Consider the following 144,179-nt stretch of genomic DNA (forward strand, 5'->3'; position numbering starts at 1 on the left):
TTGGTCGGCACAACATCGTGAGCTGAAGGGCCTGTTCTGCGCTGTAATGTTCTATGTTCTAATTCCCCCTCTGTGTCCCCGAACAGGCGCAGAAGTGTGGCGACTTGGGGATTTTTCATAGTAACTTCATTGCAGTGTTAATGTAAGTGTATTTGTGACACTAATAAATGCATTTTTACTTTAAGAACTTAGATTCTGTATATATTATGGATAGTTTGATCCTGTTTGGTTCTTTATTTCACAGTCCATTGCTGTTTTTGCAATGCCTGTCTCCAACAGGAGAAACTCTCACAAAGAAGACACTCTCAGTACATGTAGTCATGAAAATTCTAATTTCAGACTGAAATCTCATTGAATACTGCTGCTTTTTCTTTTGCAAACTCCCTTACAGTGAACTTAGTGACGATTGTGATCCTATCTCAAGGACGATGTGGTCTCTCGCAATGTGTCGCTCGATACCTGGTTTCCATGGCAGTGGCAGATCTACTGGTTATTATAGTTGATGTGATACTCAGACAGATTCCCATTGCTCACGTTACACACTTCCTTTTTGTACGGAACATTAAATTATGTAATATACACGGCGTCCTGCTTTATGCAATAACTGACTGTTCAGTCTGGTACACAGTTGCTTTTACCTTTGATCGATTTGTGGCAATTTGTTGTCAGAAGTTGAAAGCAAAATATTGCACAGAGAGAACAGCAACCATAGTTGTGGGAAGCGTGACGGTGCTGTTCTTATTGAAAAATACTTTCTGGTATTTTGTTTTGACCAGTGAATATACACTGTTTAACATTCCTTGGTTTTGTAACGTGTTAGGCACCTTTCTTTTTTCAAGGGTATGGGGAGCAGTAGAAACAATACATTATATTTTAACTCCGTTTGTTCCTTTCTTTCTGATCCTTCTGCTCAATGCGCTGACTGTTAGACACATTCTGGTGTCGAGCGGGGCCCGGAGGAGACTCCGGCTCCACAGCAGTGGGAAGAATCCCAGTGATCCCGAAATTGAGAAGCGAAGAAAATCCATCATTTTACTCTTTGTCATCTCGGGAAATTTTATCTTGCTCTGGGTGATGTTTCTGGTGAATTCTATATACTTGCGAATTATCAGGATGCAAGGTAATGCATCAATTAGCATTTCGGATGTCCTCCAAGAAATCGGTTTTATGCTTCAGCTTTTGAGTTCTTGCACAAACACCTGCATTTATGCAGCAACTCAGAATAAATTCCGTAACGAATTGAAGTCGGTGCTGAAATATCCCATCACTCTGATCTTGAAATGTTGCTGGGGAAACAAATAGAAATTAAAACATGCCCAGCTGGCTCCGGGAATAGAAACAAAGAGCAAAACATCCCGTAATCGATTGCTATTTCATTGTTAGCTTCAACAAATATGCAGCAATTTGACTTCATGCGAGAAACTGGATAAATCATTCCAACCTTTAATATGTTAACAAAATAAGATAAACAAACAACTTTCCACCTGGATCAAATAATCTGCTTGTTCTTTCTCTTGTTGTATATTTTTTATTCATTAATGTGATGTGGGTGTTGCTGGCTGCAACCAGCATTTATTGTCCATCCCAAACTGCCCCCCATTTCAGAGCACATTTGAGAGTCACCCACACACAAAGAACAAAGAACAAAATCAGCCCGGGAAACAGGCCCTTCGGCCCAATGAGCCCGCGCCACCATCTCAAGACCACCAGTCCCCCTCTCCACCCATGACCCCTATCTAATGTTTTATGGCCATCCAGATTGAGGGAATCTGATTTAAGGACAATTTATTCCTGCCAATCAGCCTAACAGCACATCTTTGGGGTGTGGGAGGAAACCGGAGCACCCGGAGAAAACCCACGCAAGCACGGGGAGAATGCGCAAACTCCCACAGACACCGGCCCAAATCCATGTGTCTGCACAGCAATCAGCGATAGTCACTGAGATGTCGTCTTGCCCAGTATCTGGTCCAGTTTAGGCACACACTAACGACATGAAGCACTGGGCCAATCTCAAACAACCAAGAGCAGCCCCAGTACGACCCATCGTGTGTATGCCCCTCATTGGACACGAGGTGGACCGACTTAAAACCTGTGAATGAAAGAGAAAAACATGCTTATGTTGCACTTTTTAGAACCTTAGTTTGGCTGAACTTGGAATATAGTGTTGAATTCTGGTCACCAGACTAACAGAAGGATGTGGAGGCTTTGGAGAGGATTCAGAAAAGATTTCCCAGGATTTGGGGCAGTTGGATAAACTGGGTAATTCTCCACGTATGACTGGGGTTGATGGGAGACATGATTGAAGTCTACAAGATTGAGGCATGGTCAGAGTGGATAGTCAGAAGCTTTTTCCTGGGGTGGAAGGGTCAGTTACTCGGGGACACAGGGTTAGGGGGCAAGGTTTAAAAGAGATGTACAAGGCACATTTTTTTTTAGAGTAGTGGGTGCCTGGAACCTGTTGCTGGGGGAAATAGTGGATGTCGATATTGTAGTGACTTTTATGGGGTGTCTTGACAAATACATAGGATGGGAATAAAGGGATACAGTCCCCAGAAGGGTAGGGGGTTTAGTTCAGTCGGGCAACATGTTTGGTGCAGGATTGGAGAGCCAAAGGGCCTGTTCCTCTGCTGTAATTTTTTTTTTGAATGGATTCCTTCTGCATTGTAGGGTTTCTATACTCATACCGAGCTGTGACAAAATTTCTCCCTTCCCCCTGCATCCTGAACTGATTCCATTCTGAAATTTGCTGATGGCCCTGCTGTACTGGGTTAGAGCTCAAACCATGAGTGCACTGGAAAGAACATTGGTGCGACGACAGTCTCTCAATGTCAGTAAAACTGAGGAGAGAGTCATCAACTTGCAGTGTAGTGGAGGACAGGCCCCGTCTCCATCAACAGGAATCAAGTGATCTCCATTAATTTGTTACTTTACTTGCTACTCACAGTAGAGGGAGCACTGTTCCAGAACTTTCCAGCAGATGGGTACAATTACAACATTTCAAAGGCAGGTGACAGGTATATGGATGGGGAAGGTTTAGAGGGATATGGGACAAACACTGATCCATGGATACTATCAGGTTTCCTGAACTGAACTAGTCCCATTTGCAAGTTGAGCTGAAGGGCCTGTTTGTACTTTATATCTGACTGATTTCATCGTCAGAATGCAGGGTGTTTACCTGATCCATTGATTTGGGAGATTGCTTAGTGTCATCCTGCAGGCTGCTTCCACTGTGTGCCATGCAGATAGTGCTCCCACACCAGAACAATTGCTAGATTTGTAATCATCTCAATTTAGCAGAGTGCTAATGTCAGCCAGCAATGGGCCATGTGAAGGGATTGTGGATGGACACTTGAACCAAAGCTGTAATGGGCAGATGTATCTGTGGCAGGGAGATTGGGGAGGATGTGGAGAGGTCGCTTTCTCCCTCATGTCACAGACAGTCCAGCAGTTCTACCCAATAGGACTCAGCCAGCTTGATCAGCAGAACATCCTCCCAGGTCAATTCCTCATCTCTGCATCCCTGAGTGAACAGAGTTCAGCAGCCAGGGAGGACAACTGGTTTAGTGATCTGCCCCTCTCCAGGGTGTGATCACCAGGGGAGAGATGAAGCACCCTCAGCTCCACATGGACACCCCCAGACCTGATCACACCCCCTCCCCTACACTGGGCTCTGAAACAGACAGAAAACCAGCAGCAGCCCATCAAATCCAGAGAGTTAGTGTTTCTCTCTCAGCCCTCAGTAAACCAATCACTCAGCAGGCCCAGTTCTGTGCTGGGATTGGCTCAGCCCAGCCATCAGTCCCATGGAGCCATTGAACTAAGATGGAGGATGCATTGACCAATCAGCTCCCAGACACTAGAAACAAGGAGGCGGTGCTTTATTGATCATTTGATGACTGGTTGAACAGAGTTTGTTTGTGTTTCCTGTACAGGAACAAGGTGATCAATGAAGCAGAGATCAGAGAGACAGCTGTCACAGTCAGGCTCACAATCAGGACCACCTCAGACTCCACACCTACAAAGCAATGAGAAACCAATGGTTAGTGAAGCTAACACTGAGGGGGAAATGGAAACCAGCAGACAGCCAACTCACCCCCTGGAGACCTCTCCTCCATCCTTCCCTCAGCCTCATTCAGGGAGGCTGTTGCCAGCTTGGTCCCATCAGTATCCAGAATGAGCAGGGGTCCAAGTGAGGCCTCAGCCTCCCACTTCAATCCAGCTTCACTCTCTGCAATATCAACCATTCCAGTTAGAGAGGGGAAAGGGGGGAGCTCCCACATCTAGAGGATCAATGTCCTACCAGCTTCAGCTCCAAGATCTCTCCTTCCCCTGGATCCAAATCCTAAATCCCTTGTGCTCCCACAGTTCCCCACATGGCAACAGGCACAAATGTCAAAGCTCGATTCCTCCAATGGGGTCCAGCTAAACAAGAGAAATCAGTCAACCAGGTTGTGCATCATTTCTCCACACAAACACATTCCTGAGGGGGAGAGGGGGAACTCACACATTCTGCATCTCCTGCCAAGTACAAGCTTTGTTCCTGGAATCTCTCCGATCCACTGGAACAACTCTCAGGTGACAGGTGATGAAAATCTGAGGGACACATTCAACACAAGTGCTTATTGAGTGACCCCCTCCCAACATGGAGAGCCCAATGATCAGCTTCCACTTACCAAGGAACGCTCATCCCCAAAGAAACGGAAGGCATCCAGGTCAAAGCGGAGCTTGTCCGCCTCCCGCTCCTCTCCTGGCAACACAAAGGTTGAAAAGGAATCCTCAGCTTTGCTGTCCAGGACGCAACTGAAGAAAGATGGGAAAAGAGATATGAAGTGAATCCAGAGAAGCCATTGAGATGGGAGGAGCTGGAGAAAGCAGAGAGCTCCTTACCCATTGGAGTCAATGATGCTGTAACTGGGCCTGGATTCCTGGCCTGGCCTCAATGTAGCTACACAGCGGTCAATGTAGAGCTTCAGGGCCATGTGGTTGCTCATTGAAACAGAGGCCTCAACGTGAATGAGCTCACCCAGGTAGTAGACAGTCGAAGTGCGCTCTGTAAGCCAGTCACCTGAAGGACAAGAGGACAAGGGTTGGAGACAGTGGGTATAACTCCCAGTGAGTGAGGACAGGAAATCACTCACTATCCACCCATCACATACCATTCATCAGGTGCAGTGAGAATGACAGATGCCCTTCTCCAGACCTGGTGGAGCTGAATGGGATCCAGGTGGGTTTGATGGGGTCACTGCTCACATTGCCCTTCCTGGAAAGACAGTGGAGCCATTTTAGGACAAGGTCAGAGGTCACGAGCAGCTGGAGATCTTATTGACCATCGAGGAAAGATTCTCACCTCAAATAACGACACTCAATGGGAACGACAGCTCCATTGGTTCTCACAATAACAGATCCACGATACTCTGGGCTGTGGCTCAGGTGGGTGCTGTAGATCAGGAAATCTCCACTCATCTGAAAGACAGCAGCTTAAGGAACGAAGAACTGATGTGAAATGAGAATGTTCTACACTGGGGTTAACAATGAACTCATCCCATTAGAACAATTCTTCATGGGGGGGATTGACAGGGTCAGTGTGAAGAGGCTGTGCCCCCCTCCTCCCCAGGCTGGCAAGAGTCTGTTGTGGGGGGAGTCATCATGATGGAGATGCCAGCATTGGACTGGGGTAAACACAGTAAGAAGTCTGACAACACCAGGTTACAAACAGGCTATTGTTCACAAGCTACCCAGCCTTCAGGAGAACAGTGACCACAATACCACACAACCCTGCCACAGCAACCTCTGCAAGACATGCCGGATCATCGACATGGATGACATCACCCGTGAGAATACCATCCACCAGGTACACGGGAAATACTCTTGCAACTCAGCCAACATTGTCTATCTGATACACTGTAGGAAAGGATGTCCCGAAGCATGGTACATTGGGGAGATCATGCAGACACTACGACAACGGACGAATGAACATCGCTCAACAATCACCAGGCAAGACTGTTGCCTTCCTTTTGGCAAACACTTCAGCGGACACGGGCATTTGGCCTCTGACCTTTGGTTAAGCGTTCTCCAAAGCAGCCTTCATAACACAACAGCGCAGAGTCGCTGAGCAGAGACTGATAGCCAAGTTCCGCACACGAGGACAGCGTCAACTGGGATCTTGGGTTCATGCCGCACTATCTCACCCCCATGACTTGCCTGGGTTTGCATAACCTCACTGTCCTGTCTGGAGACATTGCACATCTCTTTAACCTGGGCTTAATGCTCTTTCCACTCACATTGTCGGCCTCTTTAAGACTTGAACAGCAGGTTAGTTGTAAAGATTCACATTCTAATCAGTAATCTGTAAACTGTCTGTGCTTTATATGCTCTGTCTGAGGCCAGAACTCTCCATTCACCTGATGAAGGGGCAAACCTCAAAAGCTTGAGTTTACTAACAAATAAATTGGTTGGACTTCAACCTGGTGTTGTCAGACTTCTTACAGGGGAGGGGGAAAAGAGAAGAGGAGAGAGTCATCTCAGGACAGGGGTCAGTCATTTAGGATTAACGTGGTCAGGAATTTCTCCATCCGGCAGCGAATGAATCGAAGAACAAAGAACAAAGAACAGCTCGGCAGGGGAAACAGGCCCTTCGGCCCAACGAGCCCATACTGCCATCTTAAAGCATTTTCCTACACCTACCCTGCCCCGTGTGTATGTGAATGGTACCCCTATTGTAACCAGATTCAGGGGAGAATAGTGTAGGGACAATTTGTTACACCAATCAGCCTAACAGCACATCTTTGGGGTGTGGGAGGAAACCGGAGCACCCGGAGGAATCCCACGCAACCACAGGGAGAATGTGCAAACTCCCACAGACACCGGCCCAAATCCATGTGTCTGCACAGCTAGCAGTGATAGTCACTGAGCTGTTGTGGTGCCCATCTGCTGGTCCAGGTTTAAGCACACACATCGACACAAAGTACTAGACCACTCTCGAAACATCCAAGAGCAGCCCACGCACGACCCACCGTGTGCATGCCCCTCGTTTGACAACAAGGTGGACCGACACACCTGTGAATTAAAAGAGACAAAACATTAACATGTAGTATTACATTTCCAGTAACGTCCCGAGGCTCTGACCCTTTTTAAAACCGTCTCCTTATAACCCTCCATCCCTGTTTCACTCATGTGCCTATTTAAGTAGATCTTAAACAAGTCCAGCGTGCCTGCCTCCACCACCTTACTTTGTAGCGCATTCCATACCCCCATGACCCTGTGTGAAGAACCTCCCTCTAGTATCCAAATTATACTTCTCCCCCCCTCACCCTTAGATCGTGACTCCTTCTGATATTTGTCTCCAGTCGAGGAAAAAGCCTGCCACTGTTGACCCTATCTATACCCTTCATTATTTTATACACCTCTATCAGATCCCCCCTTAATCTCCGTCTTTCGAAGGAGAAGAGCCCCAGTTTACCCAATCTTTCCTCATAACCAGTCCTTCCATACCAGGCAGCATCCTGGTAAACCTCCTCTGCACTCTCTCCAGGTCCTTCTGGTGGAAAGGTGACCAGAACTGGACACAGTACTCCAAATGCGGTCTAACCAACATTGTGTACAACTGTAGCATCAGACACCAGCGCTTATACTCTATACCCCGCTCTACAAAGGCTAGCATTCCATAAGCTTCCTTTGCAACCTTCTCCGCCTGGCTTACCGCCTTCAGAGACTTGTGCACTTGCACTCCCAGGTCCCTCTGCATTTCTATACTCTGAATTGGTCTACCTTTTATCATGTAACTCCTCCCTACACTATTCCTTCCAAAATGCATCACCTCATTTGTCAGGATTGAATCCCATCTGCCATCTATCTGCCCAATATATCAGCCTATCTATATCCTGCTGTGTCACCTGACACTCCTCCTCACTATCCACCAATCCTGCCATATTGGGGTCATCTGCAAACTTGCTGATCACACCACGTACACTCCCTTCCAAGTCATTTATATATATTACAAAGAGAAGAGGTCCCAGTACTGAGCCCTGCAGCACACCACTGGTGACAGACCTCCAGCTAGAAAAGGACCCTTCCACTACAACTCTGTCTGTCTGTGGAATTCTCTCCAGCCCCAGAGAGCCAGGAATGGTCACTCACTGAGGATATTCAGGACAGAGGCATTTCTTTCTGGCCATTGAGGGAATCATGTTGTAAAGACAGGAACATGGAGGCTGTGGGAAGCTCAGTCCTGATCATAATGACTGGGGAACGGGCTGAAGGGATTCATCTGGTTAGCAGTGTTGCTATGCAACCTCAGCCCTTGCTGCAAGGAGAGATCATTAGCACAAGACCAGAATTAACAGGGAAGGGATTCAATAAAAGTGTCAGTTCACAGGAAAAGGAGCTACAAGTTCTCAGGAATTGGGAGCAGGGAAATAGCAGAGTTTGGAATCAGGGAGCCTTTTATTCCAATGACTGGGAAAGTGGGAAGTGTGGAGTTCCTCTTTAGTCCAATCCATCTCAACTCCCATTTCATTCAGATTCAACCCATTTCTATTCAACTGGACTGAAACTCAACCCTCAGTTGAGTTGATCTGAATGAGGGGGAAATCAAACTGAAAAATCCTCAAAATAGGAAAAGCTGGGAGGAAGCAAAGAGAAGCTTCCAGAACAATGGGGTTGGAGAGACTCAGACCAGTGAAAGTCAAATCCTGAATAGAAAGCTAGTTTGGCCTTTAGAAAGCAGGAGACAGCTATCTCCTCAATATCAATGAGATCTGACCAAGTGTTGGAGTGAAGAGTGGGGAACAACCTCCAGCCCCAGCTCAGAGGCAGAGTTTGAGGATTCACATTCCCTGCAATCTGCTGCCACACTCATGGAGCCCATAGTCAAAGAGGACAGTGTGGTTCTGAGAGTAGATCCTGGTTGGCCGACAACCTGCTGTCCCCAGGGTCAGATCAGCAGCTTTAACCAGGTGCCTGGTTCCAAATAAATCCAGCTGGACCCTGAGCAGCAGCTTGTCCTCTCCACACTGCACCCTCACACTCTGCACTGGAGACACACCTTGACCCTCAGACACACGCAAATGGGAATCAAAGGGAGGCCCAGGAGGAGGGAGTGTCTGAGGCCTCGGGGTGGCTTTGACTATTCCCCATGGAAACTGTTGCCACGTATCAGAGCAACAAACAGCTCCAACTAACACCAGCACTGGGAAGAAACCCCTCACTCCAAAATCCCCCATCATAACAAACAACTCAAGCATCCCTTCAGGCACCAAGTAACACCTTTTATACACACAGCCCACACTCAGCTGACAGCAATTTACACACACACACCCCCCGGGGCTTTTTTTAACCAATCAGGTTGTTTTTTCCCAATGATATAGACTGTATTTTTTAATTTTTTTTTTACAGAGCCAAAATTTTATTTCCAAATGCAGCAAAGTTGACATTTCCATTCGAATCCCAGTCGTTCTTTTGGGTGGGTTGATCCAAGCAAACAAACTTAAATTACGTTCGGACAAAGAAAAAGGGGGCGGCTCCCCAAAAGGAGGGGGAACGGCCCGAACAGAAACAAAGGAAACTTAAAACGAGTCAAATCAAAATGTGATTCTCGGGGTCTATAAGGCACCTCAGCGAGGCGCAGGAAGGGCTCCACGCACACGGAATAGAGTTGGCCGGACAAGGGGCAGCCCTGCCGTACCCCTCTCCCGAAGCGAAGGGGCACCGTCAGCGACCCGTTAACCTTAATCAGACACTCTGCGGCAGAGAAAGGTTTCATGATACAAAAGATAAAGACAGTGGGAATGGGGAGAGTAAAGAAACGGAAAGGGTGCGATTTTCCCAGCCGGCTGCGCTGCTCGAGTCGCTCAGTGAGCCGGGGAATGTCAGCGGGAGGGAAACAAACGGGATTGGCGACGAGCGTCCAGCCAGTGGCGATCTTCCCAGACCATTTTATTGGATGTTATCAGCCTGGCGCTGGGGAAGAGCGTGAGGCTGATTCCAACATTCAGGAGCTGCTCTGGATCTATTCAGCCCAGGACCCAATCGTCTGGGTTTGCAAAAGTTTCCCACCCCGCCAGTGCAGTTCACAGAGTCACAGAGATTTACAGCATGGAAACAGGCCCTTTGGCCCAACTAGCCCATGCTGCCCTTTTGTTTTAAACCCCACGCTAGTGCCAATTGCCCATGGAACTATCTAAACGCTTTTTAAAAGACAAAATGATCCTGCCTCTACTATTACCTCTGGCAGCTTGTTCCAGTCACTCACCACCCTCTGCCAGAAAAAATTCTCCCTCTGGACACTTTTTGTATCTCTCCCCTCTCACCTTAAACCTATGCCTCTAGTTTTAGACTCCCCTACATTTGGGAAAAGATATTGACTGTCTCGCTGATCTGTGCCCCTCATTATTTTACAGACCTCTCTAAGATCACCCCTCAGCCTCCTACGCTTCAGAGAAACAAGTCCCAGTCTATCCAGCCTCTCCTTATAACTCAAACCATCGAGTCCCAGTAGCATCCTAGTAAATCTTTTTTGCACTCTTCCTATTTTAATAATACCCTCTCTGGTGGCGTTCCGGGAAATAGGGTCCAGGTGAAGGCTGGGATGAAGGCACTTTATCTGAATGCACGAAGCATTCGGAATAAAGTGGATGAGCTGGTGGCACAGATCGGCACAAATGGATATGATCTGGTGGCCATTACAGTGATGTGGCTGCAACGTGACAGGGACTGGGAGCTGAATGTCCAGGGGTATCAAGTGTTTAGGAATGATAGGCGGGAGGAAAAAGTGGGGGGCGTAGCTCTGCTGATTAAGGATAGCATCAGGGTGGTAGCAAGGGATGATATTGGAACCAAAGAGCAGAAAGTGGAATCGTTGTGGGTGGAGATTAGGAACAGCAAAGGGAGGAAGACGCTGGTGGGTGTCATCTATAGGCCCCCGAATAATGATCTGGAGGTGGGGCGGGCTGTTAACGCACAAATAAGTGCGGCGTGCAGGAATGGGATGGCCGTAATTATGGGCGATTTCAATCTACATATTGATTGGTCGACCCATGTTGGACGCGGTGGGCTCGAGGAGGAGTTCTTGGAATGCTGCCGGGATAGTTTCCTTGAACAGTGTGTGTTGGAGCCGACGAGGGAGCGAGCTATCTTGGATCTGGTGTTATGTAATGAGGCGGGTAGAATTAGGGACCTTGCGGTGAAGGATCCTCTTGGGGAGAGTGATCATTGTATGGTGGAGTTCCTGGTGCAGATGGAGGAGGAGCAAGTGGGTTCCCGGACACGCGTCCTTTGTTTGAACAGAGGGGAGTACGGTAAGATGAGAGAAGAATTGGCGAATGTGGACTGGGGGAGCGCGTTGGAAGGTAGGTCTGCTGAGGAACAGTGGAGGATCTTTAAGGAGGTCTTTCTTGGTGCTCAGCAGAAATTTATTCCGACGGTCAAAAAGGACCGTAGGAGGAGAGGTAATAAGCCGTGGATAACGAAGGAGGTGAAGGAAAGTGTTAAATTAAAAGCAGAGGCATTTAGAGTAGCTAAGAGTAGTGGGCGAGAAGAGGATTGGGAGAGGTTTAAATGTCAACAAAGATTGACAAAGAATTTGATAAAGAAGGGTAGGAGAAACTATGAAGCTGGGCTAGCGCTTAATATAAAAAGGGATAGCAAGAGTTTTTATAAATATATAAAAAGTAAGAGGCTGGCTAGGGTGAACGTTGGACCCTTAGAGAATGAGAAGGGGGACTTAGTGGTAGGGGATGGGGAAATGGCTGAGCTCTTGAATAACGTTTTTGTTTCGGTCTTCACGGAGGAGGACGTGAATAATTTGCTGGGTGTTCGAGATGGAAAGGTGGTCGGAGTGGAGGGTCTCAATGACATTACTGTTACTAGAGAGGCGGTGCTCGACAGACTGGAGGGACTGATTGTGGACAAGTCCCCAGGACCGGATGGAATGCATCCGAGGTTTCTGAAAGAAATGGCGGAGGTGATAGTGGATGCCTTGGTGGTTATTTTCCAAACGTCGCTGGATTCCGGGGAAGTGCCGGAAGATTGGAAAACGGCTAATGTTACGCCATTGTTTAAGAAGGGTGGCAGGCAAAAGGCAGGGAATTATAGGCCGGTTAGTTTAACGTCTGTTGTAGGTAAAATGTTAGAATCTGTCATCAAGGAGGAAATAGCGAGGCATCTTGAGGGGAATTGCTTGATAGAGCAGATGCAGCACGGTTTCGTTAAGGGGAAGTCGTGTCTGACAAATTTACTGGAGTTCTATGAGGATGTGTCTAGGGCGGTGGATAGAGGAGAGCCAGTGGATGTGGTCTTTCTTGACTTTCAGAAGGCGTTTGACAAGGTACCTCACAAGAGGTTATTGCAGAAGTTCAGGGGACATGGAGTTGGGGGTAGGGTGGATAGAGGACTGGTTGTCAAATAGGAGGCAGAGAGTGGGGGTCAATGGGTGGTATTCGGATTGGCGGTTGGTGACTAGTGGAGTGCCCCAGGGGTCGGTGCTGGGGCCTCAGCTATTTACCATTTATATAGATGATCTGGAGGAGGGAACCGAGTGTATGGTGTCGAAATTTGCTGATGACACCAAGATTGGTGGAACGGCAAATTGTGCGGAGGGTGTGGAGAGTCTGCAGAAGGATCTAGATAGGCTGGGCGAAAGGGCCAGGAACTGGCAAATGGAGTTTAATGTTGGCAAGTGCGAGGTGGTCCACTTTGGTAGGAATAATGGTAGGAAGGATTATTACTTACGTGGCGAAAAACTGCAGCAGGCGACGGTGCAGAGGGACCTCGGGGTCCTTGTGCATGAGTCGCGAAAACCCAGCTTGCAGGTGCAGCAGGTGGTCAGGAAGGCGAATGGGATGCTGGCCTTCATAGCGAGGGGGATTGAATATAAAAGTAGGGAGGTCTTGCTGCGGCTATATAGGGCATTGGTGAGGCCGCAGCTGGAGTACTGTGTGCAGTTTTGGGCGCCGTACTTACGCAAGGATATTTTGGCCTTGGAGGGAGTGCAGAGGAGGTTTACTAGGCTGATGCCAGAGTTGATGGGGTTGAGCTATGAGGAGAGGTTGAATAAACTAGGCTTGTACTCGTGAGAGTTCAGAAGAATGAGGGGAGATCTCATTGAGACGTATAAGATGATGAATGGGATGGATAGGATAGAGGTGGAGAGACTCTTCCCGCTCAGAAAGGACAGTAGGGCTAGAGGGCACAGCCTCAAAATAAAGGGGGGGCGTTTTAGAACAGAGTTGAGGAAGAATTTCTTCACTCAAAGGGTGGTGAATCTCTGGAATTCTCTGCCCGTTGAAGTGGTGGAGGCTGCCTCGCTCAATATTTTTAAGACGCGGGTTGATGGGTTTTTGATAAGCGAGGGGATTAAGGGTTATGGGGAGAGGGCAGGAATGTGGAACTGAGCCACGACAGATCAGCCATGATCTTATTGAATGGCGGGGCAGGCTCGAAGGGCTAGATGGCCAACTCCTGCTCCTATTCCTTATGTTCTTATGCTCTAATAGAGTGACCAGAACTGCACACAGTGTTCCAAGTATGGCCTTACCAATGTCTTGTACAACTTCAATAAGACGTCCCAACTCCTGTATTCAATGTTCTGACTGATGAAACCAAGCATGCTAAATGCCTTCTTCACCACTCTGTCCACTTTCAAGGAGCTATGAACATATACCCCTGGATCTTTTTGTTTTGTAACTCTCCCCAGTGCCCTACCATTAACTGAGTAAGTCCTGTCCTGGTTCAATCTACCAAAATGCATCATCTCGCATTTGTCTCAATTAAACTCCATCTGCCACTCGTCAGCCCACTGGCCCAACTGATCGAGATTCCATTGCACTCAGAGAGAACTTTCCTCACTGTCCACTGTGCCAACAATCTTGGTGTTATCGGCAAACTATCTAATCATGCCTCCAATATTCTCATTAATATAAACGACAAACAAGTGTCTACACTAGTGGGGATCATGTCTGGTCCCCCATTAATGTGGGCAAGACCTGATGGTCTCACTGGAGGGACGAGAGCCCATTGAGGCTCCCCGGGGAGTTCGGGGCCAGGGGATGCCTGGGAGATGAATACACACACAGTAGCCCCCTCAGCACGCTGCTGCCCGCCTCTCGAGTGGGATTAGCCCCCCACACCGATCGGCGTAAATCCCCTGACAGCCCCTGTCTGTACAGAGTGCCAGAAATTCATTAAACTGAGCTCTCCTAAAACACAGGTGGCAAAAACTACCATGTTCATGACCATTGGGCACTGGCACGGTGGCACAGTCGTTAGTACTGTTGCCTCACAGTGCCAGAGGCCCAGGTTCAATTTCCAGCTTGGGTCACTGCCTGTACAGAGTCTGCACATTCTCCCCGTGTCTGCGAGGGTTTCCTCCGGGTGCTAAGGTTTCCTCTCACTGCCTGAAAGACGTGCTGGTTAGGGTGCATTGGCCAGGCTAAATTCTCCCTCTGTGTGCCCGAACAGGCACCAGAGTGTGGTGACTAGGGGGTTTCCACAGTAACTTCATTGCAGTGTTAATGTAAGCCCACTTGTCACACCAATAAATAAACTGAAACTTTTTTTTGGTGATAATTGTACCCAAGATGTCTCCAGGTGGGACTGGTTACCCGGCAACTGTCGGAATGGAACAGGAAGGAATAAAGAAAGCAATGAGACAAAATGAAAGCAGCAGAAAAGCTGGAATGAAGGTGGAGAGTCTGATGTGAAATTGTTGAACTCAGAGCTGAGTCCAGAATGTTGTCGAGAGTCCATTCGAAAGAGGAGCTGCTGTTCCTCCAGCTCGCGTTGAGCTTCATCCCAACACTGTCACAGGACAAGGACAGCAAGGTCAGAGTGTCCGCAAGGTGGGGGATTGAAATGACAAACCACAGGAAGCTCAGGGTCACCAGCCCAAGTGACCAGAAAATCCCACCCAACATTAAACAATTTATTGGAGTTGTTTGAAGAAGTAAAATGTGCCGTGAATAAAGGGGAACCAGTGGATGTACGGTACTTAGGTTTCCTGAAGGTATTTAATAAAGTGCCACATCAAAGACTATGGTGAAAAATAAAAGTTCCTGGTGTGGAACGGACCGGGGAAATGTTCCATTTTACTCTGGGAGAAAAAGTGTTGGATTGGAACTAAGAACAATACAGGAACAAGCCCTTTGGCCGATCGAGTCTGCAGCAATTAGTCATCCTTATTTAGACCATTACTTGTTTCCCATGTGCAGTTTCTATCTCTCTGTTCACCTCCCGTTCATGTGTCTATCAAGATACGCCTTGAATGTTGCTAATGTGCCTGATTCCACCACCTTCTCCAGCAGCGAGTTCCAGGCACCCATCACTCTCTGTGTGAAAAACTTCCTCTGCACATCTTCTCGAAACTTCACCCCCTCACCTCGGACTTGTGCCCTCTTGTAGTTGATTCTTCCAACCTTGGAAAAAGCCTCTGACTATCCACCCAATCTCTGCTTCTCATGATGTTGTCAGGTGGCGCTTGACACCAAGGATGGTGTTGGGTTGCCATCGTCCAGACTCATGGGAACGCTGGTTATTGGGAGGGGGTGGGGAGCTGGGATGAATAATTGGACTAAATGTTTCTCTCTCTCTGCCACCATCCAATGACCCCCATCCCAACCCCATGGCCCCCCCATCCACCATCATTTTGAAACTCCTGCTGAAAAAAACAGTTTTTACACAAATTCAGCTCTTAGAATCTGTTTGGGAGAATCCCCCCAAGGGAGTGCGTGAAGTTTTAAACTTATTTTTCAATCTCCAATACCATGAAGTCAATCTTAATTCATAAAGAAATGATTGCCCTCTATTCATTGGATGAGTTGTCCATCTGGTGAACAAATAGCATGTACAGAACCCAATAATCACCAATCTTCATTGTGGCTCAGTTATCACTTGGAAGGTTTTTACCTGAGAACTCTACGTCTTTTCCATGGCACGTTAAGACAAACACATGCCGAGGTAGATGGTGACACAGTAGTATCGTCACTAGATTTGTAATCCAGAGACCCAGGTACAAACCCCACCAGAGCCGCTGGTGAAATTTGATTTCAATAAAAATCTAGAATTAAAAGTCGAGCAATGACCATGAAATGATTGCCAATTGTCGGAAAAACCTATTTAGTTCACTAATGACCTTTAGGGATGGAAATCTGCCATTTTTACCCGGTCTGGCCGACATGAGACTGCAGATCTCCAGGTGTGTGGGTGACTCTCAAATGTGCTCTGAAATGGGGGGCAGTTTGGGATGGACAATAAATGCTGGTTGCAGCCAGCAACACCCACATCACATAAATGAATAAAAAATATACAACAAGAGAAAGAACAAGCAGATTATTTGATCCAGGTGGAAAGTTGTTTGTTTATCTTATTTAGTTAACATGTTAAAGGTTGGAATGATTTATCCAGTTTCTCTCATGAAGTCAAATTGCTGCATATTTGTTGAAGCTAACAATGAAATAGCAATCGATTACGGGATGTTTTGCTCTTTGTTTCTATTCCCGGAGCCAGCTGGGCATGTTTTAATTTCTATTTGTTTCCCCAGCAACATTTCAAGATCAGAGTGATGGGATATTTCAGCACAGACTTTAATTCGTTACGGAATTTATTTTGAGTTGCTGCATAAATGCAGGTGTTTGTGCAAGAACTCAAAAGCTGAAGCATAAAACCGATTTCTTGGAGGACATCAAAAATGTTAACTGATGCATTATTTTGCAATGCGATAATTCGCAAGTATATAGAATTCACCAGAAAAATCACCCAGAGCAAGATAAAATTTCCCGAGATGACAAAGAGTAAAATGATGGATTTTCTTCGCTTCTCAATTTCAGGATCACTGGGATTCTTCCCACTGCTGTGGAGCCGGAGTCTCCTCCGGGCCCCGCTCGACACCAGAATGTGTCTAACAGTCAGCGCATTGAGCAGAAGGATCAGAAAGAAAGGAACAAACGGAGTTAAAATATAATGTATTGTTTCTACTGCTCCCCATACCCTTGAAAAAAGAAAGGTCTCTAACACGTAGCAAAACCAAGGAATGTTAAACAGTAGATATTCACTGGTCAAAATAAAATACCAGAAAGTATTTTTCAATAAGAACAGCACCGTCACGCTTCCCACAACTGTGGTCGCTGTTCTCTCTGTGCAATATTTTGCTTTCAACTTCTGACAACAAATTGCCACAAATTGATCAAAGGTAAAAGCAACTGTGCACCAGACTGAACAGTCAGTTATTGCATAAAGCAGGACGCCGTGTATATTACATAATTTAATGTTCCGTACAAAAAGGAAGTGTGTGACGTGAGCAATGGGAATCTGTCTGAGTATCACATCAACTATAATAACCAGTAGATCTGCCACTGCCATGGAAACCAGGTATCGAGCGGCACATTTCGAGAGACCACATCGTCCTTGAGATAGGATCACAATCGTCACTAAGTTCACTGGAAGGGAGTTTGCAAAAGAAAAAGCAGCAGTATTCAATGAGATTTCAGTCTGAAATTAGAATTTTCATTACTACATATACTGAGAGTGTCTTCTTTGTGAGAGTTTCTCCTGTTGGAGACAGGCATTGCAAAAACAGCAATGGACTGTGAAATAAAGAACCAAACAGGATCAAACTATCCATAATAGATACAGAATTTAAGTTCTTAAAGTAAAAGTACATTTATTGGTGTCACAAGTAGGCTTACATTAACACTGCAATGAAGTTACTGTGAAAAATCCCCGAGTCGCCACACTTCTGCACCTGTTCGGGGACACTGAGGGAGAATTTAGCACGGCCAATGCACCAAACCAGCACGACTTTCACAATCTGCTGCAAACGTTAAGAAATGTCATTCCTGAGATGGGGGATTGCTGCTCCAAATTCAGTGGTCTCCTTCTGCACGGCAGGGATTTGATGTTCAACTCTTTGTCTGCATATTTATCACAACTCTGTCACATTGCTGCTCTACATCTGAAAATGTGTGCAGAATAAAGACTTGGAAATGCAAATAAAGTCTTGAAAACATAACTGAGCAAATAGCAACATGCAGTTTTACATCAGGCATTGTGTCCAAATGATGTGTTAAACTATCAAAGCTTGCTATGTCCTGGTACAGCAAGCATCAGAATTTTATTCCGTGTCCTGACTTGGGAATATACTGCCGTTCCTTCATGGTTTCCGAGTAAAAGTCCGTGGAGTCTGGAATTGCTGGCGCTCCGATATCACAAAATATAGCAGCAGAGCAAAAGCTGCTTCATCTGCACTGTCCCAAGAGCAAGAACGATTGGGCAATAAATGCTGAACAGACAGATGCCCACGCCAATTCAGTAAAAGAATGAAACATCTGGCAAAGTGAGGAGGTGATCGTGTAACAAACAGAATTAGGCAGATATGTTCCAGTGTGACACATGGAGACAGATACATAGAACACCCTGAACATGGCAAATTGTGATTTAGCTCACAAAATCCCTGTCAATCCAACATGTTTCCCATAAATACTGGTTGTATGGAAGAGCATATATAACTGTAGGAGATTAAGTGATCAATGATTATTACATTTACAGAATATTCGTTATTTTATTGAGAGTTTATCTAATGTCAACTGAGTCTGTGGGCATCTGGATTAAAATGTGGCCCAGCGGGAACTTTTCCAATAAGTTCATACTTCATGTTTCTTCACCATCAACAGCACTAATTCAGCATATGTTACTTACCAGGACCATCAATAAGCTGAGAGAGTGAAAGGAATCCGGAAGTACAGAGGAGAAATGCCACAGTTAAACATGATGCATGGAGTTAACAGCAACACTTACAGGGAACGCCAAGAGCTGCGATGATGGGATAATATATCTTCTGCACTTCCCAGAGTGTGTGTAGCACACGGAAGGTTATTGAGAATTCCCGAAGCATGTTTGGACTTTGGCAGCAGAGAGTGAACCAGTCAGCACTCGAGGTTACTGAGGCATTGTGGAAGGACATTGAAAGAAGCCTCACATTTATGTGGGAGTGGAATCCACAGAGAGGAGTTTCTCTGGGGATTAAAATTACTGACAATGAATAAACAAACACAATATTTTCAATATTTCAATTCTAACCCTCTGAGATTTTCAAAAATGCAGCTAAGCAGACACTGGACGGACAGAAAGGGAAAGCGTTCAACAAATAACAACAACCAAAGAACAAAGAATTTACAGGGCAGGAACAGCCCTTTGGCCCTCCAAGCCTGTACCGACCACGCTGCCCAACTGAACTCAAACCCTCTCCCCTTCCGCAGATCATATCCTCTATTCCCATTCTATTCATGGATTTTTCAAGATGCCCCTTAAAACTCACTGTTGTATCTGCTTCCATTCCTTCCCCCAGCAATGGGTTCCAGGCATCCACCACCATCTGTGTCAAAAATCTGCCTTGTATATCTCCTTTAAACCTTGCCCCTGGCACCTTAAACCTCTGCTTCCTCGTAAGTGACTCTTGCACCCAGGGAAAAAGCTTCTTACTGTCCACCTTGTCCATGCCTCACAATCTTGTTGTTCATCCATCAGGACCTCGACACCATGAGTCATTTTGAGGCTGGTTGCGGTGTGTCCGAAGATGACTGATCAGGGCCAATTCGGGTACGGAATGTCCTGGCACATAGAACATAGAACATAGAACATTACAGCACAGAACAGGCCCTTCGGCCCACGATGTTGCGCCGACCAGCTTTTAAAAAAAAACAACACTCACCCACTAATCTAAACCAATCCCATTTCGTCCATAAACCTATCCACAGATCTCTTAAACGCCCCCAAACTAGGCGCATTTACAACTGCAGCTGGCAGGGCATTCCAGTCCCTCACCACCCTCTGGGTAAAGAACCTACCCCTGACATCAGTCCTATAACTACCCCCCCTTAATTTAAAGCCGTTCCTCTCATGCTAGCTTTCTCCATCCTAGGAAAAAGGCTATCACTATCCACCCTATCTAAACCTCTAATCATCTTATATGTTTCAATAAGGTCCCCTCTTAGCCGCCTTCTTTCCAGCGAAAACAACCCCAAATCTCTCAGTCTCTCCTCATAGGACCTCCCCTCCATACCAGGCAACATCCTGGTAAACCTCCTCTGCACCCTCTCCAAAGCCTCTACATCCTTCCTGTAATGTGGGGACCAGAACTGCACACAATACTCCAAGTGCGGCCGCACCAGAGTTGTGTACAGTTGCATCATGACGCTGCAACTCCTAAATTCAATCCCCCTACCAATGAACGCCAAGACACCGTATGCCTTCTTAACAACCTTATCTACTTGATTCCCAACTTTCAGGGATCTATGTACACATACACCTAGATCCCTCTGCTCCTCCACACTATTCAAAGTCCTCCCGTTAGCCCTATACTCAACACATCTGTTATTCCTACCAAAATGAATTACCTCACACTTGTCCACATTAAACTCCATCCGCCACCTCTCGGCCCAGCTCTGCAACCTTTCTAAGTCACCCTGCAAACTATGACACCCTTCCTCACAATCTACCACACCTCCGACTTTGGTGTCATCAGCAAACTTACTAATCCACCCAACTATACCCTCATCCAGATCATTAATAAAAATTACAAACAACAGTGGCCCAAAACAGATCCCTAAGGCACACCACTCGTGACCGAACTCCATGACGAATATTTACCATCAACCACCACCCTCTGTCTCCTATCTGCTAGCCAATTCCTGATCCAATTACCTAGATCACCCCCAATCCCATACATCTGCATTTTCTGCAGAAGCCTACCATGGTGAACTTTATCAAACGCCTTACTAAAATCCATATACACAACGTCAACTGCCTTACCCCTATCCACCGCTTTGGTCACTTTCTCAAAGAACTCGATAAGGTTAGTAAGGCACGACCTACCCACTACAAAACCATGCTGACTGTCTCTAATCAATTCATTACTCTCCAAATAACTATAAATCCTGTCTCTAATCATCCTTTCCAAAACCTTACCCACCACAGAAGTAAGACTCACCGGTCTATAATTCCCAGGGAAGTCTCTGCTCCCCTTCTTCAACAATGGGACAACATTTGCTGTCCTCCAATCTTCCGGTACTATACCAGAGACCAACGACGACCTGAAGATCAGAGCCAGAGGCTCCGCAATCACCTCTCTTGCCTCCCAGAGAATCCTAAGGTAAATCCCATCCGGACCAGGGGACTTATCTATTTTCAAACCCTCTAGAATATCCAGCACATCCCCCGTATCAACTGCAATACTATCTATTTTACACCCCTGCACCCCAGTGTCCTCCTCAGCTACATTCATGTCCCCTTGCGTGAACACCGAAGAGAAATATTGGTTCAACGCCTCTCCAATCTCCTCCTGTTCCACACACAACTTCCCTCTACTGTCTGTAACTGGCCCTAATCTTGCCCTAACCAACCTTCTGTTCTTGACATACCTGTAAAACGCCTTAGGGTTCTCCTTAATCCTATCAGCCAAAGTCATCTCATGTCCTATTTTAGCCCTTCTTAACTCCCTCTTCAACTCCCTCCTAGCCAATCTAAAACTTTCTAATGCACTACCTGAGCCCTCAAGCCTCATCCGAACATAAGCCTCCTTTTTCTTCCTAACCAACGAATCAACTTTTTTAGTGCACCACGGTTCCCTGGGCCTACCAAACCCTCCTTGCCTGACATGGATATACCTATCACACACCCGCAGTAGCTGCTCCTTGAAAAATCTCCACATCTCGGACGTCCCCAGTCCCTGTAATCTCCTAGTCCAACCAATGCTTCCTAATTCTCTCCTAATAGCCTCATAATTACCCTTCCCCCAGCTGTAACTACTGACCCGAGGTTCATGCCTATCCCTTTCCATCACTAAGGTGAACCTAATCGAATTGTGGTCACTATCCCCAAAATGCACACCAACTTCCAAGTCTAGCACCTGGTCTGGCTCATTACCCAGCACCAAATCCAATATAGCCTCACCTCTAGTCGGCCTAGAGGTTGGGCAGATTTGTGTAGGCACTGTAGTTGTTGCGCTGGTGGCTCTGGATTTGTGCAACTGGTGTTTAAGTTGTGCTTCAGCACTGCACCTTGCTTCATAAGCTTGACAGCCTTTGTGGGTGAGGCAGCAGCAGGTAGGGCGGTTTTGTGCCAGTCTTTCCCAGGTGGTCGTGTTTATGTCAAGCGACTTCAGGGAGGACTTTAGTGTGTTTTTGTCATGTTTCCTCTGCCCTCCATGCGAGCATCTTCCAGCAGAGAGTTCCCCAAAAAGGAGCTGCTTGGATATGCGCTCGTCCAGCAAATGGATGATGTTAGCGCGAGTGGGCGGACACGATCACTCCGGACTCAGGGTCAGGTTCAACAGCGGGACAGCTTTAGCTTAACATCGACGGAGGTGCAGTCAGGACAGACAGACCGAACTGTCCCGAAAGCACTCTAAAGATCCGCCGCAATGGGTTACAGTTATACCTGAACTCCAATACATTGTACAATTCAAATACTAATGTTTTGTTTCCAGTATTCGACTCTGACCATCCTGTTTCGATGTCTTCAAGTATTGTAATGATGTTTTTAAGTGTGTGTTAATGGTTTCTGTCTGATGGGTTTATTAATGGTCTAGAATCTCCGGGGTTTGAACAATGCGTGTTTGACTGATCTCAGGAAGTTTGTGGGGCCAGGGATGCTTCCTTAGTTATGCTAATCCTTAGGTTTCTCCATAGAGGGTTGCTTGATTAGAGCAGAGGTGCTGATTTGGTTGGATGGGGGTGTACTTTTTAATTTCGACCCTGTAGGTGCCATCCTGTCCGGTTCCCTTTGTGTGCGAGCCCTCATTTGCATTCTAAAAGCATGTCCTTGCCTGCGAGTCTGTGTCTGTTCCCTTGTGACCTTTAGTGGGGAGACTCTGAGTGCAACTTTACTCTGCTTCCATATTGTGTACCCAATTTCAGAAAATTTATTGTCCGATAACAATGACATGACCTGCCCACCGGGTCTGTGCTCTCATCAGCCGTGTGTGGACTGATGGTAGACTTGCTCCAGAGAGAACTTCAGTGTCTGGTACTTTGTCTTGCCATCTAATGTGTAACATTCTGTGAAGACAGTCATATGGAAATGATTGAGCTGTCTTGCATGCCTTCGATAGACAGTCCACATTTCACAGGCATACAGGAGGGTAGTGAGTACCGCGGTGCTGTAGACCTTCAGTTTTGTTTGTGAGCTGATTCCTCGATGTTCCCATACAGTGGAGCGCAGTCTACCGAAAGCAGAACTTGCCTTTGCTATTCTGCAGTTAACTTCTGTATCAATAGTCACTGCTTGGGAGAGGGTGCTGCTAAGATCAGTGAACTGGTCCACTGCCTGTAGTTTCTGTCCTTTGATTGTGATTATGGGTTCTGTGTACGGTACATGAGGAGCAGGCTGGTGCATGACTTCAGTCTTTTTAATGTTGATGGTGAGTCCAAAGTTGTCACAAGTTGTGGAAAATTTGTCCATACTGACTTGTATCTCTGGTTCTGAGCCAGTAAACAGGGCGCAGTCATCGGCAAAGAGGAAGTGTCTCAGAACAGTCTCCTTCACTTTGGTCATGGCCTGAAGTCTCCTCAGGTTGAAGAGTTTCCCATCCACTCTGTACTTGAGGCTGATTCCAGCAACACTGTCCTGGAATACATCATTCAGCATGGCAGTAAACATCATGCTGAACAGTCTGGGTGTTTGACACCATTTGTGACTGGGAAAGCCTTCAATGTTTCTCTCCCGTCCAGTGCTCTGGCCATCGTACCATCATGGAACTGGCATTCCATCTGAATGAATCTGGGGGGCAGCCGAACATTGATATGATCCTCCACAGGCCTTGTCGGCTGACAGTGTCGACTTCTATCAGGTCACCCCTGAACCTCCATCATTCCTGTGGGAACAAACAAACTTCCTTCAACTTCTATATTCTCATAACTGATGCCCTCCATACCAGACAACATCCTGGTAAATCTTTTCTACACCCTCTCCAAAGCTTCCACATCCTTCTGGTAGTGTGGTGACCAGGATTGAACTCTATATTCCAAGTGCGGTCTGACTAAGGTTCTATAAAGCTGCAACATGACTTGCCAATTTTTAAACTCACTGCCCCGGCCGATGAAGGCAAGCATGCCGTATGCCTTCTTGACTACCTTCTCCAGCTGCATTGCCTCTTTCAGTGACCTATGTACCTGTACACCCAGATCCCTTTCCCTATCAATACTCTGCCATTTACTGTATATTTCCTATTTGTATTAGACCTTCCAAAATGCATTCCCTCACATTTGTCCAGATTAAACTCCATCTGCCACACCTCCACCCAAGTCTCCAACTAATCGATATCCTGCTGTATCCTCTGATGGTCGTCATCGCGATTCGCAAATCCACCAACCTTTGTCCTGTCTGCAAACTTACCAAACAAACCAGTTACATTTTCCTGCAAATTATTTATATATAAATAATTATGAAATTATAATATAATAATTATTATATAATTAATTAAAATTATAATAATTATTATATAATAAATAATTATAAATAAATAAGAGCCAGAAGGGGTCATGAGAAGGCCTTGGTGGTAAGATTGAGGAGAATCCCAAGGCCTTCTACAAATATGTGAAGAGTAAAAGGATGAGAAGAGAAGGGATTGGACCGATAAAAGGTGAAGGGGGAAAAGTCTGTGTGGAACCGGAAGAAATGGCAGAGGTGCTTAATGAGTACTTTGCTTCGGTATTCATGGTGGAAAGTGATCTGCGGGGTTGTACTACAGGTTTGCGGCAGACTGAAAAGATTGAGTGTGTGGATGCTCAGAAAGAGGATGTCATGGAACTTTTAAACTCTATCAAGATAGATATGTCACCGGGACCGGATGGGATGTACCCCAGGTTACTGTGGGAGGTGAGGGAAGTGATTGCAGAGCCCCCGGCGATGATCTTTGCGTCGTCGATGGAGACGGGAGAGGTTCCGGAGGATTGGAGGATTGTGGATGTGGTTCCTAATTTCAAGAAATGGAACAGGGATAGCCCGGGAAATTACCGACCGGTGAGTCTAACCTCAGTGGTTGGTAAGTTGATGGAGAGGATTCTGAGGGACAGTATTTATGAGCATTTGGAGAAGTTTAGAATGATCAGAAATAGTCAGCACGGCTTTGTCAAGGGCAGGTCGTGCCTTACGAGCCGAGCTGAGTTCTTTGAGAATGTGACGGAACACATTGACGAAGGAAGAGCGGTGGACATGGTTTACATGGACTTCAGCAAGGCGTTTGATAAGGTCCCCCATGCAAGACTTCTTGAGAAGGTGAGAGGGCATGGGATCCAAGGGGCTTTGGCCTTGTGGATCCAGAACTGGCTTGCCTGCAGAAGGCAGAGAGTGGTTGTGGATGGGTCTTTTTCTGCATGGAGTTCGGTCACCAGTGGAGTGCCCCAGGGATCTGTTCTCGGACCCTTGCTGTTTGTCATTTTCATAAATGACCTGGATGAGGAAGTGGAGGGATGAGTTAGTAAGTTCGCCGACGATACAAAGGTTGGTGATGTTGTGGATAGTCTGGAGGGATGTCAGAAGTTGCAGTGGGACATAGATAGGATGCAAGACTGGGCGGAGAAGTGACAGATGGACTTCATCGTGGATAAATGCGTAGTGGTCCATTTTGGCAGGTCCAATGGGATGAAGGAATACAATATCAAGGGTAGGAGCCTTAGCAGTGTTGAGGAGCAGAAGGCCTCGCAGGTGGAGGATGTGGTCAAGAAGGCGTATGGTGTACTGGCCTTCATTAATCGAGGGATTGAGTTTAGGAGTCGGGAGGTAATGCTGCAACTTTATAAGACCCTTGTCAGACCCCACTTGGAGTACTGTGTGCAGTTCTGGTCGCCTCACTACAGGAAGGATGTGGAAGATATTGAGAGGGTGCAGAGGAGATTTACAAGGATGTTGCCTGGATTGGGAGGCATGCCTTATGAAGATAGGTTGAGGGAGCTGGGACTCTTCTCCCTGGAGAGACGAAGGTTGAGAGGCGACCTGATAGAGGTTTATAAAGTGTTGAGAGGAATAGATAGGGTGGATTCTCGGAGGCTATTTCCCAGGGCTGAAATGGTCACTACAAGAGGACACAGGTTTACGGTGCTGGGGAGCAAGTACAGATGAGATGTTCAGGGTAAGTTTTTCACTCAGATGGTGCTGAGTGAGTGGAATCGGTGCCGTCGTTGGTGGTAGAGGCGAACTCGCTGGGGTCTTTTAAAAGACTTCTCAATGAGTACATGGGATTTAATGAGATTGGGAGTTACAGATAGTTCTATGGCCTGGTAGGTATGGATGTGATGGGTGCAACTTGTGGGCCGAAGGGCCTGTTTGTGCTGTAGTGTTCTATGTTCTACATCAGCAGACAATTATTGGGAGGGTCTGTCAATGTGGAAGTTGATAGGAATTTCAGATCGATTCAGAGAATCATAGAATCCCTGCAGTGCAGAAGCAGGCCATTCAGCCCATTGACCCTGCACCTATAACAATCACACCCAGACCCTATACCTGTAACCCCATGTATTTACCATGCTTGTCCCCCTGACCCTGAGAGGTAATTTAGCATGGCCAATGCACCTTACCCACAAATCTGGGATGAAACCAGAGCACGCGGAGGAAACCCACACAGACACAGGGAGAACGCGTAAACTCTACACAGTCACCAACGCTGGAATCAAAACCATGTCCCTGTCATTGTGAGGCAGCAGTGCTAAACATTGTGCCACCGTACCACCCGGCATTCATTGCCAACAGTGGGTACCATGAGGGAAAAATCCCAAATTCCTCAATTTGAGAAGCAGGACAGGGAAGGAAAGCGGAATTCTTTTCCATAATCGTGGTCTTAGCCGTGGAAATTCTGAAAGCCGGGGTCAGGGGTCATGGGCAGGAAGCGAGAGCAGCTTCTCTGTGAGCGTCTGGCTCATTTCTGAAGCATGAGACGACCAATAGATTTCCTTAAAGCCAGGCCACTGTTTGAATGTTTGGTCATGTGAATGCGCACACACTACTCATCAGCTTTCATCACCGTTCTCATCACTGCGGAAAACTGTGAAATGATTCACTTTGGAAGGAGCAACAGGAATACAGAGTACTGGGCTAATGGGAAGATACTTGGCAGTGTGGATGAATAGAGAGATCTCGGTGTCCATGTGCATAGATCCCTGAAAGTTGGCACCCAGGTTGATCGGGTTGTTAAGAAGGCATATGGTGTGTTAGCTTTTATTGGTAGAGGGATTGAGTTTCGGAGCCGTGAGGTCATGTTGCAGCTGTACGAAACTCTGGTGCAGCCGCACTTGGAGTATCCCACACTTCAGGTCGTCACATTATAGAAAGGATATGGCAGCATTGGAAAGAGTGCAGAGCAGATTTACAAGGATGTTGCCTGGTATGGTGGGAAGGTCTTATGAGGAAAGGCTGATTGACTTGAGGCTATTCTTGTTAGAGAGAAGAAGGTTAATAGAGACATAAAAGATGATCAGAGGATTAGATAGGGTGGACAGTGTGAGTCTTTTTCCTCAGATGGAGATGGCCAGCATGAGGGGTCATAGCTTTAAATGGAGGGGTGATAGATATAGGACAGATGTCAGAGGTAGGTTCTTTACTCAGAGAGTAATAAGGGTGTGGAATGCCCTGCCTGCAATAGTAGTGGACTCGCCAACATTAAGGGCATTTAAATGGTCATTGGATAAACATATGGATGATATTGGAATAGTGTAGGTTAGATGGGCTTTAGATTGGTTTCACAGGTCGGTGCAACATTGTGGGCCGAAGGGCCTGTACTGTGCTGTAATGTTCTATGTTGTGTGGAAGTGGGGAGATTGAATGGCCACATCAGTGTCAGCACAGTGGCACAGTGGTTAGCCCTGCAGCCTCAGAGCGCCAGGGACCCGGGTTCAATTCAGGCCTTGGGTCACTGTCTGTATGGAGTTGGCACATTTTCCCTGTGTCTGCGTGGGTTTCCACTGGGTGCTCCGGTTTCCTCCCACAACCCAAAGATGTGCAGGTTAGGTGGATTGGCCGTGGTAAATTGCCCCTTAGTGTCAGGGGGACGACGAGGGTCAATGCATGGGGTTATGGGGATAGGGTCTGTGAGGGATTGTAGTTGGTGCAGGCTCGATGGGCTAAATGGCCTCCTTCCTCACTGTAGGATTCTATGATTCTCTCTTGTTATTCCTCATTTACATCGATATGTTTAGTGTCACATCAGCAAGAGATGGCTCCTCCATCTAAAATCCTGTCAATCTACATTTCTGTGATGTACGTCTCTCTCTCTCTGTGTCCGGATGCTTTTTAAATGTATAATTTTCCACGTAGCAACCACCACCTTCCAAAGCACCCGTTAAAACAAAGATTTCCCGTATAACCAACTTCAGAAGAATCCTTGCTTGCCCCATGCTCTGCTGGAAAGTTCTGGAACAGTGCTCCCTCTACTGTGAGTAGCAAGTAAAGTAACAAATTAATGGAGATCACTTGATTCCTGTTGATGGAGATGGGGCCTGTCCTCCACTACACTGCAAGTTGATGACTCTCTCCTCAGTTTTACTGACATTGAGAGACTGTCGTCGCACCAATGTTCTTTCCAGTGCACTCATGGTTTGAGCTCTAACCCAGTACAGCAGGGCCATCAGCAAATTTCAGAATGGAATCAGTTCAGGGGGTGGAGGAGAGAAATTTTGTCACAGCTCGGTATGAGTATAGAAACCCTACAATGCAGAAGGAATCCATTCAAAGAACAAAGAACATTACAGCATAGGAACAGGCCCTTTGGCTCTCCAATCCTGCACCAAACATGCTGCCCGACTGAACGAAACCCCCGCCCCTTCTGGGGACTGTATCCCTTTATTCCCATCCTATGTATTTGTCAAGACACCCCATGAAAGTCACTACAATATCTCCATCCACTATTTCCCCCAGCAACAAGTTCCAGGCACTCACTACTCTAAAAAAAATGTGCCTTGTGCATCTCCTTTAAAACTTGCCCCTTAACCCTGTGTCCCCGAGTAACTGACCCTTCCACCCCAGGAAAAAGCTTCTGACGATCCACTCTGACCATGTCTCAATCTTGTAGACTTCAATCAGGTCTCCCATCAACCCCTGTCATACTAGGAGAACTACCCAGTTTATCCAACTGCCCCAAATCCTGGAAAATCTTTTCTGAATCCCCTCCAAAGCCTCCACATCCTTCTGCTAGTCTGGTGACCAGAGTTCAACACTATATTCCAAGTTCACCCTAAGGTTCTGTAAAGCTGCAACATGACTTGCCAATTTTTAAACTCAGTGCCCCAGCCGATGAAGGCAAGCATGCCGTATGCCTTCTTAACTACCTTCTCCACCTGCATTGCCACTTTCAGTGAGTGACCTGTCTACCTAGACACCCAGATCCCTTTGTTTATCAATACTCTGATGGCTTCTGCCATTTACTGTATGTTTCTTATCTGTTTTAGACCTTCCAAAATGCATTACCTCACATTCAGCCCATCAAGCTTGCACTGACAATCCCACTCAGGCTCTAAACACAAAACCTTGCATATTTACCCTGTTAGGGTCAGGGGCTAAGAGGCAATTCAGTGTGGCCAGCCGACCCAAACCGCACACCTTTGGCCTGGAGGAGAATGTGCAAACTCCACACAGACTGTCAACTGAGACTGAATGGAATTGAGATCACTGCCACCATGCTGCCTGAGTATAGTAAGGGGTTAAGGACAAGCCTTTGGTAGGCACCAGTGTTGCTGTCTCTCCTTGCTGACTTCATGGTAGGACTGTGAGAGCCGAGTGAAAAAGACACATGGGTGCCTAGGAGAATGAGGGGTGACCTTAAATGTTTATAAAATCACAAGGGGCATAAATAAGATATATAGTCAAGGTCTTTTCTCCAGGGTAGGAGCAACCTTTTCCAGAGGGTGGTGTGTATATAGAACAAGCTGCCAGAGGAGATGGGGACAATTACAACATTTCAAAGGCAGGTGACAGGTATATGGATGGGGAAGGTTTCGAGGGATATGGGACAAACACTGATCCATGGATACTATCAGGTTTCCTGAACTGAACTAGTCCCATTTGCAAGTTGAGCTGAAGGGCCTGTTTGTGCTTTATATCTGACTGATTTCATCGTCAGAATGCAGGGTGTTTACCTGATCCATTGATTTGGGAGATTGCTTCGTGTCATCCTGCAGGCTGCTTCCACTGTGTGCCATGCAGATAGTGCTCCCACACCAGAACAATTGCTAGATTTGTAATCATCTCAATTTAGCAGAGTGCTAATGTCAGCCAGCAATGGGCCATGTGAAGGGATTGTGGATGGACACTTGAACCAAAGCTGTAATGGGCAGATGTATCTGTGGCATTGAGATTGGGGAGGATGTGGAGAGGTAGCTTTCTCCCTCATGTCACAGACAGTCCAGCAGTTCTACCCAATAGGACTCAGCCAGCTTGATCAGCAGAACATCCTCCCAGGTCAATTCCTCATCTCTGCATCCCTGAGTGAACAGAGTTCAGCAGCCAGGGAGGACAACTGGTTTAGTGATCTGCCCCTCTCCAGGGTGTGATCACCAGGGGAGAGATGAAGCACCCTCAGCTCCACATGGACACCCCCAGACCTGATCACACCCCCTCCCCTACACTGGGCTCTGAAACAGACAGAAAACCAGCAGCAGCCCATCAAATCCAGAGAGTTAGTGTTTCTCTCTCAACCCTCAGTAAACCAATCACTCAGCAGGCCCAGTTCTGTGCTGGGATTGGCTCAGCCCAGCCATCAGTCCCATGGAGCCATTGAACGAAGATGGAAGATGCATTGACCAATCAGCTCCCAGACACTAGAAACAAGGAGGCGGTGCTTTATTGATCATTTGATGACTGGTTGAACAGAGTTTGTTTGTGTTTCCTGTACAGGAACAAGGTGATCAATGAAGCAGAGATCAGAGAGACAGCTGTCACAGTCAGGCTCACAATCAGGACCTCCTCAGACTCCACACCTACAAAGCAATGAGAAACCAATGGTTAGTGAAGCTAACACTGAGGGGGAAATGGAAACCAGCAGACAGCCAACTCACCCCCTGGAGACCTCTCCTCCATCCTTCCCTCAGCCTCATTCAGGGAGGCTGTTGCCAGCTTGGTCCCATCAGTATCCAGAATGAGCAGGGGTCCAAGTGAGGCCTCAGCCTCCCACTTCAATCCAGCTTCACTCTCTGCAATATCAACCATTCCAGTTAGAGAGGGGAAAGGGGGGAGCTCCCACATCTCGAGGATCAATGTCCTACCAGCTTCAGCTCCAAGATCTCTTCTTCCTCTGGATCCAAATCCCAAATCCCTTGTGGTCCCACAGGTCCCCAAATGGCAACAGGCACAAATGTCAAAGCTCGATTCCTCCAATGGGGTCCAGCTAAACAAGAGAAATCAGTCAACCAGGTTGTGCATCATTTCTCCACACAAACACATTCCTGAGGGAGAGAGGGGGAACTCACACATTCTGCATCTTCTGCCAAGTACAAGCTTTGTTCCTGGAATCTCTCCGATCCACTGGAACAACTCTCATGTGACAGGTGATGAAAATCTGAGGGACACATTCAACACAAGTGCTTATTGAGTGACTCCCTCCCAACATGGAGAGCCCAATGATCAGCTTCCACTTACCAAGGAACGCTCATCCCCAAAGAAACGGAAGGCATCCAGGTCAAAGCGGAGCTTGTCCGGCTCCCGCTCCTCTCCTGGCAACACAAAGGTTGAAAAGGAATCCTCAGCTTTGCTGTCCAGGAGGCAACTGAAGAAAGATGGGAAAAGAGACATGAAGTGAATCCAGAGAAGCCATTGAGATGGGAGGAGCTGGAGAAAGCAGAGAGCTCCTTACCCATTGGAGTCAATAATGCTGTAACTGGGCCTGGAGTCCTGGCCTGGCCTCAATGTAGCTACACAGCGGTCAATGTAGAGCTTCAGGGCCATGTGGTTGCTCATTGAAACAGAGGCCTCAATGTGAATGAGCTCACCCAGGTAGTAGACAGTCGAAGTGCGCTCTGTAAGCCAGTCACCTGAAGGACAAGAGTTGGAGACAGTGGGTATAACTCCCAGTGAGTGAGGACAGGAAATCACTCACTATCCACCCATCACATACCATTCATCAGGCGCAGTGAGAATGACAGATGCCCTTCTCCAGACCTGGTGGAGCTGAATGGGATCCAGGTGGGTTTGATGGGGTCACTGCTCACATTGCCCTTCCTGGAAAGACAGTGGAGCCATTTTAGGACAAGGTCAGAGGTCACTAGCAGCTGGAGATCTTATTGACAATCGAGGAAAGATTCTCACCTCAAATAACGACACTCAATGGGAACGACAGCTCCATTGGTTCTCACAATAACAGATCCACGATACTCTGGGCTGTGGCTCAGGTGGGTGCTGTAGATCAGGAAATCTCCACTCATCTGAAAGACAGCAGCCTAAGGAATGAAGAACTGATGTGAAATGAGAATGTTCTACACTGGGGTTAACAATGAACTCATCCCATTAGAACAATTCTTCAGGGGGGGATTGAACAAACAACAAAGAACAACACAGCACGGGAAACAGGCCCTTCGGCCCAACGAGCCTGTGCTGTCATTTTAACAATGTGCTTTCCTCTCCCACCCTTGACCCGTGTCTATGCTTATGGTACCCCCATTGGAAACCAGGTTAAGGGGAGAATAATTTAGGGACAATTTGTTACACCAATCAGCCTAAGGGCATATCTTTGGGGTGTGGGAGGAAACCGGAGCACCCGGAGAAAACCCACACAACCACAGGGAGAATGTGCAAACTCCCACAGACACCGGCCCAAATCCATGTATCTGCACAGCAATCAGTGATAGTCACTGAGCTGTTGTGGTGCCCGTCTGCTGGTCCAGGTTTAAGCACACACATTGACACAAAGTACTAGGCCACTCTCGAAACATCCAAGAGCAGCCCACGCACGACCCACCGCGTGCATACCCCTCGTTTGACAACAAGGTGGACCGACTCACCTGCGGAGTAAAAGAGAAAAACATCAACACATGTAACAGTTGATTTCCAGGAACGTCCCGAGGCTCTGATCCTTATTTAAAACAGTCTCCTATAACCCTCAATCCCTGTTTCACTCATGTGTCTATCTAAGTAAACCTTAAACAAGTCCAGCGTGCCTGCCTCCACCACCTTACTTCCGGTGCATTCTGTACCCCCACGGCCCTCTGTGTGAAAAACCTTCCTCTAGAATCCAAATTATACCTCTCCCCCCCTCACCTTAAGCCTGTGGCCCCTTGTGATTGTTGTCCCCAATCTAGGGAAAAGCCTGCCACTGTTGACTATCTATACCCTTTATTTTATACACCTCTATCAGATCCCCCCTTAATCTCCGTCTTTCTAAGGAAAAGAGCCCCAATTTACCCAATCTTTCCTCATATCCCAGTCCTTCCATACCAGGCAGCATCCTGGTAAACCTCCTCTGCACTCTCTCCAGGGTCTCCACGTCCTTCCAGTAGTAAGGTGACCAGGACTGGACGCAGTACTCCAAATGCGTTCTAACCAATGTACTGTACAACATTGGTTAGATGCCAGCTCTTATACTCTATTCCCCTTCCTATAAAGGCTAGCATTCCATAAGCTTTCTTCGCAACCTTCTCCACCTGGGTTGCCACCTTCAGAGACTTGTGCACTTGCACTCCCAGGTCCCTCTGCATTTCTATACTCTTAATTGGTCTACCCTTTATCATATAACTCCTCCCTGCATTATTCCTTCCAAAATGCATCACCTCGCACTTATCAGGATTAAATTCCATCTGCCATCTATCTGCCCAATATACCAGCCTATCTAGATCCTGCTGTGTCACCTGACAATCCTCCTTTGAACTATGAGGAGAAGCTGAATAAACTAGGCTTGTACTCGTTAGAGTTTAGAAGAATGAGGGGAGATCTCATTGAGACGTATAAGATGATGAATGGGATGGATAGGATAGAGGTGGAGAGGCTGTTCCCGCTCAGAAAGGACAGTAGGACTAGAGGGCACAGCCTCAAGATAAAGGGGGGGCGGTTTAGAACAGAGTTGAGGAGGAACTTCTTCACTCAAAGGGTGGTGAATCTCTGGAATTCTCTGCCCGTTGAAGTGGTGGAGGCTGCCTCGCTAAATATTTTTAAGATGCGGGTTGATGGGTTTTTGATAAGAGAGGGGATTAAGGGTTATGGGGAGAGGGCGGGAATGTGGAACTGAGACACGACAGATCAGCCATGATCTTATTGAATGGCGGGGCAGGCTCGAGGGGCTAGATGGCCTACTCCTGCTCCTATTTCTTATGTTCTTATGTTCTCCTCGCTATCCGCCAATCCTGCCATCTTGGTGTCATCTGCAAACTTGCTGATCACACCACGTACGCCCTCTTCCAAGTCGTTTATATATTTTACGAATAGAAGAGGTCCCAGTACTGAGCCCTGCGGCACACCACTGGTGACAGACCTCCAGCTAGAAAAGGACCCTTCCACTACTTCTGTCTCCTGTTGCCTAGTTAGTTTTCAATCCATCTAGATACCTGGCCTTGTATCCCATGCGCTTTAACCTTTTCAACCAGCCTACCATGAGAGACTTTGTCAAACGCCTTACTGAAATCCAGATAGACGACATCAACGGCTCGTCCTTCGTCAACCGTTTTTGTCGCCTCCTCAAAAAATTCTACCAGATTTGTAAGGCAAGACCGACCTCCCCTTAAAGACTTGCTGCGTATCCCTAATCAGATCGCAACGCTTCAAATGCTTATACATCCTATCCCTAAGAATTTTTTCCAACAACTTGCCTATCACTGACGTCAAACTCACCGGCCTATAGTTACCAGGGTTATCCCGACTGCCCTTTTTAACCAACGGTACCACGTTCGCTATCCTCCAGTCCTCTGGGACCTGTGTCCAAAAAAGAGACAAAGATTCGCGTCAGAGGCCCAGCAATCTCATCCCTCACCTCCCTAAGCAGCCTGAGATAAATACCATCAGGCCCCGGAGATTTATCAGTTTTTATGCTGCCTAAAAACCCTAACACTTCCTCCCTCGTAATGGATATTTCCTTCAACTGGTCTACAGCTCCCTCCAAGACATTACAAGACACCAAACCTTTCCTTTGTGAATACTGACGCAAAGTATTCATTCAGGATCTCCCCCATTCCCTTGGACTCTGTGCATAGTTCCCCTCCTTTGTCCCTAAGGGAACCGATTTTCCCTCTAACCACCCTTTTGTTCCTAATATACGAGGAAAATGCCTTTGGATTTTCCTCAATCCTATCAGCCAAAGCCATTTCATGCCCCCTTTTCGCCCTTCTAACTCCCTGGCTGAGCTCCCTCCTGCTCTCTCTCTATTCCTCCCTTCTTGCTCTCCCTTCCTAGTCCTCAACTCCACCCACAGCGACTCAATCCCTAACTCCTCTATATTATCCTCCCTCTGCACCGCTGTGATGTGCTCCTTAACTAACAACGCCACCCCACCACCTCTCTTCAACCCTCCTCTGTCACACCTAAAACACTTATACCCAGGAACGTTCAGCTGCCAGTCCTGCCCTTCCTTTAACCACGTCTCCGTCACTGCCACCACATCTAAATTTCTCACGAACATCAAGGCCCTAAGTTCATCCGTTTTACCCGTTACACTCCTCGCATTAAAACAGACGCAGTCCAACCCACCAGGCCCACTCAGATCCTCATTTCCCTGGATAATTTTCCTTTCAACCAAACCTACCCTGTCACCCAACTCGCTCCCGATCCCAGTGCCTACTGAGCTGTCAGTCTCATCCCCACTCCCCGCCACCCCCCGCCCCCCCTATTAGTTTAAACCCTGAAACAGGGTCAGTGTGAAAAGGCTGCTTCCTGGGGATCTTATTGAAACATATAAGATGATTAGAGGTTTAGATAGGGTGGATAGTGATAGCCTTTTCCCTCTGATGGAAAAATCTAGCACGAGGGGGCATGGCTTTAAACTAAGGGGGGTAGTTATAGGACAGATGTCAGGGTTAGGTTCTTTACCCAGAGGGTGGTGAGGGATTGGAATGCCCTGCCTGCTGCAGTTGTAAATGCGCCTAGTTTGGGGGCGTTTAAGAGGTCTGTGGACAGGTTTATGGACGAAAAGGGATTGGTTTAGGTTAGTGGGTCATTGTTGTTGTTTTTTTTAACTGGTCGGCGCAACATCGTGGGCCGAAGGGCCTGTTCTGCGCTGTAGTGTTCTATGTTCTATGTTTTTGTTCTATGTTCACCACCCCCCACAAGCTGGAGAGTCTGTTTGGGGGTGGGGCGGGGGGGGCAGGCGGGGAGAGTCATCTCAGGACAGGGGTCAGTCATTTAGGATTAATGTGGTCAGGAATTTCTCCATCCAGCAGCTGATGAATCTTTGGAATTCTCTCCAGTCCCAGAGAGCCGGGAATGGTCACTCACTGAGGATATTCAGGACAGAGGCATTTCTTTCTGGCCATTGAGGGAATCATGTTGTAAAGACAGGAACATGGAGGCTGTGGGAAGCTCAGTCCTGATCAGAATGACTGGGGAACGGGCTGAAGGGCCTCATCTGGTTAGCAGTGTTGCTATGCAACCTCAGCCCTTGCTGCAAGGAGGGATCATTAGCACAAGACCAGAATTAACAGGGAAGGGATTCAATAAAAGCTTCAGTTCACAGGAAAAGGAGCTACAAGTTCTCAGGAATTGGGAGCAGGGAAATAGCACAGTTTGGAATCAGGGAGCCTTTTAATCCAATGACTGGGAAAGTGGGAAGTGTGGAGTTCCTCTTTAGTCCAATCCATCTCAACTCCCATTTCATTCAGATTCAACCCATTTCTATTCAACTGGACTGAAACTCAACCCTCTGTTGAGTTGATCTGAATGAGGGGGAAATCAAACTGAAACATCCCCAAAATAGGAAAAGCTGGGAGGAAGCAAAGAGAAGCTTCCAGAACAATGGGGCTGGGGAGACTCAGACCAGTGAAAGTCAAATCCTGAATAGAAAGCTAGTTTGGCCTTTAGAAAGCAGGAGACAGCTATCTCCTCAATATCAATGAGATCTGACCAAGTGTTGGAGTGAAGAGTGGGGAACAACCTCCAGCCCCAGCTCAGAGGCAGAGTTTGAGGATTCACATTCCCTGCAATCTGCTGCCACACTCATGGAGCCCATAGTCAAAGAGGACAGTGTGGTTCTGAGAGTAGATCCTGGTTGGCCGACAACCTGCTGTCCCCAGGGTCAGATCAGCAGCTTTAACCAGGTGCCTGGTTCCAAATAAATCCAGCTGGACCCTGAGCAGCAGCTTGTCCTCTCCACACTGCACCCTCACACTCTGCACTGGAGACACACCTTGACCCTCAGACACACGCAAATGGGAATCAAAGGGAGGCCCAGGAGGAGGGAGTGTCTGAGGCCTCGGGGTGGCTTTGACTATTCCCCATGGAAACTGTTGCCACGTATCAGAGCAACAAACAGCTCCAACTAACACCAGCACTGGGAAGAAACCCCTCACTCCAAAATCCCCCGTCATAACAAACAACTCAAGCATCCCTTCAGGCACCAAGTAACACCTTTTATACACACAGCCCACACTCAGCTGACAGCAATTTACACACCTTTTTCGGGTCAAACAAGTAAACTAACTTAAATTACGTTCGGACAAAGAGAAAGGGGGCAGCTCCCCAAAAGGAGGGGGAACGGCCCGAACAGAAACAAAAGGTACAAAGGAAACTTAAAACACGTCAAATCAAAATGTGATTATCGGGGTCTATAAGGCACCTCAGCCCCTGCGGTGCCCAACGGGCACGGAAGGCCTCGACAGTGCCCACGGACACCGCGTGCTCCCTCTCCAGGGACACCCGGCCACGAACGTAGCCGCGGTAGAGGGGCAGGCAGTCGGGACGGACGGCCCCGTCGATCGCCCGCTGCCTGGACCTGCCGATGGCGCGTTTCGCCAGGCCCAGGAGCAGGTTCACGAGGAGGTCGGCGTCCCGACCCTCCCCTCTCCGCACCGGGTGTCCGTAGATCAGGAGCGTGGGACTGAAATGCAAACAGAACATCAATAAAAGGATCTTCAGAAAATCAAAAAGGGAGTGCAATCTATAACACAAAACGTAGACGTGGTCCACGGACTCCACAAGGCCACAGAAAGAGCAGTCTCGGGAGCCCGTGAGCCAGTGAATCCTACTGTTGCACGGCACCGCCGCGTGCAGCACCCTCCACCCCAGGTCCCCGAGGTCATTGGGGGAGATCCCTCCGTAGAGGGACCTCCATCGGGGACCTCCGCCGCCCGGCGGCAACAAGGCCCGCCAAGGTGTGTCCGGGCGACGGGCGAGGGAGTGGTAGCGGAAGGTGTGCAGCAGCAGCCCGTACAGGAAACGCCTCCGCGCGCTGGAAAAGGGCACGGAGGACATTCCCGCGAGGCGGCTCGCGCTGTGGGGCACCTGACCCGGGGAGGGGGGTCTCGGCTTCGGGCCAATGTGGAATTCCGCCCGAACAGGGGAACGCTCGGACGGGATCCCACCGCACGCCCGAGCCGCCTCGAGCTGGCGTGTGCTTTCGGGGCCCAGCACGACCGTCCTAAGGTCTTGGATGGCTTTGGCCGCGCGCCGGACGGACACCCCCGCGCGCTCAGCCAGCACGCCAGGGTTCATCCAGCCCGCTCCTCCGCCGTCCAGCACGTCCCCGATCCTGGTCACCCCGGCCTCCACAGCCTCCCTCTCCGTCAGCCACCTGAAGTTATATGGCTGGAGGTGCGGATTCCTGAGCAACGGCTCTCGCACGAGAGCCGCTACTCCTGACGGGGGAGAACTGCGCCGCGAGGCGATCGCGTTCCAGACGGTGAGGAGGTCCTGGTAAAAGACGGGCAGCTCCCGCAACGAGGTCGGAACGCGCCCCAGATTGATGTGCAGGAGCTGCACGTCGTAATTGAGGCCACGCCACTGGGGGAAGAAATACGTGGCCAGGGCGCACCATCGTGGAGGAGGCTCGACGTAAAGGTATCTCTGCAGGGTCTGGAGGCGGAAGGTCGCTATCTGTGTGCGGAGGCACACCAGACCTTGGCCGCCCTCCTCAAGCGGGAGATGCAGAACCTCGGCAGCGACCCAGTGCAGTCGATTGTCCCAGAAGAACCGCACGTCTGGGCCGCGCAGAGTCAAACCCGACAACCTCCTCCGCAAGAGGCGCAGGAAGGGCTCCACGCACACGGAATAGAGTTGGCCGGACAAGGGGCAGCCCTGCCGTACTCCTCTCCCGAAGCGAAGGGGCGCCGTCAGCGACCCGTTAACCTTAATCAGACACTCTGCGGCAGAGTACAGTAATCGGATCCGGGCCACAAACTGCGTCCCGAACCCGAATGCCCGCAGAGTCCCGAGTAAATACTCGTGCTCCACCCTGTCGAACGCCTTCTCCTGATCCAAGGACAATGCGGCGCTGGACAGACCAGCCCTCTGGGAATGATGGATCAGGTCCCGGACCAGATGGATGTTGTCGTGGATGGAGCGGCCCGGGACCGTGTAGGACTGGTCAGGGTGGATCATGTGGTCCAGCACGGATCCGAGGCGCAAAGACAAGGCCCTGGCGAAGATTTTGTAATCCGTGCTGAGGAGGGAGACCGGGTGCCAGTTTTTCAGCAACCGGAGATCCCCCTTCTTGGGCAGCAGGGCAATGACGGCCCTGCGCCACGAGAGGGGCATCTCCCCGCTCGCAATGCTCTCCCCCAGGACCCCCGCGCAGTCGCCCCCCAGGACGTCCCAGAACGCCCTGAAGAACTCCACGGTCAGCCCGTCCATTCCCGGGGCCTTACCCCGTCCGAGGCCGTTCAGGGCGCCGGTCAGCTCGGCCAGGGTGATGTCGGCCTCCAGCCGACCCACGCCCTCTGGGCTGACCTGCGGCAGGTCCTCCCACAGAACTCTGCGGGCATCCTCGCTGGACGGATCCGGAGAGAAGAGGGAGGTGTAATAATCCCGGGCGACGGCCCGGATGCCCTCCAGATCCGAGACGGGGGAACCGTCGTCGGCCAGCAGCGTAAGGAGCTGCTGACGGTCAGCCCGGCCTTTTTCCAGCGAGTAGAAGAAGGGAGAGCCGCGGTCCAGGTCCACTCGGAACTGGATCCGCGACCTCACGTACGCACCGCGGGACCCGACCAGTTGCAGGTCCCACAGCGCGTCCTTCTTCTCCCTGTACTCCAGACGCAGGGCCGGGTCCGCGTCGGGCCGACCGAGACGTGCCTCCAGGTCGAACAGCTCCTTCTCCAACTCCTCGAACCTGGATTTCCGCCTCCTCGTCGACCCCCTCGCCTACTCCTGACAGAAGGTACGGACGTGAGTCTTGCCCACGTCCCACCATAGTCTCAAGGAGGGGAAGCCTCCCCGCTTCCTTCTCCAGCCGGCCCAGAATCGACGGAACGAGTCCAGGGAGCGCTCGTCCTCCAGCAGCGAGTTGTTAAAGTGCCAGTACGCGGACCCCCGCCGGACACGGGACAGGACAAAGTCCGCCCACACCAGGTGGTGGTCCGTGCTCGGCACCTGCCGCACGGAGGCCGAGGAGACGCCGGACACGTACGCCCTCGAGACGTACAGGCGGTCGATTCTAGACGCTCCGGCCCCAGGCCTCACGTAAGTGAAAGCTCTGGAGCCGGGATGGAGATGTCTCCAGACGTCCACCAAGTCGTGGGTCCCGAGCAGGTCCCGCAACTTCCCCATCGCCGGGGTACGCCACCAGGGACTGGTGCGGTCCCGTGCCTCGAGGGTACAGTTGAAATCCCCCCCGAGGATGATGCACTCGCCCCCAGCGATGGTGTCCAGATGAGCGGACACTTTCTGGTAGGAAGTCGCTTGCTGCGGTCCGGCGCTCGGGGCGTACACGTTCACCAAGTGAATGACCACACCCCCCCTCACGGACCGTCCAGTGCAGCAACCGGCCTGGCACCGGCTCCTTGACCCCCAAGATCTCCGGCTGAAAACGTGGGGCCAACAAGATAGCCACCCCGCTGGAAGCGAGCGTGAGGTGGCTCATGTAGACTCCCCCTCGCCATTCCAGGAGCCACAGGGCTTCATCCCGCCGAACGGTATGGGTTTCCTGCAGGAAACAGACCGCATACTTCCCGTCACGGAGGACCGAGAAGTTCTGGAACCTGCGGTCTGGCTCACTGCTGCCGTTGATGTTGAGGCTGGCTATGGTCACCTTCATGGCAGAAGCACCGTGCCACCGTCACCACTTATCCAATTATCTAAGGGGGCGCTGGCGCAAGATGCGCCAGTCCGCTCCCCGCTGAGCCCGTCGAGGGGCTCCTGTTCCCGACGCCGCTCTTTTTCAGTCAGGCCCGAGGCGGCCTGGGAGCAGGCCCGGGGCGGGGGGGGACCGGGAGCAGGCCTGCGCGGACCGGCCGACGGTCGAGGGCCAGTCGGGCACTGGCAGGACGACCAGAACGGTCTTCGAGAAAGGCCTCGAGTTCCCCAGTGGGGGTGAGGGGCGACTCGGTGAGGGGCACGAGGGAGTCCCCCGCCTCGCTCAGGGTGGACTCCGAAACAGTCCCCGTGCCCCCCACCGAGCAGCTTACCTCCTCGGGGCCGTTGCCCCTCGACTCCGGGTCCCCCGCCGCAGGGCGTACGGCGGGCGACACGGGGCCGCCGACTAACCCCGGCTCCTCCCCGATCCCACCCCCAGGATCGGCGGAGGAGGGGCTCCCCCCGGGCTCTCTATTTGGCGTCTTTGGGCCCGTGGGCGACGGCGGCTCAGTCCCCCCCCCCGCCCCAGACGCCTGGGCACCCCACAGGTCCGGAGAGTCTCCCGGTATGAGGTCGGGGGTGCCCAGCATCAAAGGTCGGGACAGAGGGGAGGGGCCCTCCTCACCGCCGCCGTCCAGGGACCCAAACAACTGGGTGCCCCCGCAGTCCCCCAGGAGCTGGAGGAAGAACTCCTCGGTGCCGGTGTAGGAGAGCGGGTGGAAGGAGACGGCGGGGGTCCCGCTGCCACCCGCCCCGGGGGAGCTCCGCCTGGGGGACTGCGGGGGCACATTCTTCCTTTTCTCCTTTCTCTTGCCCCCGACTTGGGGGCAAGGGGCAAAGACAGGTGGGGGTGGGGCAGGCGATGGGACAAATTGGGGGAGGGGTGTGGGCGCCACCCCCTCTGAGCTGGGGGAGGGGGTGTGGGGAGTCCCACCCATCTCAGCTTCTCCCTCCCTTGAGGCACGGCGTCTCTTCTTGAGGGGCAACCCCTCGGCAGGGGATGCCCCTCGCACTCTGCCCCTCCCCTTCCTGCCCTGCCCCTCGGCCATTCCTTCTCCCTCCCCGGGAGGTGTGACCGCTGCCGGCTCGGGATCGCGTACCCCCCCCCCCCCCCCCCACACCCGGGATCGCCCCCTCCCCCCCCCCCCACACACCCGGACCCGGGATCGCCCCCTCCCACCCCCCACACACCCGGACCCGGGATCGCCCCCTCCCCCCACACACCCTGACCCGGGATCGCCCCCTCCCCCCCCCCACCCCCACACACCCGGACCCGGGATCGCCCCCTCCCCCCACACACCCTGACCCGGGATCGCCCCCTCCCCCCCCCCCCCCACACACCCGGACCCGGGATCGCCCCCTCCCCCCCCCCCCCCCCACCCCCCACACACCCGGACCCGGGATCGCCCCCCCCCCCACACACCCGGACCCGGGATCGCGTACCCCCCCACCCCCCCCACCCCCCCACACACCCGGACCCGGGATCGCCCCCACCCCCACCCCCCCCCCACCCCACACCCCCACCCCCCACCCCACACCCCCACCCCCCACCCCCCCCCCCCCCCACCCCCACCCCACACACCCGGACCCGGGATCGCGCGCGGTAACGACGCCGGGCCCAGCACTAGGCGCTGAGGCGCCCACGGGCCCGGTAGACGGTTTCGGAGGGGGGCCGGTGGTCTCTACTCGGTTCCCCGAGCCGGCAGCCGGGGTGACTGGAGTGGTGGGGGTCGGAGTCCCGCTCCCCCCCCTCTTTTTACCCTTTCCTTTCCTCGGGGTCTTCTGGCCGTGCGGAGGCTCCACTCCCCCCCCGCCGGCAGCTGAGGTGGCAGCTGCTGCCGGCACGGCCCCCCCTCCGGGGGGGGCAGGTGGTACTTGCTTGGGGGGAGGGGGGGTCGCGGTGCCACCTGCGGCCACCTTGGGTTGGGGGTCGGCGGCCTTGGAGGCGGGGCAGTTCTTTCTAATATGCCCCGCCTCCTTACAGGCATGGCCCCGCCCACCGTCCGCGGACCAGAAGACCCGGTAGGTATTTCCCTCCAGGGAGATGTTCAAACTGCCGTCCAGGACCTCCTCCCGGGCCAGGCGGATAAAGAGCTGGCGCCGGAAGGAGTAGACATGGCGCAGGGCGGGATCTGGAAGGCCGAGCGGGATCGGTACCACCTCGGACCTGACCTCCCCCAGTAGACGGAGGTGGGGGAGGAGGAGCTCCACCGGGAGGAAGGGCGGGACGTTGGATAGAACCATCTTATGGGCGGTGGCCTCGAGGGGGTCCACCGCCAAGAAGGTCCCGCCCACCGTGAGCCCCTTTTCCAGGGCGAGGTGGACCGCCCGCTCGGCCCTCAGAAAGAATACGGCCTTGCCGTACATCTTAGAGGTGGCGACAATGGCTGAGGGGCCGACAACCCCAGCCATTGCCCTCACGCAGGCCTCTATCGACATGTCGGGGTGGGCGTAGCACTTGACCCCGAGCCGCCTTGTAAGAAGGGTAAACGGTGGCGGGGCCTTGGGAGCGGCGGGGTCCTTGGCCGCCGTCACAGCCGCATAGGTGGGACGCGAAGGCCCCGCCACCGGGGACGCTGGTGAGGTCGCCATGTTATTGGGGCAGTGCTACACCCAACCCGAGACTGCACAGATTGCACGGCAGGGCGAGTATAAGGCAGGCGGGTAGGCAGGCCGGACGGCTGACAGGCAGGCGGGCAGGCAGGCCGGACGGCCGACAGGCAGGCGGGTAGGCAGGCCGGACGGCTGACAGGCAGGCGGGTAGGCAGGCCGGACGGCCGACAGGCCACAGGCAGGCCGGACGGCCGACAGGCAGGCGGGTAGGCGGGCCGGACGGCTGACAGGCAGGCGGGTAGGCAGGCCGGACGGTGATATCCCTCCTTCCCCTTGTCTTCCTTCCTTCCAGAGAAAGGATAGAGGTCGGAAGCAGTGAATTCCAGGTCAATCTACTTGTTAACACAAGCTTCACAATCCTGCTTTCAGGTTTGCAAAATCTGGGAGACTGTTTTGTGAGAGTGAACTTCTGTTTCCCAAATCGAGGACAAACTCCAACAACACCTCAACAGTCCTTGTGGTGGTTCGAACACACTTGGGAAGCTTCTTCACTGAGGATTCGAGTCACACAACTAACACCAGCACTGGGAAGAAACCCCTCACTCCAAAATCCCCCATCATAACAAACAACTCAAGCATCCCTTCAGGCACCAAGTAACACCTTTTATACACACAGCCCACATAGAAAAAATTATTAGGGATAGGATTTATAGTTATTTGGAGTGTAATGAATTGATTAGAAATAGTCAGCATGGTTTTGTAGCGGGTATGTCATGCCTTACTAACCTTATTGAGTTTTTTGAGAAGGTGACCAAAGAGGTGGATGGGGGTAAGGCAGTTGACGTGGTATACATGGATTTTAGTAAGGCGTTCGATAAGGTTCACCATGGTAGGCTTCTGCAGAAAATGCAGATGTATGGGATTGTGGGTAATCTAGGAAGTTGGATCAGGAATTGGCTATCGGATAGGAGACAGAGGGTGGTGGTGGATGGTAAATATTCATCATGGAGTGCAGTTACGAGTGGTGTGCCTCAGGGATCTGTTTTGGTGCCACTGTTGTTTGTAATTTTTATTAATGATCTGGATGAGGGTATAGTTGGGTGGATTAGTAAATTTGCTGATGACACCAAAGTTGGAGGTGTGGTAGATTGTGAGGAAGGGTGTCATAGTCTGCAGGGAGACTTAGATAGGTTGCAGAGCTGGGCCGAGAGGTGGCGGATGGAATTTAATGCAGAGAAGTGTGAGGTAATTCACTTTGGTAGGAGCAACAGATGTGTCGAGTATAGGGCTAACGGGAGGACTTTGAATAGTGTGGATGAACAGAGGGATCTAGGTGTGTGTGTACATAGATCCCTGAAAGTTGGGAATCAAGTAGATAAGGTTGTCAAGAAGGCGTACGGTGTCTTGGCGTTTATTGGTAGGGGGATTGAATTTAGGAGTCGCAGTGTAATGTTGCAACTGTACACTACTCTAGTGCGGCCGCACTTGGAGTACTGTGTGCAGTTCTGGTCCCCGCATTACAAGAAGGATGTGGAGGCGTTGGAGAGGGTGCAGAGGAGGTTTACTAGGATGTTGCCTGGTATGGTGGGGAGGTCCTATGAGGAGAGACTGAGGGATTTAGGGTTGTTTTCGTTGGAAAGAAGGCGGCTAAGAGGGGTTCTTATTGAAACATATAAGATGATTAGAGGTTTAGATAGGGTGGATAGTGATAGCCTTTTTCCTCGGATGGAGAAAGCTAGCACGAGGGGGCATGGCTTTAAATTAAGGGGGGGTAGCTACAGGACGGATGTCAGGGGTAGGTTCTTTACCCAGCGGGTGGTGAGGGATTGGAATGCCCTGCCTGCTGCAGTTGTAAATGCGTCTAGTTTGGGGGCGTTTAAGAGATCTCTGGATAGGTTTATGGACGCAAAGGGATTGGTATAGGCTAGTGGGTCATTGTTTTTGTAACTGGTCGGCGCAACATCGTGGGCCGAAGGGCCTGTTCTGCGCTGTAATGTTCTATGTTCTATGTTCTATATTCAGCTGACAGCAATTTACACACCTTTTTCGGGTCAAACAAGTAAACAAACTTAAATTACGTTCGGACAAAGAAAAAGGGGGCAGCTCCCCAAAAGGAGGGGGAACGGCCCGAACAGAAACAAAGGAAACTTAAAACGAGTCAAATCAAAATGTGATTCTCGGGGTCTATAAGGCACCTCAGCGAGGCGCAGGAAGGGCTCCACGCACACGGAATAGAGTTGGCCGGACAAGGGGCAGCCCTGCCGTACCCCTCTCCCGAAGCGAAGGGGCACCGTCAGCGACCCGTTAACCTTAATCAGACACTCTGCGGCAGAGAAAGGTTTCATGATACAAAAGATAAAGACAGTGGGAATGGGGAGAGTAAAGAAACGGAAAGGGTGCGATTTTCCCAGCCGGCTGCGCTGCTCGAGTCGCTCAGTGAGCCGGGGAATGTCAGCGGGAGGGAAACAAACGGGATTGGCGACGAGCGTCCAGCCAGTGGCGATCTTCCCAGACCATTTTATTGGATGTTATCAGCCTGGCGCTGGGGAAGAGCGTGAGGCTGATTCCAACATTCAGGAGCTGCTCTGGATCTATTCAGCCCAGGACCCAATCGTCTGGGTTTGCAAAAGTTTCCCACCCCGCCAGTGCAGTTCACAGAGTCACAGAGATTTACAGCATGGAAACAGGCCCTTTGGCCCAACTAGCCCATGCTGCCCTTTTGTTTTAAACCCCACGCTAGTGCCAATTGCCCATGGAACTATCTAAATGCTTTTTAAAAGACAAAATGATCCTGCCTCTACTATTACCTCTGGCAGCTTGTTCCAGACACTCACCACCCTCTGCCAGAAAAAATTCTCCCTCTGGACACTTTTTGTATCTCTCCCCTCTCACCTTAAACCTAAACCCTCTAGTTTTAGACTCCCCTACATTCGGGAAAAGATATTGACTGTCTCGCTGATCTGTGCCCCTCATTATTTTACAGACCTCTCTAAGATCACCCCTCAGCCTCCTACGCTTCAGAGAAACAAGTCCCAGTCTATCCAGCCTCTCCTTATAACCCAAACCATCGAGTCCCAGTAGCATCCCAGTAAATCTTTTTTGCACTCTTCCTATTTTAACAATACCCTCTCTATAATAGAACGTGGAATCGTTGTGGGTAGAGATTAGGAACAGCAAAGGGAGGAAGACGCTGGTGGGTGTCGTCTACAGGCCCCCGAATAATGATCTGGACATGGGGCGGGCTGTTAACGCGCAAATAAGTGCAGCGTGCAGGAATGGGACTGCCGTAGTTATGGGGGATTTCAATCTGAATATTGATTGGTCGACCCATGTTGGACGCGGTGGGCTCGAGGAGGAGTTCTTGGAATGCTGCCGGGATAGTTTCCTGGAACAGTGTGTGTTGGAGCCGATGAGGGAGCGAGCTATCTTGGATCTGGTGCTATGTAATGAGGCGGGTAGAATTAGGGAACTTGCGGTGAAGGATCCTCTTGGGGAGAGTGATCATTGTATGGTGGAGTTTCTGGTGCAGATGGAGGAGGAGGAAGTGGGTTCCCGGACACGCGTCCTTTGTTTGAACAGAGGGGAGTACGGTAGGATGAGAGAAGAATTGGCGAATGTGGACTGGGGGAGCGCGTTGGAGGGAGGGTCTGCTGAGGAGCAGTGGAGGATCTTTAAGGAGGTCTTTCTTGGTGCTCAGCAGAAATTTATTCCGATGGTCAAAAAGGACCGTAGGAGGAGAGGTAATAAGCCGTGGATAACGAAGGAGGTGAAGGAAAGTGTTAAATCAAAAGCAGAGGCGTTTAGAGTAGCTAAGAGTAGTGGGCGAGAAGAGGATTGGGAGAGGTTTAAATGTCAACAAAGATTGACAAAGAATTTGATAAAGAAGGGCAGGAGAAACTATGAAGCTGGGCTAGCGCTTAATATAAAAAAGGATAGCAAGAGTTTTTATAAATACACACACTCATACACACACACAAAAACACACACGGACACAGACAGCACACATAGGCAACACTCAGGCAACTTGCAACACTTAAACAGCACACGCACAAAACGCAGACACACAAAACACACACACACAGACAATACACACAGACTGACAGATAACACTGAAGTCCTTGCACATTTATTGCCTTATGCATCCTTATGAATGAATAATTACTTGCAAAGATTTTTCCAGGCATACTCAAGTCTTGAAGTCCCTGTGCCGTATTGAATCTTGTGCTTTTTATTTATATATCTGTACAGCCTATCTCCCGAAACACATTATTTCAACTCTGGCCGTTGGCAGTAGGGTGTTTCTCAGGGCGGCGAGACAGTGCTGCTAAATACTGTCCGTTATGTCTATTCCCTTCAGTCTCTCCTGAGGTGGACCTAGTGACCACATCTCCTCACCCTGTCCCAGGGAATGGATGGTCAGCAAATCTAAAACTGAAAGATCTGTGAAAAACGAGACAGTGTCAGGATGAAGGATCACCGGCAATGAAGGAATGACATCCCTTTGGACAGAGCGACTATGGATTTGAAGATTATCTTTTGGGAATCAGTACCCAGTTCACACTTCACATTTTATATTCTGTATTACTTTGGAAGAATAACCAGAGAGAGTCATTACTAATACACACAGAACCAGGAGCATCACAGGGAGAAAAGCAATTATTCTTACCAACCATTGCCATCATGTAAAAATAGACAACTTTTGGAGTGTGTGTGTGTGTGCGTGTGTGAGTCCATGGGTGGGATTGTATGACCTCACTCAAGCAAGGTGGTAGAATTCCATCACATGTATGTCTGAACACGTGTGTTTGTGTGTCCTTGTGTGTCTGTTTGCCTATGTCCACGTTTGCGTGTGTGCTTGCATGTTCTTATGTCTGTGTGTTTCTGTGCATCCGTGTTTATGTGTGTGCATGGGTGTCCTTGCATGCGTGTCTGTGTCTTATATGTGTGTGTGTCCATGAGCTTTTGACCATTTGTTTAAATGTGTGTGCGTCTTTGCATGTATCCATGTGTGTGCACCCATGTCCATGCGTGCCTGTCTATCAGTCTGTGTCCATGTGTGTTTGGGAAGGCAATGCCTGGTGGTATTATTGCTAGACTACTAATCCAGAAACTCGTCTAATGTTTTGGGGACCTGGTTCACGTCCCACCACGGGAGTTTTAATTTAATACAAAAACCTTGGAATTCAATGTCCAATGGTGACCATGAAACCATTGTCGATTGTTGGAAAGTCCCATCTGGTTCACTAATGTCCTTTAGGGAGGGAAATCTTACCTGGTCTGGCCTACATGTGACTCCAGAAGCCAGAGATGGCCATGTATGTGTGTATGTGTGTGTGTATGTCCATGTGTCTGTGTGCAGATACTCGAACTTCACAGATCATGAACGATGCAGTCCGGGAGAAGGCTGTGGTGATTAGAACTGCATTTCTTTTTATCTTGTTAACCTGGTGAGATTTTCAGGTTTAATGAACTGTCCAACCCTCAGCGGCTCCCATTTTTTCTTTTGAAAACAGCCCCAAAGTGACGAGGATATCCCTTTCTGTATCCCATGTACCATCTTCGCTCGGACCCTGCGGGATGTTAGAAAACTCATCATTCTCTGCGGCTTTTCCAGGTTTCGCACCGTCTACAGCTTGTTGCTTCCTACACTTTATAACAAGTCTTTCCTGAAAGAAACTAAACCGTTCAGAAGTGAATGGACCCAAAACACAAGCCTCATTCCAGTTTCTTCACAGATAAACTGTCCATCTGTGAGTCTGATAAATTGGCTGATAATATTCCATTTCAATACCACAGGTTTGATTATATTTCCATGTCTGACCACCTGTTAGTTATGTCTCTTGCCTCATATCCAGATGGATGTGAACTTGTCGTCTGAAAGGATGGTAGAAGCGGGAACAATCACATTGATTTGAATTTTTTATTGTCACACATATTTGCATATTAGTATTGCTCCTTGCGCGCTATACAGACAAAGCATACCGTTCATAGAGAGGGAATCGAGAGAGTGCAGGATGTAGTGTTACACTCAGAGCTAGGCTGCCGTTTAAGAATCATTTAAATAGAACTTGAAACACCGTAGCAATAAAAGCTACAGACGAGGGCAGGAAAGTGGGATTAAGGTGGATAGGCACAGACACGATGGGCTGAAGGGCCTCTTTCCTTCTGTAAAACTCTACGGGTGGGATTTCCCGCTCCAACACCTGAAAATCCCGTCTGAGGTCAGCGGACATTTGCACGGTGCGTGTCCCTCCTGCTCCGATTCCTGTGGCAGGCGGGATTGGAAAATTTTGCCCTGTGATTCTCCCACCCCAGGGTAACACTCTGGGGACCCGGGTTCAAACCGCACTGCGGCAGGTGGAGAAATTTAAACTCAATTTAAAAAAAAGAAGAAATCCGGAATTAAGATTTCGATGGCGACCAGGAAACCATTTCCGATTGTCGGTAAAATCCCATCCGGTTTACCAATTCCCATTTCGGGAAGGAAATCTGCCATCCTTACCCGGTCTGGCCCACATGTGACACCAGAGCCACAGCAATGTGGCTGACTCTTAACCATCCTCTGAAATGTCCGAGTGAGACACTCGGATCAAGGGGCAATTAGGGATGGGCCACAAATGCTGATTGGTCACGTCCCTTAAATTAAAAACTAACTTTAAAAAGACTATTATAAATAGTTGCCTTTTGTACTTGACAGCTTAAAAATCTGCCAACAATTAAAGGAAAAATATTAAAATTGTACAGCTGGGCACTTCATAGTTCAAGCTGATCGAGCATGAACATTTGACACATCCATTTTTCATGACATTAACATGCAGGTATGTAATGGGAATGTAAATGTCTTATAAACTGAAAATGATTCGTTATTCAGAGAGGTCTGAAATAATGAACAAAGAACAACACAGCACGGGAAACAGGCCCTTCGGCCCAACGAGCCTGCGCCGCCATTATAACAATGTACTTTCCTCCCTTGACCCGTGTCTATGTTTCTGGTACCCCCATTGGAAACCAGGTTAAGGGGGGAATAGTTTAGGGACAATTTGTTACACCAATCAGCCTAACAGCACATCTTTGGGGTGTGGGAGGAAACCGGAGCACCCGAAGAAAACCCACGCAAGCACGGGGAGAATGTGCAAACTCCCACAGACACCGGCCCAAATCCATGTGTCTGCACAGCAATCAGTGATAGTCACTGAGCTGTTGTGGTGTCCATCATGTGACACGGCTTCAATCAGTGTTTCTCCATCATTAAACTGATCTCGGTAATATTTATGTAAATGTCAGCGTTCTTTGTGAGTCCAGAATGACAGTCGATCACGTCCTTGGTCGGGATTTTGTGACCTCGCTCGGGCTCGAGACCAACGGAGAATTCTGTTCTGTGAGCCTCGCCCATCGCGATTCCAGGGGCGGGTGTACCAGTAAAACTCCACCTTTTGTCTGGATTAAAGCTGTGAAATTAGCCGAGGTTTTAGAGATATCAATGAAGAGGAATGATCACTGCTGGATGATGCCGGCTCAGCCTTACTGAGATCGTCAGACCGCCTGCTACAACTGGTCACAATTCAGTGAGTTTGACGGTTAAAATAAAGTAAAAAAGTTTATTCATTGGTGTCAAGAATAGGCTTACATTAACACTGCAATGAAGTCACTGTGAAAATCCCCCCATCGCCACATCCCGGGGCCGGCTCGCATACACTGAGGGAGAATTTAGCATGGCCAATGCACCCGAACAGCGCGTCTTTCTCTAACCAGATAACCAGGAAAAAACCCATGCAGACATGGGGAGAATGTGCAAACTCCACACAGACAGTGACCAAAGCCCGGAATTGAACCCAGGTCCCTGGCACTGTGAGGCAGAGGTGCTAACCCACTGTATTATTCCAGGGCTAAGTTGGGTGACAGGAGGGATGGATTGTGGATTGGTTGTGAGTTTAGTTCCGTGTGAGTGGGGTGTGAGTCGATAATTTGCACCACTTTGTTTAACAGAAACGCGAATGTTCTGTTCAACTCAAACCCAGTGGGATGGAGACACAGGACAACTGCACCTCCCAGTGGTGGAACATCAGTACTGCCGGAAGAGAACTCGCCTCAGATAATGTTGGAAAAAAGTTTATTTATTAGTCACGAGTAGGCTTACATTAACATTGCAATGAAGTTACTGTGAAAATTCCCTCGTCACCACACACTCCAGCGTCTATTCAGGTACACTGAGGGAGAATTTGGTACGGCCAATTCACCAATGCCTCTAGTTTCTCAGAAGACTAAGGAAATTTGGCATGTCCGCTACGACTCTCACCAACTTTTACACATGCACCATAGAAAGCATTCTTTCTGGTTGTATCACAGCTCAGTGTGGGCTCCTGCTCTGCCCAAGAAACTACAAAAGGTTGTGAATGTAGCCCAGTCCATCACACAAACCAGCCTCCCATCCATTGACTCTCTCTACACTTCCCGCTGCCTTGGAAAAGCAGCCAGTATAATTAAGGACCCCACGCACCCCGGACATTCTCTCTTCCACTTTCTTCCGTCGGGAAAAAGATACAGAAGTCTGAGGTCACGTACCAACCGACACAAAAACAGCTTCTTCCATGCTGCTGTCAGACTTTTGAAAGGACTTACCTCTCATTAAGTTCCTCTATACCCTAGAACAAAAACAAAGAACAAAGAACAACCCAGCACGGGAAACAGGCCCTTCGGCCCAACGAGCCCACACTGCCATCTTAACAAAGCATTTTCCTACACCTACCCTGCCCCGTGTGTATGTGAATGGTACCCCTATTGTAACCAGATTCAGGGGAGAATAGTGTAGGGACAATTTGTTACACCAATCAGCCTAACAGCACATCTTTGGGGTGTGGGAAGAAACCGGAGCACCCGGAGAAAACCCACGCAACCACAGGGAGAATGCGCAAACTCCCACAGACACCGGCCCAAATCCATGTATCTGCACAGCTAGCAGTGATAGTCACTGAGCTGTTGCGGTGCCCGTCTGCTGGTCCAGGTTTAAGCACACACAACGACACAAAGTACTAGACCACTCTCGAAACATCCAAGAGCAGCCCACGCACGACCCACCGTGTGCATGCCCCTCGTTTGACAACAAGGTGGACCGACACACCTGTGAATTAAAAGAGACAAAACATTAACATGTAGTATTACATTTCCAGTAACGTCCCGAGGCTCTGACCCTTTTTAAAACCGTCTCCTTATAACCCTCCATCCCTGTTTCACTCATGTGCCGAAGTAAACCTTAAACAAGTCCTGCATGCCTGCCTCCACCACCTTACTTGGCAGTGCATTCCATACCCCCATGACCCTGTGTGAAAAACCTCCCTCTAGAATCCAAATTATACTTCTCCCCCCTCACCCTTAGCTTGTGACCCCTCGTGATATTTGTCTCCAATCTAGGGAAAAGCCTGCCACTGTTGACTCTATCTATACCCTTCATTATTTTATACACCTCTATCAGATCCCCCCTTAATCTCCATCTTTCTAAGGAGAAGAGCCCCAGTTTACCCAATCTTTCCTCATACCCCAGTCCTTCCATACCAGGCAGCATCCTGGTAAACCTCCTCTGCTCTCTCTGCAGGGTCTCCACATCCTTCCGGTGGGTCCTTCAGACTCAATGCACAGTTCCCCTCCTTTGTCCCTAAGAGGACTTATTTTCCCTCTAACCACCTTCTTGTTCCTAATATAAGAGTAAAACCCCGAACTGTGACTGTACCTCTACATTCTGCACTCTCTCGCTTCCTTCTCTATGAACGGTATGTTTTGTCTGTATAGCGCACAAGAAACAATATTTTTCACTGTATGTTAATATATATGACAATAATAAATCAAATCAGATCAAACTCTAACCCGCATATCTTTGGACTGTGGGAGTAAAACAGAGCGCCCGGAGGAAACCCATACGGAAAATGTCCAGACTCGGCACAGACAGTGACCCGAGCTGGAGGTTTGGACCCAAGGTCCCTCGCACTGTGAGGCACCAGCGCTAACCACTGTACCATCATACCATCCCTAACTCTGCTTCCTCTGAACAGAGTCAATTTAATTGAATAGAATTTCAGACAGTCTCACAAGCTCAGCTTTACTGTGACAGTCATAGAATCCCTACAGTGCAGAAGGAGGCCATTCAGCCCATCGGGCCTGCACTGACTCTCTGACAGTCTCCTACCCAGGCCTTCTCCCCTGCCCTATCCTCGTAACCCCACACACTTCCCCTGGCAATCCCCCTATCCTTGGACTGTGGGAGGAGACCGGAGCACCCGGAGGAAACCCACGCAGACACAGGGAGTGACATAATGGTGTTCCCGTCATTGAGAGATCCGGAATTCCATTGTGTACTTGGAGAATGAAGCCCGGGAAAGCTGGTTAAATGAGCGTGTCTTTACTGTGCTGAGTTCTGTCTGATATCCTGACACTTCTCTGTGTGTTGTTCCACATCAGATTGTATCACTTCCTCACAGACATTACTTAGGGTGAGACAAAATGGACAAATATTAAACCATTGCCCACCCCTCCCCGACACCAACCCCCCCCACCACCCACACCCCCACCTTAATCCGAACATCGCCAAAACGAGTTCAACCTCAACAACAACTGAGTGACCCAGCGATGGGGGGGTGGGGGTGGGGTGGGGGGTGGGGGGCGGAGTGGGGGGTGCTGCCTCAATCCCCATTAGACCTGGAGATCGTTCGGCCCAATCAGTCGGATAAGAACATAAGAACATAAGAACATAAGAAATAGGAGCAGGAGTAGGCCATCTGGCCCTTCGAGCCTGCCCCGCCATTCAATAAGATCATGGCTGATCTGTCGTGGCTCAGTTCCACTTTCCCGCCCTCTCCCCATAACCCTTAATCCCCCCTCTTATCAAAAACCCATCAACCCGCTTCTTAAAAATATTTAGCGAGGCAGCCTCCACCACTTCAACGGGCATAGAATTCCAGAGATTCACCACCCTTTGAGTGAAGAAGTTCCTCCTCAACTCCGTTCTGAACCGCCCCCCCTTTATCTTGAGGCTGTGCCCCCTAGTCCTACTGTCTTTTTTGAGCGGGAAGAGTCTCTCCACCTCTATCCTATCCATCCCATTCATCATCTTATACGTCTCAATGAGATCTCCCCTCATTCTTCTAAACTCTAACGAGTACAAGCCTAGTTTATTCAGCCTCTCCTCATAGCTCAACCCCCTCAACTCCGGTATCAGCCTAGTAAACCTCCTCTGCACTCCCTCCAGGGCCAAAATATCCTTGCGCAGGTGCGGCGCCCAAAACTGCGCACAGTACTCCAGCTGCGGCCTCACCAATGCCCTATACAGCTGCAGCAAGACCTCCCTACTTTTATATTCAATCCCCCTCGCTATGAAGGCCAGCATCCCATTCGCCTTCCTGACCACCTGCTGCACTTGCAGGCTGGGTTTTTGCGACTCATGCACAAGGACCCCGAGGTCCCTCTGCACCGTCGCCTGCTGCAGTTTTTCGCCACGTAAGTAATAGTCCTTCCTACCATTCTTCCTACCAAAGTGGACCACCTCACACTTGCCAACATTAAATTCCATTTGCCATTTCCTGGCCCATTCGCCCAGCCTATCTATATAGTCAGCTCCATAAACAAGCTCAGACGGGCCGGATAGCAGTCTTTGGGAATGGTTGACGGCAAATTTCCGATGTCTCCAACTTCACGCCCACGGTTCAGTCAGCATTGACGCGAGAACTTCAATGTGTGTCTCAGGATGCGGATGTTATTGATGTTTTTCTCTTTTAATCCACAGGTGATTCGGTTCGCCTTGTTGTCTAACGAGGGGCATACACGCGGTGGGTCGTGTGAGGGCTGCTCCTGGATGTTTGAGAGTAGCCGAGTGCTTCACGTCGTTAGTGTACGCTTAAACTGGACCAACTGACGGGCAACACGACAGCTCAGTGACTATCACTGTTTGCTGTGCAGACACATGGATTTGGGTCGGTGTCTGTGGGAGTTTGCACATTCTCCCCGTGATTGCGTGGGTTTTCTCCGGGTGCTCCGGTTTCCTCCCACACCCCAAAAACGTGGTCTTCGGCTGATTGGTGTAACAAATTGTCCCTAAATTAGTCTCCCCTCAATCTGGTTTCCAATGTGGAGTGCTGTAAGCGCAGACAAGGGTCATGGGTAGAAGAGGGCGCTCACAATGTTAAAATGGCGGCACGGGCTCGTTGGGCCGAAGGGCCTGTTTCCCGTTGCTGTGTTGTTCTTTGTTCTCTTTGTTCTTTGAAAAATAAATGAATAAAAGGGCTGGAATTGATTGATATAACTTTATGAGATTATACATGTGGTACATTATATATAGTACAACGATATAAGTTATCTAACGTCACTTTATTCTATTCAATGAAGGGTGGGTCAGGGGGCAGGGGGGAAAGGTCAGGGGGCCTTACTAAAGCTCAGCCGAGGGCTCTGGGTGGGAGTTAATCCAGCAGGAGGGTCCCGGGCTGGACTCCTGCTGATCCTCTTCCCTTCAGACTCTCAGGGGAGGGAGGGGCAGCTGGAGTCAGACCCCACCATCCCCTGGTGCTGACACTTGTGGGTCCCCACGTCCTCCACCCTGGACACGGACCTCATGACCTGAGCCACGGTGCGGACATCTGCTGCCATGGAGCGCCCGTCCTGCGCCAAGCTCGCCGTCCTTGCGATGCTGGCCTCAGTGCCCTGCAGAGATAGTGTCACCTCCTGGGACACCCCCTCACTCCCCTCCCCCAGTCCCTTCACCCCCTGGGACACCCCCTCACTCCCCTCCCCCAGTCCCTTCACCCCCTGGGACACCCCCTCACTCCCCTCCCCCAGTCCCTTCACCCCCTGGGACACCCCCTCACTCCCCTCCCCCAGTCCCTTCACCCCCTGGGACACCCCCTCACTCCCCTCCCCCAGTCCCTTCACCCCCTGGGACACCCCCTCACTCCCCTCCCCCAGTCCCGTCACCCCATGGGACACCCCCTCACTCCCCTCCCCCAGTCCCTTCACCCCCTGGGACACCCCCTCACTCCCCTCCCCCAGTCCCTTCACCCCCTGGGACACCCCCTCACTCCCCTCCCCCAGTCCCTTCACCCCCTGGGACACCCCCTCACTCCCCTCCCCCAGTCCCTTCACCCCCTGGGACACCCCCTCACTCCCCTCCCTCAGTCCCTTCACACCCTGGGACACCCCCTCACTTCCCTCCCCCAGTCCCGTCACCCCCCGAGACACCCCCTCACTCCCCTCCCTCAGTCCCTTCACCCCCTGGGACACCCTCCTCACTCCCCCTCCCCTCAATTCTGGGTCCTCCCTCCCCTGCACAGTCAGGGTTTACACAGGGACTGGCTCGATAGATTCCTGATGTCTCCCTGAGCCTTTTCCTGAATTTCCTGGAACACCAGGAGTTGCTTCTCTCCAGCGATGTGTCACCAAAACCCCTCCAGCCTGAGCAAGGGAGCCTGGACAGCGATGACGGGAGTGGGGGGAAGGGGGGGAGGTGAGTGGCTGTGCGGACCACCCAGGTTCCAGCATCCAGAGGCACAAGGGGGTGAAGGAGCCCCTTCACTCCGCCAGGAAAAGTGGCAGGATGGCATTGCAGCAACACTCTCCAATATGGACATCAAGCAATGAGACTGTGTGAGTGAGAGAGGGACTGACTGCTGGGCTGAATGTGCCATCAACCTCACAAACACACGGCACTGAAGCCAAACCCTGTGAGGGTTCTGCTTGAGAAAATGATTGGGGAACGAGCCCCAATTCACAGCCCAGTATGTGGCCAGTGGATGCAGAGACACAAGGGGATTGGGTGTGACTTAATGTGTCAATAAATGTCCCCATTATCCTGAAGCAGAGGGGTGTGTGTGTGTGTGTGTGTGTGTGTGTGTCTGTGTGTGTGTGCCTGTGTGTGTGTGTGTCTGTGTGTGTGTCTGTGTGTGTGTGTGTGTGTGGAAGGCGAATGGGATGCTGGCCTTCATAGCAAAGGGGATTGAATATAAAAGTAGGGAGGTCTTGCTGCAGCTGTATAGGGCACTGGTGAGGCCGCAGCTGGAGTACTGTGTGCAGTTTTGGGCGCTGCACCTGCGCAAAGATATTTTGGCCTTGGAGGGAGTGCAGAGGAGGTTTACTAGGCTGATACCGGAGTTGAGGGGGTTGAGCTATGAGGAGAGGCTGAATAAACTAGGCTTGTACTCGTTAGAGTTTAGAAGAATGAGGGGAGATCTCATTGAGACGTATAAGATGATGAATGGGATGGATAGGATAGAGGTGGAGAGACTCTTCCCGCTCAAAAAAGACAGTAGGACTAGGGGGCACAGCCTCAAGATGAAGGGGGGGCAGTTTAGAACGGAGTTGAGGAGGAATTTCTTCACTCAAAGGGTGGTGAATCTCTGGAATTCTCTACCCGTTGAAGTGGTGGAGGCTGCCTCGCTAAATATTTTTAAGACGCGGGTTGATGGGTTTTTGATAAGCGAGGGGATTAAGGGTTATGGGGAGAGGGCCGGAAAGTGGAACTGAGCCACGACAGATCAGCCACGATCTTATTGAATGGTGGGGCAGGCTCGAAGGGCTAGATGGCCTACTCCTGCTCCTATTTCTTATTTCTTATGTTCTTATGTGTGTGTGTGTGTGTGGGTGTCTATGTGTGCGTGTGTTAGAGTGTGTGTGTGTGTGTGTATGTCTGTGTGTGTGTGTGTGTGTGTATGTCTGTCTGTGTGTGTGTGTGTGTGTGTGTGTGTGTGTCTGTGTGTGTGTGTGTGTGTGTGTGAATAAGAGAGAGAGTGAAGGAGAGAAGGAGGGAGGGAGGAGGAGAGGGAGGGAGGGATCGAGGGGCGGACATATGGATGGATGGGGCCGGACAGCTGCAGCTGTGCCAGATGTGGAGGTCCTGGGGCCAGATGAGGAGGAAGTGATGGAGAACAGCGGTCAGGAGACAAAGTTAAAGTTATCACAGACAAGATGGAGTCAAAGACAGCAGCCGCCTCTCTCTCAGACACTGATGTCACATCAAGATGTAATGTGAGGAAAAGAGAATGAAGGTGTGAAGAGGCAAAAAGTTGGTCTGGCTGTTGAAGCATTGCACACTTATTCACCCACAGCTGTGGGGGGTAAACGTCTGCTTTGCCCTTCTGGCTGGAAGAGGATGTGGCTTTAAAAATTGTTGTGGGGGTGGCAGGGACGAGGCTGGTGGAGGTGGCGACCATCCTGGCATCTCAGTGGTTTCCTGCTGATGGGATCCTCATTCTGTGTCTCATTCCTGCACAAAATCAGATCAAATCAAATGGTGTCTGACCTCCCTGGCACATCTCTCCATGAGCCTCACACCTCTGGGACATTCCTGGCCTCTTCCTCAGAATCCTCACCATCATCCTCAGTGTCTGAGTGTGTCTCCTCTATGTCTTCACCTGGGACTTCCTCTCCTCATTACAAAGCCCCGTTTTGAAATGTACATCCCTCAATTCACCCTCAGACACTGTTAGCCTGCCCTCTGTTAAGCTGCAGCTCTCCCTCTGAGTGTGGACCTTCCCTTTGTGGCATAACTGTCCCCCCTTACACATTCAGGACCCGTTATCTGACAGGACGCTCCCGTCCTATCGGCCAGACAATGTCTGCATTCTGACTCCTTTACCCCCAAACCACCCACCAATCAGTTTATTGCCCTTCCCCACTCATAATACATTGTCTAAACGCACTTTCGCAAGGCCTTTGACAAGGTCCCGCATGGTGGGTTGCTGCAGAAGGTAAAATCTCACAGGGTCCAGGGGAAGGTAGCCAATTGGATCCAAAATTGGATTGAGACAGAAGACAGCAGGTGGTTGTAGAGGTTGTTTTTGAAACTGGAGACCCGTGACCAGCGGTGTGCCTCAGGGATCGGTGCTGGGACCACTGCTATTTGTCATTTATATTAATGATTTGGATGAGAATTTAGGAGACATGGTTAGTAAGTTTGCAGATGACACCAAGCTTAGTGGCATAGTGGACAGTGAATAAGGCTATCCAGGATTCCAACGGGATCTCAATAAATTGATGGGTACAATTTTGTCTTTTAAAAAGCATTTATATAGTTAAGCGGGTAAGTTTGGTATCGAGGGACATGGCCAAACGGGGGCATTTAGAACTAGCTTAATAGTAAAAGTTGGGACAGCATGAAGAAGTTGGGCCAAAGGGCCTGCTTCCATGCTGTAAACCTTTATGACTCTTACCAACAAGAACAAGTCCATGTCTGTGAACATTCTCCTCACCCCTCCCTCTTTGCCTCAGAGACCCCCACCCACCACTTATCAAAACTGACCACTTCACCTGGTGCTGCTCAGCTTTACCCTAAGCCGAGCAGCATGAGTTTGTAGTTTGCTGCTGACCTCACCTTGATGGTCAGACTTATTGTGGGAAAGTTGTAATTTAATGAATGTGCATGAGATTCAGAAGTACGGAAATGATTTTCACATCAGCAGACACCGTGAGTACCGTCTGCCACTGAACTGCCGCTAATGTAATCCAATAAACGCATCCCGCCATCAGGAAAGGAAGATTTCAGTTCCTGTCCGATTAAGTCACCCTGTCAGCCGCATTCCCTTCCCTGATGGTCCAAATAAATTCAAACCAATATTCTGCTATTGAGCAAACATTCTTAACCTCAGGGATTCACTTCTTTTCATCATTCAATAATTGCACAAATGTAATGAAGGGATATTTAAACACATTCCTCAACTGCTCTCTGAACTTAGCCTGAACCACAGCGTAAATATAAGTGTTTGTGCAGCAGCCCAGGAGCTGCAGCATGAAGCCAAATTCAGCTACAATTACATGCATGTCTACAGATCGATATCGCAACAACCACATGCGGTACCATATGGAATATATCATAAATGTTGCCCATAACAGGATGAAATTTGCTGAGAGGCTAAAGAGCAAAATGATGGATTTCCTTCGCTTCTCCGTCTCTGGATCTCCGGGACTCTCCCCAACGCTGTGATTTCGCAGTCTCTTGCGAGCTCTGTTGCTCACTAAAATGTGCTTCACGGTGAAAATGTTGAACAGCAGAATCAGGACAAATGGTACAAATGGGGTCAGAATGTGATGGAGGAACTCGATGGAAACCCAGACGTCAGAAAACCGAACAGATTCCGGTACAAAACAAAAGAAGGGGGAGTTGAACAGCAAATACCGACCGGTGTATATAAAATACCACATTGTGTTCTTTAAACAGCTCAGCACACTCACGGTTCCCAGGGCCACAGCCGCCATTTTCTCGGTACAATATTTCTTTCTCAGATTCTCACCACAAATAGCCACAAATCGATCAAAGGTGAACGCGACAGTGAACCAGACGGAACAGTCAGTGGCTGCATGAAGCAGCACACCGTGGATATTACACACTGGGACATCGTCCAGGAAAGTAAACTGTTCCCAAAAAACAATTGGAATCTGTCTCAATACCACATCCAAGATGATTACCAGGAGATCTGCCGTCGCCATGGCCACGAGGTAACGCGTTACACATTTGGAGAGACCGCACTTCCCCTGAGCTAGGACCCCGATCATCACTGAGTTCACTGTGTGGATGGGGAATAAATAGAAAAATTGTCCATCATTATGCAAGCAAGCCTATCAGATTCATTCAGGACATTGAGGTTTTGAAATGTATTTTTGGTTGGGTAAAATAGTTGGGTATTAAGGAGTGATTTTTCAAATGGTGAAGTGAGGTTGAGCAGTAGAGAGGTGCAGGGAGGGAAGTCCACAGCTCGATGGTCTGGACACTCACAGTTTGATTCAAGTGTAGCTTCCTGTCACGGTTGAGGTGTGACAGAAACTATCTGTACAGATATTTATTCATCAGCTGGGATACTTTATAAAGACAATTTTTTCAGTTCTTTTCAAAATGGACATTAGCCAACCTGAAAAAAGAATCTGCAGCTGGTCACCTGATGCCTTGACTGAATTTCAACATAACGATGGCTACACGGACACTCAGCCTGATCCAAGCACCTTCAAACATAGACAATTCTTCACAGGTCGCAATCTCCCAGAATGGTGCAAATGGCCACAACATTAGTGACTCCAACCGGTTTGGAAAAGAGAGCCTGTTTACTGACTCGTGACCAGTGTCTCCGACAGCAAAGAACTCCTGACTCAATTAAACCTCAAGATTCCAGTCACCCTGCGTCCAACATTGAGCAGCTCCATCAAATGACCACCTCTGAAAGATGCTGTTGTGTTGTTTGTTGGAACTGAATTCCAGCAATTCCTGTCTTATCTGGAATATGAGCAGAACTCCAGGCAATGGCCTGTGCTGTCTATCACCAAGCTGGTGGCAGCAGAGGGAACTCCAACCCTTTTCAAACCTGCTGACTGCTGGAATATTGGAACTCAGACCTACAGACTTACTCATTCTATGTACCTTCTTCCGTCATGGAGGATGGAAGACAAAGAATTCAACAACCAGTCAACCTCCCCTCAGAAGGAACATTCCTATTGACTCACGATTCCCGACTCTGGACACGTACAAAACCCGTCCTTGTATTTCACTCTGGCTGTGTCCTAAACCCGCTTTCTCTTTCCCGATCCCCCATTGATTGTGTGAGTGTCAGAAGAGGTGAATGTTGTGAAACCTCTCCCTCGTATGCTTGTGGAAAATTAAACCATGCTTTATATTTTAATCTCAGCTGGAGTTTTCTGTGCAAGTGGTGAGCAGAGGAATGTTTCCAAATTTGTGATTGCAACTGAAGTCAACAGCTTCAGTCTTCTCAAAACTTAAACAAAAACAAGAGTGAGGCAGCTGGAGTTAGAGACTTACCCGGGATACCAACAATAGCGAGGACAGGGTAGTAACCTGCTTGAATCACAAAAATTAGCCCATAAATTCGCCAAGTTAATGTCATCCAATAAGCCTCCAAAACAAGATAGTTAAGTCCATCAGTTAAACTCCGATCCATTGTTGTAATATTCCGATCCTTTATTCCCAGATTCTGATCCATTGTTGTAACATTTCAATTCATTATTCCCAGATTCCGATCTCTCCTCTCCCGCTCTGTAGAGTCACTGCTCCCTGTTATTGCTGGGGGTGGTTGAAATGATTCTCACTGAAATGATTCCCTTATTATTAGAAGAGGGAGCCCCCGAGTGACACATTTAGTATCCATGGGGAGTGACATTAATTACAGTCACTAAACAAACAGGTTCAGTCACCCCTGGATGGTTTGAAGGTATGAGGAAAGATGGAATTAACTCAGGTGTTTTCTCTGGAAAAACTGAGGCTGAGGGGCGACCTGACAGAGGTCAACAAAATCATGAGAAGCAGAGATTGGGTGGATAGTCAGAGGCTTTTTCCAATGATGGAAGAATCATCTACAAGAGGGCACAAGTCCGAGGTGAGGGGATGAAGTTTCGAGAAGATGTGTAGAGGAAGTTTTTCACACAGAGAGTGATGGGTGCCTGGAACTCGCTGCTGGAGAAGGTGGTGGAATCAGGCACATTAGCAACATTCAAGGCGTATCTTGATAGACACATGAATGGGAGGTGAACAGAGAGATAAAACTGCACATGGGAAACAAGTAATGGTCTAAACAAGGATTACAAATTGCTGCAGACTCGGTGGGCCAAAGGGCTTGTTCCTGTCTTGTTCTTAGTTCCAAGCCAACACTTTTTCTCCCAGAGTAAAATGGAACATTTCCCCGGTCCGTTCCACACCAGGAACTTTTATTTTTCACCACAGTCTTTGATGTGGCACTTTATTAAATACCTTCAGGTAACCTAAGTACCGTACATCCACTGGTTCCCCGTTATTCACGGCACATTTTACTTCTTCAAACAACTCCAATAAATTGTTTAACGTTGGGTGGGATTTTCTGGTCACTTGGGCTGGTGGGTTCTTATCGTTCTGCTGAAAGTGAATCCCATCCATGGGTTTCGCAGAGGCGAGGGGTGTGTTCAATGAGAAACCACGATGGGGTCAGAAGATTTTGATTTGATTTCTTATTGTCACATGTATTGGTTTACAGTGAAAAGCATTGATTCTTGCATGCTATACAGACAAAGCATACAGTTCATTCAGAAAGAAAAGAGATAGCCAGAATGTAATGTTACCGTCATAGATAGGGTATAGAGAAAGATCAACTTGTGAGGTAGGTCTATTCAAAAGCCTGATGGCAGCAGGGAAGAAGCTGTTCTTAGGCCAGTTGGTATGTGACCTTAGAATTTTGTATCTGTATCGCGATGGAAGAAGTTAGAAGAGAGCATGTCTGAGGTGTACATGTCCTTTATTATGCTGGCTGCTTTTCCAAGATAGCCGGAAGTGTAGACAGAGTGAGTGGATAGGAGACTGGTTTGTGTGATGGATTGGTCTACGTTCATGACCCTTTGTAAGTTTTTGCGGTCTTGGACAGAGTAGGAGCCATACCAAGCTGTGATACACCCAGAAAGAATGCTCTTTGTGGTACATCTGTAAAAGTTGGTGACAGTTGTAGAGGACATGCCAAATTTCCTTCGCCACCTGAGAAAGTCGAGGCATTGGTGGGTTTTCTGAACGATGGTGTTGGCACGGAGGGACCAGGACAGGTTGTTGGTGATGTGGCCATCGAGAAATTTGATGCTGTCGTCCATTTCCAGTTCATCCCCGGTGATATAGACAGGGGCATGACCTCCATTATGCTTCCTGAAGTCGATGATGATCTCCTTTGTTTTGTTGACACTGAGGGAGAGATTATTGTCATTGCACCAGTTCACCAGATTCTCGATCTGATTTCTGTCCTATCTCATCATTGTTTGAGATCTGACCCACTACGGTGGTGCCATCAGCAAACTGAAAAATGGAGTTGGAGGGGAATTTGGCCTCACAGCCATAGGTGTATAAGGAGTCTAGTAAGGGGCTGAGGACACAGCCATGTGGGGGACCTGTGTTGTGGATGATCATGGAGGAGGTATCGTTGTGTATCTTTACTGATTGTATCGTAGTTGGTGCCAGTGGAGCAGCAAGTGGAAAGGAGACATTGAAGGATGAAGTAGGTGAGTGACATGATGGCAGCAGAGTTTAATGTGGGACAATGTGTTGGAAAGTGAAAAGTGGGTCAATGTCCCCTCACTCACCTTGACCAGTTTGCAGTGGCCCTTTTGAACTCAGGTACGTTACGCAGTGAGTTCCACAAAGGGCGACAAGTATCAGGTGAAGGTCCAACACTACGGTATTGAACACTTCAGAATATTGAATTTGATGATCAGCCAGGATCAAAATGAATGGAGGAACAGCCTCAAAGGGCCGAATGGCCCACTCCTGCTTCTAGTTTCTATGTTTCCATATCAAGGATTTCATCAAAACAGAAAAAGATAAAGAATTGATATGAAATGGTGTTAAAGAGTGGAGGAGATAGGGATTGAGGATTGATCCAGTTCCACAGGGAATGGGATTGGAAAGGTACAACAGGAGTAGGTGGGATAACTCTAGATAAGGAAGGAATATGGACAAAGAGAGGAAAAGACTTTGGACGCTGACTAGAACTTTCTATTGAGTTGACTGTATTCAATGCTCACAATGTGCTCTGCTCTACATTGTGACAAAATTTCTCTCCTCCACCCCCTGAACTGATTCCATTTTGAAATTTGCTGATGGCCCTGCTGTACTGGGTTAGAGCTCAAACCATGAGTGCACTGGAAAGGAAATTGGTGAGAGAGTCGTAGCAATGTCAGTAAAACTGAGGAGAGAGTCATCAACTTGAAGCCTAGTGGAGGACAGGCCCCGTCTCCATCAACAGGAATCAAGTACAAATGGTCAAGAACTTCAATTTCTCGGTGTTCAGATCCAGTCTCCTCCCCACAACTTTGGGGCAGAGAATTCCATTCTGAAAGAAGGAATTTCTACACAGTTTAAATGGCCAACCCTTTATTTTGGAGCTATGTCATCTTGTTCGAGACTCTCCCACTAGTGAAAACATCTATCTGCCCTGTCGAGCCCCCTCAGCATCTTCTATGTTTGAATAAGGTTACCCCTCATTCCTCCAAAATCCCAAGGAATACAGACCCAGACTATTTAGTCTCTCTGGGTAAGACAACTCTCTCCCAAGAATTTAGCCTGGTGAATTTGGTTTGGACTGCCTCCAATGTTACACTTTTTTTAGGAAAGATAACCAGAATTGTAAGTAGGATTCCAGATGAGGCCTCACGAACACCCTGTAAAATTGTAACAAAATCTCCCTATTTTTAAACTCCAACCCTTTGCAATAATGGCCAAAATGTTGGACTTGCCTGCTGGCTTTTTGATTGAAGCACTCGAACACCCAGATCCCTCTGTACTTCACTCACCTGCAGAGTCCCTCCAATCTGCCTTTCCCTTCCTCCTACTGAAGTTCATGACCTCACACTTCCCCACACGAAATTCCTTTTGCCAGGTTTTTACCCAGTCACCCAATCTATCTCTATCCTGCTGCAGCATCACAATTCTCTGAATCTATCTGAAATTCCTATCAACTTCCACATTGACAGACCCTCCCAATAATTGTCTGCTGATATATATAAATGATTTGGAGGAAAATGTAACTGGTTTGTTTGGTAGTTTACAGACAGCACAAAGGTTGGTGGATTTGTGGATCGCGATGAGGACCATCAGAGGATACAGCAGGATATCGGTCAGTTGGAGACTTGGGCGGAGATGTGGCAGATGGAGTTCAATCCGGACAAATGTGAGGGAATGCATTTTGGAAGGTCTAATACAAATAGGAAATATACAGTAAATGGCAGAACCCTGAAGATTATTGATAGGGATCTGGGTGTACAGGTACACAGGCCACTGAAAGTGGCAATTCAGGTGGAGCATGCTTGCCTTCATCAGCTGTGGCACTGAGTTTAAAAATTGGCAAGTCATGTTGCAGCTTTCTGGAATCTTAGTGAGGCCACACTTGAAATATGGTGTTCAATTCTGGTCACCACACTACCAGAAGGATGTGGAAGCTTTGGAGAGGGTGCAGAAAAGATTGACCAGGATGGTACCAATGGCATCAAACACCCAGACTGTTCAGCATGATGTTTACTGCCATGCTGAATGATGTATTCCAGGACAGTGTTGCTGGGATCAGCCTCAAGTACAGAGTGGATGGGAAACTCTTCAACCCGAGGAGACTTCAAGCTATTTCTAAAGTGAAGGAGACTGTTCTGAGAGACTTCCTCTTTGCCAATGACTGTGCCCTGTAGACTGGCTCAGACACAGTAAGAAGTCTGACAACACCAGGTTTGAGTCCAACAGATTTATTCGATGGTAAACTCACAAGCTTGTCAGTTTCCTATCAAATAAATCGGTTGGACTTAAACCTGGTGTTGTCAGACTTCTTACTGTGCTTACCTGAGTCCAATGCCGGCATCTCCACATACTGGCTCAGAGCCAGAGATGCAAGTCAGTTTGGACAAATTTTCCACAGCTTTGTGATAACTTTGGACTCACCATCAACATTAAAAAGACTGAATTCATGCACCAGCCTGGTATGGAACGCATCAGTTATGAGGAGAACATAGAAGTTGAAGAAAGTTTGTTTGTTCCCATAGGAATGACGGAGGTTCAGGGGTGACCTGATAGAAGTCGACACTGTCAGCCGACAAGGCCTGTGGAGGATCATGTCAATGTTCGGCTGCCCCCCCAGATTCATTCAGATGGAATGCCAGTTCCATGATGGTACGATGGCCAGAGCACTGGACGGCAGAGAAAATATCCTCATCAGATATTCAACTGAGACCGAGAGAGAGAACAGCCAATGAACAGAACAGAAGGATTTGGAGAATGAGTGAAATACAGAAGATGTGACTATTTTCAATCCAAGAAATCTCTCTAATCCAGGCCAATCATCAGTACTGGGGAAAGAACTGGGTAGCACGATGACACAGTGGTTAGCACTGCTGCCTCACTGCGCCACGGACCCAGGTTCAATTCGTAGCTTGGGTCACTGTCCTTGCAGAGTTGCACATTCTCTCTGTGTCTGCATGGGATTCCTCTGGGTGTTCCGGTTTCCTCCCACAGTCTGAAAGACATGCTTGGTCGGTGTATTGAACATAGAACATAGAACATTACAGCGCAGAACAGGCCCTTCGCCCCTCGTGCTAGATTTTTCCATCAGAGGAAAAAGGCTATCACTATCCACCCTATCTAAACCTCTAATGATCTTATATGTTTCAATAAGATCCCCTCTTAGCCGCCTTCTTTCCAGCGAAAACAACCCCAAATCCCTCAGCCTCTCCTCATAGGATCTCCCCTCCATACCAGGCAACATTCTGGTAAACCTCCTTTGCACCCTCTCCAAAGCCTCCACATCCTTCCTGTAATGTGGGGACCAGAACTGCACACAATACTCCAAGTGCAGCCGCACCAGAGTTGTGTACAGTTGCAACATAACGCTGCGACTCCTAAATTCAATCCCCCTACCAATAAACGCCAAGACACTGTATGCCTTCTTAACAACCTTATCTACTTGATTCCCAACTTTCAGGGATCTATGTACACATACACCTGGATCCCTCTGCTCCTCCACACTATTCAAAGTCTTCCCGTTAGCCCTATACTCCACACATCTGTTATTCCTACCAAAGTGAATTACCTCACATTTCTCGGCATTGAACTCCATCCGCCACCTCTCGGCCCAGCTCTGCAACCTGTCTAAGTCTTCCTGCAAACTATGACACCCTTCCTCACTATCTACCACACCTCCGACTTTGGTGTCATCAGCAAATTTACTGATCCACCCAACTATACCCTCATCCAGATCATTAATAAATATCACAAACAGCAGTGGCCCCAACACAGATCCCTGAGGCACACCACTCGTAACCGAACTCCATGATGAATATTTACCGTCAACCACTACCCTCTGTCTCCTACCCGCTAGCCAATTCCTGATCCAATTTCCTAGATCACCCCCAATCCCATACATCTGCATTTTGTGCAGAAGCCTACCATGGTGAACCTTATCAAACGCCTTACTAAAATCCATATACACCACGTCCACTGCCTTACCCCCATCCACCTCTTTGGTCACTATCTCAAAAAACTCAATAAGGTTAGTAAGGCACGACCTACCCGCCACAAAACCATGCTGACTATCTCCAATCAACTCATTACTCTCCAAATAACTATAAATCCTATCCCTAATAATTTTTTCCAAAACCTTGCCCACAACAGAAGTGAGACTCACCGGTCTATAATTCCCGGGGAAGTCTCTGTTCCCCTTCTTAAACAATGGGACAACATTCGCTAACCTCCAATCATCTGGTACTATACCAGAGGCCAACGACGACCTGAAGATCAGAGCCAGAGGCTCTGCAATCACTTCTCTCGCCTCCCAGAGAATCCTGGGGTAAATCCCATCCGGACCAGGGGACTTATCTATTTTCAGACCCTCCAGAATATCCAGCACATCCTCCTTATCAACTGTAACACTGTCAATTCTACTCCCCTGCAACCCAGTGTCCTCTTCAGCTATATCCATGTCCCCCTGCGTGAACACCGAAGAGAAATATTGGTTCAATGCTTCACCAATCTCCTCCGGTTCCACACATAACTTCCCTCTGTTGTCTGTAACTGGCCCTAATCTTGCCCTGACCAACCTTCTGTTCTTGACATACCTATAGAACGCCTTAGGATTCTCCTTAACCCTATCAGCCAAAGTCTTCTCATGTCCTCTTTTAGCCCTTCTTAGCTCGCTCTTCAACTCCCTTCTAGCCAATCTAAAGCTCTCTAGTGCACTATCCGAGTGCTCACGTCTCATCCGAACATAAGCCTCCTTTTTCTTTTTAACCAACGAATCAACTTTTTTGGTGCACCACGGTTCCCCAGCCTTACCAATTCCTCCTTGCCTGACAGGGACATACCTATCACGGACTCGCAGTAGCTGCTCCTTGAAAAAACTCCACATTTCGGACGTTCCCAATCCCTGTAATCTCCTAGTCCAACCTATGTTTCCTAATTCTCTCCTAATAGCCTCATAATTACCCTTCCCCCAGCTAAAACCTCTGGCCCGAGGTTCATGCCTATCCCTTTCCATCACTAAGGTGAACGTAACCGAGTTGTGGTCACTATCACCAAAATGCACACCAACTTCCAAATCCAACACCTGATCTGGCTCATTTCCCAGCACCAAATCCAATATAGCCTCACCTCTAGTTGGCCTATCTACATACTGAGTCAAAAAACCTTCCAGCACGCTTTGTACAAAAACTGACCCCTCTAACGAGCTAGAGCTATAACAATTCCAATCAATATTAGTAAAGTTAAAATCCCCCATAACAATTACCCTATTACTTTCACTCCTAACCAGGATCGTCTCCGCAATCCTTTCCTCAACCTCTCTAGAACTTTTAGGAGGTCTATAAAAGACTCCCAACAGGGTGACCTCTCCTCTCCTATTTCTAATACTACCTCAACAGACAAGTCCTCATCAAACCTCCTCTCTGACACTGTAATACAATCCCTGACCAATAATGCTACCCCTCCCCCCCTCTACCTCCTTCTCTACTTCGACTAAAACATTTAAACCCCGGGACCTGCAGCATCCATTCCTGCCCCTGCTCTATCCATGTTTCTGAAATGGCCACAACATCGAAGTCCCAGGTACTGATCCACGCTGCAAGTTCACCCACTTTATTGCGAATACTCCTCGCATTGAAGTATACACATTTCAAACCCTGCTCCACCCCACCCCTGCGATGCCATGCATTGCAGTCCCCATCCATGCACCCCTCACTTTCAACCCCTCTACTCAGGATCCCTCCCCCACTCCGAATCAGTTTAAACTTCCCTGCATAGCCCTAGCAAACTTACCCCCCAGGATATTGGTCCCCTTCTGATTCAGGTGTAGACCATCCCTCTTATAGAGGTCCCACCTTCCCCAGAACAAGCCCCAATTGCTTAAGTACCTGAACCCCTCCCTCCTGCACCATCCTCTCAGCCACAAGTTCAAACTTTCCCTTTCTCTATTCCTCTCTAAACTATCTCGTGGCACAGGCAAGAGTCCGGAGATAACCACTCTATCAGTCTTGGCCTTTAGTTTCCACCCCAACTCCATAAATCTCTGCTTAATATCCCCTTCCCTTAACCTCCCTATGTCATGTGTCCCCACATGAACAATAACTTGGGGTTGATCTCCCTCTCCTCTAAGAGTCCTGAATACCTTTTCAGATACATCCCGGACCCCAGCCCCTGGTAGGCAACACACCAGCCTTGGCCATGCTAAATTATCCCTCAGTGTCCCCGAACAGGCACCTGAATGTGGTGACTACATTTTCACAGTAGCTTCATTGCAATGTTAATGTAAGCCTACTCGTGGCACTCAAAATAGTGGAGGCAGGGGAGGCAATGGCCCAGTGATATTAACACGATGCTATGAATCCAGAAACTCAGCTAATGTTCTGGGGATCCAGATTCGAATCCCACCACGGCAGATAGTGGAATCTGAATTCATTAAAAAATATCTGGAATGAAGAATCTACTGATGACCATGAAACCATTGTCAATTGTCGGAAAACCCACCCGGGTCACAAATTTCCTTTAGGGGAGGAAATCTACCTTCCTTTCCCGGCCTGGCCTACATGTGACCCCAGAGCCACAGTCATGTGGTTGACTCTCAACTGCCCTCTGAAATGGCCTAACAAGCCATTCAGTTCAAGGGCAACTAGGGATGGGCAATAAATGCTGAGCAGCCAGTGATGGCCATGTCCCACAGAGGAATCAAAAAAACTCAACACTGAATTCAGAGTAAACGGTGCAGCTCGATAATCAGTCCCAAATGTTTGATGTTATTCATTCATGGGATGTGGACATCATTGACTGGGCCAACATTCAGAGGGAGATCATGCCTAACGAATTTGATAGTATTTGTTGAGAAGGTGACCAGTTGTGCAGAGCAGTTGTTGGAGTTGAAATGGATTTCCCAAAGCCTTTGACAAGGTCCCACATGGGAGAATTATAAAGAAATCAAATGCAGATGGGATATAGTGTAACTTTAATAAAGTGGATTCAAAATTGGCTCAGTTGTGGAGGGGGATAAGAAAAGGCTGCCTTTGTGACTGGAAACCAGTGCCCAGTTGTGACGACAGGGATCTGAGCTGTGTCCCCTATTATTTATCATTTAATTAAAAGACAGAGAGCACTACTGGGGGGGTAGGATTAGTAAGTTTGCCGATGACACAAAGATTGGCCGGGAGGTTAACAGTGAGATTGTGTATCTTCAGCTACAGCAAGAGATAGACGGGATGGTCAAATGGGCGGATAAGTGGCAGATGGAATTTAACCCTGAAAAGTGTGAGGCGATACACATTGGAAGGAGTAATTTGTTAAGGAATTATTCAGTGAACGGCGTGACACTAGGAAGTTCCTGAAGCACAAAGGGACCTTGGCGCGTTTGTCCACAGATCTCTGAAAGCTCAAAGGCATGTTAGTAAGATGGTGAAAAAGGCATTTGGGACATTTGCTTTTCTCATTCCAGGGATAGATGACAAAAGCTGGGAAGTCATGTTGGAGTTGTCTTGATTTGGTGAGGCCACAGCTAGAATACTGTGTGCAGTTCTGGTCGCCACTTTATAGGAAGGTCACCACCTCGTGGAACCCAGCTGGTGATAGTCAGGAGGCTGCCCCTGCCTGTGCGACTGAACTCAAACACATACCCGGAAGGCAGTGCAGTACCAGCATCAACGTTTATGCCTTAAGGGTCCACAATGGGCACCCCCGCGCTCCCACCGGTATGATCTCCCTGCCTACCATGGCCAGTTTGTTATTGGTAGGCAACCCATTGAGGTGGCGCTTGACACCAAGGATGGTGTTGGGTTGCCATCGTCCAGACTCATGGGAACGCTGGTAATTGGGAGGGGGTGGGGAGCTGGGATGAATAATTGGACAAAATGTTTCTCTCTCTCTGCCACCATCCAATGACCCCCATCCCAACCCCATGAACCCCCCCTCCACCATCATTTTGAAACTCCTGCTGAAAAAAGCAGTTTTTATACAAATTCAGCTCTTAGAATCTGTTTGGGAGAATCCCACCCAGGGTGTGCGTGAAGTTTTAAAGTTATTTTTCAATCTCCAATACCATGAAGTCAATCCAGATTCATAAAGAAATGATAGCTCTCTATTCATTGGATGAGTTGTCCATCTGGTGAACAAATAGCATCTCCAGAACCCAATAATCACCAGTCTTCATTGTGGCTCAGTTATCATGTGGATGGTTTTTACCTGAGATCTCTGCGTCTTTTCCATGGCACGTTAAGACAAACACATGCCGAGGTAGATGGTGACACAGTAGTATCGTCACTAGATTTGTAATCCAGAGACCCAGGTTCAAATCCCACCACGGCCGCTGGTGAAATTTGATTTCAATAAAAATCTTGAATTAAAAGCCTAACAATGACCATGAAATGATTGCCAATTGTTGGAAAAACCTATTTGGTTCACTAATGACCTTTAGGGATGGAAATCTGCCATTTTTACCCGGTCTGGCCAACATGAGACTGCAGATCTCCAGGTGTGTGGGTGACTCTCAAATGTGCTCTGAAATGGGGGGCAGTTTGGGATGGACAATAAATGCTGGTTGCAGCCAGCAACACCCACATCACATAAATGAATAAAAAATATACAACAAGAGAAAGACAAGCAGATTATTTGATCCAGGTGGAAAGTTGTTTGTTTATCGTATTTTGTTAACATGTTAAAGGTTGGAATGATTTATCCAGTTTCTCGCATGAAGTCAAATTGCTGCATATTTGTTGAAGCTAACAATGAAATAGCAATCGATTACGGGATGTTTTGCTCTTTGTTTCTATTCCCGGAGCCAGCTGGGCATGTTTTAATTTCTATTTGCTTCCCCAGCAACATTTCAAGATCAGAGTGATGGGATATTTCAGCACAGACTTTAATTCGTTACGGAATTTATTCTGAGTTGCTGCATAAATGCAGGTATTTGTGCAAGAACTCAAAAGCTGAAGCATAAAACCGATTTCTTGGAGGACATCAAAAATGCCAAATGGTGCATTATTTTGAAACGTGATAATTCGCAAGCATATAGAATTCACCAGAAACATCACCCAGAGCAAGATAAAATTTCCCGAGATGACAAAGAGTATGTTTGAAGGTGCTTGGATCAGGCTGACTGTCCGTGTAGCCATCGTTATGTTGAAACTCAGGCAAGGCATCAGGTGACCAGCTGCAGATTCTTTTTTCAGGTTGGCTAATGTCCATTTTGAAAAGAACTGAAAAAATTGTCTTTATAAAGTATCCCAGCTGATGAATAAATATCTGTACAGATAGTTTCTGTCACACCTCAACCGTGACAGGAAGCAACACTTGAATCAAACTGTGAGTGTCCAGACCATCGAGCTGTGGACTTCCCTCCCTGCACCTCTCTACTGCTCAACCTCACTTCACCATTTGAAAAATCACTCCTTAACACCCAACTATTTTACCCAACCAAAAATACATTTCAAAACCTCAATGTCCTGAATGAATCTGATAGGCTTGCTTGCATAATGATGGACAATTTTCCTGTTTATTCCCTATCCACACAGTGAACTCAGTGATGATCGGGGTCCTAGCTCAGGGGAAGTGCGGTCTCTCCAAATCTGTAACGCGTTACCTCGTGGCCATGGCGACGGCAGATCTCCTGGTAATCATCTTGGATGTGGCATTGAGACAGATTCCAATTGTTTTTTGGGAACAGTTTACTTTCCTGTACGATGTCCCAGTGTGTAATATCCACGGTGTGCTGCTTCATGCAGCCACTGACTGTTCCGTCTGGTTCACTGTCGCGTTCACCTTTGATCGATTTGTGGCTATTTGTGGTGAGAATCTGAGAAAGAAATTTTGCACCGAGAAAATGGCGGCTGTGGCCCTGGGAACCGTGAGTGTGCTGAGCTGTTTAAAGAACACGATGTGGTATTTTATATACACCGGTCGGTATTTGCTGTTCAACTCCCCCTTCTTTTGTTTTGTACCGGAGTCTGTTCGGTTTTCTGACGTCTGGGTTTCAATCGAGTTCCTCCACCACATTCTGACCCCATTTGTACCATTTGTCCTGATTCTGCTGTTCAACCTTTTCACGGTGAAGCACATTTTAGTGAGCAACAGAGCTCGCAAGAGACTGCGAAATCACAGCATTGGGGAGAGTCCCGGAGACCCAGAGATGGAGAAGCGAAGGACATCCATCATTTTGCTCTTTAGTCTCTCAGCAAATTTCATCCTGTTATGGGCAACATTTATGGTTTATTCCATATGGTACCGCATGTGGTTGTTGCGATATCGATCCGTAGACATGCATCTAATTGTTATTGAATTTGGCTTCATGCTGCAGCTCCTGAGCTGCTGTACAAACACTTATATTTACGTGGTGGTTCAGGCTAAGTTCAGAGAGCAGTTGATGAGTGTGTTTAAATATCCCTTTATTAAAATTGTGCGATTATTCAATGATGAAAAGAAGTGATTCCCTGAGATTAAGAATGTTTGGTCAATAGCACAATATTGGTTTGAATTTATTTGGACCATCAGGAAAGGGAATGTGGCTGACAGGGTGACTTAATCGGACAGGAACTGAAATCTCCCTTTCCTGATGGCGGGATGCGTTTATTGGATTACATTAGCGGCAGTTCAGTGGCAGACGGTACTCAAGGTGTCTGCTGATGGGAAAATCATTTCCGTACTTGTGAATCTCATGCACATTCACTAAATTACAACTTTCCCACAATAAGTCTGACCATCAAGGTGAGGTCAGCAGCAAACAACAAACTCATGCTGCTCGGCTTAGGGTAAAGCTGAGCAGCACCAGGTGAAGTGGTCAGTTTGGATAAGTGGTGGGTGGGGGTCTCTGAGGCAAAGAGGGAGGGGTGAGGAGAATGTTCACTGACATGGACTTGTTCTTGTTGGTAAGAGTCATAAAGGTTTAAAGCGTGGAAGCAGGCCCTTTGGCCCAACTTCTTCATGCTGTCCCAGCTTTTACTATTAAGCTAGTTCTAAATGCCCCCATTTGGCCATGTCCCTCGATACCAAACTTACCCGTATAACTATCTAAATGCTTTTTAAAAGACAAAATTGTACCCACCAATTTATTAAGATCCCGTTGCAATCCTGGACAGCCTTATTTACTGTCCACTATGCCACTAAGCTTGGTGTCATCTGCAAACTTACTAACCATGTCTCCTAAATTCTCATCCAAATCATTAATATAAATGACAAATAGCAGTGGTCCCAGCACCAATCCCTGAGGCACACCGCTGGTCACGGGTCTCCAGTTTCAAAAACAACCTCGACAACCACCTGCTGTCTTCTGTCTCAATCCAATTTTGGATCCAATTGGCTACCTTCCCCTGGACCCTGTGAGATTTTACCTTCTGCAGCAACCCACCATGCGGGACCTTGTCAAAGGCCTTGCGAAAGTGCGTTTAGACAATGTATTATGAGTGGGGAAGGGCAATATACTGATTTGTGGGTGGTTTGGGGGTAAAGGAGTCAATGCAGAATGCAGACGTTGTCTGGCCGATAGGACGGGAGCGTCCTGTCAGATAACGGGTCCTGAATGTCTAAGGGGGGACAGTTATGCCACAAAGGGAAGGTCCACACTCAGAGGGAGAGCTGCAGCTTAACAGAGGGCAGGCTAACAGTGTCTGAGGGTGAATTGAGGGATGTACATTTCAAAACGGGGCTTTGTAATGAGGAGAGGAAGCCCCAGGTGAAGACATAGAGGAGACACACTCAGACACTGAGGATGATGGTGACGATTCTGAGGAAGAGGCCAGGAATGTTCCAGAGGTGTGAGGCTCATGGAGAGATGTGCCAGGGAGGTCAGACACCATTTGATTTGATCTGATTTTGTGCAGGAATGAGACACAGAATGAGGATCCCATCAGCAGGAAACCACTGAGATGCCAGGATGGTCGCCACCTCCACCAGCCTCGTCCCTGCCACCCCCACAACAATTTTTAAAGCCACATCCTCTTCCAGCCAGAAGGGCAAAGCAGACGTTTACCCCCCACAGCTGTGGGTGAATAAGTGTGCAATGCTTCAACAGCCAGACCAACTTTGTGCAGCTTCACACCTTCATTCTCTTTTCCTCACATTACATCTTGATGTGACATCAGTGTCTGAGAGAGAGGCGGCTGCTGTCTTTGACTCCATCTTGTCTGTGATAACTTTAACTTTGTCTACTGACCACTGTTCTCCATCACTTCCTCCTCATCTGGCCCCAGGACCTCCACACCTGGCACAGCTGCAGCTGTCCGGCCCCATCCATCCATATGTCCGCCTCTCGATCCCTCCCTCCCTCTCCTCCTCCCTCCCTCCTTCTCTCCTTCACTCTCTCTCTCATTCATGCACACACACACTCACACACACACACACACACACACACTCACACACACACACACACACACAGACACACACACACACACACACACAGACACACATACACACACACACACACACACACACATACACACAGAGACACACACACACACACACACACACACACACACACACACACACACACACACACACACACACACACACCCCTCTGCTTCAGGATAATGGGGACATTTATTGACACATTAAGTCACACCCAATCCCCTTGTGTCTCTGCATCCACTGGCCACATACTGGGCTGTGAATTGGGGCTCGTTCCCCAATCATTTTCTCAAGCAGAACCCTCACAGGGTTTGGCTTCAGTGCCGTGTGTTTGTGAGGTTGATGGCACATTCAGCCCAGCAGTCAGTCCCTCTCTCACTCACACAGTCTCATTGCTTGATGTCCATATTGGAGAGTGTTGCTGCAATGCCATCCTGCCACTTTTCCTGGCGGAGTGAAGGGGCTCCTTCACCCCCTTGTGCCTCTGGATGCTGGAACCTGGGTGGTCCGCACAGCCACTCACCTCCCCCCATTCCCCCCACTCCCGTCATCTCTGTCCAGGCTCCCTTGCTCAGGCTGGAGGGGTTTTGGTGACACATCGCTGGAGAGAAGCAACTCCTGGTGTTCCAGGAAATTCAGGAGAAGGCTCAGGGAGACATCAGGAATCTATCGAGCAAGTCCCTGTGTAAACCCTGACTGTGCAGGGGAGGGAGGGCCCAGAATTGAGGGGACGGGGAGTGAGGAGGGTGTCCCAAGAGGTAATGGGACTGGGGGAGGGGAGTGAGGGGCTGTCCCAGGGGGTGAAGGGACTTGGGGAGGGGAGTGAGGGGGTGTCCCAGTGGGTGAAGGGACTGGGGGAGGGGAGTGAGGGGGTGTCGCAGGGAGTGAAGGGACTGGGGGAGGGGAGTGAGGGGGTGTCCCAGGAGGTGAAGGGACTGGGGGAGGGGAGTGAGGGGGAGTCCCAGGGGGTGAAGGGACTGGGGGAGGGGAGTGAGGGGGTGTCTCATGGGTTGAAGGGACTGGGGGAGGGGAGTGAGGGGGTGTCCCAGGGGGTGAAGGGACTGGGGGAGGGGAGTGAGGGGGTGTCCCAGGGGGTGAAGGGACTGGGGGAGGGGAGTGAGGGGGTGTCCCAGGGGTGAAGGGACTGGGGGAGGGGAGTGAGGGGGTGTCCCAGGGGGTGAAGGGACTGGGGGAGTGGAGTGAGGGGGTGTCCCAGGGGGTGAAGGGACTGGGGGAGGGGAGTGAGGGGGTGTCCCAGGAGGTGAAGGGTCTGGGGGAGGGGAGTGAGGGGGTGTCCCAGGGGGTGAAGGGACTGGGGGAGGGGAGTGAGGGGGTGTCCCAGGGGGTGAAGGGAGTGGGGGAGGGGAGTGAGAGGGTGTCCCAGGAGGTGACACTATCTCTGCAGGGCACTGAGGCCAGCATCGCAAGGACGGCGAGCTTGGCGCAGGACGGGCGCTCCATGGCAGCAGATGTCCGCACCGTGGCTCAGGTCATGAGGTCCGTGTCCAGGGTGGAGGACGTGGGGACCCACAAGTGTCAGCACCAGGGGATGGTGGGGTCTGACTCCAGCTGCCCCTCCCTCCCCTGAGAGCCTGAAGGGAAGAGGATCAGCAGGAGTCCAGCCCGGGACCCTCCTGCTGGATTAACTCCCACCCAGAGCCCTCGGCTGAGCTTTAGTAAGGCCCCCTGACCTTTCCCCCCTGCCCCCTGACCCACCCTTCATTGAATAGAATAAAGTGACGTTAGATAACTTATATCGTTGTACTATATATAATGTACCACATGTATAATCTCAGAAAGTTATATCAATCAATTCCAGCCCTTTTATTCATTTATTTCTCATTTTCTTTACACTTGTACTTTAAAAATCTTCCGTGTTTTGGTTTATAAAAGTGTTGATGACAGCGTGTAAATCAACAGATCGAAGCGTGTTTGATTCAATGTGCACCGTAAGTATGTATAACATGTTATAGCGTGACAATAAACTCTTTGTTGCATTTATTTTGTATTTATTTGCATGTAGTACAAGTCTGGGGGTGAAGCTTCTCTATTTATAGGTATTTGTTATATTAATTCACCCACGGGCTATAGTTATGAACATTTATTCACCCTTAAAAGGGGGAAACCAGTTGTTTTTGCTTCCCCCTCCCGCGCCCCCCCCACCCCCTCCCTCCGGACCCCGAGGCTTAAGCCTGCTCAGCCTAATGGTTAATCCGCCACTGCCTGCCGGGGACACGAGGGGCATCCAACTCTCTGACACCCCCCACCCCACCCCTCCCTGCCACTCACACACCTCCAGGGAGGGCAGCAGTCAAACATCCGTGCTGCCCGAGAGCAGGTTCGGACCCACAAGCACCCTCAAGGACATTCTCCCCCCCACCCCACCCCCCCCACAGCCCCCACTCCCCTCCCCCCTCCCCTCCCCATCCCACAGGACACCCTCCAAGGCCAACTCATACAACAGGGCATGGAAGTCCCCTCCACCTGGGCTGGAGGTGGATCCTGGGGAGGGATCTCGATGGAGTGGAAGGATGTGGAAGATTCAGAAAGTGTCGGCACTTAATGGGTGAATATCGGCACCAGTGTGGATCGGTCACCATTGGATCGAATATTCACCCACCGAGCCTCCACCTTGTCTGTTTCTGCTGACCCAGTGCCTCATCTCAGTGGAGTGTGAGGGTGGCAGTGCCCACACCAGCGATGCAGCAAGGAGGCACTGCTGCTGGCATGGAAGAGCGAACACCACCCCCCCCAACCCACCACCCACCCCTCTCCACAGGATCCCCACCCACCCCTCCCTCCATCAAAACAAACCCCTCTTATATCTAATACTGTCCTCCAGTGAGCTCAAGGCCAGGGGCTGTCGAGGTGCTGCCCACCTCGGCTGTGAGATGGATAATGAACACCCGGCTCCCTGATGTGGGTGGGGCCTGGAGTAAACGCTGTGTATCCACATTTCTGAATCCTATAATAAGCCCATTCGATGGTAGGACATGTGAGGCTCTCTGTCAGGCCGGAGTGAGACACATTGCTGAGGGTGAGAGGAGCATCGCTCTGTCCTCAATGCAACTCATCACCCACAGGTTCTGACTAATAGCTTCAGTGCCCTGTCCGTGACACCAGGCAACAGCCTGGGAGCACATTACTGGCACCACCTCACTGGTGAGATGTTGGTGTCCATGGTGAGAGAGCAAGTCGCTCCTTGTCCTGAAGCGAGACACAATGAGACCATTCCTAGCGCTTTGGCCCAGTCGGGTCCTGTCCATTTCCTCGGCTACTTCCACCTCCTCCTCTGTGCGGTCACCCTCACAGCCCTCCTCAACATTTTCCTCCGCCAAGGAGATGTGAAGCTCTTCCGTCTCCTCCAGGCCCAGCTGTTCTCCCCTCTGTAGCACAAGTTGTTGAGAGCACAGCATACTGCAAGGATGTGGGAGACCCTCCGGGGGCTGGTGGTGGGGGTGGGGTGGGGGTGATAGTGCTTCTCTCTCTCTCTCTCTCTCTGGAGTTCTGCTGTGTGAAGAGAGGTCATCCTCTGGAGGCTGCTGTCTGAGGGTCTGAAGACATGTGTCTCTCTGTATCTCTGCCCAGAGGGATGAAGAGGCTGGAGAATCAGTAATTCACCTAAACCTGTCTGTTTCTCCAACTGATTTTGAAGGAGAGTTTCAGTCTATGAGAGGAATATTGCTTAAATTGGAACTAATAGAGGGAGCTCGCAGTTAAAGAATTGTATCTCATCATGTTTAAGTATTTCAATTGATAAAAGAACAAAGGATAAAGTACAGCACAGGAACAGGCCCTTCGGCCCTCCAAGCCTGTGCGGATCATGATGCCTGCCTAAACTAAAACCGTACGCACTTACAGAGTCCGTATCCTTCTATTCCCATCCTGTTCTTGTCTCCATCTAATTGCCCCTTAAATGCCGCTATCGTTCCTGCCCCCACCCCCTCCCCAGGCAGCCCGATCCAGACATTCACCACCCTCTGTGTAACATCTCCTCAAAACTTTTCCCCACACACCTTAAACCGATATCCCCTAGAACTTAGCTTTTCTACCCTAGGGAACAGCATCTGACTATTCACTCTGTCCACGCCACCCAGTCTTGGAGACCTCCATCAGGTCGCCCCACAACCTCTGTCGCTCCAGTGAGAACAGATCGAGTTTCTCTAACCTCTCCTCATAGCTAATACCCTCCAGACCAGGCAACATCCTGGGAAACCTCTTCTGTCCCCTCTCCAGAGCATCCACATCCTTCCGGGAGTGCGGCCAAAAGAATTATACACAGTTTTCTAAACGAGGCCTGGCTCAGGTTCTCAATGCCCTGAGCGATGAAGGCAGACATGCCGTCTGCTCTCTTAACATCTTACCCACCTGCGTTGCTACTTTCAGTGATCAGTGGACACGTCCACCCAGATCTCTCTGCCTGTCAATACTCCTAAGGGTTCCACCCTTAGTAGAAGGGTAAAAAATTGAGCTAATTCTTCTTGTTATAATTAAATTGTGTTGTTAAATAAAGTTTGTTTTGATAAAAGCTCCCCGGTATTTCAGTAGAATCACACCCGCAGTGAAACAGATTATCTTCACACGGTCTAGTCTAACTTCATGATGTAAGCAGCACGGTGGCACAGTGTTTGGCACAGCGCCAGGGACCCTGGTTTGATTCCCGGCTTGGCTCACTGTCTGTGTGGAGTCTGCATGTTCTCCCAGTGTCTGCATGGGTTTCCTCCGGGTTGCTCCGGTTTCCTCTCAAAGACATGCTGGTCAGGGTGCATTGACCCAAACAGGAGCTGGACTGTGACGACTAGGGGAACTTCACAGTAACTTCATTGCAGTGTTAATGTAAGCCTGCTTGTGATGAATAAATAAAAAACACCGATGGCATTAATATCGATGGTAAAAGGGTGAAAACCCAGCACTAACCCTGACCGTACTCCACTAGTTAAAACCTGTCAGAATGGCCCATTTCTCCCTCACTTCACCTCTTGTCTTTTTTTTGATTTGATTTATTCTTGTCCCATGTGTTAGTAGACAGTGAAAAGTATTGTTAACTTTACCTTGGAGTTTCTGATCTGGTTCCTGAACAGGGTGTGGCTGGCTGGGAGATGTCACACAGCTTGGCCGTGCTGTGCTGGAATGAACCACTTGTGTGGTTTGTGATAATTTTAGGACGGATGTCAGAGGGAGGTTCTTTACTCAGAGGGTAGTAAGGGTGTGGAATGCCCTGCCTGCAGCAGTTGTGGACTCGCCAACTTTAAGGGCATTCGAATGGTCAGTGGATAGGCATATGGATAACATTGGAATAGTTTAGGTTAGAGGGTCATTAGATTGGTTCCACTGGTCGGCACGACATCGAGGGCCGAAGGGCCTGTACTGCGCTGGAATGTTCTATGTTCTATAACCCCATGCATTGACCCTCGTCGTCCCCCTGACACTAAGGGGCAATTTACCACGGCCAATCCACCTAACCTGCACATCTTTGGGTTGTGGGAGGAAACCGGAGCACCCAGTGGAAACCCACGCAGACACAGGGAAAATGTGCCAACTCCATACAGACAGTGACCCAAGGCCTGAATTGAACCCGGGTCCCTGGCGCTCTGAGGCTGCAGGGCTAACCACTGTGCCACTGTGCTGACACTGATGTGGCCATTCAATCTCCCCACTTCCACACAACATAGAACATTCCAGCACAGTACAGGCCCTTCGGCCCACGATGTTGCACCGACCTGTGAAACCAATCTAAAGCCCATCTAACCTACACTATTCCAATATCATCCATATGTTTATCCAATGACCATTTAAATGCCCTTAATGTTGGCGAGTCCACTACTATTGCAGGCAGGTCATTCCACTCCCTTATTACTCTCTGAGTAAAGAACCTACCTCTGACATCTGTCCTATATCTATCACCCCTCCACTTAAAGCTATGACCCCTCATGCTGGCCATCTCCATCTGAGGAAAAAGATTCACACTGTCCACCCTATCTAATCCTCTGATCATCTTTTATGCCTCTATTAACCTTCTTCTCTCGAACAAAAATAGCCTCAAGTCAATCAGCCTTTCCTCATAAGACCTTCCCACCATACCAGGCAACATCCTTGTAAATCTGCTCTGCACTCTTTCCAATGCTTCCATATCCTTTCTATAATGTGACGACCTGAAGTGTGGGATACTCCAAGTGCGGCTGCACCAGAGTTTCGGACAGCTGCAACATGACCTCACGGCTCCGAAACTCAATCCCTCGACCAATAAAAGCTAACACACCGTACGCCTTCTTAACAACCCGATCAACCTGGGTGCCAACTTTCAGGGATCTATGCACATGGACACCGAGATCTCTCTATTCATCCACACTGCCAAGTATCTTACCATTAGCCCAGTACTCTGTATTCCTGTTGCTCCTTCCAAAGTGAATCATTTCACAGTTTTCCGCAGTGATGAGAACGGTGATGAAAGCTGATGAGTAGTGTGTGCGCATTCACATGACCAAACATTCAAACAGTGGCCTGGCTTTAAGGAAATCTATTGGTCGTCTCATGCTTCAGAAATGAGCCAGACGCTCACAGAGAAGCTGCTCTCGCTTCCTGCCCATGACCCCTGACCCCGGCTTTCAGAATTTCCACGGCTAAGATCAGAATTATGGAAAAGAATTCCGCTTTCCTTCCCTGTCCTGCTTCTCAAATTGAGGAATTTGGGATTTTTCCCGAATGGTGCCCACTGTTGGCAATGAATGCCGGGTGGTACGGTGGCACAATGTTTAGCACTGCTGCCTCACAATGACAGGGACACGGTTTTGATTCTAGCCTTGGTGACTGTGTAGAGTTTACGCGTTCTCCCTGTGTCTGTGTGGGTTTCCTCCGCGTGCTCTGGTTTCATCCCAGATTTGTGGGTAAGGTGCATTGGCCATGCTAAATTACCTCTCAGGGTCAGGGGGACAAGCATGGTAAATACATGGGGTTACAGGTATAGGGTCTGGGTGTGATTGTTATAGGTGCAAAATAAAATAAAGCTGTATCGCTGTTGAACCTGACCCTGAGTCCGTAGTGAACGTGTTTGCCCGCTCGCGCCAACAATTGGGGGCTCATCCGTCTCCTGGCACTGGGTGAGTATCTTCAGTCATTTCATCAAATCCGTGGAATATTCGTGTTCCAGCGTCAGAGCGGTGTTCCAGTAGGATTATCCTCACCATGTGCCTGTGTTGATATCAAAGGGAAAGGCCGCTGGAAACACTGGTCACAGTTAAAGGTGTACCACCCCGGGGGGGTGCGGGAGACAGGACAGACCGACCGTAGGGATGAGGACAGTCCGTGGACATAAACAGGCCACGTATCGACCCCAAACTAACCACCTCTATCCACACAGCGGAGATCGAATTAACAACCTTCATTCCTAGAATGGAGGAGAGCCACACGCCAGCCATGGCTCTGATATATGTATATAGGTGTAGGTGCCTGCTTAAGTAAGTGAGTTAAGAAAAATTAGGTAATGCTGAGAATCTAATAGCTGGCGGCCACCAGGTTTTGTGTACCCTTCCCACCCCCTCTCCAGGACAATGTTAACCACTTGGAGGATGGCCCTATCTATCATCTTCTTGACAAGTGTCGCCTTCCAGGGACACAACACCAATCAACGGTCCCACGGAATAATATTCAATACGTCCGAGGTGTTGTGCGTGCCGGCAGCACCATTCCCCGGGGACAATAGAATGTATTCCAATGCATGGCGACAAGTCCACCCGGGTCTCAATGTGATCTGCTTCACTTGCACACTGCGTATGCTCCCAACATGGATCCAACAGCCAGACTCACTGAGCGACTCTGGCTGCACCTTCGGAACGATCTGCACCCTCCCCGAAGATCCACAGACCCCACTACAAAGGGACATTCTCAAATCGGACACTGATAGTTGTGGATATTATGGACTAGTTGAGGCTCCAGTAGTCTCACTATATGTATGTTTTGCACTTCCTACAACCCGTGCCCCCTCGACCACGGCACCCAAAATCTTACCCTGCCCCTTGCTGAGTGGGGGGGCCAGAGGGAGGACTGGTGCTGTGGAACGAGGGAGAAATTGTATATGACAATGTGAAACGTGAAATCGTGCCTGTTCTGATCGATATCTCAGGGATCCAGGGGCCGGGATACTGTTCAGAACAGACACGAGACATGTACCAAATGCTGGGCAGGGAAACGATAAAGCGGGCTATCGATGCAATGGGCGCAACACACTACAGAGACAACACACACACAGAGAAGCAAAAGGGGTATAGTCAATAGCATCCTCACAGGGATAAACACCGGATCCAGCGTGGTTAACTCAATTGACATCCAGGGACTCAATAATAAGATAGGACAGTTGAAGGGAGTGATGAAAGATATCCTGCAACGGTCACTAGCCCAACAAGCCGAGCAGGCTGTTTTAGGGGAGAGGGGTGCCCATACTCAACTGGATGGAGTTACAATATTAGAAACACACGCCCGTACCATTAACCACCTCATAGATAGAGAGAGAGAAAACACTGCCTGGGTACAACAGGGACAGCTGTGCCATGCGTACGGTCAGTGGATGATAGGCCAATTGAGATATAATTTGGACCAGGTACACGGGGGGGAGGTGCCCGAATGGATTGACAGCACCCAGCTAGCACAACTCGCAGATCAGAAGTGGGTGCTGGATAACCAAACCTTGAAAGGAATGACACGGGTATATCCAGTGATCCCCGACTGCGAGGTTAGTGAGAGTACGGGGGTAGGAATGGTCCTATTGATTCCAGTAGTTACACCAGACTCGGGACCATTGCCTATCTTCCAGACTGAAAACATTGGTGTTGTTAGAGGCAACACCTCCCCCCGCTACCACCTAACCGAAGTCACGGCCATCTCAAGGCCTGGCGTGATGTTCGGTACCTCCCTCTTGGGATGCAAACAAAGGGGAGAGAGAACCATCTGCCCTCACCCACTGAGACAAGGAGAGGCAGCTGAATGCGGGTTTAACAAAACGCAGGGCTGTACCCTAGAAATTACACCCACCGATCCACACTTTCCCCGGGCAGGATATGGAGGACGAGGCAGGGATTGTGTAACCACAACAAGAACATCCTTCATATACAACAGGCTGACACGCCCAATCCCCAGCCCAAACTTCTGCTTCACCCCTCACAGACCGCTCACTATTGGCCAGGTCCACATCACCAACATCTTAATGCCACAGACCCCCTGAGAGATGACCTTAAATATTCCCGAGAGCCAGAACAGGCTCCAATCCCACAATTAGCAGAAGTACTGAGAGAGCTCCGTCTCAAAGTGGGACACTCTGTTCGATTGTATCACCAGTTACAATCACATATCAAAACCCTGGAGCATGACACAGAGTCAGCCTCACAGAGCCAGACATGGGTACAGAGGGTGTGGGACTGGGGCCGAAATATAGACATTCAGCCCTGGATCCAGATAATCTCGCACATACTGGTTGCCACCCAACTCATACTGGCAATCTCCTGGGGGCTGATAATGTGCTATACATACAGCCAGCGCAAGCAAACCAAAACTCAGAGAGAACTAATCAGAATGATTGACAACTTGGGACAATTAACAAATCGGGAAGACTTCTCCCACATACACCGAATTTAACAAACCCGGGGTTCCCCGAAACTGGACGACTGCAGCGTGCAAATGCAGGGAGCACCGGACACAAAATTTGGGAAAGAAATCGGACTGAGGGAAGCAGAACAACTCCGCTCCCGACCGTCAGGGGGAACGGTTATCGGACAATAAATTTTCTGAAATTGGGTACACAATATGGAAGCAGAGTAAAGTTGCACTCAGAGCCTCCCCACTAAAGGTCACAAGGGAACAGACACAGACTCGCAGGCAAGGACATGCTTTTAGAATGCAAATGAGGGCTCGCACACAAAGGGAACCGGACAGGATGGCACCTACAGGATGGAAATTAAAAAGTACACCCCCATCCAACCAAATCAGCACCTCTGCTCTAATCAAGCAACCCTCTATGGAGAAACCTAAGGACTAGCATAACTAAGGAAGCATCCCTGGCCCCACAGACTTCCTGAGATCAGTCAAACACCCATTGTTCAAAGCCCGGAGATTCTAGATCATTAATAAACCCATCAGACAGAAACCATTAACACACACTTAAAAACATCGTTCCAATACTTGAAGACATCAAAACAGCATGGTCAGAGTCGAATACTGGAAACAAAACATTAGTATTTGAATTGTACAATGTATTGAAGTTCAGGTATATTTGTAACCCATTGCGGCGGGTCTTTAGAGTGCTTTCGGGACAGTTCGGTCTGTCTGTCCTGACTGCACCTCCGTCGACGTTAAAATAAAGCTGTCCCGCTGTTGAACCTGACCCTGAGTCCGGAGTGATCGTGTCCGCCCACTCGCGCTAACATCATCCATTTGCTGGACGAGCGCAGATCCAAGCAGCTCCTTTTTGGGGAACTCTCTGCTGGAAGACGCTCGCATGGAGGGCAGAGGAAACATTAAAAAAACACACTAAAGTCCTCCCTGAAGTCGCTTGACATAAACACGACCACCTGGAAAAGACTGGCACAAAACCGCCCTACCTGCTGCTGCCTCACCCACAAAGGCTGTCAAGCTTATGAAGCAAGGTGCAGTGCTGAAGCACAACTTAAACACCAGTTGTACAAATCCAGAGCCACCAGCGCAACAACTACAGTGCCCACACAAATCTGCCCAATATGTGCCAGGACATTCCGTACCCGAATTGGCCCTGATCAGTCATCTTCGGACACACCGCAACCAGCCTCAAAATGACTCATGGTGTCGAGGTCCTGATGGATGAACAACAAGATTGTGAGGCATGGACAAGGTGGACAGTAAGAAGCTTTTTCCCTGGGTGCAAGAGTCACTTACGAGGAAGCAGAGGTTTAAGGTGCCAGGGGCAAGGTTTAAAGGAGATATACGAGGCAGATTTTTGACACAGATGGTGGTGGATGCCTGGAACCCATTGCTGGGGGAAGGAATGGAAGCAGATACAACAGTGAGTTTTAAGGGGCGTCTTGAAAAATCCATGAATAGTATGGGAATAGAGGATATGATCTGCGGAAGGGGAGAGGGTTGAGTTCAGTCGGGCAGCATGGTCGGTACAGGCTTGGAGGGCCAAAGGGCTGTTCCTGCCCTGTAAATTCTTTGTTCTTTGGTTGTTGTTATTTGTTGAACGCTTTCCCTTTCTGTCCGTCCAGTGTCTGCTTAGCTGCATTTTTGAAAATCTCAGAGGGTTTGAATTGAAATATTGAAAACATTGTGTTTGTTTATTCATTGTCAGTAATTTTAATCCCCAGAGAAACTCCTCTCTGTGGATTCCACTCCCACATAAATGTGAGGCTTCTTTCACTACCCTTCCACAATGCCTCAGTAACCTCGAGTGCTGACTGGTTCACTCTCTGTTGCCAAAGTCGAAACATGCTTCGGGAATTCTCAATAACCTTCCGTATGCTATTCACACTCTGGGAAGTGCAGAAGATATATTATCCCATCATCGCTGCTCTTGGCGTTCCCTGTAAGTGTTGCTGTTAACTCCATGCATCATGTTTAACTGTGGCATTTCTCCTCAGTACCTCTGGATTCCTTTCACTCTCTCAGCCCATTGATGGTCCTGGTAAGTAACATATGCTGAATTAGTACTGTTGATGGTGAAGAAACATGAAGTATGAACTTATTGGAAAAGTTCCCGCTGGGCCACATATTAATGCAGATGCCCACAGTCTCAGCTGACATTAGATAAACTCTCAATAAAACAACGAATGTTCTGTAAAAGTAATAATCATTGATCACTTAATCTCCTACAGTTATATATGCTCTTCCATATAACCAGTATTTATGGTAAACATGTTGGGTTGACAGAGATTTTGTGAGCTAAATTGCAATTTGCTATGTTCAGTGTGTTCTATGTATCTGTCTCCATGTGTCACACTGGAACATATCTGCCTAATTCTGTTTGTTACACGATCACCTCCTCACTTTGCCAGATGTTTCATTCTTTTACTGAATTGGCGTGGGCATCTGTGTGTTCAGCATTTATTGTCCAATCGTTCTTGATCTTGGGACAGTGCAGATGAAGCAGCTTTTGCTCTGCTGCTATATTTTGTGATATCGGAACGCCAGCAATTCCAGACTCCACGGACCTTTACTCGGAAACCATGAAGGAACAGCAGTATATTCCCAAGTCAGGACACGGAATAAAATTCTGATGCTTGCTGTACCAGGACATAGCAAGCTTTGATAGTTTAACACATCATTCGGACACAATGCCTGATGTAAAACTGCATGTTGCTATTTGCTCAGTTATGTTTTCAAGACTTTATTTGCATTTCCAAGTCTTTATTCTGCACACATTTTCAGATGTAGAGCAGCAATGTGACAGAGTTGTGATAAATATGCAGACAAAGAGTTGAACATCAAATCCCTGCCGTGCAGAAGGAGACCACTGAATTTGCACGGATTTGCCGACACAGCATCTTACCCAGCCCCCTCCCTCTCCCCTTCACAACACTTAAGAAGCATTTAGAGGAACACTGCAAACACCATTGCATCCAACACAATGCAGGAAGTGCTGGGAAATGGGACTGGGCTTGTATGTGCATCATCACACGGGGCACCGCATCTAGAAGTAGCACGTTTCACCTCCACGTTTCTGAGTTAGTCTGAAAGTGTAGCAAAATACCCTATCATTTTTCACACAGTAATTGGATAAGTTGTCCATGGATGTTGCCTGTTGTGGCTGTGTTGGCAAGGATGCTGAGATTTCTATGTTCCTCTTCCAATAATGCTAACTTTAATCTCCCCTGAACAATCTGCCTCGGCAAAGCTGTTCCCTGGACAAGCTCTGTCTCAATGGAGTGTGGGGAGGAGGAGAGTTTGATGCCCCAGCGCTGAACTGGACTGTGAACCCGTACTGTTTCCACATTTGTGCACTTTCTTCTAACAATCGGTGAGCAGTGATCACAGGAATATCCACGCCCCAAATCTCCCTCCCAGGCAACAGCAGCCTGATATCTATGACAGTTAAAGCCCAATTCTACACAGCTTTCAGTTCTTTCCAAGTTTGGGTGATTGCTGCTTTCACAAACAATAGCTTGTTATTTTCTACAAGATGGAGCAGCAATCCCCCATCTCAGGAATGACATTTCTTAACGTTTGCAGCAGATTCTGAAAGTCGTGCTGGTTTGGTGCATTGGCCGTGCTAAATTCTCCCTCAGTGTCCCCGAACAGGTGCAGAAGTGTGGCGACTTGGTGATCTTTCAATAGTAACTTCATTGCAGTGTTAATGTGAGCCTACTTGTGACACCAATAAACGTACTTTTACTATAAGAACTTAGATTCTGTATCTATTATGGATAGTTTGATCCTGTTTGGTTCTTTATTTCACAGTCCATTGCTGTTTTTGCAATGCCTGTCTCCAACAGGAGAAACTCTCACAAAGAAGACACTCTCAGTATATGTAGTAATGAAAATTCTAATTTCAGACTGAAATCTCATTGAATACTGCTGCTTTTTCTTTTGCAAACTCCCTTACAGTGAACGTAGTGACGATTGTGATCCTATCTCAAGGACGATGTGGTCTCTCGAAATGTGTCGCTCGGTACCTGGTTTCCATGGCAGTGGCAGATCTACTGGTTATTATAGTTGATGTGATACTCAGACAGATTCCCATTGCTCACGTCACACACTTCTTTTTTGTACGGAACATTAAATTATGTAATATACACGGCGTCCTGCTTTATGCAATAACTGACTGTTCAGTCTGGTACACAGTTGCTTTTACCTTTGATCGATTTGTGGCAATTTGTTGTCAGAAGTTGAAAGCAAAATATTGCACAGAGAGAACAGCGACCATAGTTGTGGGAAGCGTGACGGTGCTGTTCTTATTGAAAAATACTTTCTGGTATTTTGTTTTGACCAGTGAATATACACTGTTTAACATTCCTTGGTTTTGTAACGTGTTAGACACCTTTCTTTTTTCAAGGGTATGGGGAGCAGTAGAAACAATACATTATATTTTAACTCCGTTTGTTCCTTTCTTTCTGATCCTTCTGCTCAATGCGCTGACTGTTAGACACATTCTGGTGTCGAGCGGGGCCCGGAGGAGACTCCGGCTCCACAGCAGTGGGAAGAATCCCAGTGATCCTGAAATTGAGAAGCGAAGAAAATCCATCATTTTACTCTTTGTCATCTCGGGAAATTTTATCTTGCTCTGGGTGATGTTTCTGGTGAATTCTATATACTTGCGAATTATCACATTGCAAAATAAGGTATCAATTAGCATTTCGGATGTCCTCCAAGAAATCGGTTTTATGCTTCAGCTTTTGAGTTCTTGCACAAATACCTGCATTTATGCAGCAACTCAGAATAAATTCCGTAACGAATTAAAGTCTGTGCTGAAATATCCCATCACTCTGATCTTGAAATGTTGCTGGGGAAACAAATAGAAATTAAAACATGCCCAGCTGGCTCCGGGAATAGAAACAAAGAGCAAAACATCCCGTAATCGATTGCTATTTCATTGTTAGCTTCAACAAATATGCAGCAATTTGACTTCATGTGAGAAACTGGATAAATCGTTCCAACCTTTAACATGTTAACAAAATAAGATAAACAAACAACTTTCCACCTGGATCAAATAATCTGCTTGTTCTTTCTCTTGTTGTATATTTTTTATTCATTTATGTGATGTGGGTGTTGCTGGCTGCAACCAGCATTTATTGTCCATCCCAAACTGCCCCCCATTTCAGAGCACATTTGAGAGTCACCCACACACCTGGAGATCTGCAGTCTCATGTCGGCCAGACCGGGTAAAAATGGCAGATTTCCATCCCTAAAGGTCATTAGTGAACCAAATAGGTTTTTCCAACAATTGGCAATCATTTCATGGTCATTGTTCGACTATTAATTCTAGATTTTTATTGAAATCAAATTTCACCAGTGGCTGTGGTGGGATTTGTACCTGGGACTCTGGGTTACAAATCTAGTGACGATACTACTGTGTCACCATCTACCTCGGCATGTGTTTGTCTTAACGTGCCATGGAAAAGACGCAGAGATCTCAGGTAAAAACCATCCACGTGATAACTGAGCCACAATGAAGATTGGTGATTATTGGGTTCTGGAGATGCTATTTGTTCACCAGATGGACAACTCATCCAATGAATAGAGGGCAATCATTTCTTTATGAATCTAGATTAACTTCATGGTATTGGAGATTGAAAAATAACTTTAAAACTTCACGCACACCCTGGGTGGGATTCTCCCAAACAGATTCTAAGAGCTGAATTTGTGTAAAAACTGTTTTTTTCAGCAGGAGTTTCAAAATGATGGTGGATCGGGGGTTCATGGGGTTGGGATGGGGGTCATTGGATGGTGGCAGAGAAAGAGAAACATTTAGTCCAATTATTCATCCCAGCTCCCCACCCCCTCCCAATAACCAGCATTCCCATGAGTCTGGACGATGGCAACCCAACACCATCCTTGGTGTCAAGTGTCACCTCAATGGGTTGCCTACCAATAACAAACTGGCCATGGTAGGCAGGGAGAGCATACCGGTGGGAGCGCGAGGGTGCCCATTGTGGACCCTTAAGGCATAAACATTGATGCTGGTACTGCACTGCCTTCCGGGTATGTGTTTGAGTTCAGACGCACAGGCAGGGGCAGCCTCCTGACTATCACCAGCTGGGTTCCACAAGGTGGTGACCTTCCTATAAAGTGGCGACCAGAACTGCACACAGTATTCCAGCTGTGGCCTCACCAAATCAAGACAACTCCAACATGACTTCCCAGCTTTTATAATCCATCCCTGGAATGAGAAAAGCAAATGTCCCAAATGCCTTTTTCACCATCTTACTAACATGCCTTTGAGCTTTCAGAGATCTGTGGACAAACGTGCCAAGGTCCCTTTGTGCTTCAGGAACTTCCTAGTGTCACGCTGTTCACTGAATAATTCCTTAACAAATTACTCCTTCCAATGTGTATCGCCTCACACTTTTCAGGGTTAAATTCCATCTGCCACTTAACCGCCCATTTGACCATCCCGTCTATATCTTGCTGTAGCTGAAGATACACAATCTCACTGTTAACCTCCCGGCCAATCTTTGTGTCATCGGCAAACTTACTAATCCTACCCCCCCAAGTAGTGCTCTCTGTCTTTTAATTAAATGATGAATAATAGGGGACACAGCTCAGATCCCTGTCGTCACAACTGGACACTGGTTTCCAGTCACAAAGGCAGCCTTTTCTTATCCCCCTCCACAACTGAGCCAATTTTGAATCCACTGTATTAAAGTTACACTATATCCCATCTGCATTTGATTTCTTTATAATTCTCCCATGTGGGACCTTGTCAAAGGCTTTGGGAAATCCATTTCAACTCCATCAACTGCTCCACACAACTGGTCACCTTCTCAACAAATACTATCAAATTCGTTAGGCATGATCTCCCTCTGAATGTTGGCCCAGTCAATGATGTCCACATCCCATGAATGAATAACATCAAACATTTGGGACTGATTATCGAGCTGCACCGTTTACTCTGAATTCAGTGTTGAGTTTTTTTGATTCCTCTGTGGGACATGGCCATCACTGGCTGCTCAGCATTTCTTGCCCATCCCTAGTTGCCCTTGAACTGAATGGCTTGTTAGGCCATTTCAGAGGGAAGTTGAGAGTCAACCACATGACTGTGGCTCTGGAGTCACATGTAGGCCAGGCCGGGAAAGGAAGGTAGATTTCCTCCCCTAAAGGAAATTTGTGACCCGGGTGGGTTTTCCGACAATTGACAATGGTTTCATGGTCATCAGTAGATTCTTCATTCCAGATATTTTTTAATGAATTCAGATTCCACTATCTGCCGTGGTGGGATTCGAATCTGGATCCCCAGAACATTAGCTGAGTTTCTGGATTCATAGCATCGTGTTAATATCACTGGGCCATTGCCTCCCCTGCTTCCACTATTTTGAGTGTCACGAGTAGGCTTACATTAACATTGCAATGAAGCTACTGTGAAAATGTAGTCACCACATTCAGGTGCCTGTTCAGGGACACTGAGGGATAATTTAGCATGGCCAATACAACGAACAAGCATGTCTTTCAGAGTGTGGGAGGAAACCGGAACACCCAGAGGAATCCCATGCAGACACAGAGAGAATGTGCAACTCTGCAAGGACAGTGACCCAAGCTGCGAATTGAACCTGGGTCCGTGGCGCAGTGAGGCAGCAGTGCTAACCACTGTGTCATCGTGCTACCCAGTTCTTTCCCCAGTACTGATGATTGGCCTGGATTAGAGAGATTTCATGGATTGAAAATAGTCACATCTTCTGTATTTCACTCATTCTCCAAATCCTTCTGTTCTGTTCATTGGCTGTTCTCTCTCTCGGGCTCAGTTGAATATCTGATGAGGATATTTTCTCTGCCGTCCAGTGCTCTGGCCATCGTACCATCATGGAACTGGCATTCCATCTGAATGAATCTGGGGGGGCAGCCGAACATTGACATGATCCTCCACAGGCCTTGTCGGCTGACAGTGTCGACTTCTATCAGGTCACCCCTGAACCTCCATCATTCCTGTGGGAACAAACAAACTTTCTTCAACTTCTATGTTCTCCTCATAACTGATGCGTTCCATACCAGGCTGGTGCATGAATTCAGTCTTTTTAATGTTGATGGTGAGTCCAAAGTTATCACAAAGCTGTGGAAAATTTGTCCAAACTGACTTGCATCTCTGGCTCTGAGCCAGTAAACAGGGAGCAGTCATCGGCAAAGAGGAAGTCTCTGAGAACAGTCTCCTTCACTTTGGTAATGGCTTGAAGTCTCCTCAGGTTGAAGAGTTTCCCATCCACTCTGTACTTGAGGCTGATTCCAGCAACACTGTCCTGGAATACATCATTCAGCATGGCAGTAAACATCATGCTGAACAGTCTGGGTGTTTGATGCCATTGGTACCATCCTGGTCAATCTTTTCTGCACCCTCTCCAAAGCTTCCACATCCTTCTGGTAGTGTGATGACCAGAATTGAACACTATATTTCAAGTGTGGCCTCACTAAGATTCGAGAAAGCTGCAACATGACTTGCCAATTTTTAAACTCAGTGCCACAGCTGATGAAGGCAAGCATGCTCCACCTGAATTGCCACTTTCAGTGGCCTGTGTACCTGTACACCCAGATCCCTATCAATAATCTTCAGGGTTCTGCCATTTACTGGATATTTCCTATTTGTATTAGATATTCCAAAATGCATTCCCTCACATTCGTCCGGATTGAACTCCATCTACCACATCTCCGCCCAAGTCTCCAACTGACCGATATCCTGCTCTATCCTCTGATGGTCCTCATTGCAATCCACAAATCCAGCAACCTTTCTACTGTCTGCAAACTTACCAAACAAACCAGTTACATTTTCCTCCAAATCATTTACATATATCGGCAGACAATTATTGGGAGGGTCTGTCAATGTGGAAGTTGATAGGAATTTCAGATCGATTCAGAGAATCATAGAATCCCTGCAGTGCAGAAGCAGGCCATTCAGCCCATTGACCCTGCACCTATAACAATCACACCCAGACCCTATACCTGTAACCCCATGTATTTACCATGCTTGTCCCCCTGACCCTGAGAGGTAATTTAGCATGGCCAATGCACCTTACCCACAAATCTGGGATGAAACCAGAGCACGCGGAGGAAACCCACACAGACACAGGGAGAATGCGTAAACTCTACACAGTCACCAAGGCTGGAATCTAAACCGTGTCCCTGTCATTGTGAGGCAGCAGTGCTAAACATTGTGCCACCGTACCACCCGGCATTCATTCCCAACAGTGGGCACCATTCGGGAAAAATCCCAAATTCCTCAATTTGAGAAGCAGGACAGGGAAGGAAAGCGGAATTCTTTTCCATAATTCTGATCTTAGCCGTGGAAATTCTGAAAGCCGGGGTCAGGGGTCATGGGCAGGAAGCGAGAGCAGCTTCTCTGTGAGCGTCTGGCTCATTTCTGAAGCATGAGACGACCAATAGATTTCCTTAAAGCCAGGCCACTGTTTGGATGTTTGGTCATGTGAATGCGCACACACTACTCATCAGCTTTCATCACCGTTCTCATCACTGCGGAAAACTGTGAAATGATTCACTTTGGAAGGAGCAACAGGAATACAGAGTACTGGGCTAATGGTAAGATACTTCGCAGTGTGGATGAATAGAGAGATCTCGGTGTCCGCGTGCATAGATCCCTGAAAGTTGGCACCCAGGTTGATAGGGTTGTTAAGAAGGCGTACGGTGTTTTAGCTTTTATTGGGAGAGGGATTGAGTTTTGGAGCCGTGAGGTCATGTTGCAGCTGTACGAAACTCTGGTGCAGCCGCACTTGGAGTATCCCACACTTCAGGTCGTCACATTATAGAAAGGATATGGAAGCATTGGAAAGAGTGCAGAGCAGATTTACAAGGATGTTGCCTGGTATGGTGGGAAGGTCTTATGAGGAAAGGCTGATTGACTTGAGGTTATTTTTGTTGGAGAGAAGAAGGTTAATAGAGGCATAAAAGATGATCAGAGGATTAGATAGGGTGGACAGTGTGAATCTTTTTCCTCAGATGGAGATGGCCAGCATGAGGGGTCATAGCTTTAAATGGAGGGGTGATAGATATAGGACAGATGTCAGAGGTAGGTTCTTTACTCAGAGAGTAATAAGGGAGTGGAATGCCCTGCCTGCAATAGTAGTGGACTCGTCAACATTAAGGGCATTTAAATGGCCATTGGATAAACATATGGATGATATTGGAATAGTGTAGGTTAGATGGGCTTTAGATTGGTTTCACAGGTCGGTGCAACATTGCGGGCCGAAGGGCCTGTACTGTGCTGTAATGTTCTATGTTCTGTGGAACTGGGGAGATTGAATGGCCACATCCGTGTCAGCACAGTGGCACAGTGGTTAGCCTTGCAGCCTCAGAGCGCCAGGGACCCGGGTTCAATTCAGGCCTTGGGTCACTGTCTGTATGGAGTTGGCACATTTTCCCTGTGTCTGCGTGGGTTTCCACTGGGTGCTCCGGTTTCTTCCCACAACCCAAAGATGTGCAGGTTAGGTGGATAAATGCGTAGTCGTCCATTTTGGCAGAACCAACGGGATGAACGAGTACACTATCAAGGGCAGGAGTCTTAGTAGTGTTGAAGAGCAGAAGGATCTTGGGGTCCGGGTCCACAGGACTCTTAAATCGGCCTCGCAGGTGGAGGAGGTGGTCAAGAAGGCGTATGGTGTACTGGCCTTCATTAATCGAGGGATTGAGTTTAGGAGTCGGGAGGTAATGCTGCAACTTTATAAGACCCTTGTCAGGCCTCATTTAGAGTATTGTGCGCAGTTCTGGTCGCCTCACTATAGGAAAGATGTAGAAGCTATTGAGAGGGTACAGAGGAGATTTACAAGGATGTTGCCTGGACTGGGAGGCATGCCTTATGAAGTTAGGTTGAGGGAGCTGGGACTCTTTTCCCTGGAGAGACGAAGGTTGAGAGGTGACCTGATAGAAGTTTACAAAATGTTGAGAGGAATAGATAGGGTGGACTCTCAGAGGCTATTTCCCCGGGTTGAAATGGTTGCTACGAGAGGACACAGATTTAAGGTACAGGGAGGGAAGTTCAGAAGTGATGTTAGGGGTAAGTTTTTCACTCAGAGGGTGATGAGTGAATGGAATCGGCTGCCGTCAGTGGTGGTGGAGGCGAACTCGCTGGGGTCTTTTAAAAGACTTCTGGATGAGTATATGGGGTTTAATGGGATTGGGGGTTATAGATAGGTCTGTAGGTTGGTAGGTGTTGATGTGATCGGTGCAACTCGTGGGCCGAAGGGCCTGTTTGTGCTGTAGTGTTCTCTGTTCACCTGGAGGAAACCCACGCCGACACAGGGAGAATGTGTAAACTCCACACAGACAGTGACCCGAGCGGGGGATCGAACCCAGGACCCTGGCACTATGAGGCAGCAGTGCTAACCACCGTGTCACCAGGCCGTCCAATCAGTAACCCCAGCCCCCTCGCCGGTGGAGTGGTGTGAAACACGCCCCCGAACCCCAGGTAACACATTTAAATATATTAGCATATCATTAGTGAACACTCTCTCCTGATTGGATATTCAGAGTGGCGTCACATTGGCACCATTTACATCTGCTCGACCTTACCGTGAACCTTCACCTTCGTGCCCCTTCACCCCCAAGAAGGGGGCGTGGGGGGGGATAGTTTCGGAGGTGAGCACTCAGGCAGCCAGCACCCTCCGTGGTTGGAGGGTCAACCCAAGAGGACTTGGGGGCTCAGATAAGAGCAACTCAGGGTCAGGGACGGGGGTCCCAGCATCACCATTTCGGGCAGAGGGGTTGGCAGGGGTCACCTACAGGGGTCACCGTGTCAGGGCAATCTTGGCAATAAAGAGGTTGTGAAGGCTTTCCCTGTCCGCCTCCTCCCTGGGATTCTGTCCATATCGGAGCTGAGGACGTGGCCAGTCTTCTGAGGGGTTGACCAGATGGTGGAGTGAACTTCAAGATGCTGAGCACTGCGGGGAGCGGGGGTGTGGGGGTAGAGTTAGCTGGATGGGGTCCCATTGAGAGGCCAGGCGGTCAGGGCAGAGTGGGAGATTCAGGAATGGGCTGTGTCTCCCCTCCCGTGACCTTGTTCTCAGGGACAGGGTGACTGCAGTGTGATTGGAACCCACGCTCAGGCACTGGTGTGAGGTCAAAGGGCAGGTGCTGCCCAGGAAACCAAAACCTCCTGTCGGGGAGGCCTGAGCGTAACGTGTGGAACGCAGTGGGTCATGGGTCAGCTCTGCACCTCCTGTGACCCGGGAGAAACAGGGTGCCCCCTGGGGGAGCGCCGGACACGCTCATCGCTGGCCTCGCCATTCACCCCGTCCCCCACAAGAGGCCGACACTGGGCTGATCAGCCACCCCGGCCTCCCCCTTCGCCCATGGGTATCCCAGAGTGCGCCATGCAGGCAAACACACAGACACTTACTGGAGGGCAGGAACTGTTAACCCTTCACAAGCCGATATCCCAGGCTGACATTCCCAGGAAGGCTGCCCTCCCCCGTGAAATGGGTGATGGTGGTGTCTACAATCACAGGCCCCAGTCAAGCTCAGGATGGGGGGCATCAGGGAGGTTCCCCCGTCAGGATACAAACACTGGTCACATGCAGCCTCTCGACTGCCTGCCCACCAGCACCGTGCCAGGTTTCTTTGGCGGGTGGGGTGGGGGGGGTTTGGGGGCTGGGGGAATGCGGGTATTTGATATCACTGACACTCTGGTGGGTCCACTCACTGCATCCTGCTGGAGTTGCCAGTGACCAATGTGGAGATTGTAGAATTCCGACAGTCCAGAAGGAGGCCATTTGGCCCATCGAGCCTGTCCTGACTATCCCACACAGGCCCTATTCCCGCAACGCCGTGTATTTACCCTGCTAATCCCCTGACATTAGGGGCAATTTAGCACGGCCAATCCATCTAACCCGCACACCTTCAGACTCTGGGAGGAAACTGGAGCACCCGGAGGAAACCCACGCAGACATGGGGAGAAGGTGCAAACTCCGCACAGACAGTGACCCGAGCCGGGAATCGAACCCGGGTCCCTGGTGCTGTGAGGCAGCAGTGCTAACCACTGTGGCAGCGTGCCGTGAGATGTGGTTATAGTGTCCGGGTGGAGGGTTGATGAAGCACCTACCATTGGGTGCCAGAGGAATCGAGGGATGAGTGTTGGGACTCTAACAGGGACTGATACAGCTCACTGTGGTCCTCCTCACCTTCACAGCGCATGTCCAGAGGATCCTGGAGCCTGTCGTGCTGGCTATCCTATTGGCACAGAGCAGAAACACTGAAGTGCAGTGACACCGGGATGGGATCAGAGCCCTGTGGAGGAGGGAGAGGCTGGATCTGTCACTGTTCCAGGAGCAGCACTGCAGGAGCGTGAGCCTCTGAGGATGTGGGTATTCAGACGTTGGTCGTTGTACCTGCAGAGTGCTGTAGAAGGCTGTGCCTGTCCCGGGCGACAGTGGACCATCCCTGGCAGACCCTGCAAGAGCTGACACCCCATGGAATAGGAGTTCACCACAGCCTGTGGCCCTTAAACTCAAAGCCATTCTGAATTTAGAACATAGAACATTCCAGCGCAGTACAGGCCCTTCGGCCCTCGATGTTGCGCCGACCAGTGGAACCAATCTAATGACCCTCTAACCTAAACTATTCCAATGTTATCCATATGCCTATCCACTGACCATTCGAACACCCTTAAAGTTGGCGAGTTACTGCTGCAGGCATGGCATTCCACACCCTTACTACCCTCTGAGTAAAGAACCTCCCTCTGACATCCGTCCTATAATTATCACAAACCACACAAGTGGTTCATTCCAGCACAGCACGGCCAAGCTGTGTGACATCTCCCAGCCAGCCACACCCTGTTCAGGAACCAGATCAGAAACTCCAAGGTAAAGTTAACAATACTTTTCACTGTATACTAACACATGGGACAAGAATAAATCAAATCAAAAAAAAGACAAGAAGTGAAGTGAGGGAGAAATGGGTCATTCTGGCAGGTTTTAACTAGTGGAGTACGATCAGGGTTAGTGCTGGGTTTTCACCCTTTTACCATCGATATTAATGCCATCGGTGTTTTTTATTTATTCATCACAAGCAGGCTTACGTTAACACTGCAATGAAGTTACTGTGAAGTTCCCCTAGTCGTCACAGTCCAGCTCCTGTTTGGGTCAATGCACCCTGACCAGCATGTCTTTGAGAGGAAACCGGAGCAACCCAGAGGAAACCCACGCAGACACTGGGAGAACATGCAGACTCCACACAGACAGTGAGCCAAGCCGGGAATCAAACCAGGGTCCCTGGCGCTGTGCCAAACACTGTGCCACCGTGCCGCTTACATCAGGAAATTAGACAAGACCGTGTGAAGATAATATGTTTCACTGCGGGTGTGATTCCACTGAAATACTGGGGAGCTTTTATCAAAACAAACTTTATTTAACAACACAATTTAATTAGAACAAGAAGAATTAGCTCAATTTTTTACCCTTCTACTAAGGGTAGAACCCTTAGGAGCATTGACAGGCAGAGAGATCTGGGTGGACGTGTCCACTGATAACTGAAAGTAGCAACGCAGGTGGGTAAGATGTTAAGAGAGCAGACGGCATGTCTGCCTTCATCGCTCAGGGCATTGAGAACCTGAGCCAGGCCTCGTTTAGAAAACTGTGTATAATTCTTTTCGCCGCACTCCTGGAAGGATGTGGGTGCTCTGGAGAGGGGACAGAAGAGGTTTCCCAGGATGTTGCCTGGTCTGGAGGGTATTAGCTATGAGGAGAGGTTAGAGAAACTCGATCTGTTCTCACTGGAGCGACAGAGGTTGTGGGGCGACCTGATGGAGGTCTCCAAGACTGGGTGGCGTGGACAGAGTGAATAGTCAGATGCTGTTCCCTAGGGTAGAAAAGCTAAGTTCTAGGGGACATCGGTTTAAGGTGTGTGGGGAAAAGTTTTGAGGAGATGTTACACAGAGGGTGGTGAATGTCTGGATCGGGCTGCCTGGGGAGGGGGTGGGGGCAGGAACGATAGCGGCATTTAAGGGGCAATTAGATGGAGACAAGAACAGGATGGGAATAGAAGGATACGGACTCTGTAAGTGCGTACGGTTTTAGTTTAGGCAGGCATCATGATCCGCACAGGCTTGGAGGGCCGAAGGGCCTGTTCCTGTGCTGTACTTTATCCTTTGTTCTTTTATCAATTGAAATACTTAAACATGATGAGATACAATTCTTTAACTGCGAGCTCCCTCTATTAGTTCCAATTTAAGCAATATTCCTCTCATAGACTGAAACTCTCCTTCAAAATCAGTTGGAGAAACAGACAGGTTTAGGTGAATTACTGATTCTCCAGCCTCTTCATCCCTCTGGGCAGAGATACAGAGAGACACATGTCTTCAGACCCTCAGACAGCAGCCTCCAGAGGATGACCTCTCTTCACACAGCAGAACTCCAGAGAGAGAGAGAGAGAGAAGCACTATCACCCCCACCCCACCCCCACCACCAGCCCCCGGAGAGTCTCCCACATCCTTGCAGTCTGCTGTGCTCTCAACAACTTGTGCTACAGAGGGGAGACCAGCTGGGCCTGGAGGAGACGGAAGAGCTTCACATCTCCTTGGCGGAGGAAAATGTTGAGGAGGGCTGTGAGGGTGACCGCACAGAGGAGGAGGTGGGAGTAGCCTAGGAAATGGACAGGACCCGACTGGGCCAAAGCGCTAGGAATGGTCTCATTGTGTCTCGCTTCAGGACAAGGAGCGACTCGCTCTCTCACCATGGACACCAACATCTCACCAGTGAGGTGGTGCCAGTAATGTGCTCCCAGGCTGTTGCCTGGTGTCACGGACAGGGCACTGAAGCTATTGGTCAGAACCTGTGGGTGATGAGTTGCATTGAGGACAGAGCGATGCTCCTCTCACCCTCAGCAATGTGTCTCACTCCGGCCTGACAGAGAGCCTCACATGTCCTCCCATCGAATGGGCTTATTATAGGATTCAGAAATGTGGATACACAGCGTTTACTCCAGGCCCCACCCACATCAGGGAGCCGGGTGTTCATTATCCATCTCACAGCCGAGGTGGGCAGCACCTCGACAGCCCCTGGCCTTGAGCTCACTGGAGGACAGTATTAGATATAAGAGGGGTTTGCTTTGATGGAGGGAGGGGTGGGTGGGGATCCTGTGGTGAGGGGTGGGTGGTGGTGGGTTGGGGGGGGTGGTGTTCGCTCTTCCATGCCAGCAGCAGCGCCTCCTTGCTGCATCGCTGGTGTGGGCACTGCCACCCTCACACTCCACTGAGATGAGGCACTGGGTCAGCAGAAACAGACAAGGTGGAGGCTCGGTGGGTGAATATTCGATCCAATGGTGACCGATCCACACTGGTGCCGATATTCACCCATTAAGTGCCGACACTTTCTGAATCTTCCACATCCTTCCACTCCATCGAGATCCCTCCCCAGGATCCACCTCCAGCCCAGGTGGAGGGGACTTCCATGCCCTGTTGTGTGAGTTGACCTTGGAGGGTGTCCTGTGGGATGGGGAGGGGAGGGGGGAGGGGAGTGGGGGTTGGGGGGGGGGGGTGGGGGTGGGGGGAATGTCCTTGAGGGTGCTTGTGGGTCCGAACCTGCTCTCGGGCAGCACGGATGTTTGACTGCTGCCCTCCCTGGAGGTGTGTGAGTGGCAGGGAGGGGTGGGGTGGGGGGTGTCAGAGAGTTGGATGCCCCTCGTGTCCCCGGCAGGCAGTGGCGGATTAACCATTAGGCTGAGCAGGCTTAAGCCTCGGGGCCCGGAGGGAGGGGGTGGGGGGGGCACGGGAGGGGGAAGCAAAAAAAATTGGTTTCCCCCTTTTAAGGGTGAATAAATTTTCATAACTATAGCCCGTGGGTGAATTAATATAACAAATACCTATAAATAGAGAAGCTTCACCCCCAGACTTGTACTACATGCAAATAAATACAAAATAAATGCAACAAAGAGTTTATTGTCACGCTATAACATGTTATACATACTTACGGTGCACATTGAATCAAACACGCTTCGATCTGTTGATTTACACGCTGTCATCAACACTTTTATAAACAAAACACGGAAGATTTTTAAAGTACAAGTGTAAAGAAAATGAGAAATAAATGAATAAAAGGGCTGGAATTGATTGATATAACTTTCTGAGATTATACATGTGGTACATTATATATAGTACAACGATATAAGTTATCTAACGTCACTTTATTCTATTCAATGAAGGGTGGGTCAGGGGGCAGGGGGGAAAGGTCAGGGGGCCTTACTAAAGCTCAGCCGAGGGCTCTGGGTGGGAGTTAATCCAGCAGGAGGGCCCCGGGCTGGACTCCTGCTGATCCTCTTCCCTTCAGGGTCTCAGGGGAGGGAGGGGCAGCTGGAGTCAGACCCCACCATCCCCTGGTGCTGACACTTGTGGGTCCCCACGTCCTCCACCCTGGACACGGACCTCATGACCTGAGCCACGGTGCGGACATCTGCTGCCATGGAGCACCCATCCTGCGCCAAGCTCGCCGTCCTTGCGATGCTGGCCTCAGTGACCTGCAGAGATAGTGTCACCTCCTGGGACACCCCCTCACTCCCCTCCCCCAGTCCCTTCACCTCCTGGGACACCCCCTCACTCCCCTCCCCCAGTCCCTTCACCTCCTGGGACACCCCCTCACTCCCCTCCCCCAGTCCCTTCACCCCCTGAGACACCCTCTCACTCCCCTCCCCCAGTCCCTTCACCTCCTGGGACACCCACTCACTCCCCTCCCCCAGTCCCTTCAGCCCCTGAGACACCCTCTCACTCCCCTCCCCCAGTCCCGTCACCCCCTGAGACACCCTCTCACTCCCCTCCCCCAGTCCCTTCACCCCCTGAGACACCCTCTCACTCCCCTCCCCCAGTCCCGTCACCCCCTGGGACACCCACTCACTCCCCTCCCCCAGTCCTGTCAGCTCCTGGGACACACCCTCACTCCCCTCCCCCAGTCCCTTCACCTCCTGGGACACCCCCTCACTCCCCTCCCCCAGTCCCTTCACCTCCTGGGACACCCCCTCACTCCCCTCCCCCAGTCCCTTCACTTCCTGGGACACCCCCTCACTCCCCTCCCCCAGTCCCTTCACCCCCTGAGACACCCTCTCACTCCCCTCCCCCAGTCCCTTCACCTCCTGGGACACCCACTCACTCCCCTCCCCCAGTCCCTTCATCCCCTGAGACACCCTCTCACTCCCCTCCCCCAGTCCCGTCACCCCCTGAGACACCCTCTCACTCCCCTCCCCCAGTCCCTTCACCCCCTGAGACACCCTCTCACTCCCCTCCCCCAGTCCCGTCACCCCCTGGGACACCCACTCACTCCCCTCCCCCAGTCCTGTCAGCTCCTGGGACATACCCTCACTCCCCTCCCCCAGTCCCTTCACCTCCTGGAACACCCCCTCACTCCCCTCCCCCAGTCCCTTCACCTCGTGGGACACCCCCTCACTCCCCTCACCAGTCCCTTCACCCCTGGGACACCCCCTCACTCCCCTCCCCCAGTCCTTTCACCCCCGGGACACCCCCTCACTCCCCCTCCCCTCAATTCTGGGCCCTCTCTCCCCTGCACAGTCAGGGTTTACACAGGGACCGGCTCGATAGATTCCTGATGTCTCCCTGAGCCTTCTCCTGAATTTCCTGGAACACCAGGAGTTGCTTCTCTCCAGCGATGTGTCACCAAAACCCCTCCAGCCTGAGCAAGGGAGCCTGGACAGAGATGACGGGAGTGGGGGGAAGGGGGGGAGGTGAGTGGCTGTGCGGACCACCCAGGTTCCAGCATCCAGAAGCACAAGGGGGTGAAGGAGCCCCTTCACTCCGCCAGGAAAAGTGGCAGGATGGCATTGCAGCAACACTCTCCAATATGGACATCAAGCAATGAGACTGTGTGAGTGAGAGAGGGACTGACTGCTGGGCTGAATGTGTCATCAACCTCAGAAACACACGGCACTGAAGCCAAACCCTGTGAGGGTTCTGCTTGAGAAAATGATTGGGGAACGAGCCCCAATTCACAGCCCAGTATGTGGCCAGTGGATGCAGAGACACAAGGGGATTGGGTGTGACTTAATGTGTCAATAAATGTCCCCATTATCCTGAAGCAGATGGGGTGTGTGTGTGTGTGTGTGTGTGTGTGTGTGTGTGTGTGTGTGTGTGTGTGTGTGTGTGTATGAGTGAGAGAGAGAGTGAAGGAGAGAAGGAGGGAGGGAGGAGGAGAGGGAGGGAGGGATCGAGGGGCGGACATATGGATGGATGGGGCCGGACAGCTGCTGCTGTGCCAGATGTGGAGGTCCTGGGGCCAGATGAGGAGGAAGTGATGGAGAACAGCGGTCAGTAGACAAAGTTAAAGTTATCACAGACAAGATGGAGTCAAAGACAGCAGCCGCCTCTCTCTCAGACACTGATGTCACATCAAGATGTAATGTGAGGAAAAGAGAATGAAGGTGTGAAGAGGCACAAAGTTGGTCTGGCTGTTGAAGCATTGCACACTTATTCACCCACAGCTGTGGGGGGTAAACGTCTGCTTTGCCCTTCTGGCTGGAAGAGGATGCGGCTTTAAAAATTGTTGTGGGGTGGCAGGGACGAGGCTGGTGGAGGTGGCGACCATCCTGGCATCTCAGTGGTTTCCTGCTGATGGGATCCTCATTCTGTGTCTCATTCCTGCACAAAATCAGATCAAATCAAATGGTGTCTGACCTCCCTGGCACATCTCTCCATGAGCCTCACACCTCTGGGACATTCCTGGCCTCTTCCTCAGAATCCTCACCATCATCCTCAGTGTCTGAGTGTGTCTCCTCTATGTCTTCACCTGGGACTTCCTCTCCTCATTACAAAGCCCCGTTTTGAAATGTACATCCCTCAATTCACCCTCAGACACTGTTAGCCTGCCCTCTGTTAAGCTGCAGCTCTCCCTCTGAGTGTGGACCTTCCCTTTGTGGCATAACTGTCCCCCCTTAGACATTCAGGACCCGTTATCTGACAGGACGCTCCCGTCCTATCAGCCAGACAACGTCTGCATTCTGACTCCTTTTCCTCCAAACCACCCACCAATCAGTTTATTGCCCTTCCCCACTCATAATACATTGTCTAAACGCACTTTAGCAAGGCCTTTGACAAGGTCCCGCATGGTGGGTTGCTGCAGAAGGTAAAATCTCACAGGGTCCAGGGGAAGGTAGCCAATTGGATCCAAAATTGGATTGAGACAGAAGACAGCAGGTGGTTGTAGAGGTTGTTTTTGAAACTGGAGACCCGTGACCTGCGGTGTGCCTCAGGGATCGGTGCTGGGACCACTGCTATTTGTCATTTATATGAATGATTTGGATGAGAATTTAGGGGACATGGTTAGTAAGTTTGCAGATGACACCAAGCTTCGTGGCATAGTGGACAGTAAATAAGGCTATCCAGGATTCCAACGGGATCTTAATAAATTGGTGGGTACAATTTTGTCTTTTAAAAAGCATTTAGATAGTTATACGGGTAAGTTTGGTATCGAGGGACATGGCCAAACGGGGGCATTTAGAACTAGCTTAATAGTAAAAGCTGGGACAGCATGAAGAAGTTGGGCCAAAGGGCCTGCTTCCACGCTGTAAACCTTTATGACTCTTACCAACAAGAACAAGTCCATGTCAGTGAACATTCTCCTCACCCCTCCCTCTTTGCCTCAGAGACCCCCACCCACCACTTATCCAAACTGACCACTTCACCTGGTGCTGCTCAGCTTTACCCTAAGCCGAGCAGCATGAGTTTGTTGTTTGCTGCTGACCTCACCTTGATGGTCAGACTTATTGTGGAAAAGTTGTAATTTAATGAATGTGCATGAGATTCACAAGTACGGAAATGATTTTCCCATCAGCAGACACCGTGAGTACCGTCTGCAACTGAACTGCCGCTAATGTAATCCAATAAACGCATCCCGCCATCAGGAAAGGGAGATTTCAGTTCCTGTCCGATTAAGTCATCCTGTCAGCCACATTCCCTTTCCTGATGGTCCAAATAAATTCAAACCAATATTGTGCTATTGAGCAAACATTCTTAATCTCAGGGAATCACTTCTTTTCATCATTCAATAATCGCACAATTTTAATAAAGGGATATTTAAACACACTCATCAACTGCTCTCTGAACTTAGCCTGAACCACCACGTAAATATAAGTGTTTGTACAGCAGCTCAGGAGCTGCAGCATGAAGCCAAATTCAATAACAATTAGATGCATGTCTACGGATCGATATCGCAACAACCACATGCGGTACCATATGGAATAAACCATAAATGTTGACCACAACAGGATGAAATTTGCTGAGAGAGTAAAGAGCAAAATGATGGATTTCCTTCGCTTCTCCATCTCTGGGTCTCCGGGACTCTCCCCAATGCTGTGATTTCGCAGTCTCTTGCGAGCTCTGTTGCTCACTAAAATGTGCTTCACCGTGAAAATGTTGAACAGCAGAATCAGGACAAATGGTACAAATGGGGTCAGAATGTGGTGGAGGAACTCGATGGAAACCCAGACGTCAGAAAACCGAACAGACTCCGATACAAAACAAAAGAAGGGGGAGTTGAACAGCAAATACTGACCGGTGTATATAAAATACCACATCGTGTTCTTTAAACAGCTCAGCACACTCACGGTTCCCAGGGCCACAGCCGCCATTTTCTCGGTGCAATATTTCTTTCTCAGATTCTCACCACAAATAGCCACAAATCGATCAAAGGTGAACGCGACAGTGAACCAGACGGAACAGTCAGTGGCTGCATGAAGCAGCACACCGTGGATATTACACACTGGGACATCGTCCAGGAAAGTAAACTGTTCCCAAAAAACAATTGGAATCTGTCTCAATGCCACATCCAAGATGATTACCAGGAGATCTGCCGTCGCCATGGCCACGAGGTAACGCGTTACACATTTGGAGAGACCGCACTTCCCCTGAGCTAGGACCCCGATCATCACTGAGTTCACTGTGTGGATAAGGAATAAATAGGAAAATTGTCCATCATTATGCAAGCAAGCCTATCAGATTCATTCAGGACATTGAGGTTTTGAAATGTATTTTTGGTTGGGTAAAATAGTTGGGTGTTAAGGAGTGATATTTCAAATGGTGAAGTGAGGTTGAGCAGTAGAGAGGTGCAGGGAGGGAAGTCCACAGCTCGATGGTCTGGACACTCACATTTTGATTCAAGTGTTGCTTCCTGTCACGGTTGAGGTGTGACAGAAACTATCTGTACAGATATTTATTCATCAGCTGGGATACTTTATAAAGACAATTTTTTCAGTTCTTTTCAAAATGGACATTAGCCAACCTGAAAAAAGAATCTGCAGCTGGTCACCTGATGCCTTGCCTGAGTTTCAACATAACGATGGCTACACGGACACTCAGCCTGATCCAAGCACCTTCAAACATAGACAATTCTTCACAGGTCGCAATCTCCCAGAATGGTGCAAATGGCCACAACATTAGTGACTCCAACCGGTTTGGAAAAGAGAGCCTATTTACTGACTCGTGACCAGTGTCTCCGACAGCAAAGAACTCCTGACTCAATTAAACCTCAAGATTCCGGTCACCCTGCGTCCAACATTGAGCAGCTCCATCAAATGACCACCTCTGAAAGATGCTGTTGTGTTGTTTGTTGGAACTGAATTCCAGCAATTCCTGTCTTATCTGGAACATGAGCAGAACTCCAGGCAATGGCCTGTGCTGTCTATCACCAAGCTGGTGGCAGCAGAGGGAACTCCAACCCTTTTCAAACCTGCTGACTGCTGGAATATTGGAACTCAGACCTACAGACTTACTCATTCTATGTACCTTCTTCCGTCATGGAGGATGGAAGACAAAGAATTCAACAACCAGTCAACCTCCCCTCGGAAGGAACATTCCTATTGACTCACGATTCCTGACTCTGGACACGTACAAAACCCGTCCTTGTATTTCACTCTGGCTGTGTCCTGAACCCGCTTTCTCTTTCCCTATCCCCCATTGATTGTGTGAGTGTAAGAAGAGGTGAATGTTGTGAAACCTCTCCCTCGTATGTTTGTGGAAAATTAAACCATGCTTTATATTTTAATCTCAGCTGGAGATTTCTGTGCAAGTGGTGAGCAGAGGAATGTTTCCAAATTTGTGATTGCAACTGAAGTCAACAGCTTCAGTCTTCTCAAAACTTAAACAAAAACAAGAGTGAGGCAGCTGGAGTTAGAGACTTACCCGGGATACCAACAATAGCGAGGACAGGGTAATAACCTGCTTGAATCACAAAAATTAGCCCATAAATTCGCCATGTTAATGTCATCCAATCAGTCTCCCAAACAAGATAGTTAAGTCCATCAGTTAAACTCCGATCCATTGTTGTAATATTCCGATTCTTTATTCCCAGATTCTGATCCATTGTTGTAACATTTCAATTCATTATTCCCAGATTCCGATCTCTCCTCTCCCGCTCTGTAGAGTCACTGCTCCCTGTTATTGCTGGGGGTGGTTGAAATGATTCTCACTGAAGTGATTCCCTTATTATTAGAAGAGGGAGCCCCCGAGTGACACATTTAGTATCCATGGGGAGTGACATTAATTACAGTCACTAAACAAACAGGTTCAGTCACCCCTGGATGGTTTGAAGGTATGAGGACAGATGGAATTAACTCAGGTGTTTTCTCTGGAAAAACTGAGGCTGAGGGGGGACCTGACAGAGGTCAACAAAATCATGAGAAGCAGAGATTGGGCGGATAGTCATAGGCTTTTTCCAAGGGTGGAAGAATCAACTACAAGAGGGCACAAGTCCGAGGTGAGGGGGTGAAGTTTCCAGAAGATTTGGAGAAGAAGTTTTTCACACAGAGAGTGATGGGTGCCTGGAACTCGCTACTGGAGAAGGTGGTGGAATCAGGCACATTAGCAACATTCAAGGCGTATCTTGTAGACACATGAACGGGAGGTGAACAGAGAGATAGAAACTGCACATGGGAAACAAGTAATGGTCTAAATCAGGATGACTATTGCTGCAGACTCGGTGGGCCAAAGGGCTTGTTCCTGTATTGTTCTTAGTTCCAATCCAACACTTTTTCTCCCAGAGTAAAATGGAACATTTCCCCGGTCCGTTCCACACCAGGAACTTTTATTTTTCACCATAGTCTTTGATGTGGCACTTTATTAAATACCTTCAGCAAACCTAAGTACTGCACATCCACTGGTTCCCCTTTATTCACGGCACATTTTACTTCTTCAAACAACTTCAATAAATTGTTGAACGTTGGGTGGGGTTTTCTGGTCACTTGGGCTGGTGGGTTCTTATCGTTCTGCCGACAGTGAATCCCATCCATGGGTTTCGCAGAGGCGAGGGGTGTGTTCAATGAGAAACCACGATGGGGTCAGAAGATTTTGATTTGATTTCTTATTGTCACATGTATTGGTTTACAGTGAAAAGCATTGATTCTTGCATGCGATACAGACAAAGCATACAGTTCATTCAGAAAGAAAGGAGATAGCCAGAATGTAATGTTACCGTCATAGATAGGGTATAGAGAAAGATCAACTTGTGAGGTAGGTCTATTCAAGAGCCTGATGACAGCAGGAAAGAAGTTGTTCTTAGGCCAGTTGGTCTGTGACCTTAGAATTTTGTATCTGTATCGCGTTGGAAAAAGTTAGAAGAGAGCATGTCTGAGTTGTACATGTCCTTTATTATGCTGGCTGCTTTTCCAAGATAGCCGGAAGTGTAGACAGAGTGAATGGATAGGAGACTGGTTTGTGTGATGGATTGGTCTACGTTCACGACCCTTTGTAAGTTTTTGCGATCTTGGACAGAGTAGGAGCCATACCAAGCTGTGATACACCCAGAAAGAATGCTCTCTGTGGTACATCTGTAAAAGTTGGTGACAGTTGTAGAGGACATGCCAAATTTCCTTAGTCACCTGAGAAAGTAGAGGCATTGGTGGGTTTTCTGAATGATGGTGTTGACACGGAGGGACCAGGACAGGTTGTTGGTGATGTGGCCATCGAGAAATTTGATGCTGTCGTCCATTTCCAGTTCATCCCCGGTGATATAGACAGGGGCATGACCTCCATTATGCTTCCTGAAGTCGATGATGATCTCCTTTGTTTTGTTGACACTGAGGGAGAGATTATTGTCATTGCACCAGTTCACCAGATTCTCGATCTGATTTCTGTCCTATCTCATCATTGTTTGAGATCTGACCCACTACGGTGGTGCCATCAGCAAACTGAAAAATGGAGTTGGAGGGGAATTTGGCCTCACAGCCATAGGTGTATAAGGAGTCTAGTAAGGGGCTGAGGACACAGCCATGTGGGGGACCTGTGTTGTGGATGATCATGGAGGAGGTATCGTTGTGTATCTTTACTGATTGTATCGTAGTTGGTGCCAGTGGAAGCAGCAAGTGGGAAGCAGACATTGAAGGATGAAGTAGGTGAGTGACATGATGGCAGCAGAGTTTAATGTGGGACAATGAGTTGGAAAGTGTCCCCTCACTCACCTTGACCAGTTTGCAGTGGCCCTTTTGAACTCAGGTACGTTACGCAGTGAGTTCCACAAAGGGCGACAAGTATCAGGTGAAGGTCCAACACTACGGTATTGAACACTTCAGAATATTGAATTTGATGATCAGCCAGGATCAAAATGAATGGAGGAACAGCCTCAATGGGCCGAATGGCCCACTCCTGCTTCTAGTTTCTATTTTTCCCTATCAAGGATTTCATCAAAACAGAAAAAGATAAAGAATTGATATGAAATGGTGTTAAAGAGTGGAGGAGATAGGGATTGAGGATTGATCCAGTTCCACAGAGAATGGGATTGGAAAGGTACAACAGGAGTTGGTGGGATAACTCTAGATAAGGAAGGAATATGGACAAAGAGAGAAAAAGACTTTGGACACTGACCAGAACTTTCTAGTGAGTTGACTGTATTCAATGCTCACAATGTGCTCCGCACTACACTGGGGAATTCAGATACAGACTGAGTTTCCGCTTTGAGGAACACGTCCATTCCTTCCACAAACATCACCCTGAGCTTCCTGTGGTTTGTCATTTCAATCCCCCACCTTGCGGACACTCTGACCTTGCTGTCCTTGTCCTGTGACAGTGTTGGGATGAAGCTCAACGCGAGCTGGAGGAACAGCAGCTCCTCTTTCGAATGGACTCTCGACAACATTCTGGACTCAGCTCTGAGTTCAACAATTTCACATCAGACTCTTCACCTTCATTCCAGCTTTTCTGTTGCTTTCATTTTGTCTCATTGCTTTCTTTATTCCTTCCTGTTCCATTCCGACAGTTGCCGGGTAACCAGTCACACCTGGAGACATCTTGGGTACAATTATCACCAAAAAAAAGTTTAAGTTTATTTATTGGTGTGACAAGTGGGCTTACATTAACACTGCAATGAAGTTACTGTGGAAACCCCCTCGTCACCACACTCTGGTGCCTGTTCGGGTACACAGAGGGAGAATTTAGCCTGGCCAATGCACCCTAACCAGCACGTCTTTCAGGCAGTGAGAGGAAACCTTAGCACCGGGAGGAAACCCACGCAGACACGGGGAGAACATGCAGACTCTGTACAGGCAATGACCCAGGCTGGAAATTGAACCTGGGCCTCTGGCACTGTGAGGCAACAGTACTAACGACTGTGCCACCGTGCCAGTGCCCAATGGTCAGGAACATGGTAGTTTTTGCCACCTGTGTTTTAGGAGAGCTCAGTTTAATGAATTTCTGGCACTCTGTACAGACAGGGGCTGTCAGGGGATTTACACTGGTCGGTGTGGGGGGCTAATCCCACTCGAGAGGCGGGCAGCAGCGTGCTGAGGGGGCTACTGTGTGTGTATTCATCTCCCAGGCATCCCCTGGCCCCGAACTCCCCGGGGAGCCTCAATGGGCTCTCGTCCCTCCAGTGAGACCATCAGGTCTAGCCCACATTAATGGGGGACCAGACATGATCCCCACTTGTGTAGACACTTGTTTGTCGTTTATATTAATGAGTATATCGGACGCATGATTAGATAGTTTGCCGATAACACCAAGACTGTTGGCACGGTGGACGGTGAGGAAAGTTCTCTCGGAGTGCAATGGAATCTCGATCAGTTGGGCCAGTGGGCTGACGAGTGGCAGATGGAGTTTAATTGAGGCAAATGCGAGATGATGCATTTTGGTAGATTGAACCAGGACAGGACTTACTCAGTTAATGGTAGGGCACTGGGGAGAGTTACAGAACAAAGAGATCCAGGGGTATATGTTCATAGCTCCTTGAAAGTGGAGTCACAGGTGGACAGAGTGGTGAAGAAGGCATTCAGCATGCTTGGTTTCATCGGTCAGAACATTGAATACAGGAGTTGGGACGTCTTATTGAAGTTGTACAAGACATTGGTAAGGCCACACTTGGAACACTGTGTGCAGTTCTGGTCACTCTATTATAGAGAGGGTATTATTAAAATGGGAAGAGTGCAAAAAAGATTTACTAGGATGCTACTGGGACTCGATGGTTTGGGTTATAAGGAGAGACTGGATAGACTGGGACTTGTTTCTCTGAAGCGTAGGAGGCTGAGGGGTGATCTTAGAGAGGTCTGTAAAATAATGAGGGGCACAGATCAGCGAGACAGTCAATATCTTTTCCCAAATGTAGGGGAGTCTAAAACTAGAGGCATCGGTTTAAGGTGAGAGGGGAGAGATACAAAAAGTGTCCAGAGGGAGAATTATTTTCTCGCAGAGGGTGGTGAGTGTCTGGAACAAGCTGCCAGAGGTAATAGTAGAGGCAGGATCATTTTGTCTTTTAAAAAGCATTTAGATAGTTCCATGGGCAATTGGCACTAGTGTGGGGTTTAAAACAAAAGGGCAGCATGGGCTAGTTGGGCCAAAGGGCCTGTTTCCATGCTGTAAATCTCTGTGACTCTGTGAACTGCACTGGCGGGGTGGGAAACTTTTGCAAACCCAGACGATTGGGTCCTGGGCTGAATAGATCCAGAGCAGCTCCTGAATGTTGGAATCAGCCTCACGCTCTTCCCCAGCGCCAGGCTGATAACATCCAATAAAATGGTCTGGGAAGATCGCCACTGGCTGGACGCTCGTCGCCAATCCCGTTTGTTTCCCTCCCGCTGACATTCCCCGGCTCACTGAGCGACTCGAGCAGCGCAGCCGGCTGGGAAAATCGCACCCTTTCCGTTTCTTTACTCTCCCCATTCCCACTGTCTTTATCTTTTGTATCATGAAACCTTTCTCTGCCGCAGAGTGTCTGATTAAGGTTAACGGGTCGCTGACGGTGCCCCTTCGCTTCGGGAGAGGGGTACGGCAGGGCTGCCCCTTGTCCGGCCAACTCTATTCCGTGTGCGTGGAGCCCTTCCTGCGCCTCGCTGAGGTGCCTTATAGACCCCGAGAATCACATTTTGATTTGACTCGTTTTAAGTTTCCTTTGTTTCTGTTCGGGCCGTTCCCCCTCCTTTTGGGGAGCCGCCCCCTTTTTCTTTGTCCGAACGTAATTTAAGTTTGTTTACTTGTTTGACCCGAAAAAGGTGTGTAAATTGCTGTCACTGAGTGTGGGCTGTGTGTATAAAAGGTGTTACTTGGTGCCTGAAGGGATGCTTGAGTTGTTTGTTATGATGGGGGATTTTGGAGTGAGGGGTTTCTTCCCAGTGCTGGTGTTAGTTTGAGCTGTTTGTTGCTCTGATACGTGGCAACAGTTTCCATGGGGAATAGTCAAAGCCACCCCGAGGCCTCAGACACTCCCTCCTCCTGGGCCTCCCTTTGATTCCCATTTGCGTGTGTCTGAGGGTCAAGGTGTGTCTCCAGTGCAGAGTGTGAGGGTGCAGTGTGGAGAGGACAAGCTGCTGCTCAGGGTCCAGCTGGATTTATTTGGAACCAGGCACCTGGTTAAAGCTGCTGATCTGACCCTGGGGACAGCAGGTTGTCGGCCAACCAGGATCTACTCTCAGAACCACACTGTCCTCTTTGACTATGGGCTCCATGAGTGTGGCAGCAGATTGCAGGGAATGTGAATCCTCAAACTCTGCCTCTGAGCCGGGGCTGGAGGTTGTTCCCCACTCTTCACTCCAACACTTGGTCAGATCTCATTGATATTGAGGAGATAGCTGTCTCCTGCTTTCTAAAGGCCAAACTAGCTTTCTATTCAGGATTTGACTTTCACTGGTCTGAGTCTCTCCAACCCCATTGTTCTGGAAGCTTCTCTTTGCTTCCTCCCAGCTTTTCCTATTTTGAGGATTTTTCAGTTTGATTTCCCCCTCATTCAGATCAACTCAACTGAGGGTTGAGTTTCAGTCCAGTTGAATAGAAATGGGTTGAATCTGAATGAAATGGGAGTTGAGATGGATTGGACTAAAGAGGAACTCCACACTTCCCACTTTCCCAGTCATTGGAATAAAAGGCTCCCTGATTCCAAACTGTGCTATTTCCCTGCTCCCAATTCCTGAGAACTTGTATCTCCTTTTCCTGTGAACTGAAGCTTTTATTGAATCCCTTCCCTGTTAATTCTGGTCTTGTGCTAATGATCTCTCCTTGCAGCAAGGGCTGAGGTTGCATAGCAACACTGCTAACCAGATGAGGCCCTTCAGCGCGTTCCCCAGTCATTATGATCAGGACTGAGCTTCCCACAGCCTCCATGTTCCTGTCTTTACAACATGATTCCCTCAATGGCCAGAAAGAAATGCCTCTGCCCTGAATATCCTCAGTGAGTGACCATTCCCGGCTCTCTGGGGCTGGAGAGAATTCCACAGACAGACTGAGTTGCAGTGGAAGGGTCCTTTTCTAGCTGGAGGTCTGTCACCAGTGGTGTGCTGCAGGGCTCAGTACTGGGACCTCTTCTCTTTGTAATATGTATAAAGACTTGGAAGAGGGCGTACGTGGTGTGATCAGCAAATTTGCAGATGACACCAAGATGGCAGGATTGGTGGATAGTGAGGAGGAGTGTCAGGTGACACAGCAGGATATAGATAGGCTGGTATTTTGGGCAGATTGATGGCAGATGGGATTTAATCCTGACAAATGTGAGGTGATGCATTTTGGAAGGAATAATGCAGGGAGGAGTTACATGATAAAAGGTAGACCAATTAAGAGTATAGAAATGCAGAGGGACCTGGGAGTGCAAGTGCACAAGTCTCTGAAGGTGGCAACCCAGGTGGAGAAGGTTGAGAAGAAAGCTTCCGGAATGCTAGCCTTTATAGAGAGGGGTATAGAGTGTAAGAGCTGGCGTCTCATGCTACAGTTGTACAGAATGTTGGTTTGACTGCATTTGGAGTACTGCGTCCAGTTCTGGTCACCTTTCCACCAGAAGGACGTGGAGACCCTGGAGAGAGAGTAGAGGAGGTTTACCAGGATGCTGCCTGGTATGGAAGGACTGGTTATGAGGAAAGATTGGGTAAACTGGGGCTGCTCTTCTTCGAAAGATGGAGATTAAGGGGGGATCTGATAGAGGTGTATAAAATAATGAAGGGTATAGATAGAGTCAACAGTGGCAGGCTTTTTCCTAGATTGGAGACAAATATCAAGGGGTCTCGAGCTAAGGGTGAGGGGGGGAGAAGTATAATTTGGATACTAGAGGGAGGTTTTTCACACAGGGTCATGGGGGGGATGGAATGCGCTACCAAGTAAGGCGTTGGAGGCAGGCACGCTGGACATGTTTAAGGTTTACCTCGGCACATGAGTGAAACAGGGATGAAGGGTTATAAGGAGACGGTTTTAAAAAGGGTCAGAGCCTCAGGACAATTTTGGAAATATAATACTACATGTTAATGTTTTGTCTCTCTAGTCGGTCCACCTTGTTGTCAAACGAGGGGCATGCACACGGTGGGTCGTGCGTGGGCTGCTCTTGGATATTTCGAGAGTGGTCTAGTACTTTGTGTCGATGTGTGTGCTTAAACCTGGACCAGCAGACGGGCACCACAACAGCTCAGTGACTATCACTGCTCGCTGTGCAGACACATGGATTTGGGCCGGTGTCTGTGGGAGTTTGCACATTCTCCCTGTGGTTGCGTGGGTTTCCTCCGGGTGCTCCGGTTTCCTCCCACACCCCAAAGATGTGCTGTTAGGCTGATTGGTGTAACAAATTGTCCCTACACTATTCTCCCCTGAATCTGGTTACAATAGGGGTACCATTCACATATACACGGGGCAAGGTAGGTGTAGGAAAATGCATTAAGATGGCAGTGTGGGCTCGTTGGGCCGAAGGGCCTGTTTCCCGTGCCGGGCTGTTCTTTGTTCTTTGATTCATTCGTTGCTGGATGGAGAAATTCCTGACCACGTTAATCCTAAATGACTGACCCCTGTCCTGAGATGACTCTCTCCTCTTCTCTTTCCCCCCTCCCCTGTAAGAAGTCTGACAACACCAGGTTTAAGTCCAACCAATTTATTTGTTAGTAAACTCAAGCTTTTGAGGTTTGCCCCTTCATCAGGCGAATGGAGAGTTCTGGCCTCAGACAGAGCATATAAAGCACAGACAGTTTACAGATTACTGATTAGAATGTGAATCTTTACAACTAACCTGCTGTTTAAGTCTTAAAGAGGCCGACAATGTGAGTGGAAAGAGCATTAAGCCCAGGTTAAAGAGATGTGCAATGTCTCCAGACAGGACAGTGAGGTTATGCAAACCCAGGCAAGTCATGGGGGTGAGATAGTGCGGCATGAACCCAAGATCCCAGTTGAGGCTGTCCTCGTGTGCGGAACTTGGCTATCAGTCTCTGCTCAGCGACTCTGCACTGTTGTGTTGTGAAGGCTGCTTTGGAGAACACTTAACCAAAGGTCAGAGGCCAAATGCCCGTGACCTCTAGTGTTTGCCAACAGGAAGGGAACAGTCTTGCCTGGTGATTGTCAAGCGATGTTCGTTCATCTGTTGTCGTAGTGTCTGCATGGTCTCCCCAATGTACCATGCTTTGGGACATCCTTTCCTGCAACGTATCAGGTAGACAACGTTGGCTGAGTTGCAAGAGTATTTCCCGTGTACCTGGTGGATGGTATTCTCACATGTGATGTCATCCATGTCGATGATCCGGCATGTCTTGCAGAGGTTGCTGTGACAGGGTTGTGTGGGGTTGTGGTCACTGTTCTCCTGAAGGCTGGGTAGTTTGTGCACAATAGCCTGTTTGTAATCTGGTGTTGTCAGACTTCCTACTGTGTTTACCCCAGTCCAATGCTGGCATCTGCATCATGATGACTCTGCCACAACAGACTCTTGCCAGCCTGGGGAGGAGGGGGGCACAGCCTCTTCACACTGACCCTGTCAATCCCCCCACTGAAGAATTGTTCTAATGGGATGAGTTCATTGTTAACCCCAGTGTAGAACATTCTCATTTCACATCAGTTCTTCATTCCTTAAGCTGCTGACTTTCAGATGAGTGGAGATTTCCTGATCTACAGCACCCAGCTGAGCCACAGCCCAGAGTATCGTGGATCTGTTATTGTGAGAACCAATGGAGCTGTCGTTCCCATTGAGTGTCGTTATTTGAGGTGAGAATCTTTCTTCGATGGTCAATAAGATCCCCAGCTGCTAGTGACCTCTGACCTTGTCCTAAAATGGCTCCACTGTCTTTCCAGGAAGGACAATGTGAGCAGTGACCCCATCAAACCCACCTGGATCCCATTCAGCTCCACCAGGTCTGGAGAAGGGCATCTGTCATTCTCACTGCGCCTGGTGAATGGTATGTGATGGGTGGATAGTGAGTGATTTCCTGTCCTCACTCACTGGGAGTTATACCCACTGTCTCCAACCCTTGTCCTTCAGGTGACTGGCTTACAGAGCGCACTTCGACTGTCTACTACCTGGGTGAGCTCATTCACATTGAGGCCTCTGTTTCAATGAACAACCACATGGCCCTGAAGCTCTACATTGACCGCTGTGTAGCTACATTGAGGCCAGGCCAGGACTCCAGGCCCAGTTACAGCATCATTGACTCCAATGGGTAAGGAGCTCTCTGCTTTCTCCAGCTCCTCCCATCTCAATGGCTTCTCTGGATTCACTTCATGTCTCTTTTCCCATCTTTCTTCAGTTGCCTCCTGGACAGCAAAGCTGAGGATTCCTTTTCAACCTTTGTGTTGCCAGGAGAGGAGCGGGAGCTGGACAAGCTCCGCTTTGACCTGGATGCCTTCCGTTTCTTTGGGGATGAGCGTTCCTTGGTAAGTGGAAGCTGATCATTGGGCTCTCCATGTTGGGAGGGAGTCACTCAATAAGCACTTGTGTTGAATGTGTCCCTCAGATTTTCATCACCTGTCACCTGAGAGTTGTTCCAGTGGATCGGAGAGATTCCAGGAACAAAGCTTGTACTTGGCAGAAGATGCAGAATGTGTGAGTTCCCCCTCTCCCCCTCAGGAATGTGTTTGTGTGGAGAAATGATGCACAACCTGGTTGACTGATTTCTCTTGTTTAGCTGGACCCCATTGGAGGAATCGAGCTTTGACATTTGTGCCTGTTGCCATGTGGGGAACTGTGGGACCACAAGGGATTTGGGATTTGGATCCAGAGGAAGGAGAGATCTTGGAGCTGAAGCTGGTAGGACATTGATCCTCTAGATGTGGGAGCTCCCCCCTTTCCCCTCTCTAACTGGAATGGTTGATATTGCAGAGAGTGAAGCTGGATTGAAGTGGGAGGCTGAGGCCTCACTTGGACCCCTGCTCATTCTGGATACTGATGGGACCAAGCTGGCAACAGCCTCCCTGAATGAGGCTGAGGGAAGGATGGAGGAGAGGTCTCCAGGGGGTGAGTTGGCTGTCTGCTGGTTTCCATTTCCCCCTCAGTGTTAGCTTCACTAACCATTGGTTTCTCATTGCTTTGTAGGTGTGGAGTCTGAGGTTGTCCTGATTGTGAGCCTGACTGTGACAGCTGTCTCTCTGATCTCTGCTTCATTGATCACCTTGTTCCTGTACAGGAAACACAAACAAACTCTGTTCAACCAGTCATCAAATGATCAATAAAGCACCGCCTCCTTGTTTCTAGTGTCTGGGAGCTGATTGGTCAATGCATCCTCCATCTTAGTTCAATGGCTCCATGGGACTGATGGCTGGGCTGAGCCAATCCCAGCACAGAACTGGGCCTGCTGAGTGATTGGTTGACTGAGGGTTGAGAGAGAAACACTAACTCTCTGGATTTGATGGGCTGCTGCTGGTTTTCTGTCTGTTTCAGAGCCCAGTGTAGGGGAGGGGGTGTGATCAGGTCTGGGGGTGTCCATGTGGAGCTGAGGGTGCTTCATTTCTCCCCTGGTGATCACACCCTGGAGAGGGGCAGATCACTAAACCAGTTGTCCTCCCTGGCTGCTGAACTCTGTTCACTCAGGGATGCAGAGATGAGGAATTGACCTGGGAGGATGTTCTGCTGATCAAGCTGGCTGAGTCCTATTGGGTAGAACTGCTGGACTGTCTGTGACATGAGGGAGAAAGCGACCTCTCCACATCCTCCCCAATCTCCCTGCCACAGATACATCTGCCCATTACAGCTTTGGTTCAAGTGTCCATCCACAATCCCTTCACATGGCCCATTGCTGGGTGACATTAGCACTCTGCTAAATTGAGATGATTACAAATCTAGCAATTGTTCTGGTTTGGGAGCACTATCTGCATGGCACACAGTGGAAGCAGCCTGCAGGATGACACTAAGCAATCTCCCAAATCAATGGATCAGGTAAACACCCTGCATTCTGATGATGAAATTTAATGTTGGCAAGTGTGAGGTGGTCCACTTTGGTAGGAATAATGGTAGGAAGGGTTATTACTTACGTGGCGAAAAACTGCAGCAAGCGACGGTGCAGAGGGACCTCGGGGTCCTTGTGCATGAGTCGCAAAAACCCAGCTTGCAGGTGCAGCAGGTGGTCAGGAAGGCGAATGGGATGCTGGCCTTCATAGCGAGGGGGATTGAATATAAAAGTAGGGAGGTCTTGCTGCAGCTGTATAGGGCACTGGTGAGGCCGCAGCTGGAGTACTGTGTGCAGTTTTGGGCGCCGCTCCTGCGCAAGGATATTTTGGCCCTGGAGGGAGTGCAGAGGAGGTTTACTAGGCTGATACCGGAGTTGAGGGGATTGAGCTATGAGGAGAGGCTGAATAAACTAGGCTTGTACTCGTTAGAGTTTAGAAGAATGAGGGGAGATCTCATTGAGACGTATAAGATGATGAATGGGATGGATAGGATAGAGGTGGAGAGACTCTTCCTGCTCAGAAAGGACAGTAGGACTAGGGGGCACAGCCTCAAGATAAAGGGGAGGCGGTTTAGAACGGAGTTGAGAAGGAACTTCTTCACTCAAAGGGTGGCTAATCTCTGGAATTCTCTGCCCGTTGAAGTGGTGGAGGCTGCCTCGCTAAATATTTTTAAGAAGCGGGTTGATGGGTTTTTGATAAGCGAGGGGATTAAGGGTTATGGGGAGAGGGCGGGAAAGTGGAACTGAGCCACGACAGATCAGCCATGATCTTATTGAATGGCGGGGCAGGCTCGAAGGGCTAGATGGCCTACTCCTGCTCCTATTTCTTATGTTCTTATGTTCTTAAATCAGTCAGATATAAAGCACAAACAGGCCCTTCAGCTCAATTTGCAAATGGGACGAGTTCAGTTCAGGAAACCTGATAGTATCCATAGATCAGTGTTTGTCCCATATCCCTCTAAACCTTCCCCATCCATATACCTGTCACCTTCCTTTGAAATGTTGTAATTGTACCCATCTCCTCTGGCAGCTTGTTCTATATACACACCACCCTCTGGAAAAGGTTGCTCCTACCCTGGAGAAAAGACCTTGACTATATATCTTATTTATGCCCCTTGTGATTTTATAAACCTTTAAGGTCACCCCTCATTCTCCTAGGCCCCCATGTGTCTTTTTCACTAGGCTCTCACAGTCCTACCATGAAGTCAGCAAGGAGAGACAGCAACACTGGTGCCTACCAAAGGCTTGTCCTTAACCCCTTACTATACTCAGGCAGCATGGTGGCAGTGATCTCAATTCCATTCAGTCTCAGTTGACAGTCTGTGTGGAGTTTGCACATTCTCCTCCAGGCCAAAGGTGTGCGGTTTGAGTCGGCTGGCCACACTGAATTGCCTCTTAGCCCCCGACCCTAACAGGGTGAATATGCAAGGTTTTGTGGTTCGGGCCTGAGTGGGATTGTCAGTGCAAGCTTGATGGGCTGAATGTGAGGTAATGCATTTTGGAAGGTCTAAAACAGATTAGAAATATACAGTAAATGGCAGAAGCCTTCAGAGTATTGATAGGCAAAGGGATCTGGGTGTCTAGGTGCACAGGCCACTGAATGTGGCAATGCAGGTGGAGAAGGTAGTCAAGAAGGCATACGGCATGCTTGCCTTCATCGGCTGGGGCAGTGAGTTTAAAAATTGGCAAGTCATGTTGCAGCTTTATAGAACCTTCGTTTGGCTGAACTTGGAATACAGTGTTGAATTCTGGTCACCAGACGAACAGAAGGATGTGGAGGCTTTGGAGGGGATATAGGATTTTGCCTGGTATGGAAGGCATTAGCTGTGAGGGGAAGGTGGATAAACTTGGTTTGTTTTCTCTAGAATGACAGAGGATGATGGGAGACCTAATAGAAGTCTACAAGATTGAGGCATGGTCAGAGTGGATAGTCAGAAGCTTTTTCCCAGGATGGAAGGGTCAGTCACGAGGGGACACGGGGTTAAGGGGCAAGTTTTAAAGGAGATGTACGAGGCAGAATTGATCCCTGTGATACTCCACTGGTTATATCTTTCCACTGTGAAAAGGACCCATTTATTCCAACTTTGTTTTCTATGTGACAGCCAGTTTTCAATCCATGCTAACACACTCTCTTCAATCACTTCGTCTTTTACTTTTGTGCATCAGCATCTTATGTGGCACCTTGCTGAATGCCTTTTGGAAATCTAAATACACTACATCTGCAGGTTCCCCTTGATCTATTCTCCCTGTTACATCCTCAAAGAATTTCAGCCAATTTGTCAAGCACCTTTCATAAAAGCATGTTGACTAAGTTTGCTTCTATTCATGTTTGCTGAATGATTAGCTCTTTCTTCTTTGATTATTGACTCCAGCATCTTGCCTATGATAGATGTTCAATAACTGGCCTCGAGCTCCCTGCCTTCTGTCTTTCTCCCTTTTTTGAACAAGGCAGTCACGGTTGTGATTTCCAATTTTCTGGGACCTTCCAGAATTTAGCCAGCGATGCAAATTTTTAACCAATGGGCCCACTATTCCTGCAGCTGCTTCCATTAAACCCCTAGCATGCAGTTCATTGGGTCGTAAGAGCATAAGAAATAGGAGCAGGAGTAGGCCATCTAGCCCTTCGAGCCTGCCCCGCCATTCAATAAGATCATGGCTGACCTGAAGTGGGTCAGTTCCACTTTCCTGCTTTCTCCCCATAACCCTTAATTCCCCTGTCCATCAAAAACCTATCTACCCGTGTCTTAAATATATTTAGCGAGGTAGCCTCCACCACTTCAACAGGCAGAGAATTCCAGAGATTCACCACCCTTTGAGTGAAGAAGTTCCTCCTCAACTCTGATATAAACTGCACCCCCCCATTTTCTTGAGGCTTTGTCCTCTAGTCCTGCTGTCCTTTCTAAGCGGGAAGAATCTCTCTACCCCTACCCTATCCATCCACTCATGATCTTATACGTCTCTATAAGAACCACCCTCATCCTTCTAAACTCCAACGAGTACAGACCCAGTCTATTCAGTCTCTCTTTATAGTCCAACCCCCTCATCTCCGGTATCAGCCTGGTGAACCTCCTCTGCACTCCCTCCAAGGCCAATATATCCTTCCGCAATTGCGGTGACCAAAACTGCAAAAGTACTCCAGCTGCGGCCTCACCAGTACCCTGTACAGTTGCAGCAAGACCTCCCTGCTTTTATATTCAATCCCCCTCGCTATAAAGGCCAGCATCCTTGAATAACTTTTTTGTTTCGGTCTGAACGGAGGAGGACGTGAATAATTTGCCAGGTGTTAGCGATGGAAAGATGGTAGGAGCGGAGGGCCTGAATGACATTATTGTTACTAGAGAGGCAGTGCTCAACAGACTAGACGGACTGATTGTGGACAAGTCCCCAGGACCGGATGGAATGCATCCAAGGGTTCTGAAAGTAATGGCGGAGGTTACAATGGATGCCTTGGTGATTATTTTCCAAATGTCGCTGGATTCCGGGGAAGTGCCCGAAGATTGGAAAACGGCTAATGTTACACCGTTGTTTAAGAAGGGTGGCAGGCAAAAGGCAGGGAATTATAGGCCGGTTAGTTTAACGTCTGTTGTAGGTAAAATGTTAGATTCCGTGATCAAGGAGAAAATAGCGAGGCATCTTGAGGAGAATTAATTGATGGAGCAGACGCAGCACGGTTTCGTTAAGGGGAAGTCGTGTCTGACAAATTTATTGCACTTCTATGAGGATGTGTCTAGGGCGGTGGATAGAGGAGAGCTGTTGGATGTGGTGTTTCTGGATTTTCAGAAGGCGTTTGATAAGGTGCCTCACAAGAGGTTATTGCAGAAGGTCAGGGGGCATGGAGTTGGGGGTAGGGTGTTAGCGTGGATAGAGGATTGACTGTCAAATAGGAGGCAGAGAGTGGGGGTCAATGGGTGCTATTCGGATTGGCGGTTGGTGACTAGTGGAATGCCCCAGGGGTCGGTGCTGGGGCCTCAGCTATTTACCATTTATATAGATGATCTGGAGGAGGGAACCGAGTGTATGGTGTCGAAATTTGCTGATGACACCAAGATTGGTGGAACGGCAAATTGTGGAGAAGGTGTGGAGAGTCTGCAGAAGGATCTAGATAGGCTGGGTGAATGGGCCAGGAACTGGCAAATGGAATTTAATGTTGGCAAATGTGAGGTTGTCCACTTTGGTAGGAATAATGGTAGGAAGGATTATTACTTACTTGGCGAAAAACTGCAGCAGGCGACGGTGCAGAGGGACCTCGGGGTCCTTGTGCATGAGTCGCAAAAACCCAGGCAGCAGGTGGTCAGGAAGGTGAATGGGATGCTGGCCTTCATAGCAAGGGGGATTGAATATAAAAGTAGGGAGGTCTTGCTGCAGCTGTATCGGGCACTGGTGAGGCCACAGCTGGAGTACTGTGTGCAGTTTTGGTCGCCGCACTTACGCAAGGATATTTTTGCCTTGGAGGGAGTGCAGAGGAGGTTTACTAGGCTGATTCCGGAGTTGAGGGGGTTGACCTATGAGGAGAGGCTGAATAAACTAGGCTTGTACTCATTAGAGTTTAGAAGAATGAGGGGAGATCTCATTGAGACGTATAAGATGATGAATGGGATGGATAGGATAGAGGTGGAGAGGCTCTTCCCGCTCAGAAAGGACAGTAGGACGAGAGGGCACAGCCTCAAGATAAAGGGGGGGGTGGTTTAGAACAGAGTTGAGGAGGGACTTCTTCACTCAAAGGGTGGTGAATCTCTGGAATTCTCTGCCCGTTGAAGCCATGATCTTATTGAATGGCGGGGCAGGTTCGAGGGGCTAGATGGCCCAGTCCTGCTCCTATTTCTTATGTTCTTATCCCATTTGCCTTCTTGATCACCTGCAGACTGGGTTTTTGCGATTTGTGCACAAGGACCCCCAGGTCCCTCTGCACCGTAGCATGCTGCAGCTTTTCACCTTTTAAATAATAATCCCTCCTACTATTATTTCTGCCAAAGTGAATAACCTCACACTTGCTAACATTATACTCCATCTGCCAGGTCCTCGCCCACTTGCTCAGCCTATCCAGATCCCTCTGCAGACTTTCCACACCCTCCACGCAATTTGCTTTTCCACTCATCTTCGTGTCATCAAATTTCTTCACCCTACTCTCAGCCCCCTCCTCCAGATCATCGATATAAATGGTAAATAGCTGAGGCCCCAGCACCGATCCCTGCGGCACTCCACTAGTCACCAATCGCCAACCAGAATAGCTCCCATTGATACCAACTCTCTGCTTCCTATTAGACAGCCAATCCTCTATCCACGCTAACACCTTACCCCCAACTCCGTGCACCCTAACCTTCTGTAGCAACTTTTTATGGGTCCTGGCAACTTCTCTGCCTTGAGCCCCTTGGGTTTCTCTAATACTCTATCCCTTGTGATTGGGATTTTTGTCAGGATCTTCCTTGGTGAAGACTGATTTATTCAGCATATCGGCCATTTCATTGTTTGTTATTATCAATTCACCCGCCTTGTTCAGTTCAGGTCCCACATTTCCCTTAGCCTGGCCATCTCCTATTTCTGAATCAACTCGAACTGCTTCTCATGCTGCAAGGAAGTTTCCTCTTTTCTCTCTTCTAATGAGCTTTTTTGATTTTAGTTTTAAGTGTTCATCTTAATATTTCTTCAATGTTGAGGTATCCACTCCTGCCACCCTTTCAGACACTGCACATTCCCACCATCCTATGGGTGATGAAGGTTTTGTCTAAATTCCCTGACCTTCATTGGAAAGGCTTGTGGAAGAGCAAATGTGGCACAAAGCTTTAGAACCCCCTTAGTTAACGATGTAATCCTGAGCTCAGCCTCTTCCTTTCTTTGGTCTCCATTAATTTGTTACTTTACTTGCTGCTCACAGTAGAGGGAACACTGTTCCAGAACTTTCCAGCAGAGCATGGGGCAAGCAAGGATTCTTCTGAAGTTGGTTATACGGAAATCTTTGTTTTAACTGGTGCTTTGGATGGTGGTGGTTGCTACGTGGAAAATTATACATTTAAAAAGCATACAGACACAGAGAGAGACGTACATCACAGAAATATAGATTGACAGGATTTTAGATGGAGGAGCCATCTCTTGCTGATGTGACACTAAACATATCGATGTAAATGAGGAATAACAAGAGAGAATCATAGAATCCTACAGTGCAGAAGGAGGCCATTTAGCCCATCGAGCCTGCACCAACTACAATCCCTCACAGACCCTATCCTCATGGTGTTCAACCTGGAGTTCAGTTACAAGTGGTGTACCTCAAGGATCTGTTTTGGGGCCACTGCTGTTTGTCATTTTTATAAATGACCGAGATGAGGGTGTAGAACATAGAACATAGAACATAGAACATTACAGCGCAGAACAGGCCCTTCGGCCCACGATGTTGCGCCGACCAGTTACAAAACAATGACCCACTAACCTAAACCAATCCCTTCTCGTCCATAAACCTATCCACGGATCTCTTAAACACCCCCAAACTAGGCGCATTTACAACTGCAGCAGGCAGGGCATTCCAATCCCTCACCACCCTCTGGGTAAAGAACCTACCCCTGACATCCGTCCTATATCTACCACCCCTTAATTTAAAGCCATGCCCCCTCGTGCTAGATTTCTCCATCAGAGGAAAAAGGCTATTACTATCCACCCTATCTAAACCTCTAATCATCTTATATGTTTCAATAAGATCCCCTCTTAGCCGCCTTCTTTCCAGCGAAAACAGTCCCAAATCCCTCAGCCTCTCCTCATAGGACATCCCCTCCATACCAGGCAGCATCCTGGTAAACCTCCCCTGCACCCTCTCCAAAGCCTCCACATCCTTCCTGTAATGTGGGGACCAGAACTGCACACAGTACTCCAAGTGCGGCCGCACCAGAGTTGTGTACCAAAGTGAATCATCTCACACTTTTCCGTATTAAACTCCATCTGCCACCTCTCGGCCCAGCTCTGCAACCTGTCTAAGTCTTCCTGCAAACTATGACACCCTTCCTCACAATCTACCACACCTCCGACTTTGGTGTCATCAGCAAACTTACTAATCCACCCAACTATACCCTCATCCAGATCATTAATAAAAATTACAAACAGCAGTGGCCCCAAAACAGATCCCTGAGGCACACCACTCGAAACCGAACTCCATGATGAATATTTACCATCAACCACCACCCTCTGTCTCCTATCTGCTAGCCAATTCCTGATCCAATTTCCTAGACTACCCTCAATCCCATACATCTGCATTTTCTGCAGAAGCCTACCATGGTGAACCTTATCAAACGCCTTACTAAAATCCATATACACCACGTCCACTGCCTTACCCCTATCCACCTCTTTGGTCACTTTCTCAAAAAACTCAATAAGGTTAGTAAGGCACGACCTACCCGCCACAAAACCATGCTGACTATCTCCAATCAATTCTTTACTCTCCAAATAACTATAAATCCTATCCCGAAGGATGGGTTAGTAAATTTGCTGATGACACCAAAGTTGGAGGAGCTGTAGACAGTGAGGATGGATGTTACAGTTTGCAGAGGGACAGAGATAAGCTGCAGAGCTGGGCCGAGAGGTGGCAGATGGAGTTTAATACGGAAAAGTGTGAGATGATTCACTTTGGTAAGAGTAACAGGAGAACAGAATATAGGGCTAATGGAAGGACTCTTAGTAGTCTTGACGAACAGAGAGATCTCGGGGTATAGGTGCATAGCTCCCTGAAAGTTGGCACCCAGGTTGATAAGGTTGTTAAGAAGGCATACGGTGTGTTAGCTTTTGTTGGTAGAGGGATTGAATTTCGGAGCCGTGAGGTCATGTTACAACTGTACAAAACTCTTGTGCGGCCGCACTTGGAGTATTGCGTACAGTTCTGGTCGCCGCATTATAAGAAAGATGTGGAGGCATTGGAAAGGGTTCAGAGGAGGTTTACCAGGATGTTGCCTGGTATGGTGGGAAGGTCTTATGAGGAAAGGCTGAGGGACTTGAGGGTATTTACATTGGAGAGAAGAAGGTTACGAAGTGACCTGATTGAGGCATACACGATGATCAGAGGATTGGATAGGGTGGACAGTGAGAGCCTTTTACCTCGGATGGTGATGGCTAACATGAGGGGACATAGCTTTAAATTAAGGGGTGGTAATTATAGGATGGATGTCAGAGGGAGGTTCTTTACTCAGAGGGTAGTAAGGGTGTGGAATGCCCTGCCTACAGCAGTTGTGGACTCGCCAACTTTAAGGGCGTTCGAATGGTCAGTGGATAGGCATATGGATAACATTGGAATAGTTTAGGTTAGAGGGTCATTAGATTGGTTCCACTGGTCGGTGCAACATCGAGGGCCGAAGGGCCTGTACTGCGCTGGAATGTTCTATGTTCTATAACCCCATGCATTGACCCTCGTCGTCCCCCTGACATTAAGGGGCAATTTACCACGGCCAATCCACCTAACCTGCACATCTTTGGGTTGTGGGAGGAAACCGGAGCACCCAGTGGAAACCCACGCACACACAGGGAAAATGTGCCAACTCCATACAGACAGTGACCCAAGGCCTGAATTGAACCCGGGTCCCTGGTGCTCTGAGGCTGCAGGGCTAACCACTGTGCCACTGTGCTGACACTGATGTGGCCATTCAATCTCCCCACTTCCACAGAACACAGAACATTCCAGCACAGTACAGGCCCTTCGGCCCACGATGTTGCACCGACCTGTGAAACCAATCTAAAGCCCATCTAACCTCCACTATTCCAATATCATCCATATGTTTATCCAATGACCATTTAAATGCCCTTAATGTTGGCGAGTCCACTACTATTGCAGGCAGGGCATTCCACACCCTTATTACTCTCTGAGTAAAGAACCTACCTCTGACATCTGTCCAATATCTATCATCCCTCCATTTAAAGCTATGACCCCTCATGCTGGCCATCTCCATCTGAGGAAAAAGACTCACACTGTCCACCCTATCTCATCCTCTGATCATCTTTTATGTCTCTATTAACCTTCTTCTCTCTAACAAAAATAGCCTCAAGTCAATCAGCCTTTCCTCATAAGACCTTCCCACCATACCAGGCAACATCCTTGTAAATCTGCTCTGCACTCTTTCCAATGCTTCCATATCCTTTCTATAATGTGACGACCTGAAGTGTGGGATACTCCAAGTGCGGCTGCACCAGAGTTTCGTACAGCTGCAACATGACCTCACGGCTCCGAAACTCAATCCCTCTACCAATAAAAGCTAACACACCGTATGCCTTCTTAACAACCCGATCAACCTGGGTGCCAACTTTCAGGGATCTATGCACATGGACACCGAGATCTCTCTATTCATCCACACTGCCAAGTATCTTACCATTAGCCCAGTACTCTGTATTCCTGTTGCTCCTTCCAAAGTGAATCATTTCACAGTTTTCCGCAGTGATGAGAACGGTGATGAAAGCTGATGAGTAGTGTGTGCGCATTCACATGACCAAACATCCAAACAGTGGCCTGGCTTTAAGGAAATCTATTGGTCGTCTCATGCTTCAGAAATGAGCCAGACGCTCACAGAGAAGCTGCTCTCGCTTCCTGCCCATGACCCCTGACCCCGGCTTTCAGAATTTCCACGGCTAAGATCAGAATTATGGAAGAGAATTCCGCTTTCCTTCCCTGTCCCGCTTCTCAAATTGAGGAATTTGGGATTTTTCCCTAATGGTACCCACTGTTGGCAATGAATGCCGGGTGGTACGGTGGCACAATGTTTAGCACTGCTGCCTCACAATGACAGGGACACGGTTTTGATTCCAGCCTTGGTGACTGTGTAGAGTTTACGCGTTCTCCCTGTGTCTGTGTGGGTTTCCTCCGCGTGCTCTGGTTTCATCCCAGATTTGTGGGTAAGGTGCATTGGCCATGCTAAATTACCTCTCAGGGTCAGGGGGACAAGCATGGTAAATACATGGGGTTACAGGTATAGGGTCTGGGTGTGATTGTTATAGGTGCAAAATAAAATAAAGCTGTATCGCTGTTGAACCTGACCCTGAGTCCGTAGTGAACGTGTTTGCCCACTCGCGCCAACAATTGGGGGCTCATCCGTCTCCTGGCACCGGGTGAGTATCTTCAGTCATTTCATCAAATCCGTGGAATATTCGTGTTCCAGCGTCAGAGCGGTGTTCCAGTAGGATTATCCTCACCATGTGCCTGTGTTGATATCAAAGGGAAAGGCCACTGGAAACACTGGTCACAGTTAAAGGTGTACCACCCCGGTGGGGGCGCGGGAGACTGGACAGACCGACCGTAGGGATGAGGATAGTCCGGCGACATAAACAGGCCACGGATCGACCCCTAACTAACCACCTCTATCCACACAGCGGAGATCGAATTAACAACCTTCGTTTCTAGAATGGAGGAGAGCCACACACCAGCCATGGCTCTGATATATGTATATAGGTGTAGGTGCCTGCTTAAGTAAGTGAGTTTAGAAAAATTAGGTAATGCTGAGAATCTAATAGCTGGCGGCCACCAGGTTTTGTGTACCCTTCCCACCCCCTCTCCAGGACAATGTTAACCACTTGGAGGATGGCCCTATCTATCATCTTCTTGACAAGTGTCGCCTTCCAGGGACACAACACCAACCAACGATCCCACGGAATAATATTCAATACGCCCGAGGTGTTGTGCGTGCCGGCAGCACCATTCCCCAGGGACAATAGAATGTATTCCAATGCATGGCGACAAGTCCACCCGGGTCTCAATGTGATCTGCTTCACTTGCACACTGCGTATGCTCCCAACATGGATCCAACAGCCAGACTCACTGAGCGACTCTGGCTGCCCCTTCGGAACGATCTGCACCCTCCCCGAAGATCCACAGACCCCACTACAAAGGGACATTCTCAAATCGGACACTGATATTTGTGGATATTATGGACTAGTTGAGGCTCCAGTTGTCTCACTATATGTATGTTTTACACTTCCTACAACCCGTGCCCCCTCGACCACGGCACCCAAAATCTTACCCTGCCCCTTGCTGAGTGGGGGGGCCAGAGGGAGGACTGGTGCTGTGGAACGAGGGAGAAATTGTATATGACAATGTGAAACGTGAAATCGTGCCTGTTCTGATCGATATCTCAGGGATCCAGGGGCCGGGATACTGTTCAGAACAGACACGAGACATGTACCAAATGCTGGGCAGGGAAACGATAAAGCGGGCTATCGATGCAATGGGAGCAACACACTACAGAGACAACACACACACACACACAGAAGCAAAAGGGGTATAGTCAATAGCATCCTCACAGGGATAAACACCGGATCCAGCGTGGTTAACTCAATTGACATCCAGGGACTCAATAATAAGATAGGACAGTTGAAGGGAGTGATGAAAGATATCCTGCAACGGTCACTAGCCCAACAAGCCGAGCAGGCTGTTTTAGGGGAGAGGGGTGCCCATACTCAACTGGATGGAGTTACAATATTAGAAACACACGCCCATACCATTAACCACCTCATAGATAGAGAGAGAGAAAACACTGCCCGGGTACAACAGGGACAGCTGTGCCATGCGTACGGTCAGTGGATGATAGGCCAATTGAGACATAATTCGGACCAGGTACAGGGGGGGAGGTGCCCGATTGGATTGACAGCACCCAGCTAGCACAACTCACAGATCAGAAGTGGGTGCTGGATAACCGAACCTTGAAAGGAATGACACGGGTATATCCAGTGATCCCCGACTGCGAGGTTAGTGAGAGTACGGGGGTAGGAATGGTCCTATTGATTCCGATAGTTACACCAGACTCGGGACCATTCCCTATCTTCCAGATTGAAAACATCGGTGTTGTTAGAGGCAACACCTCCCCCCGCTACCACCTAACCGAAGTCACGGCCATCTCAAGGCCTGGCGCGATGTTCGGTACCTCCCTCTCGGGATGCAAACAAAGGGGAGAGAGAACCATCTGCCCTCACCCACTGAGACAAGGAGAGGCAGCTGAATGCGGGTTTAACAAAACGCAGGGCTGTACCCTAGAAATTACACCCACCGATCCACACTTTCCCCGGGCAGGATATGGAGGACGAGGCAGGGATTGTGTAACCACAACAAGAACATCCTTCATATACAACAGGCTGACACGCCCAATCCCCAGCCCAAACTTCTGCTTCACCCCTCACAGACCGCTCACTATTGGCCAGGTCCACATCACCAACATCTTCATGCCACAGACCCCCTGAGAGATGACCTTAAATATTCCCGAGAGCCAGAACAGGCTCCAATCCCACAATTAGCAGAAGTACTGAGAGAGCTCCGTCTCAAAGTGGGACACTCTGTTCGATTGTATCACCAGTTACAATCACATATCAAAACCCTCGAGCATGACACAGAGTCAGCCTCACAGAGCCAGACATGGGTACAGAGGGTGTGGGACTGGGGCCGAAATATAGACATTCAGCCCTGGATCCAGATAATCTCGCACATACTGGTTGCCACCCAACTCATACTGGCAATCTCCTGGGGGCTGATAATGTGCTATACATACAGCCAGCGCAAGCAAACCAAAACTCAGAGAGAACTAATCAGAATGATTGACAACATGGGACAATTAACAAATCGGGAAGACTTCTCCCGCATACACCGAATTTAACAAACCCGGGGTTCCCCGAAACTGTACGACTGCAGCGTGCAAATGCAGGGAGTACCGGACACAAAACTTGGGAAAGAAATCGGACTGAGGGAAGCGGAACAACTCCGCTCCCGACCGTCAGGTGGGAACGGTTATCGGACAATAAATTTTCCGAAATTGGGTACACAATACGGAAGCAGAGTAAAGTTGCACTCAGAGCCTCCCCACTAAAGGTCACAAGGGAACAGACACAGACTCGCAGGCAAGGACATGCTTTTAGAATGCAAATGAGGGCTCGCACACAAAGGGAACCGGACAGGATGGCACCTACAGGATGGAAATTAAAAAGTACACCCCCATCCAACCAAATCAGCACCTCTGCTCTAATCAAGCAACACTCTATGGAGAAACCTAAGGATTAGCATAACTAAGGAAGCATCCCTGGCCCCACAAACTTCCTGAGATCAGTCAAACACCCATTGTTCAAACCCCGGAGATTCTAGACCATTAATAAACCCATCAGACAGAAACCATTAACACACACTTAAAAACATCGTTCCAATACTTGAAGACATCGAAACAGGATGGTCAGAGTCGAACACTGGAAACAAAACATTAGTATTTGAATTGTACAATGTATTGAAGTTCAGGTATAACTGTAACCCATTGCGGCGGGTCTTTAGAGTGCTTTCGGGACAGTTCGGTCTCTCTGTCCTGACTGCACCTCCGTCGATGTTAAGCTAAAGCTGTCCCGCTGTTGAACCTGACCCTGAGTCCGGAGTGATCGTGTCCGCCCACTCGCGCTAACATCATCCATTTGCTGGACGAGCGCATATCCCAGCAGCTCCTTTTTGGGGAACTCTCTGCTGGAAGACGCTCGCATGGAGGGCAGAGGAAACATTACAAAAACACACTAAAGTCCTCCCTGAAGTCGCTTGACATAAACACGACCACCTGGGAAAGACTGGCACAAAACCGCCCTACCTGCTGCTGCCTCACCCACAAAGGCTGTCAAGCTTATGAAGCAAGGTGCAGTGCTGAAGCACAACTTAAACACCAGTTGCACAAATCCAGAGCCACCAGCGCAACAACTACAGTGCCTATACAAATCTGCCCAATATGTGCCAGGACATTCCGTACCCGAATTGGCCCTGATCAGTCATCTTCGGACACACCGCAACCAGCCTCAAAATGACTCATGGTGTCGAGGTCCTGATGGATGAACAACAAGATTGTGAGGCATGGACAAGGTGGACAGGAAGAAGCTTTTTCCCTGGGTGCAAGAGTCACTTACGAGGAAGCAGAGGTTTAAGGTGCCAGGGGCAAGGTTTAAAGGAGATATACGAGGCAGATTTTTGACACAGATGGTGGTGGATGCCTGGAACCCATTGCTGGGGGAAGGAATGGAAGCAGATACAACAGTGAGTTTTAAGGGGCATCTTGAAAAATCCATGAATAGAATGGGAATAGAGGATATGATCTGCGGAAGGGGAGAGGGTTTGAGTTCAGTCGGGCAGCATGGTCGGTACAGGCTTGGAGGGCCAAAGGGCTGTTCCTGCCCTGTAAATTCTTTGTTCTTTGGTTGTTGTTATTTGTTGAACGCTTTCCCTTTCTGTCCGTCCAGTGTCTGCTTAGCTGCATTTTTGAAAATCTCAGAGGGTTCGAATTGAAATATTGAAAACATTGCGTTTGTTTATTCATTGTCAGTAATTTTAATCCTCAGAGAAACTCCTCTCTGTGGATTCCACTCCCACATAAATGTGAGGCTTCTTTCAATGTCCTTCCACAATGCCTCAGTAACCTCGAGTGCTGACTGGTTCACTCTCTGCTGCCAAAGTCCAAACATGCTTCGGGAATCCTCAATAACCATCCGTGTGCTATACACACTCTGGGAAGTGCAGAAGATATATTATCCCATCATCGCTGCTCTTGGCGTTCCCTGTAAGTGTCGCTGTTAACTCCATGCATCATGTTTAACTGTGGCATTTCTCCTCTGTACTTCCGGATTCCTTTCACTCTCTCAGCCCATTGATGGTCCTGGTAAGTAACATATGCTGAATTAGTGCTGTTGATGGTGAAGAAACATGAAGGATGAACTTATTGGAAAAGTTCCCGCTGGGCCACATTTTAATCCAGATGCCCACAGACTCAGCTGACATTAGATAAACTCTCAATAAAATAACGAATGTTCTGTAAAAGTAATAATCATTGATCACTTAATCTCCTACAGTTATGTACGCTCTTCCATATAACCAGTATTTATGGTAAACATATTGGATTGACAGAGATTTTGTGAGCTAAATCACAATTTGCCATGTTCAGTGTGTTCTATGTATCTGTCTCCATGTGTCACACTGGAACATATCTGCCTAATTCTGTTTGTTACACGATCACCTCCTCACTTTGACAGATGTTTCATTCTTTTACTGAATTGGCGTGGGCATCTGTGTGTTCAGCATTTATTGTCCAATCGTTCTTGCTCTTGGGACAGTGCAGATGAAGCAGCTTTTGCTCTGCTGCTATATTTTGTGATATCGGAACGCCAACAATTCCAGAATCCACGTTCTTTTACTCGGAAACCATGAAGGAACAGCAGTATATTCCCAAGCCAGGACACGGAATAAAATTCTGATGCTTGCTGTACCAGGACATAGCAAGCTTTGATAGTTTAACACATCATTTGGACACAATGCCTGATGTAAAACTGCATGTTGCTCTTTGCTCAGTTATGTTTTCAAGACTTTATTTGCATTTCCAAGTCTTTATTCTGCACACATTTTCAGATGTAGAGCAGCAATGTGACAGAGTTGTGATAAATATGCAGACAAAGAGTTGAACATCAAATCCCTGCCGTGCAGAAGGAGACCACTGAATTTGCACGGATTTGCCGACACAGCATCTTACCCGGCCCCCTCCCTCTCCCCTTCACAACACTTAAGAAGCATTTAGAGGAACACTGCAAACACCATTGCATCCAACACAATGCAGGAAGTGCTGGGAAATGGGACTGGGCTTGTGCGTGCATCATCACACGGGGCACCGCATCTAGAAGTAGCACGTTTCACCTCCACGTTTCTGAGTTAGTCTGAAAGTGTAGCAAAATACCCTATCATTTTTCACACAGTAATTGGATAAGTTGTCCATGGATGTTGCCTGATGTGGCTCTGTTGGCAAGGATGCTGAGATTTCTATGTTCCTCTTCCAATAATGCCAACTTGAATCTCCCCTGAACAATCTGCCTCGGCAAAGCTGTTCCCTGGACAAGCTCTGTCTCAATGGAGTGTGGGGAGGAGGAGAGTTTGATGCCCCAGCGCTGAACTGGACTGTGAACCCGTACTGTTTCCACATTTGTGCACTTCCTTCGAACAATCGGTGAGCAGTGATCACAGGAATATCCACATCACAAATCTCCCTCCCAGGCAACAGCAGCCTGATATCTATTACAGTTAAAGCCCAATTCTACACAGCTTTCAGTTCTTTCCAAGTTTGGGTGATTGCTGCTTTCACAAACAATAGCTTGTTATTTTCTACAAGATGGAGCAGCAATCCCCCATCTCAGGAATGACATTTCTTAACGTTTGCAGCAGATTCTGAAAGTCGTGCTGGTTTGGTGCATTGGCCGTGCTAAATTCCCCCTCAGTGTCCCCGAACAGGTGCAGAAGTGTGGTGACTTGGGGATTTTTCACAGTAACTTCATTGCAGTGTTAATGTAAGTGTATTTGTGACACTAATAAATGCATTTTAACTTTAAGAACTTAGATTCTGTATCTATTATGAATAGTTTGATCCTGTTTGGTTCTTTATTTCACAGTCCATTGCTGTTTTTGCAATGCCTGTCGCCAACAGGAGAAACTCTCACAAAGAAGACACTCTCAGTGTATGTAGTCATGAAAATTCTAATTTCAGACTGAAATCTCATTGAATACTGCTGCTTTTTCTTTTGCAAACTCCCTTACAGTGAACTTAGTGACGATTGTGATTCTATCTCAAGGACGATGTGGTCTCTCGAAATGTGTCGCTCGATACCTGGTTTCCATGGCAGTGGCAGATCTACTGGTTATTATAGTTGATGTGATACTCAGACAGATTCCCATTGCTCACGTCACACACTTCCTTTTTGTACGGAACATTAAATTATGTAATATACACGGCGTCCTGCTTTATGCAATAACTGACTGTTCAGTCTGGTACACAGTTGCTTTTACCTTTGATCGATTTGTGGCAATTTGTTGTCAGAAGTTGAAAGCAAAATATTGCACAGAGAGAACAGTGACCATAGTTGTGGGAAGCGTGACGGTGCTGTTCTTATTGAAAAATACTTTCTGGTATTTTATTTTGACCAGTGAATATCTACTGTTTAACGTTCCTTGGTTTTGTAACGTGTTAGACACCTTTCTTTTTTCAAGGGTATGGGGAGCAGTAGAAACAATACATTATATTTTAACTCCGTTTGTTCCTTTCTTTCTGATCCTTCTGCTCAATGCGCTGACTGTTAGACACATTCTGGTGTCGAGCGGGGCCCGGAGGAGACTCCGGCTCCACAGCAGTGGGAAGAATCCCAGTGATCCTGAAATTGAGAAGCGAAGAAAATCCATCATTTTACTCTTTGTCATCTCGGGAAATTTTATCTTGCTCTGGGTGATGTTTCTGGTGAATTCTATATGCTTGCGAATTATCATGATGCAAAATAATGCATCATTTGGCATTTTTGATGTCCTCCAAGAAATCGGTTTTATGCTTCAGCTTTTGAGTTCTTGCACAAATACCTGCATTTATGCAGCAACTCAGAATAAATTCCGTAACGAATTAAAGTCGGTGCTGAAATATCCCATCACTCTGATCTTGAAATGTTGCTGGGGAAACAAATAGAAATTAAAACATGCCCAGCTGGCTCCGGGAATAGAAACAAAGAGCAAAACATCCCGTAATCGATTGCTATTTCATTGTTAGCTTCAACAAATATGCAGCAATTTGACTTCATGCGAGAAACTGGATAAATCATTCCAACCTTTAACATGTTAATAAAATAAGATAAACAAACAACTTTCCACCTGGATCAAATAATCTGCTTGTTCTTTCTCTTGTTGTATATTTTTTATTCATTTATGTGATGTGGGTGTTGCTGGCTGCAACCAGCATTTATTGTCCATCCCAAACTGCCCCTCATTTCAGAGCACATTTGAGAGTCACCCACACACCTGGAGATCTGCAGTCTCATGTTGGCCAGACCGGGTAAAAATGGCAGATTTCCATCCCTAAAGGTCATTAGTGAACCAAATAGGTTTTTCCAACAATTGGCAATCATTTCATGGTCATTGTTAGACTTTTAATTCTAGATTTTCATTGTATCAAATTTTCACCAGTGGCCGTGGTGGGACTTGTACCTGGGTTTCTGGGTTACAAATCTAGTGACGATACTACTGTGTCACCATCTACCTCGGCATGTGTTTGTCTTAACGTGCCATGGAAAAGACGCAGAGATCTCAGGTAAAAACCATCCACATGATAACTGAGCCACAATGAAGATTGGTGATTATTGGGTTCTGTAGATGCTATTTGTTCACCAGATGGACAACTCGTCCAATGAATAGAGGGCAATCATTTCTTTATGAATTAAGATTGACTTCATGGTATTGGAGATTGAAAAATAACTTTAAAACTTCACGCACACCCTGGGTGGGATTCTCCCAAACAGATTCTAAGAGCTGAATTTGTGTAAAAACTGTTTTTTTCAGCAGGAGTTTCAAAATGATGGTGGATGGTGGGGGGTCATGGGGTTGGGATGGGGGTCATTGGATGGTGGCAGAGAGAGAGAAACATTTTGTCCAATTATTCATCCCAGCTCCCCACCCCCTCCCAATAACCAGCGTTCCCATGAGTCTGGACGATGGCAACCCAACACCATCCTTGGTGTCAAGCGCCACCTCAATGGGTTGCCTACCAATAACAAACTGGCCATGGTAGGCAGGGAGAGCATACCGGTGGGAGTGCGGGGGTGCCCATTGTGGACCCTTAAGGCATAAACATTGATGCTGGTACTGCACTGCCTTCCGGGTATGTGTTTGAGTTCAGTCGCACAGGCAGGGGTAGCCTCCTGACTATCACCAGCTGGGTTCCACGAGGTGGTGACCTTCCTATAAAGTGGCGACCAGAACTGCTCACAGTATTCTAGCTGTGACCTCACCAAATCAAGACAACTCCAACATGACTTCCCAGCTTTTGTCATCTATCCCTGGAATGAGAAAAGCAAATGTCCCAAATGCCTTTTTCACCATCTTACTAACATGCCTTTGAGCTTTCAGAGATCTGGGGACAAACGCGCCAAGGTCCCTTTGTGCTTCAGGAACTTCCTAGTGTCATGTCGTTCACTGAATAATTCCTTAACAAATTACTCCTTCCAATGTGTATCGCCTCACACTTTTCAGGGTTAAATTCCATCTGCCACTTATCCGCCCATTTGACCATCCCGTCTATATCTTGCTGTAGCTGAAGATTCACAGTCTCACTATTAACCCCCCGGACAATCTTTGTGTCATCGGCAAACTTACTAATCCTACCCCCCCAATAGTGCTCTCTGTCTTTTAATTAAATGATAAATAATAGGGGACACAGCTCAGATCCCTGTCGTCACAACTGGACACTGGTTTCCAGTCACAAAGGCAGCCTTTTCTTATCCCCCTCCACAACTGAGCCAATTTTGAATCCACTTTATTAAAGTTACACTATATCCCATCTGCATTTGATTTCTTTATAATTCTCCCATGTGGGACCTTGTCAAAGGCTTTGGGAAATCCATTTCAACTCCATCAACTGCTCTACACAACTGGTCACCTTCTCAACAAATACTATCAAATTCGTTAGGCATGATCTCCCTCTGAATGTTGGCCCAGTCAATGATGTCCACATCCCATGAATGAATAAAATCAAACATTTGGGACTGATTATCGAGCTGCACCGTTTACTCTGAATTCAGTGTTGAGTTTTTTTGATTCCTCTGTGGGACATGGCCATCACTGGCTGCTCAGCATTTCTTGCCCATCCCTAGTTGCCCTTGAACTGAATGGCTTGTTAGGCCATTTCAGAGGGCAGTTGAGAGTCAACCACATGACTGTGGCTCTGGAGTCACATGTAGGCCAGGCCGGGAAAGGAAGGTAGATTTCCTCCCCTAAAGGAAATTTGTGACTTGGGTGGGTTTTCCGACAATTGACAATGGTTTCATGGTCATCAGTAGATTCTTCATTCCAGATATTTTTTAATGAATTCAGATTCCACTATCTGCCGTGGTGGGATTCGAATCTGGATCCCCAGAACATTAGCTGAGTTTCTGGATTCATAGCATCGTGTTAATATCACTGGGCCATTGCCTCCCCTGCCTCCACTATTTTGAGGGTCACGAGTAGGCTTACATTAACATTGCAATGAAGCTACTGTGAAAATGTAGTCACCACATTCAGGTGCCTGTTCGGGGACACTGAGGGATAATTTAGCATGGCCAATACACCGAACAAGCATGTCTTTCAGACTGTAGGAGGAAACCGGAACACCCAGAGGAATCCCATGCAGACACAGAGAGAATGTGCAACTCTGCAAGGACAGTGACCCAAGCTGCGAATTGAACCTGGGTCCGTGGCGCAGTGAGGCAGCAGTGCTAACCACTGTGTCATCGTGCTACCCAGTTCTTTCCCCAGTACTGATGATTGGCCTGGATTAGAGAGATTTCATGGATTGAAAATAGTCACATCTTCTGTATTTCACTCATTCTCCAAATCCTTCTGTTCTGTTCATTGGTTTTTCTCTCTCTCGGGCTCAGTTGAAGATCTGATTTGCTGCATTTTCCTGAACTGAAACCTTTTCCATGTCTCAGCTGGTCAGACACACTGGGCAGAATTGAATCCCTAATGCCCGGGGTCCCAACAGCGGAGCAGGAATTGGCAGCAATTCTGTTGGTGCATCAGGGATTGTCCGAGGGACACACCTGACAAAATCATGAGAAGCAGAGATTGGGAGGATAGTCAGAGGCTTTTTCCAAGGGTGGAAGAATCAAGTACAAGAGGGCACAAGTCCGAGGTGAGGGGGTGAAGTTTCGAGAAGATGTGTAGAGGAAGTTTTTCACACAGAGAGTGATGGGTGCCTGGAACTCGCTGCTGGAGAAGGTGGTGGAATCAGGCACATTAGCAACATTCAAGGTGTATCTTGATAGACACATGAACGGGAGGTGAACAGAGAGATAGAAACTGCACATGGGAAACAAGTAATGGTCTAAATAAGGATGACAAATTGCTGCAGACTCGGTGGGCCAAAGGGCTTGTTCCTGTATTGTTCTTAGTTCCAATCCAACACTTTTTCTCCCAGAGTAAAATGGAACATTTCTCCGGTCCGTTCCACACCAGGAACTTTTATTTTTCACCACAGTCTTTGATGTGGCACTTTATTAAATACCTTCAGGAAACCTAAGTACCGTACATCCACTGGTTCCCCTTTATTCACGGCACATTTTACTTCTTCAAACAACTCCAATCAATTGTTTAATGTTGGGTGGGATTTTCTGGTCACTTGGGCTGGTGACCCTGAGCTTCCTGTGGTTTGTCATTTCAATCCCCCACCTTGCGGACACTCTGACCTTGCTGTCCTTGTCCTGTGACAGTGTTGGGATGAAGCTCAACGCGAGCTGGAGGATCAGCAGCTCCTCTTTCGAATGGACTCTCGACAACATTCTGGACTCAGCTCTGAGTTCAACAATTTCACATCAGACTCTCCACCTTCATTCCAGCTTTTCTGCTGCTTTCATTTTGTCTCATTGCTTTCTTTATTCCTTCCTGTTCCATTCCAACAGTTGCCGGGTAACCAGTCCCACCTGGAGACATTTTGGGTACAATTATCACCAAAAAAAAGTTTCAGTTTATTTATTGGTGTGACAAGTGGGTTTACATTAACACTGCAATGAAGTTACTGTGGAAACCCCCTAGTCACCACACTCTGGTGCCTGTTCGGGTACACAGAGGGAGAATTTAGCCTGGCCAATGCACCCTAACCAGCACGTCTTTCAGGCAGTGAGAGGAAACCTTAGCACCGGGAGGAAACCCACGCAGACACGGGGGGAACATGCAGACTCTGTGCAGGCAGTGACCCAAGCTGGAAATTGAACCTGGGCCTCTGGCACTGTGAGGCAACAGTACTAACGACTGTGCCACTGTGCCAGTGCCCAATGGTCAGGAACATGGTAGTTTTTGCCACCTGTGTTTTAGGAGAGCTCAGTTTAATGAATTTCTAGCACTCTGTACAGACAGGGGCTGTCAGGGGATTTACGCCGGTCGGTGTGGGGGCTAATCCCACTCGAGAGGCGGGCAGCAGCATGCTGAGGGGGCTACTGTGTGTGTATTCATCTCCCAGGCATCCCCTGGCCCCGAACTCCGCGGGGAGCCTCAATGGGCTCTCGTCCCTCCAGTGAGACCATCAGGTCTAGCCCACATTAATGGGGGACCAGGCATGATCCCCACTTGTGTAGACACTTGTTTGTCGTTTATATTAATGTGAATATCGGAGGCATGATTAGATAGTTTGCCGATAACACCAAGATTGTTGGCACGGTGGACTGTGAGGAAAGTTCTCTCGGAGTGCAATGGAATCTCGATCAGTTGGGCCAGTGGGCTGACGAGTGGCAGATGGAGTTTAATTGAGACAAATGCGAGATGATGCATTTTGGTCGATTGAACCAGGACAGGACTTACTCAGTTAATGGTAGGGCACTGGGGAGGGTTACAGAACAAAGAGATCCAGGGGTATATGTTCATAGTTCCTTGAAAGTGGACAGAGTGGTGAAGAAGGCATTCGGCATGCTTGGTTTCATCGGTCAGAACATTGAATACAGGAGTTGGGACGTTTTATTGAAGTTGTACAAGACATTAGAAAGGCCACACTTGGAACACTGTGTGCAGTTCTGGTCACTCTGTTACAGAGAGGGTATTATTAAAATAGGAAGAGTGCAAAAAAGATTTACTGGGATGCTACTGGGACTCGATGGTTTGGGTTATAAGGAGAGGCTGGATAGACTGGGACTTGTTTCTCTGAAGCGCAGGAGGCTGAGGGGTGATCTTAGAGAGGTCTGTAAAATAATGAGGGGCACAGATCAGCGAGACAGTCAATATCTTTTCCCAAATGTAGGGGAGTCTAAAACTAGAGGGTTTAGGTTTAAGGTGAGAGGGGAGAGATACAAAAAGTGTCCAGAGGGAGAATTATTTTCTCGCAGAGGGTGGTGAGTGTCTGGAACAAGCTGCCAGAGGTAATAGTAGAGGCAGGATCATTTTGTCTTTTAAAAAGCATTTAGATAGTTCCATGGGCAATTGGCACTAGCGTGGGGTTTAAAACAAAAGGGCAGCATGGGCTAG

Source organism: Carcharhinus amblyrhynchos, chromosome 33, assembly GCF_965287045.1.
Source record: "Carcharhinus amblyrhynchos chromosome 33, sCarAmb.v2.hapA, whole genome shotgun sequence".
Taxonomy (NCBI): domain Eukaryota; kingdom Metazoa; phylum Chordata; class Chondrichthyes; order Carcharhiniformes; family Carcharhinidae; genus Carcharhinus; species Carcharhinus amblyrhynchos.